At 48.9% G+C, this 122516-nt stretch overlaps 44 protein-coding genes across 44 annotated transcripts; 22 read left to right on the forward strand and 22 right to left on the reverse strand.

Moving 5' to 3' along the window:
- Positions 1-450: 450 nt before the first annotated feature.
- FSUBG_1394 (o-acetylhomoserine (thiol)-lyase) lies at positions 451-2160 on the forward strand (the record flags this gene model as incomplete). The annotated part of the gene is made up of 6 exons (XM_036678883.1): positions 451-500; positions 624-678; positions 750-833; positions 883-1242; positions 1295-1954; positions 2005-2160. The coding sequence occupies 6 exons, from the start codon at positions 451-453 to the stop codon at positions 2158-2160; spliced, it is 1365 nt and encodes a 454-aa protein (XP_036543104.1).
- Positions 2161-2391: 231 nt separating this feature from the next.
- Positions 2392-3237, reverse strand: FSUBG_1395 (uncharacterized protein; the record flags this gene model as incomplete). The annotated part of the gene is made up of 2 exons (XM_036678894.1): positions 2392-3162; positions 3217-3237. The coding sequence occupies 2 exons, from the start codon at positions 3235-3237 to the stop codon at positions 2392-2394; spliced, it is 792 nt and encodes a 263-aa protein (XP_036543105.1).
- A 2415-nt stretch (positions 3238-5652) lies between these two features.
- Positions 5653-7037, forward strand: FSUBG_1396 (low temperature requirement A; the record flags this gene model as incomplete). Its single annotated transcript, XM_036678905.1, has 2 exons — positions 5653-5806; positions 5854-7037. The coding sequence occupies 2 exons, from the start codon at positions 5653-5655 to the stop codon at positions 7035-7037; spliced, it is 1338 nt and encodes a 445-aa protein (XP_036543106.1).
- A 1040-nt stretch (positions 7038-8077) lies between these two features.
- FSUBG_1397 (rna-binding fus tls) lies at positions 8078-9141 on the forward strand (the record flags this gene model as incomplete). Its single annotated transcript, XM_036678916.1, has 3 exons — positions 8078-8175; positions 8233-9047; positions 9104-9141. 3 exons carry the CDS (start codon positions 8078-8080, stop codon positions 9139-9141), a joined length of 951 nt encoding a protein of 316 aa, XP_036543107.1.
- A 346-nt stretch (positions 9142-9487) lies between these two features.
- Positions 9488-10318, reverse strand: FSUBG_1398 (er membrane complex subunit; the record flags this gene model as incomplete). Its single annotated transcript, XM_036678927.1, has 3 exons — positions 9488-9690; positions 9740-9832; positions 9886-10318. The coding sequence occupies 3 exons, from the start codon at positions 10316-10318 to the stop codon at positions 9488-9490; spliced, it is 729 nt and encodes a 242-aa protein (XP_036543108.1).
- A 596-nt stretch (positions 10319-10914) lies between these two features.
- FSUBG_1399 (USO1-intracellular transport) lies at positions 10915-13284 on the reverse strand (the record flags this gene model as incomplete). The annotated part of the gene is made up of 2 exons (XM_036678938.1): positions 10915-11667; positions 11719-13284. 2 exons carry the CDS (start codon positions 13282-13284, stop codon positions 10915-10917), a joined length of 2319 nt encoding a protein of 772 aa, XP_036543109.1.
- A 1894-nt stretch (positions 13285-15178) lies between these two features.
- Positions 15179-17198, reverse strand: FSUBG_1400 (uncharacterized protein; the record flags this gene model as incomplete). The annotated part of the gene is made up of 3 exons (XM_036678950.1): positions 15179-15773; positions 15824-16473; positions 16554-17198. The coding sequence occupies 3 exons, from the start codon at positions 17196-17198 to the stop codon at positions 15179-15181; spliced, it is 1890 nt and encodes a 629-aa protein (XP_036543110.1).
- A 5766-nt stretch (positions 17199-22964) lies between these two features.
- FSUBG_1401 (capsular associated protein) lies at positions 22965-25606 on the reverse strand (the record flags this gene model as incomplete). Its single annotated transcript, XM_036678960.1, has 2 exons — positions 22965-25479; positions 25554-25606. The coding sequence occupies 2 exons, from the start codon at positions 25604-25606 to the stop codon at positions 22965-22967; spliced, it is 2568 nt and encodes an 855-aa protein (XP_036543111.1).
- Positions 25607-26487: 881 nt separating this feature from the next.
- On the forward strand, positions 26488-27777 carry FSUBG_1402 (palmitoyltransferase PFA4; the record flags this gene model as incomplete). The annotated part of the gene is made up of 1 exon (XM_036678971.1): positions 26488-27777. The coding sequence occupies one exon, from the start codon at positions 26488-26490 to the stop codon at positions 27775-27777; it is 1290 nt and encodes a 429-aa protein (XP_036543112.1).
- Positions 27778-28191: 414 nt separating this feature from the next.
- FSUBG_1403 (myosin-1) lies at positions 28192-31991 on the reverse strand (the record flags this gene model as incomplete). Its single annotated transcript, XM_036678981.1, has 3 exons — positions 28192-28523; positions 28578-31926; positions 31989-31991. The coding sequence occupies 3 exons, from the start codon at positions 31989-31991 to the stop codon at positions 28192-28194; spliced, it is 3684 nt and encodes a 1227-aa protein (XP_036543113.1).
- Positions 31992-33609: 1618 nt separating this feature from the next.
- FSUBG_1404 (RPEL repeat) lies at positions 33610-34075 on the forward strand (the record flags this gene model as incomplete). The annotated part of the gene is made up of 3 exons (XM_036678992.1): positions 33610-33730; positions 33788-33843; positions 33893-34075. The coding sequence occupies 3 exons, from the start codon at positions 33610-33612 to the stop codon at positions 34073-34075; spliced, it is 360 nt and encodes a 119-aa protein (XP_036543114.1).
- Positions 34076-35171: 1096 nt separating this feature from the next.
- FSUBG_1405 (uncharacterized protein) lies at positions 35172-35510 on the reverse strand (the record flags this gene model as incomplete). The annotated part of the gene is made up of 2 exons (XM_036679003.1): positions 35172-35290; positions 35360-35510. The coding sequence occupies 2 exons, from the start codon at positions 35508-35510 to the stop codon at positions 35172-35174; spliced, it is 270 nt and encodes an 89-aa protein (XP_036543115.1).
- A 2597-nt stretch (positions 35511-38107) lies between these two features.
- Positions 38108-38928, forward strand: FSUBG_1406 (fkbp-type peptidyl-prolyl cis-trans isomerase; the record flags this gene model as incomplete). Its single annotated transcript, XM_036679014.1, has 5 exons — positions 38108-38285; positions 38351-38408; positions 38460-38501; positions 38557-38630; positions 38693-38928. 5 exons carry the CDS (start codon positions 38108-38110, stop codon positions 38926-38928), a joined length of 588 nt encoding a protein of 195 aa, XP_036543116.1.
- Positions 38929-41492: 2564 nt separating this feature from the next.
- FSUBG_1407 (TRK1-potassium transporter I) lies at positions 41493-43834 on the forward strand (the record flags this gene model as incomplete). The annotated part of the gene is made up of 2 exons (XM_036679025.1): positions 41493-43011; positions 43062-43834. 2 exons carry the CDS (start codon positions 41493-41495, stop codon positions 43832-43834), a joined length of 2292 nt encoding a protein of 763 aa, XP_036543117.1.
- A 161-nt stretch (positions 43835-43995) lies between these two features.
- FSUBG_1408 (DNA polymerase kappa subunit) lies at positions 43996-45971 on the reverse strand (the record flags this gene model as incomplete). Its single annotated transcript, XM_036679036.1, has 2 exons — positions 43996-45720; positions 45774-45971. 2 exons carry the CDS (start codon positions 45969-45971, stop codon positions 43996-43998), a joined length of 1923 nt encoding a protein of 640 aa, XP_036543118.1.
- A 561-nt stretch (positions 45972-46532) lies between these two features.
- Positions 46533-47928, forward strand: FSUBG_1409 (uncharacterized protein; the record flags this gene model as incomplete). Its single annotated transcript, XM_036679046.1, has 3 exons — positions 46533-46570; positions 46635-46801; positions 46865-47928. The coding sequence occupies 3 exons, from the start codon at positions 46533-46535 to the stop codon at positions 47926-47928; spliced, it is 1269 nt and encodes a 422-aa protein (XP_036543119.1).
- Positions 47929-50057: 2129 nt separating this feature from the next.
- FSUBG_1410 (uncharacterized protein) lies at positions 50058-51489 on the forward strand (the record flags this gene model as incomplete). The annotated part of the gene is made up of 2 exons (XM_036679058.1): positions 50058-50174; positions 50245-51489. The coding sequence occupies 2 exons, from the start codon at positions 50058-50060 to the stop codon at positions 51487-51489; spliced, it is 1362 nt and encodes a 453-aa protein (XP_036543120.1).
- Positions 51490-53121: 1632 nt separating this feature from the next.
- Positions 53122-53963, forward strand: FSUBG_1411 (minor allergen alt a 7; the record flags this gene model as incomplete). Its single annotated transcript, XM_036679068.1, has 2 exons — positions 53122-53148; positions 53376-53963. The coding sequence occupies 2 exons, from the start codon at positions 53122-53124 to the stop codon at positions 53961-53963; spliced, it is 615 nt and encodes a 204-aa protein (XP_036543121.1).
- Positions 53964-54742: 779 nt separating this feature from the next.
- FSUBG_1412 (uncharacterized protein) lies at positions 54743-55735 on the reverse strand (the record flags this gene model as incomplete). The annotated part of the gene is made up of 2 exons (XM_036679078.1): positions 54743-55597; positions 55655-55735. 2 exons carry the CDS (start codon positions 55733-55735, stop codon positions 54743-54745), a joined length of 936 nt encoding a protein of 311 aa, XP_036543122.1.
- Positions 55736-58440: 2705 nt separating this feature from the next.
- On the forward strand, positions 58441-59172 carry FSUBG_1413 (f-box domain protein; the record flags this gene model as incomplete). The annotated part of the gene is made up of 3 exons (XM_036679079.1): positions 58441-58507; positions 58573-59012; positions 59065-59172. The coding sequence occupies 3 exons, from the start codon at positions 58441-58443 to the stop codon at positions 59170-59172; spliced, it is 615 nt and encodes a 204-aa protein (XP_036543123.1).
- Positions 59173-60227: 1055 nt separating this feature from the next.
- Positions 60228-61438, forward strand: FSUBG_1414 (set 5; the record flags this gene model as incomplete). Its single annotated transcript, XM_036679080.1, has 4 exons — positions 60228-60386; positions 60438-60655; positions 60710-61108; positions 61159-61438. 4 exons carry the CDS (start codon positions 60228-60230, stop codon positions 61436-61438), a joined length of 1056 nt encoding a protein of 351 aa, XP_036543124.1.
- Positions 61439-62183: 745 nt separating this feature from the next.
- FSUBG_1415 (uncharacterized protein) lies at positions 62184-63668 on the forward strand (the record flags this gene model as incomplete). The annotated part of the gene is made up of 1 exon (XM_036679081.1): positions 62184-63668. One exon carries the CDS (start codon positions 62184-62186, stop codon positions 63666-63668), a length of 1485 nt encoding a protein of 494 aa, XP_036543125.1.
- Positions 63669-63901: 233 nt separating this feature from the next.
- On the reverse strand, positions 63902-65491 carry FSUBG_1416 (CDC40-cell division control; the record flags this gene model as incomplete). The annotated part of the gene is made up of 1 exon (XM_036679082.1): positions 63902-65491. The coding sequence occupies one exon, from the start codon at positions 65489-65491 to the stop codon at positions 63902-63904; it is 1590 nt and encodes a 529-aa protein (XP_036543126.1).
- Positions 65492-66569: 1078 nt separating this feature from the next.
- FSUBG_1417 (ER-derived vesicles ERV14) lies at positions 66570-67207 on the reverse strand (the record flags this gene model as incomplete). The annotated part of the gene is made up of 4 exons (XM_036679083.1): positions 66570-66662; positions 66715-66781; positions 66832-66987; positions 67104-67207. 4 exons carry the CDS (start codon positions 67205-67207, stop codon positions 66570-66572), a joined length of 420 nt encoding a protein of 139 aa, XP_036543127.1.
- A 967-nt stretch (positions 67208-68174) lies between these two features.
- Positions 68175-69552, reverse strand: FSUBG_1418 (methionyl aminopeptidase; the record flags this gene model as incomplete). Its single annotated transcript, XM_036679084.1, has 4 exons — positions 68175-68290; positions 68342-68888; positions 68959-69357; positions 69409-69552. The coding sequence occupies 4 exons, from the start codon at positions 69550-69552 to the stop codon at positions 68175-68177; spliced, it is 1206 nt and encodes a 401-aa protein (XP_036543128.1).
- Positions 69553-70722: 1170 nt separating this feature from the next.
- Positions 70723-72516, forward strand: FSUBG_1419 (Kynurenine 3-monooxygenase; the record flags this gene model as incomplete). Its single annotated transcript, XM_036679085.1, has 4 exons — positions 70723-70834; positions 71001-71218; positions 71275-71697; positions 71758-72516. 4 exons carry the CDS (start codon positions 70723-70725, stop codon positions 72514-72516), a joined length of 1512 nt encoding a protein of 503 aa, XP_036543129.1.
- An 829-nt stretch (positions 72517-73345) lies between these two features.
- Positions 73346-73846, forward strand: FSUBG_1420 (30S ribosomal S8 protein; the record flags this gene model as incomplete). Its single annotated transcript, XM_036679087.1, has 1 exon — positions 73346-73846. One exon carries the CDS (start codon positions 73346-73348, stop codon positions 73844-73846), a length of 501 nt encoding a protein of 166 aa, XP_036543130.1.
- A 343-nt stretch (positions 73847-74189) lies between these two features.
- On the reverse strand, positions 74190-76618 carry FSUBG_1421 (uncharacterized protein; the record flags this gene model as incomplete). The annotated part of the gene is made up of 2 exons (XM_036679088.1): positions 74190-76255; positions 76519-76618. The coding sequence occupies 2 exons, from the start codon at positions 76616-76618 to the stop codon at positions 74190-74192; spliced, it is 2166 nt and encodes a 721-aa protein (XP_036543131.1).
- Positions 76619-78617: 1999 nt separating this feature from the next.
- FSUBG_1422 (homoisocitrate dehydrogenase) lies at positions 78618-79744 on the forward strand (the record flags this gene model as incomplete). Its single annotated transcript, XM_036679089.1, has 2 exons — positions 78618-78642; positions 78699-79744. 2 exons carry the CDS (start codon positions 78618-78620, stop codon positions 79742-79744), a joined length of 1071 nt encoding a protein of 356 aa, XP_036543132.1.
- A 397-nt stretch (positions 79745-80141) lies between these two features.
- On the reverse strand, positions 80142-82781 carry FSUBG_1423 (elongation factor G mitochondrial; the record flags this gene model as incomplete). The annotated part of the gene is made up of 4 exons (XM_036679090.1): positions 80142-80196; positions 80247-82273; positions 82328-82439; positions 82498-82781. The coding sequence occupies 4 exons, from the start codon at positions 82779-82781 to the stop codon at positions 80142-80144; spliced, it is 2478 nt and encodes an 825-aa protein (XP_036543133.1).
- A 561-nt stretch (positions 82782-83342) lies between these two features.
- FSUBG_1424 (uncharacterized protein) lies at positions 83343-84879 on the reverse strand (the record flags this gene model as incomplete). Its single annotated transcript, XM_036679091.1, has 2 exons — positions 83343-84514; positions 84567-84879. 2 exons carry the CDS (start codon positions 84877-84879, stop codon positions 83343-83345), a joined length of 1485 nt encoding a protein of 494 aa, XP_036543134.1.
- Positions 84880-86455: 1576 nt separating this feature from the next.
- On the reverse strand, positions 86456-87711 carry FSUBG_1425 (aspartate aminotransferase; the record flags this gene model as incomplete). The annotated part of the gene is made up of 2 exons (XM_036679092.1): positions 86456-87181; positions 87232-87711. 2 exons carry the CDS (start codon positions 87709-87711, stop codon positions 86456-86458), a joined length of 1206 nt encoding a protein of 401 aa, XP_036543135.1.
- Positions 87712-89322: 1611 nt separating this feature from the next.
- Positions 89323-92721, forward strand: FSUBG_1426 (ATP-binding protein cassette subfamily G (WHITE) member 2; the record flags this gene model as incomplete). Its single annotated transcript, XM_036679093.1, has 4 exons — positions 89323-89477; positions 89539-89651; positions 89706-89996; positions 90056-92721. The coding sequence occupies 4 exons, from the start codon at positions 89323-89325 to the stop codon at positions 92719-92721; spliced, it is 3225 nt and encodes a 1074-aa protein (XP_036543136.1).
- Positions 92722-93038: 317 nt separating this feature from the next.
- On the reverse strand, positions 93039-93947 carry FSUBG_1427 (uncharacterized protein; the record flags this gene model as incomplete). Its single annotated transcript, XM_036679094.1, has 1 exon — positions 93039-93947. One exon carries the CDS (start codon positions 93945-93947, stop codon positions 93039-93041), a length of 909 nt encoding a protein of 302 aa, XP_036543137.1.
- A 336-nt stretch (positions 93948-94283) lies between these two features.
- On the forward strand, positions 94284-96485 carry FSUBG_1428 (nucleolar GTP-binding 2; the record flags this gene model as incomplete). Its single annotated transcript, XM_036679095.1, has 2 exons — positions 94284-95123; positions 95469-96485. The coding sequence occupies 2 exons, from the start codon at positions 94284-94286 to the stop codon at positions 96483-96485; spliced, it is 1857 nt and encodes a 618-aa protein (XP_036543138.1).
- A 1205-nt stretch (positions 96486-97690) lies between these two features.
- Positions 97691-98725, reverse strand: FSUBG_1429 (DUF218 domain protein; the record flags this gene model as incomplete). Its single annotated transcript, XM_036679096.1, has 2 exons — positions 97691-98403; positions 98473-98725. The coding sequence occupies 2 exons, from the start codon at positions 98723-98725 to the stop codon at positions 97691-97693; spliced, it is 966 nt and encodes a 321-aa protein (XP_036543139.1).
- A 3423-nt stretch (positions 98726-102148) lies between these two features.
- Positions 102149-102772, forward strand: FSUBG_1431 (uncharacterized protein; the record flags this gene model as incomplete). The annotated part of the gene is made up of 2 exons (XM_036679098.1): positions 102149-102305; positions 102360-102772. The coding sequence occupies 2 exons, from the start codon at positions 102149-102151 to the stop codon at positions 102770-102772; spliced, it is 570 nt and encodes a 189-aa protein (XP_036543140.1).
- A 193-nt stretch (positions 102773-102965) lies between these two features.
- On the reverse strand, positions 102966-104021 carry FSUBG_1432 (D-arabinitol 2-dehydrogenase; the record flags this gene model as incomplete). The annotated part of the gene is made up of 3 exons (XM_036679099.1): positions 102966-103263; positions 103315-103705; positions 103763-104021. The coding sequence occupies 3 exons, from the start codon at positions 104019-104021 to the stop codon at positions 102966-102968; spliced, it is 948 nt and encodes a 315-aa protein (XP_036543141.1).
- Positions 104022-106249: 2228 nt separating this feature from the next.
- Positions 106250-108043, reverse strand: FSUBG_1433 (amino acid transporter; the record flags this gene model as incomplete). Its single annotated transcript, XM_036679100.1, has 1 exon — positions 106250-108043. One exon carries the CDS (start codon positions 108041-108043, stop codon positions 106250-106252), a length of 1794 nt encoding a protein of 597 aa, XP_036543142.1.
- A 1103-nt stretch (positions 108044-109146) lies between these two features.
- On the forward strand, positions 109147-109476 carry FSUBG_1434 (small nuclear ribonucleoprotein; the record flags this gene model as incomplete). The annotated part of the gene is made up of 2 exons (XM_036679101.1): positions 109147-109346; positions 109407-109476. The coding sequence occupies 2 exons, from the start codon at positions 109147-109149 to the stop codon at positions 109474-109476; spliced, it is 270 nt and encodes an 89-aa protein (XP_036543143.1).
- A 724-nt stretch (positions 109477-110200) lies between these two features.
- On the reverse strand, positions 110201-111286 carry FSUBG_1435 (uncharacterized protein; the record flags this gene model as incomplete). The annotated part of the gene is made up of 1 exon (XM_036679102.1): positions 110201-111286. One exon carries the CDS (start codon positions 111284-111286, stop codon positions 110201-110203), a length of 1086 nt encoding a protein of 361 aa, XP_036543144.1.
- A 4939-nt stretch (positions 111287-116225) lies between these two features.
- FSUBG_1436 (4-coumarate:coenzyme A ligase) lies at positions 116226-116561 on the forward strand (the record flags this gene model as incomplete). The annotated part of the gene is made up of 1 exon (XM_036679103.1): positions 116226-116561. One exon carries the CDS (start codon positions 116226-116228, stop codon positions 116559-116561), a length of 336 nt encoding a protein of 111 aa, XP_036543145.1.
- Positions 116562-117574: 1013 nt separating this feature from the next.
- Positions 117575-118626, forward strand: FSUBG_1437 (dehydrogenase; the record flags this gene model as incomplete). The annotated part of the gene is made up of 3 exons (XM_036679104.1): positions 117575-117623; positions 117763-118290; positions 118349-118626. 3 exons carry the CDS (start codon positions 117575-117577, stop codon positions 118624-118626), a joined length of 855 nt encoding a protein of 284 aa, XP_036543146.1.
- A 521-nt stretch (positions 118627-119147) lies between these two features.
- On the reverse strand, positions 119148-121876 carry FSUBG_1438 (transcription factor nirA; the record flags this gene model as incomplete). Its single annotated transcript, XM_036679105.1, has 2 exons — positions 119148-120988; positions 121045-121876. 2 exons carry the CDS (start codon positions 121874-121876, stop codon positions 119148-119150), a joined length of 2673 nt encoding a protein of 890 aa, XP_036543147.1.
- Positions 121877-122516: the final 640 nt, after the last annotated feature.

Raw genomic sequence — 122516 nt, forward strand, 5'->3', positions numbered from 1 at the left:
CGAGTTCCTGTCCTCGTATTATATTGTAACATTCATCAACCCCGCATATCATCATCATGACAAGCCCAACTAATTATACAAAATACGTAATTACTTCATCTCCAGCCGAGAAACCAAATCATAAACGGTTCTCGGCGGTTCTCGGTTATTGCACAATTCATACATTTGTAGCTGTCAAACGACGATCAAGCCATTAGCTTTCTCAAACAGTAAAGACAGCTCAAGCAAAAGCGTGGGGAGCTCGATGGCGTGCTACGCGGGGTCCTAGTGAACCATGCCCAAAGAGGCTTGGATACACAAGAATAAGAGCACTTGAAAGTGCATGCTGGATGAGTTGTGAGCGAGTATAAAGGGGAATGGGTTGATCTGTGAATTACTGCTTTTGTTTACTCTTTATTCTCCTGTTGTTCATATAGATTAGATCCTTTGATACGGGAAACGTGATTCATCATGGCTGAGGAACTGAGCAAGAACTTTGAGACACTGCAGCTTCACGCGGGGTACGTACGTTTTATTCATTATTAGCCTCGGTTCCGATGGTGGGCTTTTCGAATGCTACTTGTACAGCTGTAGTTGAGGTCACAAAACTGTTTGGAAGAACTCAACTGACTCGTTTCCTTCAGTGCTGTGGTTGATCCTACCACCAAATCGCGAGCTGTTCCCATCTACGCTACAACCGTATGTTCTCACAAGCCTCTTGACGCTCTCATAGCCTCGCATCATGAATTACTCACTAATGCCGTATTCAGAGTTATGTCTTCGATGACTCTGCTCATGGAGCTAGGCTCTTTGGCCTCAAGGAATTTGGCAACATTTATAGCCGTATCATGAACGTGAGTTCTCAACTCCCAACCCGGCTTGACTCACCACTTACATTACAAGCCAACTGTAGATGTCTTCGAGAAGAGAATAGCGGCTCTTGAAGGCGGTGTCGCAGCCCTTGCTGCCTCGTCAGGCCAGGCTGCCCAGTTCCTCGCCATCAGCACTCTCGCTCAGGCTGGCGACAACATCGTCTCTACTTCTAACCTCTACGGCGGCACTTACAACCAATTCAAGGTCTTCTTCCCTCGTCTGGGCATCAAGACCAAGTTTGTCGATGGTGACAAGCCTGAGGACATCGCGACTGCTATTGACGATAAGACAAAGGCTGTCTACGTTGAGAGTATTGGAAACCCCAAGTACAACATTCCTGATCTGGAGGCTATTTCTAAGGCTGCTCATGAGAAGGGTGTTCCTGTTATTGTGAGTCAACAATAATGTGCTAGACAGTCCACTAGGCTAATGGTTATTGTAGGTCGACAACACCTTTGGTGCTGGTGGTTACTTTATCCGCCCTATCGATCACGGTGCTGATATTGTTGTTCACTCTGCCACAAAGTGGATTGGAGGACATGGAACCACGATCGGCGGTGTCGTCGTTGACTCTGGAAAGTTTGATTGGGGCAAAAACGCTGCTCGATTCCCTCAATTCCACGAGCCTTCTGAGGGATACCACGGTCTCAAGTTCTACGAGACCTTTGGCAACATCACCTTCATCATCCGCGCCCGAGTCGAAATCCTCCGTGATCTCGGTTCCACTCTCAACCCCTTTGCCGCTCAACAGCTTCTCCTCGGCCTGGAGACTCTTAGTCTCCGTGCTGAGCGTCACGCCCAGAACGCCCTCGCCCTTGCTCAATATCTTGAGAAGAGCCCCTATGTCAGCTGGGTTTCATACCCTGGTCTCAAGAGTCACCCGTACCACGAGACGGCTAAGAAGTACCTCAAGAGAGGCTTCGGTGGTGTTCTGAGCTTTGGTGTCAAGGGCGGCGGTGCTGGAAGTGAGGTTGTTGATGGCTTCAAGCTTATTTCCAACTTGGCCAATGTTGGTGATGCTAAGACACTTGCCATTCACCCCTGGAGCACCACTCATGAGCAGCTCTCTGATGACGAGAAGCGCAGCTCCGGTGTCACCGAGGTATGTATTTCTTAGTACTTGATTTGAGTTGGTCTTGCTAACAAAAATAGGACTTGATCCGAATTTCGGTTGGCATCGAGCACATTGACGATATCATTGCCGACTTTGAACAGTCTTTCAAGGCTGCTGCTGATGCTACCACCAATGGCCAGAAGAAGGATATCCCTCAAGGTGACAAGGAGGCTGAAGCTCCTCTTGCCCCTTAGAGAGACGCGGGACTGAGTGTTTGGAAGGGACTGTGATTAGGAATGGCTTGTTGAAATACCCACTAGGAGATTGAAGAGACGAAAAAGCGACAGTGTTCATCATGAAATTGTGTAATACCATTGGCTTGTGAACTTGGCTTAAATAATGACAAGAGAATACCTATAATGCTGGAAATGCCTCCTTGTTGATAGTAGCTTATGGCGATACTATGTCCCTTGTCGTGACTATACTTAGCGCTGCATTCTTCGAGGTCGTAACCTCGCCGCTTCAGTCCAACCTTGCACCCCATCTTCACTAGCCATGGCACGTGCTTGGTCGAGGGTAACGGTTTCGTAAACAGAACTACCCTCTGCATCGTGCGTTTTCTTGTCTATCCCCTCGGCCGCGGTATCAGGCTGACGAGTTCCCTCACTCTTGGATTCATCGTCAGGAGAGATGCTCCGGCCATCGATGCAAGTAGGCTCACTCCACAATCTCAAAGCAAGAACCATGTGAATACCAAGAATGTCTTTCACCTTTCCATCCATCTTAAACACATTGTCAGGCCGAATTGAAAACCCATCCTTGTCGTTGCCGATGATTCCAACCTGCGCGCACAAGATAGCTTTATCAAGGTCATCTCTAGTCCTGATAACCCACTTGGGCATGGGTCTGAATGTATGGATATATCTCTTTGGGACCATGGCGTCCGGCCCATTCTTCTCTATAACCTTCTTTTTCTTCCCGACTACTCGGACGGCTTCCCAACTCTGATAGTGGACGCTCCCGATAGTGCCTTTTATCTCTCTGATCACTGCTGCGGTCCGAAGCGACTCCTCTTGTTGGACGAGAGCGACCGACTTGTCGAGTTCTTCGAGTTCAATGGCGGTTTCTACGAGAGATGGAAAGTCATCTCCAATTTCTGAACGGGCATTCCGAAAGTCCTGAATGAGTTTGCGAGCGTTTTCGAGGAGCTCATTGTGGCTCTTGACTCTTGCGATGAAATGACCACTCTGCCATGACTGGAGGATGAGTCAGTTTAACTCCAGAATGAGCTGAAGAACACTTCGGGTTACCTTTTTGCAGTAATATTCCATTCTTGTTTCCTGCAAACTGAATGAAGAATACAGGATCTAGGTAGATAAGAATTGCCACAGCCTGGTATTTTGGAGGCTGATGTTGTGACTCATGTTCACAACTATGAGATCTACAGTCCCGTGACCACTCCTTCGAGATCCTGTCATTTCAGTCGTCATCCTGAGGCACGGAAACGTATCGAGCTGCGTGCGGTCGCTGTTGATAAATGGGAGTCATTCCTTCGAACAAGGACATGGTAACCAAGCTACCCTGCATGTGTCAAGGTGCAGGAGCCTGTTGGTGTCGAGATGACGCAGCAAACTAGAACTATCAACCACATGATGTTTTTCCTAAAGTTTATCAGACTATTCGAAGAAATAATGTTATATCTTTCTCCACTAAAGCATAAAAGTAAACAGACCTATCTGAGTGATGAGTATGGCAAGGCAAATGTGGAATCCAAGTAGGATGTTTTTCAAAGACGGATCAGGATGAAAAGAAAACAAGATCATCATTTTGAACTCCTGTAAACCGATAAAAAATGAATTTGAGACAACCAATTAGATGTGTTCAAAGATCTCATGCTCCCAGCATCCATCATTCCAAAATACCCAACTGCACCAAGTAAAGGGACAACGCACCGAGAGTAAACAAATGGAATGGAGTAAGTGGCAAGACCTTAGCCTCGCTGCGATAAGGTTGTCGGTAGTTAAAAGAGGATTTTGTGCTCTGGCCAGCTATAAAACTTGACCAAGTTGCTTGTGAGCGGCCGAGCCGTGATAGGCGCGACCATATCAACGTCAGCGTACTATATTGACCAGTGCTAGTATAGACATATGACTTACTTACTATTTGATCTCTCTCGACAGTGCAACAAGTCTGAGAATTATGAGAAATTTCACATTCATCATGAGTTTGCAGATTTTAGAAACACGTATTTTGGCTCCATGAATCTGATATTGATCGCAGGACAAGGATACAAGATGACCCTTTACAGGCAGCAAGGGACAACGTACGGAGAAGGAGTATTCAGCAACAGCCATCAAGAGGATATCACTCGTAAATCAACGAGACGCCTTAATATATGGCACAGCGCCATTGATCTTTCTCTATGAATGGAGGCCCAAAGAGGAGAGATCATGATCGAATACAAGCCGTCAAAGTATGGGCAACTTTCATACTATCAACACCCACAACCTGTATTTTGTGAGGGAACTTTAACTTGATCCCTATCGCCGAGACAGGAGTTGGCCTACTCGTTTGTAAAGTCGTCAATAACGATTAGAGACACATCCACGTCGTGCCACTAGAGATATACTGATCCATTAACTCGAAACGTGGCTTGGGTTAGAAGTTCTTGCTTTCTGCCATTACTACGAACCAATTTTACAGCCTGACAGCTCTAACCCGCATCGTCTTTCTCCCTAGATGTGCAACAACGTCTTGACGAGTTTCTGGATATGTTCATGACTGCGTTCCGAGAAGGTAGTATGTGTGAGATAAGCTGTCATGGATCGTGTTAGTGAGATGCCAAAGAGTGTTGTTACCTATTAGCTTCGACCAACATGCTTGGATGATATCGATGAATGATATGCGGATGTACTATCGAAATTTGAGATTACCGTGTTTTGCAAGATGCAGATTCAACTCGTATATCAAATGCAGGGTCTTGACGGAGAATATGATCCGAAATGTCATCGCAGGATAGGTAGGTCAAGACTCAGTGGTTGGTGGAACATCAGAGAGCGGGGGATCAACACCAGGCGGCCGACCCTTGGGTGTTAGTGGCATATCCCTTTGAATCCGAGGGAGCACCAGCAAAGTATTTTTATAGGGTATATCTAATCAGGAGGCTAATATTAGAGGTACCTATTTTAATAGTATATCTATACCTAGATCTAGGTATCTTTAATAATACAAGCTACAGATCGTGACTTTAGTTTCTGCTGCTGTGCCTCCTTGGGGCTGGTATCTGTGGCGGAAAGATCGGCAGCCAATTAATACTGGGAAATGCCCCACAAAAATACTTTGCTGGTGCTCCCTTGGATTCAAAGGGATGGAGTAAGACAGTCCAGAATAGCTTCAGCCACTTGAATTGAGGAACAAATTGGAGAAATGAACAATGATTACAAAGCCTCAAGAAAAAGAGAGAAAATCAAGCATATTTCTAAGTCTATTTCCTAGCCGGAGTACGGCTCTTTTCAGTGGGAATCATGATCAGTTTGGGTGGTGTATCACTCAAGCTTTCAGCTTCAACCAACCACCATAAAATAGCTGCATGCGGTTGGCTTGGTAATGGCCCAGTCAGCTCTCCCTCATCAACTAGGGGCAGCTGAAACAAAGGTTAAATTCTCTATCCATCTTAGCAACCACACATATAGAGCCTCCTCCTCATTCTTGTCTCCCACACATCTTTCAATCTCAGTTGAAGTAAGATGAACTGCAACGAGCTCCAAGAACACACCAAAGCAGATTGCTTCCTGGTCAAAAAGCCAAGGGCGCTGCAATGGTTCTACAAGGGACAGCTCATCAAGGAGAAAGAGGAGGAACGCCAGGCTGGCCGCTTCGAGCTGTTCCTGGATCTTCTATGTAGGAATCTACGTGCTATCATTCGGGCCCTGACTTACATTCTATAGATGTTGCGATTGTCGCCAACTTCAGCGATGAGCTTGCAGAGCATCCTGATGGTGCTCATCTAGCAAAGTATATACTCATCTTTGCGCCGGCATGGCATATCTGGGCTGATCTCCGCGAGATCATGAACTCGTATTACACCGATGATTTACTGCAACGACTTATTATTCTTTGGGTCATGGCGCTTCTGGTGCTCTATGCGAACAATGCCAACGATGCAGATGAGGATATTACTGCAATGCGGACTACCGTTGGCGCGTACCTCGTAGCCCGCTTCACCACCCTCAACGTATTCCTTGTTACCTCGTTTGCAGCGTATCAGCACCGCACACAGGCCCGGATCATGGCTGGCTTCATGTTTGTCGGTCTTCTTATCACCATTCCGCTCTTCTTTGAGGGCATAAGCATTCGCGCAAAAGCCGCCATCGTCGCCGTGGGCATCTTCTACCAAGAGGCGACATGGGCGCTGACTCTGAGTCCTTGGATCAAGGCCAAGCTACATCTGACTTATAGTACTGCTGTTGACATTGCGCACGAGATTGACCGAATGGGCGCTTTCTTCATCATCATTCTCGGCGAGTTTGTATACAGCATCATTGTTGGCAACAAGACGGGCATTGGTTTGACTTCAGGATACGCCAAGGCTGTCTGCACGCTGATTATTGCGTTCGTGCTGAATTGGGTCTATTCCAGCGGCGATGGCAGTATTCAAGCAACACATCCAATTCGACGATCTGCTTGGACAGCCTTTGGCTTCTTTCTCTTGCATCTACCTCTATCAGCATCGTTTCTCATCGGAGGCCACATCGCAGCTGCGAGCACAGCGGTTGAGGAGTTTGAAGACGGGCAGCGCTGGCTTCTCGGTGGAGGGCTTGGAGTTGGTATGTTTTGTCTTTGGGTTTACGGGATGTTATACCGGGTCGAAGGTGAGTGCACTCTATTCATGGGACAGACGACACGAATCAGCATGAGGTTAATAATTGCGATCATTCTCGTCGTCATCCCCGAGTCGCATAACCATCTCAATGCCGAGAGTTTCATGTTCGTTATCATGGCTCTGTTTGCTTTCCTCTTGATATGGGAGACCGTTGGGGGCTTATCCAGGACTTCCAAATTCTTTGAGCCTTGGACAAACAGAAATCCACCGCCGGAGGAGGATGATAGAGAAGGCTTGGCGGGCGAGTAATGGGATTGTAAGGCACCTTTCGGAAAGAGAATTGGCAGATTGGATCGTGTTCGGATCATGGAGAATGATAGTGGAACCCTTCCGTGCAGGACATTGATCGACTTGAAGCTATAGTGCACCGCCACAGCAAGCGATCGCCACTGTCTGCGTCATTCGTGGCGTATGCTAGCTGCACAGTAATGAAGCTTTCTGGAAGCCGCGGGCTTAATACGATTAATATTGGAATCTGGAGGGAAACGCCGTGAGGGAGCCTATGAAAAGGTTGTCACCTTGCGCAGCACTTGCTCGAGTGACATAACATTAATAACCGTTTAAATTCCGAGGGAGCTAAGCTATTCGAGGATCATCAATGCATACGCAAGCAATTCCAAGATGTGACCTGTAGAACGCACTGTAATTGTAAGTGCAGCTGTAATTTTAGGCCACCTTGGCACATGTCACTTATCTACCCATCTATATCTTTCACTGCTATAGGTTTGGATGCTTCTGAGTCAGTCGCTGGCTACCTACCTTAATGAATAGAAGGCTTGGTCGGAGACCGGACGAGGAAGCCGCGGACATGGTGGCTGTGCTTTCTCTACATGGCAGCTCTTGCACCAATGGCGTCACCTGTGCTTTGTATGTTGGGGGAGGGGCAACCGGGGTTTCGGTGATTGCCCCTCCAGCTCCAGATCCAAACTCATGTTGCTTCTCCAAGTGGCGTTGACGCGAAACATTCAAGGTCACAAGTAGCAGGTGCCAGATTGCCAAGGGAAGTAGGTAATGTGCTTAAATAGTCCCTCGTAGTCTTAGCCTTTAGCCTTAAATTACTTTATCCTTGGCTCTCACTTGATCTCGATATTCGACTTCCCCTCTTTGCCTCGACCTTACTTATTCCTTGTACTACACAACCTACTAGGTGGTACTTATATCCACCTGCTACATCATCGACTCCTGTTAATTCCTCAGACGTCGACCTACCACAAATTTCTCGCACAACATCATCGTTGCACTCTATAACAACATCTTCATCGATCGTGTACTTTTCTAATCCTACTTCGATGGCCGACTTTGCTCCCCCGTCTGGTCCGCCTCCTCCTAAGGCCCCCGAGGTTCCTGCCGGATGGGCCGTGCGATGGAACGATCAATACAAGGAATGGTAAGAACTTCAATTTGTCTACAAGCGCGCGCAGCTTCGCTCACATGCGCACTACAGGTTCTACGTCAACATTTACACAAAACAATCGCAATGGGAAAAGCCCACTGCTCCCGTCTTTCCAGCTGATGATGCCGCACCCGCCGGCCCTCCGCCCGGATACGACCAAGGCAATGCGCCCATCCCTACAGATACCAAGAAGAACCCCTACGAGGACCATCGCGATCAGTCAGCTGGTGGTCCTTCCGAAGATGAAGACGCTAAGCTAGCTGCGAAGCTACAGGCCGAGGAAGACGCCCGCGCTCGAAGTGGTCCTGGTGGTCCAGACGTTCCTGCGGGATACGGAGCATCAAATAGCCCATACCCCCAGAGCAATAGCCCCTACCCTCAACAACAGGGTGGCAGTCCTTATCCCGCAGAACTTCCCCCTAGAGAACGTGGTGCTAAGAGCGGCGGTGGATTCTTGGGCAAGCTGCTCGGCAAGGGAAAGCAGATGGCTGGAGGCCACCAACAAGGCGGTGCCGGTGGTTACGGCGGCTCGCAGGGTGGCTACGGAGGTGGTTATCCTCAACAACAGTACTACGGCCAACAGCCCCAAGGCTATCCTGGCCAAGGTCCTCCAATGGGTTACGGTGCCCAACCTCACTACGGCGGCGGTTATGGCGCGCCGGGAGGTTACGGGGGCTATGGTGGCGCTCCTGGTTACGGAGCTCCTCAAGGCGGTGGCTTTGGTGGTGGTGGCCGTAAACCTGGTGGTGGTGGTATGGGCATGATGGGAGGTGCTGCTCTCGGTGCTGGTGCTGGTCTGCTCGGTGGTGCCATGATCGCAAACTCTTTTGATAACGACGAACAAGACGCCTACCAGGATGGCTTCGGTAAGTTTTGATTTCAATTCTCCTTAAATATAACAGCTCGCTAACGATCTTTGTAGAGGATGGTGCTGATTACGGCGATGATGGTGGTGATTAAAGAGGTCATACGTTCTGCGTGCATTTGCCGGAAAAGGAGTCTCAGTGTGATATTTCCGACTCGAAATTGGGTTTGCTTTGCGATTTTTTGGGCAGGATAGGAATTGGGTATGGAACGAGAACATGATGACAATAGGCTGCGCGTAGTTACGCCGTGACTAGTAGTTAACCAAGGTTCATACCTCCATAACGAACTGATGAGGGAAGGTTCAACGGAATAATGATCATTGCTAAATGCATACAATGCCATATCTCATGATCTGATTCTCTATCGTCCGCTTATGCCTACAGGGTTGTGTATCCATCCAACTTTTGTAGTCATTATATACCCAATAACTGCGCAAAATTTACCGTCTAACGCCCTGGTTCTTAGTGTTGCCGTTACCACCGCTGTTGGCTGGGGCGCTCTCCTTGGGCTTGGAACCAGCGAGATACGCAGCCATGTCGAAGTTGGTAAGAGGATTGTCACCAGATGACTGGCCGGTCATGGCAGCGCTCAGGGGGCTGCTCTTTCGCTGGGCCTCGAACTCGGCGCGCATTTCAGGGTCCACTGAATATTGTTAATATAAGTCTGTTTGTGAGTGTGGATGATTACATACTGCTGTCCATAATCTTCGGCATGCCCACCATGAGAACAAGACTGACGAGAGCCATAAGGATCATGGGGTTCTTGAGGATAGCAAAGACAGAGACTGCTATATGTTAGCGCTGGCCGGTTCACGGAGAATTGCAAAGCGAGACTCACACTGCGGCCTCTCCATAAAGTAGTTCTTTCCCCCAATGGCTCGCAGCTGAAAGCCTCGTCCCTTACTCCCCTCCTTCACCTGCACGACCTCCCCCTTATTCCCCCAGTCATTGCCCCGATACGTCTCCCAAGCCCTCACAATTCCCTCCTCCCCATCCTCAGCAAGCTGAACATCAATCCTCAGCGGATGAAACGCGTCAGTCGGACAGTGAACATCAGCAAGGTACGAGCCAGGCGTGACGTTATGGAAGACAAAAGTGTTGGCTGAGGACAGTGGCGCGGAGAAGTGGACGCCTGCGGAGGAGAGCGTGGCGTGCGTGTTGGCGGGGATGCTGAAGGGGTTGGGGTTGGAGGGGAGATAGAGGGTCAAAGAGTCGGCGAGAGCGAGGGGGAGTAGCGCGAGAAGAGCGCTGGTTTCGAAGGTGAAGCGCATTTTGGGCGGTGGAGGTTGTGAGAGGTGAGGTTAGATAGAGGTTGACGTTGTGACGTTTTTGGTGTTGGAGGAGAGAACAAGTGGGCCAATCAGATGGTGGAGATGTGCGGGTGTGGCTTGGGATGATGCAGCCACAGTTGAGAGCTTCAGAGCTTGAAATCAAGGCATGCTGAGATTGAATGAGTACATAGTAGTCAATTGGTGATATTCAAGTTAAACAATCAAGACAACTTTGAAGCTTCCTTGTCGTACTTGACTGCCTTGTAAATGCAATGTCTTCACTTTGAAATCCGCAATACATCTGGTTCCACCAACACAAGAACAAAGCCCTTCATTCAATGTTTCACATGCAAGTAAGGGGGAGAAACCGAGTTGGCATGAAAAAGAGTGGCATAGACGCTCATCTAAATTACGCTCTTCTAAAAACTATTTATTTGGGTATCGAGTTCATCAAAGACGCATAAGTCCACTCCTTCGTATCCCGTGATATGAATCAGACATTTCAGTTCATCCGGCGTCACAGATCGTATAACAAACACTTTTCGGTCTCATCAGCAGCATTATCCCTTCCCATTTGACAAAGAAATTCTTTTCCCTCAAGCCTCGGATGCGCCGTTGGTTGTGGCACTCTTCTCCTTGAGCTCCTTGACCTCGGCCTCGAGGGCCTGGACCTTCTCGAGAGCCTCCTTCTTCTCGCCCTGGATGGTCTTGACCTTCTCAAGGGCGTTGCTGAAGGCTGACTGTGCTGTCTTAGTCTTCTCCTCGGCGTCTGTCTTCTCCTTCTCCAGAGCAGCGGCCTTCTCCTCGGCGGCCTTCTTCTCAGCCTCCAGGGTCTTGGTCTTTTCATCTGCCTCCTTCTGTAGGGACTCAGCCTTGGCGACGGCATCGGCCTTCTCCTTCTCAAGAGCTTCAACCTTCTTAGCGGCCTCCTCAGAATTGGCGAACTTCTCCTTAAGCTCCTTGAGTTCGTCCTCAAGAGACTTGGTCTTATCGGCGGAAGACTTCTTCTCGGATTCGGTAGCAGCCTGAGCTTCCTCGAGCTGCTTCTTGAGAGCAGACTCGGAATCTTGAGCCTTCTTTGCGTCAGCCTCGAGAGCAGCAACCTTAGCCTCGGCCTCATCAGCCTTAGACTTCAGTGAGGCTTCGATTTCCTTGGCCTTAGCCTCGGACTCTTCGGCCTTGGACTTCAATGAAGCTTCAGACTCCTTGGCCTTGGCGGCATCGGACTCGAGGCTCTTGACCTTGTCCTCAGCCTCCTTGAGCTTGGCGTTCAAACCAGACTCAGACTCCTGGGAGTTCTTGGCGCTGGACTCAAGGTCGGCGATCTTGGCCTCAAGCTCCTTCTTTTCCTATGCAAATGTCAGTGCCTTGATAAGTATGTAATCATGGTGAGTACTTACAGCTTGGGAAGCCTTCAAGTCTTCCTCGGCCTTGGCAGCCTGGGCCTTGGCCTCCTCAATTTCCTTCTCGAGCTCGGCAAGCTTTGATGTCTTCTCGTTGAGCTGTTTCTCAACAGACTCGCGCTCCTCAGTGGCAGACTTGAGCTTAGCCTCAGTCTCCTCCTGCTTCTTCTGGATTGTCTCGTGGTCGCTGGTGACGGCCTTGAGCTTCTCAGCTTGCTCGTCACGTTCCTTCTTGAGGGCGTCATGCTCGTCGGTAGTAGACTTGAGCTTGGCCTCAAGGTCGGCAGTCTCCGTCTTGACCTTTTCCAATTCAGCAGATGAGTCACCCTGAGCCTTGGTCAAGGCAGCGGTGTGGTCCTCGGTGAGCTTCTTCTGAGCCTCCTCGGCAGCAGCAAGATCCTTCTTAGCAGTCTCAAGGTCCTTGGACAAACCATCATGGGTAGACTGAAGAGAACCATGCTTCTCTTTCCACTCAGCAGCATCCTTTTGAGCCGCGACAAGCTCAGAAGAAGAGTTGCTCTTAAGAGACTCGTTGGTCTTCTCGAGGTCAGCAACCTTCTCCTTGAGCTCAGCAAGCTCCTTCTCAAGAGACTTGTTGGTCTCCTCGAGAGTAGCGTACTTTGTCTGGAGGTCACCAAGTTCAGAGAGCTGCTTCTTGAGTTCGGACAACTCGTTTTCAGAGTCGGCCTTGTGCTTGTTGTGTGTTTCTTGGAGAGCATTTGTCTTCTCTTGAGCCTCGGCGAGGTCCTTCTTGGCAGTAGCGATCTGGGAGTCGGACTGCTCCTGGAGCTTGTCGAGTGTCTCTTGGAGAGCGGCGTACTTCTCCTCGGAACCAGCCAAGGCCTTCTTCTGCTCATCGAGGGCAGTGACGGCGGCAGCCAGGTCGGTCTCGAGCTTGGCGTGGCTGGATTGTAGGGTGGTGAACTTGTCTTCGGAGCCGGTCAGAGCCTGCTTGCCTTGCTCAGCGGCACTAGAAGCAGCAGCAAGCTCTTCCTCAAGTGTGCTGTGGGCCTTGGTCAGAGTCTGGTGCCTCTCCTCTGCCTCGGAGATCTGGGTCTTGAGAGTAGCAATCTCCTTGGAGAGAGCAGCCTCGAGGGCCTCGCGGGCCTCCTTGGCCTCAGCAAGCTCTGCCTTGAGGCTGGCGAGCTCATCGGCAATGGATTGCCTCTCCTGCTCCAGACCCTTGAGCTTCTCTTCGGTAGCAGCCAGGCTGGTCTTAGCATCCTCGAGCTCCTTTGCGCTCTTCTCAGCAGACTCCTTGGTAGAGCGGAGCTGCTCGGAGGAAGAGTCACCGCCCTTCTTCAACTCTTCCTGCAAGATGGCGATACGGGCGTGTGTCTCATCAAGGGCAAGAGAAGATTGAGCCTCAAGCTCCTTGATCTTTTCCCTCAAATCCTCAGCATCTTTGGATACTGTTGTGCATTCCTTCTCCTTCTTTTGGAGGTCTTCCTCGAGGACGGCGATGGTATCTTCCCTGTCGGCAAGTTGCTTCTCGAGAGCTTGTCGCGCTGCGACGGAGTCTTCACCGCTACTACTGGAGAATGCAGAAACAACGCCGCCCATATCGAATCAGTAATGGGGAATGTGGGGTGTTTGGAAAAAAGTTTGAGGAGAGGAGGGGTCAGGAAGATGATCGTTCAAGGCCAGAGAGGAGGAGAAGAGGGGAAGAAAGGAAACAGAATAGGGTCACTAGAAGATCGGGAATCTCTTAGAGTTTTTAGGTAAATAAAAAAAAAGAGACAAAGAGGTTGGCTCGGTTGGAGGTTGGAGATGCCGTTGTTGAAGTATGAGTTTGAGGTGGTGTTGCAGTAGCGGCAGCGGATTATGGAGACGTAAGTTATCGGGGGGACAAAAAAAAAATCGTATCAGACCAGGCCAGTCCAGTCCACCCCGGGCTCCAGTCCAGCTCCAGATTAGGTAGGCCACCAAACCATGCGCTAAACAGCTAACCACCAACACTTATCACCAGGCTGTGATAATTTTCTCAGGCGGTCACCTCGGTGATAAAATGAAATGGCTGGGCCGTGCCGTGATTTGCACTTCGATTTACTGTTTCCTGTACCTTCTCTGTATGCTTTGGGTAAGTAAAAGGTGCCAAAGGGTCAATTGACGGTCTTACCGCACTTTAACATGGGATCTTTCGGGTCTGAATTTGCTGCCCATCATCCAATATCCACGCAGCTTTTTTGTCTTCTAGTGGGGTTGTCAATGAACGACATGTCACCCTTGCAAGCTCCATCGTTCAGATTTTCAATCAACGTACATCCATATCCATATCCGTTCCCGTTTGTACCTAAGGTAGGTAAGTAAGGCAAGGCAAGGTCCTAGCAGGTAGGGTGGTCATCCATGATGTGGCATGCTTTACCGCCTATCATTTGATTCAAGAAATGTCGCACTGTTACGTTGGCATTTGAACAACGAGGCCGAGAATTGAATTGTCAATCAGACTACCTCTACTCGACCCAGACTCAGTCAGAGCCCAATATTCCACTCCCAATTCCTGCCTCCCCTTCCACTCCCCCTCCCAAGACAAGACAAGACAAGACCAGGCCAGACCAGGACCCCCATCAACAACAAACTTTTTTGTTTGGTCCCGCCAAAAGACTCCGTGCTTTATCACCCAACGACTCATGGGCCTGCCTCCTGGGTCCCGGCCTAGCCATCATGTACCGATTTCTACTGTATCCGTGCATTGTTTCCTTTATTAACTACCTACCTTATGCTGGACATTTCGTCATCATCACTTGCATTGCTAGACCCTGGTGCTGCTCTTTCATATGCCTGTTGCAGTCAAAGCTTTTATGTCGACATCCGTTATCATATGCCTGACCCGAACGATTTACTGAGTGAAACAAAAATTGAGACAAAGCTTCAACAGGTCTTGATGAAACATAACCTGCAGAATGCTACCTTTGCATATGCAGGTGCCTATATATAAACAAACATGTCTCATGCTCGCTCTTTCTGGTCCTCTGAGTCACCTTTCGCTCGCGTTTTTGCCAAATTGCTTTCCATATCGATCAATATCCTTCCAAACAGATACTCAGCCGTAATTCCTCGGCTTGACCGTCAAGTAACCCCGGTTTATGCGAGCCAAACTGGAGCCCCATTTGCTTTTTGTTCCGCCCAAGACTCCATGCGCTATCCTTCACGGACTCGTCATTATATATTCCATTTCAAACCAAATTAGAGTGTAATCAATGCATTTCCGGCATGAGAGGGGAGTGATTCATGTGAGCGCGCTATGGTGGGACTAATTCTGAAAAGCCATCGTGTCCGATCTTGGCGATCATGCCCAGCATCAAAGTTGAGGTCGTTTCCGTTTTCAGGGGAACCTCAACAGACATACTCTATTTCAAGAGTTGTCTACCTCAATTGATAGAGGTGCTGGTGGGATCGGCTTCCCGGTTGTGTCATTAAACAAAAGTCGAAGATAAGAGTCGATGGTCGAAGTTACTCATCTAAACGTAGCTCGAAACGGCCCTTCAACCTTGACATCCCTGATACCTTCCGGCATCAGTCGCAGCCATTCATTCCAGCTCTCGAGGTCGACGTTGTCATCGTCCAGTCGAATAGACAAGTGTAATTGGGGACTGTTCTCATACGAAGAGAAACTTCCTCGCGTGGGGCTGTTCTGGTACATTGGAGAAAGAAATATAGACGGAAGCCTCGAGTTGCCCGACATCATCATGTGCAGCGGTGAGGGGAAACTGGTCAATACTTCTTTCTCTGGATACTTGTCTTGGACCATTTTGGCGTACTGAGAGAACAAATTCGCGTGCAGCTCGGCAGCCGAAAGAGGACTCAAGCGTGCTGCCCGGACTCGTAGTTGCTCAGCAAGGGCCCGAGTGAATGCACAGCGATCAAGGTCGTAATAATGCTCTTCTGATACCGAAGCTGCAAGCAGTTCCAGGACGCCCTGTTGTCGAACCATTCTGGAAGATGGGTAGTATGCAGCATCCATAATAATCAACGTATCAGCACAAGCTTCTTCGAGGGTTTGTTGTATACCACCCCACCGGATTGTTGAGGCTTGTTCTGGATTTCGCGAGCTGCCAAGTCTTAGTCGGTATCAATGCAGAAGGGGTTGCAAATGGCATACCTTGCCAGGACCATCTCACGGTTGCCATCGAGGTATGTATGTCCTGCGTAATATACTATTTTCAACACATCACGCTCATCACGGTCCTCAACAAACTCGTTGAGTGCCCTTGATAGCCACCTCCATGAGCTTTTGCAGCCGTCAGAGGACGACGGGATAGCTTGAACTTGGAAGTTGTAGCGATAATACTTATCAAAAACTTCAGCGAGCTCCCGGACTGCGGTCTGGATTATCGGGACCTCTTCATCGTCTTGCCAGAATAGGAACAGAACCTGCACAGAACTGTATCGATCCCGACTGGGAGTGGAAAGCATACGCCCCACATTGGATTGGAGATCGTTCTTGAAGCTCTCGATGCCAGGCAAAGACAGGGACTTCTCGAGGCGAGGGCCTGAAGGCAAAGGGGTACGAATTCGAGCGTCACTTAGCGGAGGGCGGCCGGGCAGGTTGGAGCCAGGAGTACTGGAATCGATATCCATTTCCTGGGTATCGTGGAACAAGGCCTGGACATTGGTAATCGCGGGGGCGGGGCTCAACGGTCGTCCGGCAGCGGCGAGGGAAGGTGCAATGTCCTGAATAGTCGGGCTATGCGAGCGATGAAACTTGGTTACGACGTCTTCCCATGTCATATTATGATGACTGGGGTGGCACTACAACAATGGAGGCAAGGGTTGGCATATAAGTCCATATAAGAAGAGTTTGTGTGGCATATAGAATGGGTATGACTTACAGCGACTCGTCGCCTCCTACAGTCGATGCATGCACCCAGCTTTCGAATGAGTGCAGCGCGTTCTCTGGACTGCTGAGAAAGGGGCCCGGTCCGTCTCCTGCTCGTGCGGCGGTTGTTAGAGACGTCGGAGCCATCCTTTATAGAGAAAATGGACTGGTGCAAGTTAGGAGAGGTGTCGGCACTGTACGATGTGTTATTGGTCTCTGTGGAGGCCAAGGTAGCGCTAGTGGCCTGTGTTGAGATGGAGGAGCATGTGTCCTTTCTCAGTGGCGGCGTAACTGGGTGGAGGTTGTGGTGAGGATGATGGTGCTGCTGCTGCTGTTGGTGTTGTTCGAACGTATAATGCGCCGGCGAAGTCGGCGACGGTTGGCGGAGCGGGGGAAGCTCATCTGGATTTTGTGCAAGTGAGTGGACGGAGACTGATGCGATCGCTGTTGCGGCGGCGAGAACAGCAGGCAGCGAAGCAGACTGAGCAGAGGGCGACGAAATTGAAGGTAAGGATGGCGTCGGAGCGGTTTCGGATACAGAGGTCGGCTGCGATGGAGATGGAGACGGTGGAGGTTGCGGCTGTTGATGTTGATGTTGCATGGACGGAGCAGCAGGAGCTGGAGAACCCTCGGCCATGTTGTGGGCGACAGAATTCATGCTGATAGGTAAAGAGGTTGAATGAGCGTCAGGACTATTCAAACGCCCATTATCTCAAACTTGAGGGAGGAGAGGGTTGAAGTAGGAAAGAACAGCTCGCAGATCAGGAAGCCTGCCAATAAGCCAATTGCTTAGGTAGATATATATCTGTATTGGCAGTGGGTGTGTCAATTGTGTAGGTGCAGGCGCAAGCATACGGCACAGGCTGCACAAGCAATGGGCGCGTTGATATTTGTGTGTAGATAGTGCCGTGAATAAAGAAGTGTTCACCCTACTACCAAATATTTCCAGCTTCGGCAAATAGAAGCGTCAGCAGGGTACAGATAACCGCAGCTTTGCAGGCGCACTGAACGAGTTGTTGATGCTGTGAGAGGAAGATTCGCAAAAGCAACTTGGTGTCGAGATGGTGAAGAGCGAACTTAGATTGGCTTCTGTGTGGGGAAATTTGAGTTGGTAAGGCAGATTATTAAACACCCTGGGGCGAATTGAGAGACGCAGAGACAGATGGATAGAAGATCCTGAAATACTGGGCAATTCAATTGATCGCAGCGGAGTGCAGTGAGGCCCGGCGCAAGTAATGTATAGAGATATGGAGTGGTAATAGCAGACCAACGATGATTAAGCCGACGATGAGCTTCACAATTGGACCTTGAACAAGACGAAGGTGTATCAACGTCTAGCTAGTAGGTGCGCAATGCAAGATAGCCAGTGGACGATATCTCAATTCGTTGCAAGACGCGAAGTTTCGGCTGCTAGCTTGTGAGATCGAAGGAAATGTTTGGTCGGATCAAGGCGATCTGAAGGCGAGATGGGAGTCGTATATACGAAAAGCCGGCCTATGATGCACTAAGACGGATTTCAAGATGTAGTTCAGGTGAGCGTGAAGCGTAACGGTGAAGCAATGAAGCGGACCAAGGTCACTTGAATAAGAAGATGGGATCCGAGGGGATGCTAAAGAGAAATAGCTAACAAGAGCAAGAAAAAGACAGTGCAAGTTCATGCCATGGAAAGAGACCGAGAGTGTTCCGTCGTCGCAAAGACTGACCTGAGATGAATGGAGTGGGGTGTCGAAAGGTGAAGAAAGCGGAGGAGAGGGCGTGGGAGAGAAAGCTACAGCCATGAAACGACCAATCAGACAGTGGTTTGAATGGTCTTACAAGCGAAAGTGGGACAGGTAGGGGCGTGCGCGGGAGCATTTAGGTACTAACTCACCATGCACGGCGGAGAGGAGCGCTGCTGGTGACAATGCCCGCCAGAGGGGAAGTGGATTTCCCCGGGAAGCAGGAGATCAAAATGAGGTAGCTTTTCACGGCAAATGCATGGACTAGGTACCTGAGATGAGAGAGTAAGGGACCGGCCCGGGAATACATTGGCTTGCATCTTGGGGTGCCTGAGATTGGGTAAAATGGAACGATATAATACGGAGTAGTCTTGAGTCTGGTCACTGGATTTCTGGAGTAAGGTGGGTTCAGGTCAGTCGAGGTCAGAAGCCGAATATGGACAATCAATACCGAATCGAAGCAACTACCCATCGAAACATTGGCTGAAAGACATACATTTGTTGGGGATTTCTCACTAGCAAGACCTGAGATAAGATGCATGTCTTAATCATCACACGGGAATAAATCCAACATTTCTGAAAAGGCCAATGACAGACAAGTCGACCGCGGGATGAGGTTCATGAAGCAAGACAAGGTGAGACGATTTAGGCTAGACCCGGCTGTAAATCCCGGCCGAGGTGAGCGGTAAATCTCGGTATGAAATAGGTAGAAAATGGCAGCACCTTCCGTCTGACATCACAATGGTTTAAGTAATTTGTCTCGAGTCTCGAACATCCTAGGACTCTAGGAGTAAGGATCTTGACAACAGAAACCAATTGATCAAATCTGCATCCCACTAGACTGGTTAAGCTATAGTAGGGTTATGTGATGATACGCGGCTCTGGCGGTAAATGCTACCCTTGTTTTCTTGGTTGCTTGCTCTGCCCTGTCTGTATCCGTACCTTGCCATATTAACATACGCTTGTAACGTGACGACGTGGGTTTCTGGCGTCCCTACCAATACAAACATCACATTAGCAAAGGACTTTCCTCGGAATTGCTTTCTTTTTCGGAGGCAGTACATCGCATACATCTATCTCCCCACTGAATCCCCCTCAAATGTGATCCATCTTTTCTTTAACTCTACCCGTCAATTTCAACCGCACATCGGCTATTAGCGCCTGGCATGTTATGATCGAGTATAACATGTCTGTCAGACGAGGCGATATCGGCTCAACAAAGCTCTAGTCAATCACTCCGAACATTGGGCCTTTGATTGAACGAGGGAGGTTACGATGTGCAATAGGTACTCTAGTCCGTATACATCCGCCCGCATCAAGCTTCTTCTGACCAGACTGAACGATTACGATGCACTGATCCGTAGGCACATATGTAACATAACCACCCCGGACATCTCAAAGAAGCAATCACCCACATCTTCCTCGAGGAAGAACTTGATCAAAATGTGCTACGCTTGGATCAAGTTCAGAGATCCATCTGCTTCACGGAACCATCTCCCATTTCAAGTCTATGGTCAGACAGTCAACGTGTAACCCGTACCACGGACTGATGGATGGCTAAACCCTGTTCGTCGCATGGCATGCCTATGGCACCCTGTGAAGAGATCCGTGCAAGGACCCGTTGTCCCAAGCATCTGCTTGACCGGAGGTGCAACACCGAGCACAGACGATACAGCTCCCCTGGCTCCCAGCGTCACAAGCTGGGACGCATCACGCCGTTGCCTTCTTCATTAACGGAAGCGAAGAGCTATCCAACATTCTCTTTTTTCCCTCTCCTTCACAGTTTCAAGATTATGCTCCAGTGGGATCTTTGGAGCTTGAAATCGCGACTGCAAGCACAGATAATATGTCTCATGTTTGTATTCTGCGTTTCCACCTCCGTTAGGTGACCGGGTTCCGTCACCGGCGGGTGGGTTGTCTGCGGCCAGCCTCGTCGGCAGCTGCAACCTATATGCTAAGACATGCTATGCTTGCATGAGTACTACGTAGTTGAGAGGTGCATCAATTAATTGGCCTTTTGTACTGCCATTGTCTTTTCCCCCCCAAGGCAAAAGCAATTAATCGATGCCTGCTTGGTCGTAGCCTATTTACGTTAGGTTCTTATGTGTTTACTGATGACTCAAGTCTCTTTGTAGGTACGTTGGAAACATTGTTGCCAGCTCTCTCACTCGCAATATCAAAGCTTTTCAATACATCAAGCTTGACAGAGATGGTAAAAGGCGCTAGGCTTGTGACCTTGCTTCTGTGCTGATACAAGGCCCAGCCTTGATATGACGTGTGGTATTGAATCAACTTCCCCCTTAACCAGATTTCTTATGTCGAAACAAGCCAAGTGCTCGATGCCGTTGAGGCTCGATACTTACCCGCGGTTAATCACTTACACCTAGACCAACTCCACGCACCTACCACTCGCACTACTGCGAGTTAGAGCTTGGCTCCCACAAATCGTCCCCATACACTTTACTCCGTAGGTCTGCTGGTTCCATAGGCGCGCCTCCGTATTGCAGAAGCAACTCCCAAGCCATCCAAGGAGAAAGAAACCACTCACACTAGCACCTCACGGAGCGTTGTCATTCGCCGCCCGTCGACCCCCGTTCCGGTTCGGTGAGAAGGACGTGTGGCCCGTACCCACGACTACATCAAAGTGATTCGGCTGTCAACTCGGGAAGAGGCACCACAAACTCAATTTGTCAACCAGGCACGTTATTTGATGGCGGTTGTTAGTGAACGCTCAGTTTCTCGCTGCAGAGCCCCCCAGGCCCATGGCCGGCCGTCCATCATCCGTCATCCCGTTCCTCCAATTATTGTTAGTTACCTAGTTATCACCTCAAGTATTAACCACGCACCCTGTTCTATGTACGGCATACTGTTCCTTGAGACATGCACGACAGAGCTGCCTTGCACTAAATACGGAAAGCATGAAATATGTGCAGAATTCTATTACGGCATTACAATTATCAAATCGACTCGATTAGATTGGACCAGCGGTGGCTGAATTCCGCCCAACTTCGACATGAAAGAAATTTTGTCGTTCAGGTGCTTCATAATAAGTTGATGGGCTCACCTCACCCCAGAATTCGTGAAGAGAAATCATCGGCAGCTAATAAGGGACCTAGACGCCAAGGGCCCAATATCACTATCAGGGGTCCCTACTGGTCGAGTCCTGGCTCAACTCTCCGCCCCCATGCTCACAAACCACAGCAAGGGCCCAGCCTTTTCTTCTTTTCTTCTTGATGAAGCCTGTGGGCCCAGCATCTGGGGCAGGTTAACAGATTCACCGAGGTTAAGTCGAATGCTACGAAACAAAGCCGCTCACCTCGTAAGTGTTTGCAATATCCCTGTAGATGCTGAGAGCAGTTGTGAGTGCCCAGTCTTGATACAAGACGGTAATTGACCTTCATCCGCATGGCTACGCACATTGTCAGTTGTATGTCGGTCATTCTCTCGCGATGCTTATGACCACAGCAAGCCCACATATGATCCCACATTCATGGCTTGAATCATTTTGTGTCTCAGTATTCCTACAATGCGGGTATGCCACCTCTTAGAACAAAGAGGGTGTTGTGATACGCATCAAACTCTCTTTCACCCCAGTCGAACTTGGCTCCGGGTCTTCACCGAGATCTTTTCAACGAGACATCATCAGATCTGATCCACTTTTCAGTTCTCGTTGTTGGTCCAAGCTTGAGCAAGGACTCGTTGATCCTTCGGCACCATGTTCCTTTTTGACGGATGGGCAACCGACCCCGGCGTGACTGTGAGTCCTTCACAATAGGCCAATCGGTGTTGCGATCTCCACCAAGCACATTAGATTCACCGATACAAGGCGTCTTCAACCGATGGGAAAACAATGTGAATGCTCTTTACTTCACCAGTTCGGTTGTCATTAATTGGGTCGAGCATGTTAGATTTACATACGAAGCTGACACATTTGAAAGCCTTGGCATCTGATGGAGCTCTCGCCTTCAGTTCACTTTACATTAGCACGACGCTTAGCATATTTCCAGACCATCACATGTTGGGCTGTTACATACATACCGCACAGCTGTTGAATGCCAGACAGTGACTCCGGACTTGTCTCCGGTGCTGGTTCCCGAATATCGAAAGACACTTGCCGGACTGGGCCCCGTACTCATACAGGATTGGACAGAGCTTTCGTCTTATCGGTTCATCGTAGGCCGAGAAGACCGTCCCGGTACCGTTCTTAGGCATCCGTAGTGGCGGAATGACCGCGGCGTAACTGCCGCTTACTTCACGCCTCACTATATGCCCCAGCTGTCGCCTGTATGTGAGTACCTTACACACCGAGTCTGTAGACTTTTCGATGTGCATCATGGCTGCCTCCCACGAATCGGGACCTCCAATGACAAAAACCCTGGCCTTTTTCGAACTTATGGAGACTGCATAGTGACAATGTAAGTTGATCGGCATCCTTTTGGGATACCGCTCATGTGATCTTCGGTATTCTTGAATCAAGATGTTGAGTGCGTTGTACGCTTTGTAAGCCCGAGCAACGTGATCCAATTTCGTACGATATTCCAATGATCGAAAAGGTATACTACTCGTATTGGCATCCCGCTGCATGACATGCGACTAGCTACTCCAGTAGTGAGGCTTCATGACCATGGGGGAAAATATACAAGAAGACAGACAGGTTGTTAGCTTAAATGAGATAGAGATTCCTGCCACCAGTCAACCCATTATAATCACCATTTCTGATTCTGTGTCCATGGAGAGCTCACAAGCTCGCCCTTATTATTCTTACTTGTCCCAATCTCATCACGTTTGTCGTCAACTAATCTCCCCCATTCAAGCAGTAGTCTGAAGAGGTAGACTTCTTTATCCTTCTCTCCTAACGCTTGGTTTGCCCACTTGGCACCCTGCTGTGCAATCCAGGCCCCATCCTTGGCCAGCCCCTTCATGTCAGTATCGCGCCCGTTGAGGTATGCTTTCTTCTGTGTACCAGTAAAGTATGTCAGGGTGGTGTGCAAACCCTGATAACGCGTATCGATGGGCACGAAATGTAGCCAAGGAATCAGGCGCTCGCTATACCACGTGCGGAAGATGGTGGAGATAAAAGGTACGCTCTTTGAGCGGAGCACGCGGAGAAGGTCGGGTGACGGCCCGTGGTCCTTGTCCAAGAGGAGGATATAGCGGTATTCGAGGGGTTCCTGGTCCTGAGCTTCGTTGACAATGGGATAAGTCTGATAAAGAAGCTCACAATTAGGGCCCATGCAGCCTGTGTAATTGTTCATGCCGACACTCGACGGAAGGACAAGATTTGCTTCCGTAATTGGCACCTTTTCATGTCGGTATAATGATGGGTCTTTTGCTGTTGGAAGAACCATTGAGACCTTGTCCTCGGGATTTTGGTTTCCCAGCATATGAAGGAGCCGAAATTTATGATTACCGCGCAAGGCCTGATCTGAAATAACGCCATTATCAGTTTGACCACGCCAAAACATGGCGTCGTAGCGGCGGTCAAAGTTCCAGCCTATATCAAGTCTGTCGTCATCTTCCTGTGGAAGAGGTATTAGGATGTCATTGAACGGCTCCGACTTGGAGAACCCAAACAATGGCAAAAGGTCCCTGATTGGTTCCACACGAGGACTTGAGAGAGACATACCATGGAGGTACTTGAGATCAGGCTGGAAGCAGTACTGAAGTGATCGTTCCCAGTTGACCATGAGCTGCGCCTTTGAGTGCCTTCGTACACAATCGGCGCAAAACTCTCCAATATTCCAGTGCGGGTTGGTTCGAGTTCGTGAGCCAGGGGGGCATGCTTCAACCTGCATCTGGCGATAGTTGGCTGGGCTTATCAAAGAAGGCTCCTTGGTTTGGGGATAGTCTGGCAGCGCTGGTAGAGGGGCGGCCATAGGAGTCTCTGCAGATCTGGCTTCCTTAACCTGGTCTTCGTCATCTTCTTTGGTTGCCCTCTTCGATATCAGGTTGACGATTGGGGTCAGATCAGCTCTGTTGTGCCCATTCGCCGTCTCCCATAATGGAAGAATCCGTGGCGTAATTCCCAGATTAACCGGAAAGAGCATGTCAGGGAGAAATTTAGCAAACTTATTGATGGTTACGACAAGGCCGTCCAGCACCTCGGCATCATGACCAGTGACTTCAGGTAGCCTCGATGCATTGCCGTCCTTGATACCGATTGTATGAATGCCAGGCATCTGAGACAATATGGAAGCTCGCTGTCGAAGCTTGTTGGGTGGGATGGCTCGGAAGGGGGCCAAATCTTGGTCGATTTGATCGAATTTATCAATGACCACAGTATCTTTGGCCAGGTCATACCAATCTGCAAATGCCGGGGGAGGATCCCGTCCTTCATGTCGCTCCTTATAGATCTTGTGAGCAACGGGAAGACTCCCACTTGTGCTCGCTTCCTGCATCCAACGGTCTTGCCTGATATTGGCTCTGTAAATGAAGTCATTGACAGGATGACGCTTGAAAGTCTGCGGATCCGACTTGGCAATGAACACGGTAGTGCCCACAACAAGGCCAACGAGAAGAGCCATGAGAACGAATCTTCTGATGAAGATGACAGATTGAATACCATGAGTGTATGTGAAGATGATCATGCCAAAAGCAATGAAGTAAAGTGGGGTGATCTCGTCAAGGCGTGTAGGGTGAAGGTAGTCACCGTAGTTGAAGATGTTATGACAGGCCTTTACTGTTCCCACCAGAAAAGTTATGATAGCAGATGGTGTAAGCGGTGATGTCTCGCAGACCCAGAACGTAGCTGAGATCATAAGTGCTGCAAAGGCAACACTGTCGACGATGATATCAAATCCGTAGAGAAAGCCAAACCCAGCGTGAAGGACAGACGACCCTCTGAAAAGCCTGCTCCCCACCCACACAAGGCTCATCGATATCGAAGACAGGGTCAAGACCGTACCCAAAGTCCGTAAACGTAGCTTAGCAGTGCGCGACCAGGCGAGCAAGCGCCAAAGAAGAATCACGATGATGGCATCAAGCACAAGTCCCATACACTGCAAAGCAAGGGTTGACCGTTTGCTCTCGAGTAGTTCAAAGCAATAGTACGTGGAGCGTGTTATGCGGCTTGTGGCGTAGTATGTGCCTGTAGAAAACACCACGAGACTAGACACCGCCATACTGAGCATAACTCTTGGGCCACTGAACCAGTCGACCAAGTCATCGAAACATGAACGCCAGGGGTCTTCAGGGTCTTCTGGTGGTGGAAAGCCCCATTTCCTTCGAGAAGTGAAGATTTCATAAGCGAAGAAGAGTAGTGGTAGAAAAGACTGGACGATTGTAAGCTTCCCTACTGTCCATCTGTGGTAAAGGGCTCAGTCTCACCTCGAGGCCGGGAGTTGCACATTGTTGCTGATAGTTGACACGATGGAATATTTCCAGCCTCAACACAATGCATAATAAAAGCATTGGAAGGGAAAGTTTTCTTGGCCTTCCAGGAAGATGTGTGTTCTGACCCCTTCGAGCATCATGTGTACCGTCAAGTAAAGATCCCTGACGACGATGTGCTGTGAAGCGTCCGTCTGCGCCAGGAAACCACTTGGTTATACAACTGACTCCATAGCATACTATTCCAGAGAGAAGAAATACAAGAAATGATGATAGTCTCGGACTCTCTAAGCAATATCTCATGTTAGTTCTGGTTGCATATCTGGAATGACAGGGCCATGACTAACCTGTTAGAGAATGGCGTTCAAGGGTCTGAGATATGTAAAAGAATGAAGAGGCAGCACTATAAACAGCATTAGCTATTATACACATTGAGACTCGATGATGAGGGGTGAGATGTACCATAAGGCAAACAATTGCACCACTGTGTTTCCAGCCATGATGGCTTTATCAGCGCCTTCAAGGCCAAGATAGACTGAAACAACAAATATTTAAGCTTGAGAACACCTTCAACCTACTCATGTCGTCGCAGTCTGGCGTTTGACTCTCAACCAAAGCATAGATATTAACTCCAAGTCAGTAATTTCATTAATCGCAGTTTCATATCGTCGTCATGATGGAGAAAACACAAGACAGCACCCCTGCTCAGTCTGGCTGATTATCAGGGGACTGCTGACGAACACCCCTGAAAATTACCTAAGCGGGCTTTTACTCGCTGAGCGCTCTGGATATAGTGGCTTGAAACACCAACGGTCCACTAAAGTTTAGGTGCATCATGGTTACATCTAATAACGACTTTAAACCTGCATGTGATGTAACAGCTCAAGCTAAAGCTTCATCATGGCCGGCCTTAACGACGTGCCCTTCATCAAGGGTCTTGCCGTGCCCTCTGTATGCGCTCTGATCATATTCCTTGGCTATTTCTCGCAATTTCTCTTCCACTACTCAACGTCTCTCGAACCAGGTCCTCCCTCGCGCCGCGAAACCATCATCTTCAACACCCTCCTCTCCACACTATGGTTAACGTACTACCGAGCCGTAACCGTCGACCCGGGCCGATATATATTCAAGGATCGTGTTATTGACGCTGATGGACAGCGATGGTGTAACAAGTGTGCGGCGCCGAAACCAGCTCGGGCGCATCATTGTCGGCATTGTGCGAGATGTGTTCCCAAGATGGATCACCATTGTCCTTGGACCAGAAACTGTGTATCAATGACTACCTTTCCACACTTTCTACGCTTCTTGGTATATACAAACATATCACTCTGGATGCTTGGCTACTTTCTTTGGCAACGCTTCTCTAAGATCTGGGAACATCGAAACCTTCCTGCATACCTAGGACCTAGCTTATCTGGACTAATCGGACTATCGCTGATTGCAATTGTCAACTTCTTTACCACTGTTGCTTTGGGTATCATGCTCATCAACACTGTTAGGTCATGGATATTCAACCAGACTATGATAGAAGGATGGGAGCAGGAGCGCCATGAAGCTCTCATGGATAAGGGACCTAAGGATTGGTGGGACATCACAGGCCCCGATGGCGAGAAAGTGCGCTTCGAAAGACTTGAGTTCCCCTACGATATCGGTTTCTTTGGCAATATGGCTCAAGCAATGGGCACCCGCAACATGCTAATGTGGTTCTTCCCCCTCGGAGGAAACCCCACCATCGCTAAGGATGGCACTGGCTCAGGCTGGGAATGGGAAGAGAATGGCTTCAACCGCGTCGAAGGACTCTGGCCTCCTCCCGATCCTGACAAGATCCGTCGAGCTGCAAGGGGTTGGCCTGCCGCGAATCGTGACTACGCCGAGGAGCTCCGCCAAGCAAGTATGAGCTCCACCGAATTCAAGGCTGAGTTTCTCAAGCGGAAGGCTGACGATGAGAAACGCAAGAGACATCTCATGGCGGAACTTGAAGAGGTTGATGACTATGATATGTATGACGACGAAGAGTATGACCGTGAATTCGATCAAGGTCTTGGATGGGTGAACTCGGACGGCGATAGACTGCGAGATTACGGTGTTGATGAGGAAGAGTCAGAAGCTGAGGCGGCAGATGAAGATGTGCCCCTAGCCGAGCTCCTGAGAAGACGAAAAGTGCTCCAGCGAGATGTTTCAGACGACTAGATGACATGGCATGTATAATAGAGTATAAAAGTTCAAAGTCAAAGTTTTTAACCCCTTCTAAAAATCTGTAATCTTCTTGCAATGAATATGAATATCTTCGTCCATCAGTCCGTCCCAGAACGACCCTTCCTACAAACGCTTGCCCAAAGCATCAAGAAAAGAAAACCAAAACCAAACTCGGCCGTGATTTCTTTGCGACATTCTACACACCTCGGTTGCCCAGCACAGTCTTGTTCGTTTGTATACAACAGAAGAAAGCACACACTGTCATATATCATCCCCCCTCTTCTCATGCGTGCTGCGATTTGTGTCATGTAATGCAGGTGCAAAAGCCTAACCCATCGAGATTTGTCTCGATCAAAGTTCTTTTTCGACTCCTTAGCAACTTCGTGAAGCATACACTCGTTATGTCAACTACCAGTCATCCTCATCCTCTTTTTCCTTTTGCATAGCATTCTTCCTAGCCAGCAGAGCATCTGCCAAGCTGCCACCCAAGCTGGGTGTCGGTGTGCTGCTGCGGCTGTCTCCTCCGTTGGGCGTGTTGAGGCTCATGCCAGAGTCACGCTGCTGAAGCTCGGCAGGCTTACGGCTAGCAGCAGGACGCTTGGCTGGGGGCGCAGGGGGTGTTGGCTTGGATCGCGGAGGAGCCGGAGGAGCTCGAGGCGCAGGTGGAGCTTGTTCCTCGACATATGCTGCAGGGACCCAAGCCTGTTGTGCAGTTTGAGGGTTCTTGGCTAACCACCAACCTAGATAAACATATTAGTAAGGTTCAGTTTCCGCGGTCAAAGGGTCAAGCTTACCATTGGATTCCTTCTGCACAATCTCAACGATCTCATTAGCGGTGATGGTGAGCTCGTTTTCTCGTTGTCCAGCAAAGTCATATAAGACCTTGGCCATCACCTTGGGCGGGCTTGGTGGACGTGCTGCGGCAGCAGGAGGGGGTGGTGGGGGTGCACGTCCAGCGCCACTAGCATTGCGAGTATGGCTTGGGAGAGCGTTGTGGGCAGCAGGAATTGGAGTAGCAGCGTTCGCACCAGGACGGGGAGCGATACGAAGAGTGTTTTGGGTGGCGGCAGCGGGAACAGCGGCAATATTGGAGACAGCAGCTGGTGGTTGAGGCACGGCTCGACCTGCCCCTGGTCTAGGCTTGGCAGTTCGGTTGCCCTGGATGCGAGAAGGTCGACCGTTGGGGCCACCAGGCTTGATCAGCTTACCTCGAGTGATGGGGCGAGGAGGTACAGGCTTGCCCTTGGGTGTAGGTCTAGAGATGGAGTTCGGTGGCTCGCCGGGCTGTGTGTGAACAGCACCACTCTTGTAGTAATCAGCTGGAAGTTGTGAATCCTTCAAGACCTTGACTTGCTGCATCTTGCCAGGCTTCTTGGCATACTCGATTGTCTCCGCGATCTTAAGGTTGAATCCACCGGGCATCACTCGCTGCATCTGAGTAAACATTTCTGTCTTGAGCATACAATTCATCAGGGGGTCAGGTTCCTGAGGGGAGCCAATGCCAAGCGAGAACCAATCATCGCGCGCTGATGAGACACCGATGAACTTGATGGCTCCTAGGGGCACCGCTTTCTCAACTGAGATTTGGGGGTGGCCATTCACAAGCATTTGAGCAATGATATAGAACTTGTTGGTGGTGACAACGATGATTCGAGGGCTTGCTTTACTGGATCGACCAAACTTGGCCTCCAGAATCTCAGCACGGCATGAAAATACCGCCTTTTCGTTTGTGCCAATACTGGCTGCGTTGCGAATCTGGGCTCCAGGGCCGGTGCTTGCATTGACACCCAGGTAGTCGCCAAGGAATCGTCGGGAACCCAACAGACTCATACGGCGTCTTTCCTTGCGACCTCCAAGAACCTGGTGGCCATGGTCACGAAGCTGAAGGTATTCTGCTCCGGTTCGCTTCTTCCGCCAGAATCGCTGAATTCGGGTTGCCGACTCGGCTCGGTAGGCGAGGTAAGCCCTCCACATGCGCTGAATTCGCGTAGCCATGTTGTGCCAGTATCTGTCTCTCATATGCTCAAGGGCAAAGAGCGTCTCAGGAGCTTTGATGAAGGCCTTGGTGACACCCATTTGCCACTCTTCCTTAGGAATACTGGTGTCCTTGAGAATCTGTTTTACAGCAGCCTCAGTTGTTCCCTCCCAAGTGAATTCACCAGCGTATGAGGTAGCAGGAGACAAAAGGAAGAATCGATCAACGAACTTGTCAAAATCTTGACGGTAAGCAAAACCGGCACGACGAATTCGAACGTTTTCTTGAAGACCAAGATACTTGATCTGATGCAATACATTGGGGCCATTATATTCTGTTGGCGACTTGTTCTCGTTGGGCTTGATGGTACGGATATATGAGGGCTGGCACTTCATCAACGTCTCGACCAGGGCGTTGGCCGAAGCTCGGATGCGATCGCCTGAAGAAGGAGGTTGCTTTCGGTTATCTTGGTCAACGGGCCGAGGGAACAGGGTATGAACAAATTGGTTTCCACTGTGCTGAAAAAGGTTCAAAAGTCCCTTTAGAAGCTGATCCTTGTTCTTATCCGTCATACCTTCGACAGTATAGGTGACATCGCCAGCGTAATGCTTGATGATGAAGTTTCCTTGCCGAGGGGTAAGATGAGCGTGAGACATGCCGTTGATACTCTGCATGAATGTGCGATCGCAAGCAGCGGGGTCAGCGTGTGCAGTCTTGGTGGCATCCTTCATAGCAGAGAAGATACCAACTGGCCGGATCTGTTCGATAAGGTCACACACAATCTTGTTATCGAAGTACTTAATAGGCGTCCATTGAATCTGTTCCCTGGCATACTCCTCTTGCTCGGCTTTGAGAGTCAGTTGAATGAAGATCTGTTGCAGCTTTTCGTTGACGTAGTTGATGCACAACTGCTCGAAAGTGTTCTTCTCGAAAATCTCGAATCCATAGATATCCAGAATACCGATTGTGTTGGTTGTCGGTTGCTTCGCCTTGAGAGACTTGTTGATGCGCTCGACAATCCAGTCGAAGAGGTTGCTATAGATGGCCATTGCCAGAGCATCTCGAGTAGCCTGTGCTTGGGCAGGGTTGGCTGGTGATTCGATAACTTCGCCATTTCGAGGTGTCAGGATTCGAATTGTGATGCCGCTGATGAGCTGGTCAGGGGTAACTTCTAACAGGTAGGCGGCAAAGTCAACCACTGATCGATCGATAACCTCTGCGTAGCCGCCCTGATCCTCCTGAAACTGGATATTTCCAACCCATAGAATAGCCGCCAGCATTCGAAAAATTTCATCTTGCTCAGCCTGGGTAAGGCCAATAACCTTCATGGCATTAAGCGTGTCCTGAAACTCGGCGAGATCGTCGATACCGTCAACATCAAAGCATTTCGACCGACTAGTATAGACGTAGGTCTCGGGTTTTTGAACACCGAATGTTTCTCGATATTGTTGTGAGGCGCCCTTCGCGAATTGGTAAAAGATATGGAAGTTTCGCTCGTTCGTGATCTGGCCCACCACTCGTGACTTTTCCAGGAGGTAGTTTGTGATGTCGGCACCCACGGGTTCGCCCTGGGCGTTGAAGTAGATCTGTAGATACTTGCCGAAACGCGAGGAATTGTTGTTTCGAAGGGTTTTTGCGTTTCCGAAAGATTCTAGTAGGGGGTTGGTTGCCAGCACCATATCCTTGATCTGCTTGATATCTCCGGATTCTCCACCAGACACACTAGCAATGTACTGCATGATGCGCTTGGCCGCCTCGGTTTTTCCGGCTCCTGACTCTCCTGAAATAATGACACACTGGTTGTCGCTGTATGCTTTCATGTTGTAGTATGAAGCCTCGGCGATAGCGAAGACATGCGGTGGCATCTCAAGTCGGTTCTTGCCCATGTAGCTCTCGAGGACCTGGTCGGTATAAATGCCCAGGTCCCTGAAAGGGTTGACTGAGACCAACACATGGCCAATGTAGGTATAAATTTCGCGGCCCTCAAATCGCTTCTTCAAGTTCTCGTTGATGGCTTCGTTGGAGACTTTGCTCAGCAGAGTCAGATCGGAAACACCAATCTCCTTCTTCTTGGTTGTCTCGAAGGTGGCCTTCTTAGGCTTCGCGCCTCCGCTTGCGCCGTCCGCGGCTGCGCCGGCGCCCTTGTTCTTAGGGCGTCTTGATATTCCCTAAGAGTTGAGTAAAAGTTGTCAGCCAAAAAAGACGTCGATCTTGAGGGTTGACACCGTACCATGATGTGCGACTAATGGGGTAGAGAGTGGGGAGGGGATAGGCGAAAGAGATGGTTAGTATTGAATGTTTATCTATACGGGCATCAGACGATAAATCCCGTGTTGAATAATTGAAGGTCTCTGGTGCGAAAAAGCCAGACAAGAAAATGCGAAGTTTAATTCCAAAGCAGAGAGTCTGGAAGCTCAGGTAGATTTGGTGTGGCTGGAGACGACTGGACTTGGGGAGGTTGTGTTCAGTGATGATCTGGTGCCTGACAAGTGACGAAACGCCGACAATTTTCCGCCCGGCACAGCCCCCTGGATTACTGTGCAGCCTTACGCAATAAGTGGCGGTAGCAAGTGTTAACGTCTGGCTATTATATGAAAACGCGCGGCAAATAAAAGTCTGCTCTAGGCAGTATAAAGCACAAGAATTTAGGGTGAAATTGTTTATTCAGTTCTTTTTGCGGTGTTCCACTCCGTAGGGATGATTCTAATAATATCCCGACTCGGTCATCCCTGCGATTATGAATATTGCCTTGCTTTTTACTCGCTCATGCCCGATGTGTCGTCATTGTGCAGTGGAATAATAAGTATTATCAGGAAATAAGATTCATCTTGGGTTGCTGTCCAAGTCTTCAAAATCTAATAGTGAGCAGTCGACTCATATCCTGACTATTTGAGCCGGAGACGAAAGAATTTGTTATCAATTGTTGGAGTGTATTTTGCAGGGATACTGAGGAACATGGCTGGGTGGGTTTGACAAAGATGACTTGACCAAACGGTTTCGTCAGCAGCAATTCCAGCCCAGCTAGGTAGGTACAGATAAGCAGTCAAATCGAGTACCAGACCCCGTGTGAGTACAGACGTGCTTCAATATACTAGGATTTATTCGGATTGAGCCGCAGCGAGTTGGTCCAACTTTGACCGCGTCTCATTCCTTGAGATCGAACAAGACCCGCAGGGGAGCTTAGACAGAATATACCAAAGTAGAAGTTAGATAGGAGTTTATCAGAAACAGCAAGTTCATATAAACAGCATTCATCTATGCAATTAAACACCAATAGTAAATTCAAGTGGTCCTTATCCACCAGATGCTCCGTTCATCTCCAGCTTCAAGCGTCTTGGCCTGCATTTAGTCCCCGCCAAACAAGCTCCAGACCGATCTTTTATCCATCATGATGGTATCACCAACGGAAGAACAAAACATCCGCCCAGGAACATTTAACAATCTGATTGAATTCAGTTTAGCCAACAACTGATCGTCCAATCCCTTGTCCTCTGACGCGCAGCTTACAGTATGTAGTGAGCTTCCCGGTTGCGGGGTAGCAACCCCCAAAGGTGGCATGCTCACTAAACAGGTGAGCGGCCCAAGCCAACCACGCCCGACGAAACATCCAATGCGCATAAACATGGCAGTGCGCTGCCGCATCAACGGCCCATTCTGAGACCTTAGCTTGAGATTGTTGGAGTAGATAAACTTAAGACCGCCGCATCTGTTTCTTCTGAGACCTGTTTACCTCCTTCTTCTCCAAACTCTATCGCTACCACTTACACCAGTACTGACTTACTACACTTATACACGCATTACTCTGAACTTGACTACCCTGTTTACCAAGCTTACACTAGTACAACACCATCATGGCCGACACTGAACAGCAGCCCAAACTCGTTGACGAGTCTCCTATCTCTCCTGTAGAGCGAAGAAACTCCCTGGAAGCTCACCTCAAGCACCGCCCCGAACGCTCCGAGCTCGTAGATAGTGAGGAGTCCCCCTCATTGCACTCTTGTGTTTACAATGCTTACATGCCCTAAACAGAGAACATCCTTCCAGCCTCTACGGCAGCGCCAGGCCTCCAGGCGCATCAGAAGGAGGTGAGTCCGCCCTCAAACCATGGAACCACAGTCGCTGACGCCCCCACAGCTCGAGAAGCACATGCTCGAGGATAAGCTTAACGACAAGATCTCACACCGCCCAGACCCAGAGGATCTCATTAAGGAGGGCGTCTTACACGACGACCCGCGTACTGTTGCCCAGGACGAAGCGGCCAAAAAGTACGAAGAGGCTATCGAGGATGAGTATGCCAAGCGTGAGGGTGGCGCTTGAGCATGATGTCATGCGACGGGGTCATGAGCCTCGGTACCCATGATGCCAGAAATGGAAGTGGTAACGAACCTGAATGACCTGACTGTGAATGGATGGTTGTGTGTATACGAACGATATGAAATGAATGGGCACTATTAGGCCTTCGCTTGGGCCGTGGTAATTGCTATAGGTAGTATATTGAACACTGTAAAACCCTGAAATGCCCAAAGCCTCACACGACTGTGTACTAACACGAAGCATGGGGTGTGAGGATACAACTCTGACTGCTTCTCACACACCAATTGGGCAGAGGCAAAGTCGTTGATCCGCAGAAAGTGGGAATTCCGTCTCATCTTTTTACAGTCTAAGCCATTTTAATAGGAAATTCCAAACGTGGAGAACTTCTTCAAAACACTTCCAAAGTGGAGGAGACACTGCATATCAAAAGCTCTAAAATCCCTGCTACGGGTTGGGCTGCAGGTACCGAGCGGGAGGGAACCCAAGGGCCCCATCCACTCGCAGAGACCGCAACCCAACCCGTCACACCATCAGTAAATTTTTGGTGTCTTGGACCCTTTTTTGAAATTTCCAAAAATCAAGGAAAAAGCACAGATGAAATTAGAAAGGAGCTGAAACAGCTGAAAGGTGTGTTGGAAATTTTCTTCCATGGTCTCAAATTGGGTCGCTAGAATCGGACCAGTCCGACGGGCCGTCTCATATCTCATCCAGCCATCTCGACTTGTAAGAGGTCAAGACGGGAGATTTGGCCCTTCTAAAAAGTTCAGCGCGGACCGCAAAGTGTCCGACGCTCGAATAGTAAAAGTACAAAGGATGATACAGTCAGTATAGAAAAAGGGAAAAGAAAAACAGTCTCGGCTCAATCCAACCCGTCCCAGAGTCTATCAATCTTGGTTATCGTTGTGCAACCCTTGCCCTCTAATCCATAATACATCGCCATGCTGCGCTCAATCTTGCCTCATATCTCCAAAAGTCAAAACGCCTGTCTATGTTGTGTATATCCCATATCCGTTACATGTCGCTATTCGAAATCGATGAAACATAGGAAATCGAAAAGAAAAGAAAAAAGAAGAAAAAAAAGGCTGTGACCAAGTGTTGTTTAGATCCTCGTATATGCGCCAGAATATTTTGGTGCCGGCGAGTCTTTCTCATACGAGACTTTGTTGTGGTTGATGACCAAGTTTCGACCAGAGCTGGCGACTTGTGTAGTGTGCTTGTCTGAATCAAATGTTAGAGTGGGGCCATGGGGAGTGAAAGAGCCCGGAGACTCGGTGGTAGGTAACTTACCAGCACCGTACTCGCGGTAATCGCCAGGAGAAAGAGATCGAGGCGTTGTGCTGGTTGAAGAGCTGTACGAACCAGAAGAGTAGCTGTAAGAGCTGGAGATGGAAGGCTCCTTGGTGCTCTGGTGGATTTGGACAGTGTAAGGGGAGCTCATGGTTGCGGTTGTGTTGGTTGTTAGGGGTAGTTGTCGTTGGTGAGAGTTGTGTTGTAGATGTTAATCGAAATGGTTGGTGGTTGAAAAGGCAATCTTGTATGTTCTTTCGAGGCTTTGTATTGTGAGTGTTTGGTGGGAATGAAAAAGGGAATGGCATAGGAAGAAGGGGGTCTATATGTATTTGAAGCTTTATGATGAGAAATGATAGTACGTACTCGGTCATTTGTAAGTGGATTTAACCCAAGACCTCACTGCCTGGAGGACAAGGGTTACCTGGCAAAGCGCAAGGCATCTCGCACGCTAGGTAGCCTTCGATATGGGGGGACCCAAGGAATTCCATCGAGTTCAGGGGAGTGAGTCAAAAGGAGTCAGAGACAAGACCAAGACCCGAGCAAGCACGTACTCCCGGGCCCGGCACGGCAAGCGGGCCATGCCTCTAAAGCACAACGGACGGGAGGGCTAGTAATTGATGGTGTGTAAATGGGAATGGACAACACGGGGTGCAGCATAATGGGGCTTGGTCAAATCATTGGGCATCGACTGGCTGTTCAGGGCAAGGGACCAGAGTCTAAAAGAAAACATCCCAGCAAGACTCATTGCGATTGCAGAACATCCGTCCCCCTTAACAGAAACCTTGTGACAGCACTGCTCAGGCCCTCGGTGGCGAAATTCAGGTTTACAAGTGAAGGTTGGTGACGCTGGATAGGGCGGAGCCGTAGCGACGTAGGGCGAATGAGCAGCATTTGGTGCAAGGCAGGGCAAAGGACCAAGCCCCACGGTGTGCGCGAGAGGGACCGACCGGGTCTGAGGGGATGCAATTCGGAGACCATGATTCAAATTGGTTGAAAAGAGACAAGACGATAATAATACTATGTCTATTTGTTGCCTATAATTGGGGGCCACGAGTCGCTTCTTCTAGTCTGTTGGGCATGTACTGTGTACTCGGTCTTTGGTAAATACTAACCCCCAGCATGACTTATTAGACTTTGATTAGACCGGGGGCATTTTCACGATGCAACGGCCTTTGAGTGAATGCATGAAACACTCGCAGCGGCCGTCATGCTAGAGGTTGGAGTCTAGGGAGTCCAGTCCGGTCCAGGCACCACAGGCACCAGCGCCAGTAACACGTACCACAACCTTGGGATCGTGGAGCTATAATACGTTAGTGACCATGAACAGATAAAAATATCCATGGTGGTCGTCATGACTGGGTAAGAAAGGGAGTGAGGCTTCGCTTCGTGAATCTCACAATTCCACTCTTTGTCTGAGACAACTCCCCATCTCACGCTCTGTGTCTTCGTCTTTGTTGAACCCCCCCTTTTTTCTTATTTCTTTGATGCAGGCCTTGACTCTCATGACTGGCATCGCCCTTGTACAACAGACACATCCAAATCCAGCTCATACCTATCGCTGCCCAAAACTTAAACATAAGTGTCACCGTGTCTCTGAATTGTGCACCCGAGCCTATCGAAGCTCTATGCCCCCCACCGTAAAGGAAAGGGGTTGAAAGGGGACTATCATGTCTCCCTGTCTCGATCAACAGCATCATGACAAGAGGCGAAATTCATTGTGAAGCGCTTGGCCCAGGGCTTCTCGGCGCTGGTGGATCTGACACCTGCAGGCTGGGATGTGCCCACATCTGGGTTGCATCTCTGCTGCAGGAACTGATGCACCTGCTCGACTAGTAAACTTGTCGATTGCTGAAGCTCTACACCATCTCGCCTTGGTGCAGTCACGCGTAAGTACATCGGCGCCCTAGCCGCCGCAGTAGACGATTCTTACTAGTCCTGATATCCTGAACGGATGGATGGACGGATGGGCCCGACACTGATTACTGGTCACATCAGAAACATGACCATCCAGTGACGTCGCGATACTCTGTTTCGATAACAGCCTTGGTGTGATGAATCAGGGACTGCCAAGGGATGTTTCTTTTTGCGCCTTGCTTGGCTGTACAAGGCCCCGACTGATTTAGTGAAGCGTCGTGTTATCGTCATGAGTCACATGGATGGTTTCGCCCTGCGAGACCGAAACAGAAACAGAATATGCAAATGCATATTTGTAATGCGTCAGATTTACTGTAGATACATGTGTATGTACGTAGTTGAAGGGTCAACGTGATGCAAATCCTCATGGATGGACCCTGTTATTTCGATTCTGCTCATCCATATCTGGCATTGCAGCCTCCCCGGTTTCCAAATGGAGATGCGAGACGTGACAACCCAGAAACAGATCAAGGATGGGGTCGTTCAGGCGGGCCGGCCCCATTGACCAATAACAGGCTCCTTAGCTTGACCCTCCAAGCTATGACGCTGTTTTATCAGAAGCACACGCTGCAGTACAGAGCCTTTGGCCGCTAAACGGACACGTCGCAGCTTAACGTTAGAGAGGCCAACAACCCCAGAGCAGACGGCGGGAGCTTCATCCATCCAACGACAACCTCGCTCGCATCCATTCACACTGCCTCACACGACGTGCCAACCACACCCATCGACGTCACATCTCCAACCAATTCAGGCTTCTCATTGACCTCAACGCCGTTGTGACCTCCATTAACCTCATCAATTCCCCGCCCCGCATCTGTCCCGGCCGCCACCATGAAGGCCGCCCTCCTCCTCTCCGCCCTCGCCTCTGCCGCCGTTGGCGTTGTCGCCGAGGACCTCAAGATTGACGTTACTCTTCCTGTCGTCTGCGACCGCAAGACACAGAAGGGTGACAAGGTCCAGATGCACTACCGTGGCACCCTTAAGGACTCGGGGAAACAATTCGACGCCAGTAAGTTCCTCCGCTTTGCATCTACATCAATGATCATCACAAGCACATGCTAATTCGGACACAAGGCTACGACCGTGGCACTCCTCTTGAATTCCGCGTTGGCTCTGGTCAGGTCATCAGGGGGTAAGCTTCATTACTGCGATGTACACAAACTCGAGGCTGACAATTGTGTAGATGGGACGAGGGTCTACTCGACATGTGTATTGGCGAGAAGCGGTACGTTAAGCATACAGCTACAGCCAGGACACCTCTTTACTAACCCTTGACTTAGACTTTTGACTATTCCGCCTGAGTACGGCTACGGCCAGCGAGCCATTGGCCCTATTCCTGCCGGTTCTACCCTAGGTTCGTTATTCCCACCAGCCCCTCCCGCTTCACATTCACCGCCTAACTCTACAAACCTGCAGTTTTCGAGACAGAGCTCGTTGGAATTGAAGGTGTCCCCAAGCCCGAGAAGATCGAGACAAAGGTTGTTGAGGGTGCCGAGACTGCCGCCGAGGCTATCAGTGAGGCTGTTGAGTCTGCCGCATCTGCCACCAAGAATGTTGCTGGCAAGGTTGCTCAGGCTGTCGTTGATGCTGCTGGTGCCGCCAAGACCATCATTGCAGACACTGATGACGCTCCTGAGCACGAGGAGCTGTAAGGATTCGATGTCTTCAATGATCTACTTTGTACATAACGTACCAACTCATACCACACCATGTTCTGTCTTAGACGCAGCCATAAGAAGCTGGATAACAAAACCCGGACCCTGTCAACGTCGTGTGCCATCCGCTCGGGGCTAGGCCCCACGCTGGCCCTCTGTGACATGTCCGTTGCATGTGCATAATCGCGCTGTAAGGAGGGTCTACTGTCTGTCCCGGGCAATAGGATTTGTCTCGTAGATCTCGACGTCATTATACGATACCCTCATTCTGTTGTGATGGCTTCGCCTCTGGCGGCCGCATGTATTGATGTTCACTGATCTTCTGTTACATTAAAGGATGTTGATGATGAACGGATATATGCAGGTATGGGTCACCCGAGTCATGTGGATGCACTTGGTGATGTCTTCAGCATGTCTGATCTCTCACTACTGAGTTGGATATCTCGATGAACTACAGGCTTTAATGGTGGTTTATTTCTTGTGGAGAGGGAGCGGGTCTTGTCTCTGGTCTTATTGAAATGGTTTCCTGCTCTTGAGTCACTTGTAAAATCCTTGACCGTTCTGGATGTATACTTTGATCACTTGCAGGTGGGGTGTTGATTAATCTATCTCATATCTAGCGGTGTAGGTCAATGACTGCCCATACTGCGTCATTTCTTCTGTTCTATCATGATGATGCTTAATCATGAGTAAATTATTGAATACCGCATATCATCTTTGATGTCAGGCGTGCGAGGATATCATAAACGGCTGTGGGTGCTAGAACGACGATGTCGTCGGGGCGAGCAACGAACCAGAAATGAATGCCACTATTTTCAAATTCCACAGCCTTAACTTGGTATACCTGCTGGTCAACCAGCCTTGTGTGATCAGTAATGAGCCCACCCTTGTTGACTTGCAGTGTCGGAGGCTCGTGAGGTTGGGTTCGATAGTGTAGGGTAGGTGCGGCTCAAAGAGGTTTCATGACGAAGCGCATCATGAAACACTAGGAGCAAGGATCTGGCACGAGTCCCCTCGAGAAATCGATTGTAACTAACTTCAGTCTTTAACTAGATGTTATGTTCTCACTCGTTCCACGTGACGTGTCTGAGCCCTCACCCTCGTGAATAGACTTTCCATTTCGAAACAATGGTGATGCGCTATAAGGTAGGTACCTAGTACGGAGTACGTAGTTTTGGTAATAACGCATTATTAGCCTTTTGGCAAATCGTAATGATGAACAACACCATAATGGTCAATGACAACAAGTACAACTGGCTAGTGAATGCTCCAATATCTTAACAACACGCGTCACCTGACAATACAAGACATTGACCGTATGTTACTAATCGTAACTCAATTTGGGGCTTTGGTTTCCTCCTGAGAAGGCGTTACATACGGATGAAGGCTCAGCCACGAGCTGCAAGGGTCAATCCATGAAAGGGGAACAGCTGGGTAAGGAGTGGAGGTTAAATTAAACATCATGATTACGTGAAGACTACCTAATCTCAAGAAGGAATGATAGAAAAAGTGCTACATGACAAGTATATACCCTTGCAGGCAAAAAGAGGCTAACAATACGAGTAGACACTGACTTGGGATCAGCGAAGCAAGACTCAAGTTGGCTGGGATTGAATCACTTATAAGTGAAGCCAAAAGCTACAGCGTTCCATTACGATAAAACCAATGATATCCGCTGGCGGAACGGACCCGTTAGCCCGTTTTAATGTGCCGGGAACTAGGGTACCTTAATTAGAGAGGGAGTCGGGAGGGACGGGATGAATATGGAGATGACGGGCGGGAATGGCCAGAGACAAGCCCGAATCTAAACCTTAATGGAGCATCAACTGTATGTATTTCATCAGGTACGTGAGGCTTAGACGCAACTGTTTCTAGGTACTAGCTAGACTTGAGGGTAATTGATGAATATCCAAACATTGGCTCCCTCTTTGTCTGTAGCTTTGACCTTTCCATGATCCTCAACCGTGCAACTACCATCTTTTTGTACTGGGTCACCTTGTGCTCACCGTTTCAATTGGGACGCGGTAAGCTTTTAGCGCCCGCTCAACCTTTGAATTTGGTGCGCTTTCAGTTGCACAGCATCCATAGGTAGGTTGGGATGGATCCCAGGGGCGTAACTCCATGTCTCCCTGTTAGTTTTCGATCAATGCACTGCCAGTTGGCACCTTTCATTATCACCATCTCCCGAATTAAACAGTGTCCTTGTCTGTTTTTGTAGCATTGTCTCTCTTCCTCGCGCCCGCGCCGTATAATTAATCCTGTTTACTCTCCTTTCTTGCATCTGCCGTCTTCCGTCTTCACCTTATCTGCTAGCGAAACCTACCTATTTCTTTCCTTTCAACTCTCTCGTTCACTCAACACTCACTCACTTGTGTATTTGGCATCACCGCGATTTCGTCACACAATCGCCTCCTCTAGTGATTGAAATGTCATATCTCTTCAAATAACGACACCGGACTAGATAAACAAGCTTTTCTGAGGCTCCGCGCCTATTGCTTGGGAGCTGACCTTTTCAGCTGGGGTACACATCTTGGCATCTCAAACCCGGCGCAGCCACCACGATGCTCGACTCTATCACATCTCGCTGGAAAGATCTTCGCGAGGAGCATCCGCGCTTTGATGCGGTCGTTACACAGGCTGGGAGGCTGGTACCACCCATCAACTTCATAACCATTCACTACGCCTACTTCATATTCGGATCCCTCTTCTTCTCACTTATCTTCTGGCTATCCAGCGAGCCAAGCCAGAGTATCCCCTACGTCGACTGTCTGTTCCTGGTGGTGTCTTCTTTTTGCGATACAGGCCTCAATACCGTCAATCTTTCCGAAATCACGACATGGCAGCAGGTTCTGCTGTATCTTCTTTTCATCATTGGAAGTGCTCTATGGGTTTCATTCTGGACGGTCATGGCACGAAAACAGGCGTTTGAGAAGCGTTTTGAGGATATCGTCAGGACAGAACGAGAAGCGAGAAAACGGCGGGCCGCATTGAGACGCGCCAAACCACTTGGGAGATTCCTCCCTTTCGTCAAAGCGAGGACAACACCTGTTTCAACCGAGACTTCCAATACCCTGACTGGTCTTGGAACAGTTCAGAGGACAGCAACTGAGAAACCTGACCCTAACGACTTGTTCAAGACAACTGCTCCTATGCGCCGCGCCGTTACTGCCCCTCCAGATGCTATTTCCGACTCAGACGACAATGATAGCAGTACGACGCAGGTGGCAGTTCCTGCACGGAACGCTCCTATGACCCCAAACTCCGGCGATCATATCCAATTCGCCGACAACTTGTCGCCCCGAAGCGCCGGCAGAGACAGCGTGTCCATTTATCGACGGAACGAGAACGAGGAACCCAACCGACGACCTTCAACCTCAGACTCAGCCAACAGCGACGAATCAGAAGACTTTCTTCTGCACTGGAAGAAGATACTCGGGAGCCACAATACAAGCAAGAGAGGCCAATTCTACGACCTATCTTCCGATGAACGTGAGGCTTTGGGTGGCTGTGAATACCGCGCGCTGAAGATCTTGGCCGTCACTGTTCCTCTTTACGCCTTCATGTGGCAAGCTGTATGTGGAATTGCACTGGGTGCCTGGATCAGCATCAACCGGCCATCCGCGGCGACCGTCAATGCTGTCAACCCCTGGTGGTGCGGAATCTTCTTATCGTCTTCGGCATTTAACAATGCCGGCATGTCACTCAATGACGCCGGCATGGGTGCATTTCAGGATGCGTATTTCGTTCTCATCGTCGTTGGTATCCTTGTCCTTGCCGGGAATACGGGCTATCCACTGCTATTGAGATTCTTTCTCTGGTGTAGTCTCAGGGTATTGCAACTGACCACCGAGCCTAAAACTCTAGGGCCATGGAAAGAGACGATCGAGTTCATTCTCAAGTATCCCCGTCGAGTATACACGACACTCTTCCCGTCAGGTGCTACATGGTGGCTCTTCACCGTCATTGTTGCCATCAACACGATTGACTGGGTTGCTTTTGAAGTCTTGAATATCGGAAATGATGTTGTAGAAGCTATGCCAGTGTCAGACCGTATCATTGCTGGATGGTTCCAAGCAATTGGTAAGTAAAAATCTCCCCATTATGTGATTGCCTCACTGACACATCTTAAGCTGTTCGTGCTGCTGGTTTTGCGGTCGTTTCTATCTCAGGTCTCTATCCTGCTGTCCAACTGCTCTACATGATTATGATGTACATTTCCGTATACCCTGTCTCGATTACAATGCGCCACTCCAATGTCTATGAGGAACGATCCCTTGGCATTTATGAGGATGACCCTCAAGTTTTGGACGCAGAGAATGGAAACGGAAACGAAAATGGAAACCACCTTCTGCCCACGATCTCAGAGGAACCAGAAAAACCTGCACTGCGACGAAGAGTCACCGCTGCAGCTCAAAAGACGGTCAAGAAGTCTATGACTTTCCATGGAGTTGGCGTGCGACCTCCCCCTAAAGGTCCAGACGATAACTCTCGTATCTCTTTCATTGGACAGCAGATTCGTGGACAGCTTGCTCATGACATGTGGTGGCTTATCCTCCCGGTCATCGTTATCATGATCATCGAGACCGACCATTTCCTCGAACAACCTCTTGCCTACAGCGTCTTTAATGTGTTGTTTGAGGTCGTTTCGGCTTATGGGTGCGTTGGTCTGTCCATGGGCTTACCAGGAAAAAGCTACAGCATGGCTGGAGGCATGCACCGAGGTAGCAAGTTTGTATTGTGCTTGGTGATACTCAGAGGCCGACATCGAGGTCTCCCTGTTGCGCTTGACAAAGCTGTTAGGTTGCCAGGAGAGAAGTTGGTACGCGAAGAGGAAGAAGACTCCAAGATCAGAAGGACAAAGACGATGAATAGGATAGCTAGTCGAGAGTCTAGAGTCATGTAGAGTTGCACATCGCATGTATATCAGCAAGGCGTTCACGGATCTGGAAACAGGATAGATTTGAATTTACCAACGGAAAGATAAAACAACGTTGAACGAACGTTTAGACAATATTATATTATAGACCTGTTTGCATCATTCACATCAAAGGCATATCACTTACATTATCCAAAGAACAACTGTTTCTGCTTCGGATCAGGCACCTTCGGCCTCCCTCTCTTCTTCTCTGTCATCCGTGGCTTCTTGATTTCAGGCGTCGGGTCACGTTTTATTGACGGGCCATCTGCCTGCACAGCCTCACGGATTGTCTGCCTCGACAGGCAAAGGTCTATATGTTCATTGAACTGCCGCTCATCGGCCGCTTGCGGTCTGCTGCAGATGGGACAGTCCCACCACTTCTCCTCTGCAGCGTTCTCTTTTGTAGGATTAGGGGCGATCTCCTTGCCGTGTCTTCGGCCCGGTGATTGATCTGGAGTATCCTGGTTACTAGAAGAGCCCTCAAGCAGGCCGTCTGGGTCGTCAAGTTGAAGATCGGCTCCTGGCCATTGTTCCCATTCTCCGTGACCATCACTCGCTTTTCTTTTCAGGGTTCCGTCTTGCGGACGGTCCTCTGAGTCTGTCCTTCGGGGCCGAAAGCCGAAGAAGGCCATGGCATCAGGCTTTTTGGTACTGACGAGATGTGTGCATCTCAGACCCATCAACCGAAGTTTCATGCCGGGCATTTCTTGCTCCAACTTGGTGAGAATAGGCAGAGCATAGTTGTACAGGTCATCTGCAAGGCATATGGCTCTTGGTAGGACGACCTGCCGAGTGAAGACCTCGAATGTGTGAAGCTTAACTTTAAGACAGAGTGTACGGCCTTTACACTCAGCGCGCTTCATGTCCTGCTCCAACTCCTCCGCTGTTGCTCGTAATTTTTCTCGCAGCTGTGTAGGATCCGACATATCGCGAAATGTACTCTCAGTGCCAACGCTTTTGCGCTCATACTCTTCTGCTGGCTGAATTTTGGTTCGACCAAGGCCTAAGTAGCATGTGAACAAGAACTCTGAGGTTTTGTCACCAAAAAGTGGGTTGAGATATTGTCGATGCTCGTAGAGATCACCACAAGTCTTGATACCAATCTCTAGCAGCTCTCTCTCGAGGACTCTCCCTATACCATTGACTTTACGGGTAGGTAGGTCGCGCATGAAGGCCATGATTGTTGGCCTATCACTAGATAAAACGTATTGCCCATTCGGTTTGTTCATATTTGAACAGATCTTTGCGAGTTTTGCGTTAGCAGCAATGCCAGCAGAGACAGTGATATTTGTCTTCTCATGAACTTCTCGCCGCATCTGTTCAACAGCTTCCGCTGGGTCCATCTCGTGTTCCTGGCAGTATTCGGTGATATTTAAGTATGCCTCATCGATACTAGCGCTCTCGAACCGGGGATCGTAGTTGACCAGTACCTCTCTCACCTCGTGCGCTTTTGCATTGTATTTCTGAAAGTTTGGTTTTAGCAAGATCAAACTTGGACATAATTTCTTCGCCACAAAGCCAGCCATGCCTGACCGGCAGCCGAACTTGCGCGCAACATAATTGCAAGTGGTCAAAACGCCGCCACCAACTGCGAAAGGGAGGTCCTTTATTTCCGGGCGATCAAGTTGTTCCACAGCTGCGTAGAATGCATCACAGTCCACATGGACAATGTGCTGAGTGAGGTCGCGAGTGAGTTCAAGTTCGGCAATCAGACGGTCTGCATTGCGCAAGTCCCGAGTCAGATCCCTCTTCTCGAGTTGAGCCTTTCGGGCGATAATTTGTTCGATCTTTTGGGTGAGGACCTTGTCTCGTTCTTCTTCGCGGTTGAAGAATTTGGATCCTTTGGAAGCGTTGTAGATGATATCAGAAACCTTGGAAGTTGTGTCAGTGATGATTGGTTCGTGTGGGTAGCAAGCGTGTGTACCTTTGTTTGATCAACCGTATCTTGTCCTGCTTTTAGTAGCGATGGTCCCAGAAGGGAATATTTGAGGGTTTTGAGAGCATCGTCCTCTGCAGTCTCAGGGGTGTCTCTGCTGACATGATTTGTTTCCTTTTCAGCTCCTGAAGGTTCCTCTGTTGGCGGCAATGGAGGTTGCTCCTCCGCTTGATCAGTTGGGCTCATCTCAAGGGGACAATGGCGGTGTCTTCATAGCATATACTGCGACTTTTGAAGGCATCGTGAAGCCAGCCTGATGTCGTCGCGTCTCAAGGATGAGAGGAGAAGGATGACGTGACGGAGAACCCCCCAACATCCTGGACGCGTTTGAAAAACACACGAGGTCATGTGACTTCACAGGGACCTCCGACTCTGTTTTAGGTGCTCTTAGTGCTGTCTTGGTTAGTGGGGGCCGCTATTTTGGTAGTGGGACGGCTCTAACGATACCAAGGGTCCTCTGAACTCAATTGGCTAGAGAATGTGCTTCCCCTCCCCAACAACAGGCGTCTAAGCGCCGACATGGACAACTTACATGCATTATGTCGTCTGTTGGAAACACAGAAGTTGATCAGTCGACGAGTCAAATGGCGCCCAGCTCTGAAATGAGGGTTGGACTCGGAAGGGGAGGGTACAAAAGCTGAACGAGGCCGCACAATTTCTTTCTGTCACGAATCGCTTGATTATTTTCCCTACAGGTCTTTGATCTTCTTCTGTCAGGTGAGCTCCCAGAGGAAAGGAACCCTTAATATGGCCGCACGACCAGGAGAGGAGAATGTTGCGACACTGTAAGTTGCGACGGCTAAATGCGCTGAGGAGATGTCCCAATTTGCTGACAGACCGTCAATGAAGCTTCGCAGATATTCATTACTTCTATGGCCCCGATACTGTGAAACCCAGACATCACAGGTTTGATAAGGGCTCATATGTCTACCTTTTTGAGAACGCCAACGAGCGCCGGTGTCGCATCGAAATTGCCAACCAGCCAGGCACTGAGGATCAGGATGCTTTCGAAGGATGTAAGACTCGACATGAGGTCGCGCATAGCTGAGAATGGACCATACTGATAAGCCAACCTTTAGACCTCGATCAGACACACGTCCGATACTCCTACAAGCAACAATGTAACGTCACTCTGACTGGACCTGAAGCTGTCGCGGACCAAAACGAATGGCACCTACCAACTTTTGATCCTCAGAACCAAAACAAGTACCACTATAAGCTTCACTCACTTGACATCTACTTCTGGACTCAGGCAGATGCGCTCCAATTTGTCAATGGCGTAAGAAGAGTTGCTCCGCCTTCACATGTCGAAGTCCTGGATGAGCCTGGCCCGCCCCCTCAACCTGCGCCTATGAGCTCTGTGGTTCAACAGTTGGAAAACGTTGCCATCTCAGATCCTCAATATGGTTCAGCCAACGTTCCGAGCTTTGCGCCTCCTCCCAACGTTCCCGCCCCGCCCCCGGCCCCGCCCTCCGAGGCACCGGCTAACTTTGCTCCGATGGCTTATAACCCGGCCGCGCCAGCAGCTCCGGAGACGATCCAGCACCGAGAAAAGACACCGCCTCCGGATGAGGATCCCCTCAACCCGCTGGCTGTTGCTGTTGCGTATGACTACCACAAGCAGCCTTTCACACCGGGTATGCCTCCGCCATCGCAATTCCCTCCGGGAGGTGTGACAAGCCCCGGGCTGCCTCCACCTCAATTCGGTCAGCATCCCGGATTGCAAAGAGCTGCTACGATGCCTGCTCAAGCATTGGGAAGTCCATATGGTGCAACATTCCCAGGTTCACCTGGATTTGTATCTCCCCCGCCTCCTCCACAAACTCAACCTCCGGCCCAGACTCAACCCCACTCGCAACCAACACCGCCAGCTTCCAACCCGGGACTTCCTCCGCCACCTCCCGGAGGCTTCACGCAGTACAGCTATACCCACCAAGAGCCGCAGGCGCCAACTCAGCCAGGTTCAGAGTATTCAGTTCATCAGCAAGTTTACCGTCCAACGCAGACAGAATTAGCCAATTCCGAGATCTACTCATTTGCGCCTAAGACAAAGGAGCCACGAGGCAAACTTGAAGAGAATGCGGGACGATTGGAGCGTGGCGTAACGGGCATGCTGAAGAAGTTTGAGAAGAAGTTTGGATAGATAGCATGGGACTTATCCAAACTTGGTTGGAGCGGGAGTTCAAGGCTGTTTTATTCTCACATGTTAATTTTATATAGCATCACCATTGATTTTAATCTGCTCATCAAGAGGATTAAGCCTTAACCTTTAAGTAGCGGCAGTCTTGTACTGCCTTAATGACCGTCAACAGACCTGCTATAGAGGTCCTACTGTTCAAAATAATGCCAAGTAGTTGAAAGCTCGATAGCCTCTTCGAAGGTGAAACCGAGATTTTGCAAAATGATACTACTGGGTCTCGACTTCTTATCCAGAGGGCCCAGCGGATGATGTATAACTCCCTCAATCAACTGTGTAACACCAACAGCCTGGAGAAGATATCAAAGGCTTGTGTTTCGAGATCCCGCAGGTTGGACAAGGGGGAAATGTGAAAAAGGTCTCACTGTACGGCTGAATGTAAGACGACCAAAGAAGAAGTAGTGGCATCAAGAAAGGCTGGTGGTTCTCACGGAAACCCCGACAATGTGCATTGCTTAAGAGAAGACTTATGACAACCCTTGCAAAGCCACTGGAGCAAACACTCCATAATACCTAGGTAGTTGACTACCTTAGGTAGGTAGGTAATATCAGAAAAGCACGTTATGACCAAAGCTTTAGAAAAAGACGAATGACAGTAACAAGACTGCCGACAGCTCACCAATGGAACAAGTAAGGTAGGTAGTTTCGTTAATCTGACCTTATGGACGAAGATTAGACAAAGGCAATAATTATTGCATCAGAAGAAAGATGCGGGGAGGCTGAGCTTTAGCAGGGGCCACCTCAGCCACGCCACATCCCTGGAAGGTCAGATTTAAGGGACAGGGCCTTTCAGTAGCGTAGTTTTCATGATCTTTAGCGGCTGGAGAAGCCCGTCTTCGTCGAGGTGGATCTTGAGAGCGAGCCTCGATGGCATGGAACGTAACAAGAGAGCTCTGAGCTATGTACTATTATGTGAAAACGTGTTTGGAAACCGATTAAACTCTTACAAAGAGGAGTCATCGATGAAAATGAGCGACAAAACAAGGGAATTCTTCCGCAGATCTGTGGTGATTGCGTAATGAACTGGGGCCCGTTGGTGCTTATTCCTTGGGGATGAAGCTGTCGTTCAAGGACCGGGTGCAACACTGCGGTCGATGAGTACAAGTTTGAGATATATGTCGGCAAGATAAGAGTTTGGACCTGTTGTACACCAGCCACAACGCCTTGCCATTCCGTCTGATCATCTTTGACAGGCGATTCAAGACAACAGTCGATATGATCTTCAACATCCAATACTCTGAGCCTTAAAGACACACTTATAAACCCTTAAGGGCAAGGTAAGCAGAGGCCACAGCTTGGCCCTGTACCAAGTTACGTAGCCGCTTATGTACTGATGTCACCACCCTTAACGGCCACTGACAAGTCATGATCGTCAAGGAGCAGATAATAGGTGATGGAAGTTACGTTAGCCAATTCCTGATCTGACAGCAGAACAGAACAGGGCAAACCAAGACGACACGGCTCATCCGCTTATTCTGGTCAATGCTAATCTCAATTTCTCGTTTTTAATCTTCTCGTTACACTCGTGATCATATTACTTCCTCCCATTTTTTGTGCTTCCATCAGTGAAACACAGAGCGAGTATAAAGGGTAAAAGGTCCCGAAACACCCCTGCTAGAAGTCCAGGCCCAGGTCCATTTTCATATCCAGTCCAGCTCAGCCAAGCCAAGCCGACTGGACGGGAGAGCCAACCAACCAACCAACCTCGCGCCTCGCGAGCGCCCGATAACTGCGGCTGTGCTGTGCTGTACGGAGTACCTGTGCTGTGCATTGCTTTGCCTGGAAGTTGGAGGCAATAGTCTTCATCTTCTTCTGCTGTGGTTCTGTTCCTCTTAATCAATCTCCTGTCAATCAACCCTTCTTCCCCAGGAACAACGCCTTTTGCCGCAATCGTTGGATCTTATACGAAACTCTGTACTCCCACTTGGTATCGGCAAGCATCGATCATCCAATCGGGCACGCCTCTGTGTGGTCCTCTTCTATCCGCCCTCTCCGACGAATTGTCGCTGGCAATTCACTCTCATTACCAGTACAATTAACTCCTTCTTCTTCTGGATGGTGCAATTTTGTTTGAAATGCATCTGAACGTTCCAATACCGCGTGGCTGGGATGCCACCGCGAGCGCACTTCAACCTCGAGAAACGCCATCTAGCAACGGTGGTGGGGGAACCAATAATACAATTGTCTTTATTGTGAGTTCAACTGGAGTGGAAGAATCGCCGACATCTACCATGGCGCTAACATTTATGTCTCAACGTGCAGGTCATCGGTAGCATTGCCGGTGTAGTGGTAGCCATTACTTTGGCTGTTTGCATAACGAAGGCGCGACAGAAGAAGAAGAAGAAGCCGACAGAAAGTAAAAAGAAGGGAGGCTTTCTTGAACGAATAAGAGGTCGATCGGGGCAGGGCAATTACGAACAGACAGCAGGTGAAGATGGCGGGGAGAGTGGAAGACAATCACATCAGCTCGATCCCACTTCTACTTCAACCAATAACCGACAGAGTCGCAACGGTACCAACGCTGGTGCAACCGTCGACCGAAATACTTCCGTCCGCTCTGTGCTTACATTGCCGGCGTATCGACAGAGCGCAAGCCATAACGAAAGGGTCCTGGGACGAGAAGGCGAGCGAGATGGCGTGGACGTGATCATCGACCTGCCAACTGCAGAGGCAGAGGAAGAAGCGCGAAATGAAGAAATGGAGACTCTCTACCAGATCAGACTGGCTCGACGACAAGCCCTCGCCGAGCGTGAGGAGCGTAGAGAGCGACGCCGCGAGGCACGGCTCAGAAGCGACTATCGCGAGCTTGAGGCGATCAGAGCTGAGACTCGTGCTGCAAACGAGGACAACACTATTACCGAACTACGAACGACTGTGGACCAGATCAAGGACAACAGGCAGAGATCTGTGTCAAGTGTATCATATGCAGACGTAGGTGTTGCACGGCATGACGGAACGAGAATCAGAGCAAACAGTAGCGAGAGTGAGCGTGTTGGCCTGCTCTCCGATGCTGCAAGCATGCAGTCAGGACATCAACGGGGGCGCAGCTATAGCTCTGCTGCTAGTCATGACGACGACTTCGCAAGTCTGGCCCCTACACGTTCCCAAGGAGCTTCTATCCGATCAGGCAGTGCAGATGGCAGAGCTGGCTCGAGTCCTGAGTTGGTCGAAGCAGATCTTGGTGAAGAGGCGATGCCGCCTCCCGAGTACGAGGACATACCACTCACTGATGACCGATCCTCGAATCACGGTCCCCCGCCTGAGTATCCCGGCCCCGAACGTTCCTCATCGCAGAGAACGCAGCGAACTACGGAGCGGGATCTCGGGTCAGATTGGCATGAGATGGACCCAGCTTCAGATGGACAAATCAACAGCCCACCAAGCGGTCAAAGTAATGGTAGCGCGCCTCAACTCCCCAGCTTAAGAATACCGCAACTCCCCGAGATCGTGATCGAACCATCAAGCGCACATCCACGAGACGACGAGCAACGATCACCACACCGATGATATATGAGTCTTTCTTTTAGTTTTTTTTTTTTTTTAAATTGGTTTGTTAACTTCTCATATGGTATTGGTTTATAGTTTTGAACTCCCGATGTATTAGATCATCTTAAACGAAAGCATGGAGTTTGGATTGGGTTGAATCTCTTGAAAGACACTTTGGATTTTTACTTAGGACGGGGTTGGGCCTCAGAGGCGGCATTCGTATTGATCCTTGTGAGTATCGCTTACAGTGTGGCGTTGGTCTTGGCAGATATTGAGTTTCGATGTGTGAGATAGGTAGCTGATGTACAGAAAATGTCAGACTTTAGAGCCAAGCGCACTTACACAGCATGCGAGTCTGGTGAGGCTATCATGTGATGATGCAATTTGATAGCACGTTGGCACGAGCCTTTGTAAGTTGGTCGTAAGCCTCAAGTCAAGCTTGAGACTTTTACCGACTAAGGGAGGGTCCTGGCATGAGACTTATATGCAAAGTCGTCCCATTGATAAGGCGAGAGTGGATGCTCGAGGGCGGTTGGTGACAGGCAAGTGGTTCAGCGGAGCTTCAGCTGCAAGGGGCCAAAAATAATCAAGACGACGGTTGCTGAGATCCACTGAAGGCATGCCTAATCGTGCATCAGCATGAGATTGAGGATGTCGGTGAGAAAGAAGACAGAGGAAGAAGAATATGATGATGATGATGATGTAGAATCAAGAAGAAAGATGAGGTGAGAAGGCATGTGGGTAATGGATATGCAATCATCGAAACAGGAAACCGGATACAGCAAGTGCCGGAGTGAGAAGCCTGAAGTCCTGGACAAAAATTGCAGAATGAAACATACTGGCTTATCAAATGGTTGGATAAGATAGAGAGGCAAGGTAGAAACCATGAGATTTGCAATAACCGCGCGCAGTCGGACAGAGACGTCCCCGCATTGAGTGCATATGTTTTGTCAGGCTCGTGTAATAGAAGCTAAGCGTCTTCTGCTAATCACACATCAGCCTTGACTCAGCAAAGATGCTTTTTAAGAGGGGGGCTAATTATGGGGCTTTCTCGATCGAGGTGGGGTACCGTACCTAGGTACTAACTAATTGTTGAAGAAGAGGTTGATTTTGTTTTGAAGAGTATTACGAGACTTGATATGGGTTTGGAGGAATTGAATATCAGAGGTATCGTGGTAGGAATTAACAGTGAGGAGTGCTTGACTCTGGTTGATTAAGGTAGCTTCCAAATTCAACAAGAAAGATTGAGTTACGGAAGCAATTGTCTTGCATGTCACAGAAGTCATTATTCAGGGACATCCCGAGCTTCACCTCCACTTTTTCTTCAGAGCTGTTCTCAAGGTGTTACCGGTTCAATCCCCAATCCCACATCCACGCGTTCGTAGATTCCGGAACTGGCAGAGTTGCACCAATGATCTCATGAGCGCCCGGCTCATTTCTCCTTAGGTGCATGATACGTACCTTTTTGTGGATAAGATCCCAGTTCCCAGATGTAGAAGCTTCCAACAAGTTCTCCCTCGAGCTATAAGACGAACCCTCCCCTCTCCTGCTGTTGCGTTTCTCTCTGTCTTATCATCACTCAGTACTCATCGCATCTCTATACCTTGTATTTTCTTAATTCTTTACTTGATACCCCCCCACAAGTCATTCACAATGGCTCCCAAGATCGCCATCGTCTACGTATGTTTCACCCCTCCATATCTTGTCATTCCCAGCCCCGCTATCATCATCTCTTCATGATGAACAAACTACCCATTGTTACTCATGTGAGATGCTTGAGGCTGCCATACGTACCAATGAGTGCAACTCAAGATTACACTGTTCAATGGCTTGTGTGTAGCTACGCTCATACAACATTCCACTCGTCACTCCATGACCACAAAACACTAACATAACATATCTCGTAGTACTCCATGTACGGCCACATCAAGCAGCTGGCCGAGGCTGAGAAGGCCGGAATTGAGAAGGCTGGCGGCTCTGCCGACCTCTTCCAGGTCCCCGAGACCCTCCCCGAGGACGTCCTCGCCAAGATGCACGCTCCTCCCAAGCCCACCGATGTCCCTACCCTCGACGACCCCTCCGTCCTTGAGGGCTACGATGCCTTCCTCCTTGGTATCCCCACCCGTTACGGAAACTTCCCCGCCCAGTGGAAGGCTTTTTGGGACAAGACTGGCAAGCAGTGGGCTTCTGGTGGTTTCTGGGGCAAGATGGCCGGTATCTTCGTATCTACCGCCTCCCAGGGTGGTGGTCAGGAGACCACTGCTCAGAACGCTATCTCCACCCTCACTCACCACGGCATCATCTATGTTCCCTTCGGTTACGCCAAGGCTTTCGGTGTCCTGACTGATCTCTCTGAGGTTCGCGGTGGCAGTGCCTGGGGCGCCGGTACCTTCGCTGGTGGTGACGGTTCTCGCCAGCCCTCTGCCAAGGAGCTCGAGCTTGCTCAGATCCAGGGAGAGAACTTCTACCAGACCGTTGCCAAGTTCACCGGTTGACTGCATGGCAGCAGCCAAGCCAAGGCTGCGCCTGAGGTGGCATCGAGCACCAACAAGCCTGCCGAGGCTGAAAAGGATACCACTGCTCCCAAAAAGGAGAACAAGGGACCTCAAGAGCTTAAGGAGGTCAAGGAGGGGCCTTGTGGACTGCCAGCCAAGTGCGTAGTCCAATAGACGAGTTGAACGATAATGGAACGCAAATGCTTAGAATCAGCAACAAATACAAATAAATATTCTTATGATCATGTTAGATGAAGAACTCGCTGTGAAAATCATCACATATACCTCTTGAGAGTCACCTAAAGGGCACGTGAGACGGCGATGCGAATGAGAAATGACGATTAACATCGTTTCCGTGTCAGAGGCTTTCCTCTGTGACTGTTATTTCAATGCCTGGACCATAACTACTTCATGAATATTACCGCTACATACAAGGTGCTACCTGGTAGGTGGATGTCCATTCCAATGCAAGTAATCGAAGAGCGTCGAGATAGTACAGGCAAGCAATAGGTCAATTTTAATCTCTATAGTTGGCTTGGTAGATACCCAAGTGAGTCGACAGGAAGCTGCGCCCAGCACAAACTAGCCCTTGCAATCCGAGAGGATGATTCAAATCTCTAAACACTCGCTAGGGATAGAAAGAAAAGAGGGTATCTTTCGTGCAGTAAAGCCTATTCTTCGTCACAGTCCCCTGCCTTTGCCCCCATTCATAAGACCAAATTCGTAGTCTCCCTCCCAATCCAAGACATGCTTCCTGGCTTCATATTTTTATCTTCATTTTATTTTTGGAAGAGATTTGTCCGCGACCCTTGTGGATTATCCTGGAGTTCACCGTCGTATACCTTGGTTCGCTCGTCTCGAATTGGGCTTGGGACTTGGATCTCTCCTCGGTAGATCTCAATGACGTTTACCAATGGAAGGATAAGAAGCAGCATGGAGAGAAGCTGACCGAAGCTCCACACAGTCTCGCCATTGTCTTTGAGCTCGATTGATGGGTGGCCAAATGCTTGGGAAAGAAGGATAATACGAATAGCTGCTCCAACTGCAATAGCTGTCATCAACACCAACCCGACAACCTGGATGATCTTATAGAACCGTTGCTGCTTGCTGTGAAGATACCAGGTCGCCAGGCCAAAGATGATGCAGTTACCGGCAATAACGACGGTTGTGCCGACGTAAGAAAGACCAGCGTTTGAGGCAGCGCCCTTGCCCTCAACTTCCCACACGCAGGATATGGGGAGAGTTTTGTCGTCAAGACCCTTTGAAACACCCTCGAGAACAAAGACGCCAGACACGCATGATAACGCCAAATTGACGAACATGAGAAACTGTCGCAACCATCGAATCACCCAATCGCGGCGGTAATCTTGTTTAAGAGCCAAAAGTGTCGTGTTATGGGTCGCCATGGAAAGGAGTGACAGCATCCATATGAGGAAGAAGTGATACGGCACTAGACTGTTCATCTTGGCCAGTCCAACACTCTGGATACCAATTCCCTGCATAATTTGAGAGTCGCTATAACCGTTGAGCAGCTTCCGCCGGATGACTGAGTCTCTCCCTCGCATTTCGGCAAAAATGACGCTACTCGATAATATGATGGCGAGCAGCGCCGTGATCATGAAAGATAGTAGGATCTGTCGTGTGTCAGCACCTGTTTATGTTTTCTTCCGATGTACTGGACTGAAGCTTACACCAGCGCCTGCGACGCCGGCATCGCTGGCTGTTGGAGCGGTCGCATTTCGATCGCAGTTGGCGGGTTCCAATAGAGCCATAATGGAGTCAAAATGGGTTAACGAACGTCGTGAGTAGACAAAGAAAATATAGAAGGCATCACCAAAAGACAGAAACTCAGGGTGCAGAGATGACTGGGGCTCGAATGATTATTATGACGTTTAAGCGCGGACCCCTGGTCGCACTGGTATCTGAAACAGGCCCTCTGGTCAGGATCTACACCAACATTGCGGAGTCACTGGATCGCATTTCAAGTTGGCATTGGGGCTGTGTTGACGGTGTTTGGGCCAAATCCTGCCAGCACGCAGCCAGAGGATTTCTTTGTACCTTGGGGGATGCTTGGTTGCCACAAAGAGGTGCCATCAGCCATCAGCCAATCCATGAATGGCCTGGCCTCTATGCAGTCATATTTGCCTGCCGCAAACCCTCGCCATGCAGCCATCAACTCCATTGTATAGGTATGTACTTGGTACTATTTGTGTCTCTGACACAGTAGCAACCAGTTCATCATGGCGGAGATTGAGACAATTCACACAATGGCTCAGACCTGTTTTCGTGGTGGAATGTCACACCCAATTTCTGCCCCGCAGATCGTATCTTGGACTATTCCAAGGACACTACAGTGAATGAAACATTTGATGATTGGCGTCAATTTCTCAATCAACAGTCCAGGAAACACTTCGTTACGAATGCCACCACGCTGTCAGAAAAGATATTTACCCGGCCCTGCTTGACAAGGATAACAGACAGCAGCTCATTGTGCTTTTTGGTTTCCTCGCTTTCAGCTCTTGCTTTCTCGCTAAAAAGTACCTCAAAGCACCAAGATGTGCTGTCGCAGCCTCTCATACTCTCACATGGCGAACAAGCCTCTACTACGTGGAAATATTCATTATCATGGGGTCTCATCGTGGGAGCTTTGCCGACTATTGATCGAGATAATAATGGACATGCTATGCTTTTACCACATCGAGCGAGTTTCGGGGCTTTGGAGGCATGGCTGATCCGTCGCATCACCCCAGTTCTTTGGTACAGGCAGCCAGCAGATGCCCCGATGCTTGCATTTCAAGCCATTTGGCCGGCCTACGATACCTTCAGTCTTTTATATCGTTTGTTTGCTTTCAAGTGAAGGACTCTGGGTGAGGCGTAGGGTAGGCTCCTTCTTGGCCGGGAATGCCTCTGGAAAGGCTTCTGCTCGACTCAAACCCCTCAGATCCTTGCCAACCAGGGGGTCGATAATTTGTCGACGTCTTGAAATAGAAACCAAAGAGCGAGGCACAGGACGAAGCGAGAAGAGGTGGCAAAATTCTCAGCCGCCTGTGCCATGCGGGAAAACATGAAGAAATGCCAGCCAACGTCCCTATCTCGTCGCTAAAACCACAGGAGGAAACGAGACGCCTTGTTGGGCTGGTGCGATATTACCAGCAAGGGTACGACTCGTCGCATGCCAAGACCATATTTTCCAGCAGTGTTGATCAAGTCTCGAAGTGCAGCTCAGACCAAATTCTGACATTGCTGGCATAAAGTGATCTGTCAAGCAAACAGGCTCGATGCCTGATCCCAGTATGCAATAAAGAGCATTCCTTCAGGTAGAAGATGTGCGGATCGCCTGGCTCAATCATAACGAGTGAAAATGACTCGAAGCGAGTGGAAGGATGCGAGCGAGTTTCCCAAAATTGCGACTTGCAGGAGGAGAGGTGGTTTTCTTGGTGTGTTGGACTCACCCGCAGATGAACCAGGCCTAGCTTGACCCGACAGTTTGGATATCACAGTGATAGTGCGACATACCCACATGAGCCTTCCATTCACATGATAAGAGGCGTCGGTCGGGGGACTGGTTCCGCTGCAACTATGTGGATAATAGTCGATGCTGGAAGCAGAAATGAGGACGCGGCCGTCCGCCCAACTGTTTGCCGTTCGTTGCCTCTTGTCGTGTCGTGTTGGCCCGGGCCGCTGGCCGTCATTCGTCTAACAGCTTCGCTTCGCCAGCCGTCTCTTCTCTTCTCCATACGCAAATTGGACCAGGGTCAACCTGATCTCTAGGGCGCAGATATAGGATTTTACCTTTCCATGAGAGTTTTTGGAAAGGACGCACACTACACCATCTGTTGAGTGAAAGGCCGGCTTGGAAACCGGCTTGTATATGTTGGGTTGCGTGCATGATGCAGTCGGTTGCTGGCCATTGAAACGAAACACTGAGCAGCAAATGGCTTCGTTAGGATCCAAATAACAAACCAAACACAAAGGCAGAATGGCACCACAAGCCAGAACATAGCTGGACCATATCAGATGTACCAAAAATCAGCGTCCATTTGATGACCAGCTGATGGCCAGTGGCCTACCGTGAGTGTCAATCACAAATGAAGGAGTGTTGGGTAAATATTAGGCGTAGAGAAGATACCTTCCAACTACCTTAACGAGCTGCCTGTCTCAGCCCCAATGCACAACCAACAGCTAGTTACAATGTTGAAGGATGTCGGGTAGAGAACGAACCACAAACACCCTTGCACCTCGACCCATATCCGACGTGAAGTCTTGGGTGCCGCAACTATTGTTTGCTTGCCATCAGAGGCGTGCATAAGGTAGGTTGGTATGGAGATTGTTGGATGTCATACACTTCCCTGTCTGTCCCCTCCTTGGCTAAGGTAGTCATCTATAGAAGCGCATCTCTCCCACAGAACGTTATCGAGATCACACACACTTCTACCGACTTTTTCTTAATTAACGATGCTTTTGATCCCACGACAACATGCTGGCCCCGTTGGCCGAGCATTTGAACCTGAGCTCAATCGCCCTTCATATTCCCACCAGAAGAAGTATGCATCGAGTTGTCCAACCTGGCTACCAAAAGTTCTTCAAACAAAAAAGCTATCGCTATTAGAACGGCTCCCCAACGATGTGCAGAGGCTCATTTTCTCGAACCTGGACTATCAGTCTCTCATCTTCCTATCCATGGTGAACCGACACTTTCATCGGACAGTAGACCCCCAACGCATGGCAACACTACCAGACAAGTTTGAATTGGTCATGAGAGCAGCAAAGGACTTCCCACAACATTGGGCCAGCGAGAAAAAGAAAGATCAGAGACCCGGAAACCTAGAGTGCTACTGGTGCTTCCGTGTACGGAGTCCGCAACACTTTGATGTGTTACAAGCCAACACGGCCTACTTTGACCCACAAGGCCGATTGGTACCGGAGCAGGAGGCGGGACCTCAAGACCGGTTTGTGCCCCTCCGCCGCTTCTGTATCGGATGTGGAGTAAAGGCTGGACTTCACGCACCATCTGACTGCATCGTGACAAGAACAGGCCTGGACCTCTGGGTTTGCCGATGCCGGCGTGTGTGGCAGAAACCTAACTGCCTGCAGTGTCCAGACTGCTCTTCAACTTGTCCACTGCGGCCCAAAAGGAGGTGGTGTGGCTGTGACTATTCGTCTGCGCGACCCCAGCATTGTGTCCTATTGCATCAGGGAATCTAGGTGATAAGCATTAGCAAAGGAAAGGCATGCATGTATTATGGAGACTACCAAACAGAGATCCCCAGATAGAACAAGGCTACCGTTTCAAGGTATAAACGGAGCTGAGGTTAGTCAGATCGAGTCATGCATGGGCCGAATCCAAGGGACACTTTACGAGAAACTGGGGCAAGAGTACATCCGGGGTATGGAAAACTGTCAATATCCATGTTACTAGCGAATAATCAGAATGATTTTTATGCCTTGAATCCGATTACTGCTTCAGACGTGAAAACATAGCCAACATAATCTTTGGACTGAAATTCCAGAGATGAAAAGCTAGAAATATTTACATCCTTCTAGAAGCAACGTGGTATGCCGCAATTGTTCATCAGATCAGCCAGTGCAATGCATACTCACAACTTGGGCAACTCAGAATCTATCAAAGCAGTTTCCAGAATCTGTATCTTTTAGTCTCGCCTCACGTCTGGAATATGATGCCCAAAGCCGGCCACGTCGGAGATGCGAGCCGTGTGTCATCACCTGACCTCACGCGTTTCGGTGTGGTAATCGTGCAATAGAAGCCCAGGTTCTCCCCCTTTGCTCTGTATGCTTAGGAAAGATTGTTTTTCGTAGTCACATGGTTCCCGTGACATGAAAAATGTTTCATCGGTGAGGATGGTTGGGGTTGAAGGTTTGCTGGACTTTATTGGGTGTTTTGTTGTCCCTTGCTGAGCGGTAGAAATATATCGGGAAAGGCTTTCGAGGTCTTATACAGGTAGTATTTCTGATCTGTAATTCTTTTAAGCTAAGCGGCATCCATTATTGTCTGTCACACATATGCAATTAGCTTTGTTTCTACAACTCAATCACTATTTGCATCATTGTTGCCCACATCAATGCTCAAGGAGTCCGCCGTGATTCACAATCACTCCCCCAACAATACCTATATAAGCAATCAGGCCTTTACATTAGCTATTCTAATTCTCTTCCTCTAACATTCTGTTTGCTTCCATCCAGGAGCCTTCCCTCAAATACCAGCTATCACCTTTTCTTTGTCTTCATTCGCTGTGCCTATCCATCATGGGTGACAATATCTCTCAGCCGCCGGATGAGCCTGTCCTCGGTCCAGCCCTAACACCACCAAGCATTGAAGATATTCCGACTCTTGATCTCCTTGTCAAGCTAGAGCTGGACCGGGGCAGCGAGGGAAGTAAACCATGCGATGACAAAGAGACAGAGGTGCAAGCACTTTCAAACTATACTACCCCCAGGATTAACACACTCTGCTAGATCACTGAAGCTCATCCAGAGAAAGACGTTCTCTCGGAATCTATTGCAGATGATGTCCATCCATCACGCGGCGACGAAACAACTCAGAACCATGAGCAGGGACTTTTTGATGATATCGCCACTGAGTATGGGGATACTTCGGGTTCCGAACCAGATTTTTCATCGAGCTCAGAATTTGACTGCGGGTCGGATGATGAGAATGAAGAAACAACAGACGAGTAAGACACTGAGGAATTGTTGAGGAAGTCGTTTCTGTTGACGTTACCTTTTAGTTTGATCCGCCATGTCACAGCTCATCGAGGCGAGCCGTTTGAGTACGTCTATCGCTTTCCTCCTGTGAAGCCCCTAGATCCGATCAAAAGTCCCCAAATTACTGCCATGGAGCCTGCTGGCTTACCCTTGACACCATCTGCCACTACGGATGTTCTCTTTCAAAATGACTTTTTCATCGTCAAGCGATCCGTCATCGCGGGATGGGGCGCCTTCGCAGTCAAAGACCTCGAGATTGGAGACAAAATTCTCGTCGAAAGACCACTATTCACTGCCGATAACAACACGCTGTACAAGGAATTCGACAAACTGGATCGGGAATCGCAGGACATTGCGCTGGGCCTTCATGCTAACAGCTATTGTAAATTCCAGAGCATCAAGGCCGTCTGGACTACAAACTGGTAAGTTGAGAGTTGAGGAACGAAGAAAACAGGTCTGAACGTGCTTTTAGCTTTTCAACAGGCGTTTGGGATGAAGCAGGCCTTTTCCCTATTGCGTCCCGCTTCAATCACACATGCCATCCGAGACAGACCGTTAAATACCACTACAATAAAGTTGACGAGGTACTTGAGATGGAAGTCAAGGCAAATCTTATCAAACAAGGCGAAGAGTTGACCATCTCTTATGGTTACGGGCTGACTCCCGCCGATTTGTTCTATCGCTATGGGTTCAGATGCCGCTGTGGAGGATGCTCGGGATGGACAGAAGAGGATGAGAGGAGAATGTGGTGATCAAAAAGAGAATATCACATTGCGAGTGGCCTGTTGCTTTTCTTGGTCTTGATACGGCTGAGATGGCTTTGGTTCCGGCATTTTAGACAGGATTGACACTTCTGGCCTATGTTTGATTGGGTTTGTATTGACCTAATATACCTAGGTAGGGTCATTCTTTGGTCCTTGGGAGATGGGAACAGCTTTGGGCGAAGAGCAACCACTCTGGGTATAGGCGTTGAAATGATACAAACGATAGAAATTATCGCCATGAACTTTCGGTCCGTTGTTAGTTGTGATGTTTCTTTGTTAATTGTCGATGTGAAGTCCCTGTGCTCAAAGACAGGTAGTTTTGATTATTTCTCCTTGTTGTTTTATGTCTTTCGAGATAAACTTGAAAAGTACATAGAAAGGATTTCAAAAGTTGAGAGAATATCGCAAGCTCCATTGCCGCGCTGTTTATTCATTGTAGGAGTCACCGGTGTCTGCCTACACTAAGTCAATCTGAGCCTCAACAAAGACACCGTATGAGTCAATCACCAACGAAGCACAGTGACCATTCGTGAAATACAGCATTTATATCATGCCATCAAACAAAGAACGTTTTCCTCTAACTTAACTACATATTATTTTCGCAACACAAAGCACCTTCTCTCTCTATCTCAATGCCTTCATCTTCCCAAAACTATCAATCCTCAAACATCACCAACTATCTACACGCACATTGACAAATAATTTCGACAGAAGACAACAACATTCACAAATAATGGGCCTATACACGGTCATTGAGGGAAACACTCCTGATAGTGTGACGGGCTGGTCGAATTACCAGAATAATTCTGGCAATGATGTCTTTTACTTCAGTTTCGCCGAACTAGCCATGCAGATTGTCCTCTCAGCGGACCATCAGACCATGATTTCATGCCAAATCATTGATACATATAGGCTATTTTCGAGAAAGTTAATAGATCCTCTTCGCCAAGAAGTCCGCTCTATCATGAGAACAGCCCTTGGAGACGACTCTTGCCATGTCAGGGGGTTTGATCTGCAAATCGCCATTCTTCAGATGTTGGAAGTAATTCAAGAATTTGAACTGGCACAACAGTCTTCCAAACCAGAAAAGTACGAGAAAGGTTATGCAGCAGACGAGGTTTCAGACTGGAACGAAGTTATCAACAACCCCTTCGGTCTCGATGTGTCAACCATCCAAGACACAGCCTATTCAATCCTCCATAAAACACCCGAGGAACTGACAGTTGGTATCCCCAAAGAATGGAGAGTCATTCACATGGAATCTGTTCTTCGCCACGATCTCGTCAGACGCTTCTGGAGCTACCAGGAGTCGCTGGAAACAGACCTGAAATCCTACGGGACGAGTTTACGAGACAGAATTCCGCCCCATTCGAAGCTGGCAGGCCAAGTCCGAGCCCAAATTAGTCACGAGACTATTATCCAGGACATGACTACTCCTCGTGTGACTTTCCACGGCACTCCTCTTCAGTCAGTAGGATCGATTGTCCGCCATGGCTTCAAGATGCCTGGCAAAATAGTCGAAGGGCAAGTCGTCGCCTCTCCTAGATCGGGCATAGTATTCGATCGAGGAATCTACTCATCTCAAGAGGCATTTTATGCTATATCTTATGCTCGTGGGCAGAGAGAGATGACCCCAGTCGGTATGCTACCTAGTATGCGGTTATTTGTCTGCGCTACCATCATGGGTAGAACATATACCGGGAGTGACGGACGCCATGGTCCCTTGATTGAAGGTTATGACTCACACTTCGATGGGGGGTTTGAATACATCGTCCACAATGAACGAGCCATGATTCCCTGTTACGTCATTCACCTCGATCTCGGCTCAGAGGCAGCCAAGCAGGCCCTCAACGACGTACAGACAAACCCTGAGGATTTCTACAACCTGACCAAGACCAAGAAGCGCCCCGAAGCGAAAAGCACGGCGCCTGGAGATATCCAACGTGAGAAGGAAGCTAGAAAAGCGGCAGCTCTGAAGTGGTTCCCTTATGGCTTTGGCCCTGCTACGGGTACAAGATTTGTGATTGAGGAGGTGGGCGAGATTTCGGATGATGAAGAGGAATACGGAGACTGGCAAGCTGACAAGCATGGCTATGTTTCGGACGACGAGGGGTGGGAGTACTATGATGAGAATGGAAATCTGGTGAAGGAAAAGAGGCGTTTGATGGATCAATATCAGCATGCCACGCGGGCACATAAGTATAAAAGGGGGCCCTGATCCCCAGGGAAGCAAACTCTGGACCGCGCCAAGATTAAGTAGTCTAAATGCATACTAAGATATCCCAAACCCACCTAAGTCCTTTCGTCACTTAGGATAGAGGCCCTAAGTTTTCTCTCCCAAGCCTGTCAAAGAAGAATTATCCAGTGTCCATTGCAGTAAATTGTGTGTGTTTTCTTCTAATCCCGAACGCCATGCCATGCAGTCCATCCATCCATCATATGATACATCCTCTAATCCCAGTACCTAATCTCACCGTCCAGACCCGCCGTAACCACCTTGCTGGTCTCCTGAGGATGCCATTTGACAGTGGTGACAGCCTGGTTACCAGCCTTGAACTTGTGATACATCTTACACGTCTTCCAGTCCCAGAAACATACATAACCACCAGAGTCACCTGAGGCAAGGAATTGTCCATCAGGACTGCAGTCGAGATCGATACCAAGACCGGCGTTGTTGTGGCCGCGGTAGCTCTTCTTTCGATTCTGTCGGAACTTGTCGTTCGCGCCATAGACAAGGATCTGGTTATCAGAACTCTGATATGCGACGTACTTGCCGCTGGGGTGAGGCGCCGCGCGGGTCATAGGGTACATATCTGGTTCAGCGATGTATTTGATGGGGACGGGAATGTTGTAGTCCCACGCTCGGAGAGACTTGTCGTCAGAAGTTGTCATGAAGCGTCGGTTCTCGTCAACGAACGTGATGGTGTTGATGGCAGCTAAGTGATGATCATACTCCTGGACAACCTCGTTCGGTGTTCGAATATCGAATTGGACAATCTTCTTATCCGACATACCGGCCAAAAACTCATTCGCATGCTCAGGATCAGGATTGAATTTGATGACATGGGGAGTTTTGCCCGTCGTGAACTTGCTCACGCAAACACCCTTCTCAGTATCCCAGAGCTTGATCATGCGGTCGTAGGAAGACGAGAGAAACTGAGTGCCCGATGTGTTGAAGCAAATATCTGAAATAGCTTTTGAGTGTCCAGAGTATGTTCGTAGGAGCTCCCGTTCATGGTACACATCGAAGATCTTGACGGTAGTGTCGGCACTGGCTGATAGGAGCAAATGTCCAGAAGAAGGGAAGAAACGTAGCGCAGTAATCGCCTTGGAATGGTTCTTCCAAGAGTGAATCTGCTGCTTGGGAATGAAGTTGGTGACGCTTCCCACTTCTTTTCGAAGGTCGATGTCCAAGTCTTGAGGAACGTGCATATAAGTCCTTCCCTGATAATCGTACTCGGCGGATCCGTGGAACGTCGTGGTCTCGTCACCCATCTCCTCGGCCTCCTTCCGTCGTTCCAAAGCCTTGGTTGGTGCCTTGACAATTGTTCCACTCTCGACAACCTCTTCCTCCTCTTCGACAATCTCATATTCCTCATCGCTCGCCAATTCTTCGCCGTCCGCAACAACCTCGTATTCTGCCTTTTTGTATCGTGCCCAAGGTCCGACATAAGACCCAGGCCCCTCTGCAATGGTCGCGCTGCCCTTGCTCTCTCGCCCAGCTCGTATCCTGGCAGCCTCTGCTTTTTGCTCTGCATTCGTTTGGTACTCTCGTTCAGGGCCACCTCGTCGCTCGATAGCACGATGCTTACTCCGGAATGTGTGTTCGCTTAGAAAAGTCTCCTCTGCGTGTCCAGTTGGTACGCTCTTGCGCTTCAAAATGTTGTTCTCGTCCTTGAACGGGTTTAATGGCCCAGCCTTGGGACGCGATAGGTCTTCAGCCGAATAAGGCACAACAGCATGATCAGGTTCGGCTTGTTCTCGAACTATGAGCGCATCTTGCGGCGCCATATTTGGCGGATATTCGCCAAAGTCCGCCATGATGATTCAAATATGCCCTTGGGTGGGTTGAAGGAAAGAGGTTGTCCCAGCTACTGATGATTAAGAAAACAAAAGAGTTAACTGTATTTGTACTGCTTGGTTAAAGCAGCAATCGAGTCATTGAGACAGATAAACCTTATCTGATTCTGACTTCTGCGATGACCGACTCGCTATTTTACTTGTTGGTGGAAACACTAAAAGTCTCGATGGACTTGTGCAGGACGGAATGAAGGAAAAGGCTTGATGAAGGGAATGCAGATGATTGATAGAGTTTGAACGTCGCAAAGCACAGGTAGGTATCCGTAGGTTAGTAGTCATGCTTCAACAAGCGCGACAGAGCAGATCGCGAAAACATGAATAGTCACGTGACTCTGGTCGCAATCGCATGTTCCCTAAGAAATGGGAGAAATTTTATAAGATCCCTAAATCAAACGCATAGTCTTACCTAAGGCCTATCATATCTATGCTGAATTTATCTAAATTTTCTTTTGTCGTTTAGGATAAAGGCTCTGAGTTATCTTCCCAAAGGCAGTGTTTGGCTGTTTAAGCCCGAGCACCTCAAGGAATATGAGTAATGTTTGTCATGAGTTGTAAGTCATATACTGTACATAAAGAAACTATGCATCTCATCCAAAGTATCAAAACTGGCCATTTTATTCGGTCATTAATCAATTATCACACCGGGCTCAAACGCTGAAGGACGACGGGACGAGACCACCACCAAGTGCGGTCAATGCCTCAGTCTCCAACAGAACATGCCACCCACCGCCTTCATGAAGTAATCAACCAGAGCGCCAGCTGGCATGATACCAGGATATATACGCCAAGCCCACCTCTTAAAAATAAAAATAAAAAAGCTATCATCATCATCTATACTGTCTTCCACTCGTTGTGTACTGCCGTAGCAGATTCATGTCGTGTTCTCTTGTTGTCGTCGCGTGACTAGTCGACTCGGCCCTGGGTGTCAGCTGAACTCGACCAGCTTGTTAAGATATTGCAATCTGTCCTATCTGACGTAGCCGAACATTGCCTAACATCGGTGATATCGGACCGCGGCTCATTTGAGAGGGGTAGCATTTTAGGAGGACTCGTCTCGGATAAGAGCAACAATCATGCTGTAAAGGTAGAAGAAGAACATGAGCAGGTGAAAGCCAAGCTTGAAGAAAGATTCCTGTTGTTGGGTTAATACTGCGCTTTGCTACGAGTCAAGCTAGACCACATACCTTTTTGTGAACATTGAGCTTGCGGAAGATCTCAGTCGCATCGAGGAGATGAGTGTTGTCAACAATCCTAGCCACGGTCAGTCTATTGTCGCAAAACTCGGGATGTAGTCGACATACTTCTTGACGTTCCAGCCAAGGAGAGGCAAGTTGAGAATGAGAGGGATCCAATAACCGTTGATGAGGAAGAGGAAGGTCAAGAAACCGTGCACAGCAGCCTCGGGGATAATATAGGTATTGAGTCGGTTGCAGAGGTCAATGGGGTTAATATAATCACTGTTACCATATGCGATTAGTTTTCATCTCATTAAATGCTTTGAATACGCGCATCTGTGAGGCGCAAAGTTTGACACTCTAGATAGCAGCGTTTGCAAGAACCATGGGATCCATACCATTCCAAATCACTGTACATAATAGTGAAGAAAACCTGTAAAAAGAGGTTGACGGCGTTGATAAGCACCGACAACAAAAACAGCCAAGCTTCTCCAGACATCATGTTGGGCTAAGTGTAAATGTGACGTTGAGGATTGGTGATCGAGTTGGGATGACGATGTCGGTCGAGGACAGCTGTTTGACAAGCTCTGTCACAAGCTGCAGATCGCGGTGCAAGGCGAGAGATGATAAGCTTCGGAGTGGTACAGTTCGCGAAAAGCTCTGGGTAGGTAGTTGAATATGCCAAAGTTGCCTTGCAGAGAAGATTTCTTAGTCACGGAGCGTGAGGGGAATAACAGAGTGCAAGAGGAGAAATCTTGGTGGCGGGCAATGGATGGTGTGGAAGGGTAGCGTTGGTGAGTTCTGGTGGAGATATGGTGGAGGTGGACCTGGAGAGGTTAGGTTAAGTTAGGTTCTTGGGCTGGTCAGATAAAAACTAGCCGCGATGATGGAAGCGGCGACAGCTCAGGGCACACCCTCGAAGCTGACAGTAGGGACATTGTGCTGAAAACCCCCTGTAATCCCAGTGGCCTCTGTCTTGATCCCCTGTCCGCAAAACGCCTTCTACGGCGGATGGCGTGGCCGAGTGACGCCTGCATGTGGCTGGGAGGGTTCACTGAGCCTTTGAGAGGCAGGGTTTATTACTCTCCAACTTTGGCAGCGAGAGCCATTTGCGTCACTCCACAGATACCTAGATAAGCCTGCATCCGGGGATATGCACCACGGACATCGACAATGATGTAACGACGTGTGGCCTGACTTGACCAAGCTAGCCAAGCAAGGCTGATCAACGTCAATAGCCACATGAACATCATGGTTCACATGCTTCTACAGTAACCTTAATAGAAGACTCTTATCAACCACTCAAAACTCAAGCAAAAATGTGTCAATATATCAATTTTGGGTTCATGCCTCGCTGCCCGCCGTTATAATGCACCGTCAATCAGCCAACAACCCCTCATCCCCACCAACTCCAGAACATGATATCGCCAAAACATATGATTTCTTCATATAACAACACTCATAATGCTCTATGCCTGGGTTTCTCCGTTCTCGGTGCCAGGCATCGGTAGGGCGCCACCAGGAGAATCTGGCTGTCTCGCGGTCAAAATCTCAACACCATCTTCTGTAACTAGAAGAGTGTGCTCTGCGATTCATATTAGCATATATCACCACCACACTTCCAAAGGATACTTACCAAACTGAGCTGTCAGCTTACCATCAATGGTGGTGCTGGTCCAGTTGTCAGGCCAAGTGATATCTCTGTACTTGCCCAGGGCAATCATGGGCTCAATAGTAAAGGTCATTCCAGGCTTGCACTCTCCAACAGTCTTGTTCTTGGCGTAGTGAGGGACGTTGGGGGGGCAATGGAAAAGCTTGCCGACTCCGTGGCCACAGTAAGTTCGGATAACGCTGCAGTTGTGCTTCTTGGCATGCTTCTCAATAATGTTACCAAATTCTCGGATCAGAGTACCGGGCTTGACGGCCTTGATAGACTCATCTAAGCATTGTCGTGCCGTTTCAACCACACGAACAGTATCGGGGTCGGCCTTGGCCTTGTCTCCAATGTAATATGTCTCGTTCAAATCTGCGTGGTACCCTTCGTGGTACAGGGAAACGTCGATGTTGAGAATATCACCGTCAAGCAGAACACGCTGGTCAGGAATACCGTGGCAGATGACTTCGTTAACGGACGTGCAGCAAGACTTGGGGAAGTTGTTGTAGTTCAGAGGAGAAGGGTAGGACTAGGTCGAGTTAGCCATCAGGAGTAGACTTCTGTGCTTCGAAAATTCGTGAGTAAATCCCAATACGTACGTTTCGCTCGATACAAGCCTTGTGAACAATCTCATCGATGTAGTCGGTCGTCACTCCAGGCTTAGCGGCAGCGGCCGCGATGTCGAGGACCTCTCGCGCGAGCTTGCAACTCTTTCGCATAGCATCCTGGCCCTTCTTGTCTAGAATTTCGATCTTGTTACGGTTGGTGAGGGATCGGCTATATCTGGGGTTGCCGTCTTGCCACCACACGGGGTGAGGAATTGACTGAGGAAGAGTTCGGTGCGGCGACAGAGGATAGACGGGTCGCAAGGTTCCAGAGTACGGAAAGTTAGGGAATGGGTTATAGTAGCCGGTAGCTGGATCTGGTGAGATTGCTTTCGGAGCTTTCAGGTGGTGGAGGATATTACTTTGCGACTTGTGCATTGTCTTGTGGATGCCCTGTGACGGAGTAAGTTTATGTCGCTGTCGCAAAGTGGTGAATTCACGTACCCAGTTTCTCTTAAAGCACTCCTGAGAGCAGAAGTAGCTGTCCTTGACTCCCAGCTTCAAACAAGTTGGGCATTGAAGGGATCCAGCTTCATTCTGGCAGTCGGCGCCCATACACTCCTTCTTGGCGGGGGGATCAGCAGTCATTGTGTCGGTATCAATGTATATACTCGAGCAAACAGGTTGTGTCGTGCGAAAAGGAATGTACAAATCAAGAAAGAAATCACACCCAGGAGTGCGAGTTTTTCAAGCAATTAAAATGCGATCACAAAGCGCCAAACAGTGTAGTCGTAGAGTCGTGTCTAGGTCGTGGTGCAACTTTCACACGAGAGCAAAAGATCGACTCGGCCCCATTCGCTATAGGTTGATAAGCATCGATAAGGGTAGTCGCTAACAATGGCCAGTTACGCTTGGCGACGGTCTGGAGCTCTTCTAACAGAGCCTGAGACGGTGGGGCAGTTGAACATGTTTTGTGCAATTTTATGCATATGCTTCACTAACAGAACCTGCTGGCGCTCTCTTGTAAACGGTGCTGTTTTGGGTAAGTGGGGGGTTTACGGCACAACGGAGACGTGATCAGTAACGGTGGTCCATGCGAACTTGTTAGTGCTTCAGCGAAGACTGAGCATGTGAATGACAAGGAACTCAAATTGGTCTCTATAGGGGATTTCTTACAAACTCACGTCTCACCAAGCATCTGCGTTTCTGCTCGTTTCAGTCGAGAATAGTTCCATGATATCCGTGTCTAGTTTGAGTCAAGCATGTCATTTCTGAGCAGACAGTTGTGAGATCTGGAGAATTAGGAGCCTGATAAATACATATTCAACCTGCACAAGAGCAGAAAGAGAACTAAAGAAAGCGCTTTGAAGTGAGCGATGGGCCACCGAGGACAACAAGTTGGCAATACTAGTACGTGCACCGGCTTCGCTCTATCTTAATGACAACGACCCATCGGAGCAGTCAAAACACACTCACTTGGTCACAGCTAGCGGCCTCTTCATTGGATCATAGTCCAAACCTAGTCGCTTTAGAACTGTACCGTTTTTTTAACCTACAGCGGCATTACTTACTACAACACCGAATGCTACCTAGTAGTTAGTGGTCTTGTGGGTGACTGAGGTTGTTCTCGCTCTTCTGTAGGTAGTGGATGAAGTGGGTCCCCGCTTCCGGCCGGCCGCTATCGCTTTGATGCAACAGTAACAGCCGGCCTATCGGGGCTTGAATCGGTCCTCGATCTATTAGCATGGCGACCTTAATATCTCGCCATCTCTTGACATTTTTTGTCTCCTTTCGCCCTTGGCAAACTTCCTGGGCAAGATGGTAAAACCTCAGAAGATCGTCGTTGTAGGTGCTGGCCCTGTTGGTTCTCTGGCAGCTTTGTATGCTGCTCAGAGAGGCCATGAAGTTGAAGTTTATGAGTTGCGACCGGGTAAGTGAACATTTTCTAACATGTTTCCCATTGGCGCATAGCGAAAGACTCGAATACGTCCCGCAGCCCCGAGGAAACTCCTTTGAAGCACTCGCGACTCGTGAAGAGAGTCTTTTACGAAAATTCTCTTCAACTGCTCGAGAGGCGCATTCGCTGACTGGTCTAGACCTCCGGGATCCCAGCACTATCCCACTCAACTTTACAAAATCTATCAATCTTGCAATATCAGAGCGTGGAATTAATGCTATGCGTCATGCTGGTCAACCGGGCCTCCTTGACCATGTCATGTCGACAACAATTCCAATGAGAGGCCGCATGATTCATGGTAGAGGCCCAACTGGAGCACTCTTTGAGCAGTCTCAAGACTACGATGTCAGGGGACGAGTATGCATAATTACCTCAACTCCCGTGTGGCATGTGAAACTGACGATTCCAAACAGGCAATTCATGCCATTGATCGGGCAGGCTTAAACAAGCGGTTGCTCGATATCCTGGATAATATGCCTAATGTCAAGTTATTCTTCAACCACAAGCTCACAGGCGCCGACTATCGCGAATGCAAAGCTTGGTTTGAAGTGGCCGACGCAAAGTCGTCCCAAGAGTCTCGCCCCAAGGAAATCGGCATTTCCTTTGATCTTATGATTGGAGCTGACGGCGCCCATTCTGCTGTTCGCTACCATCTTATGAAGTTTACCCGGATGAACTACCAGCAGGAGTACATTGATACTCTATGGTGCGAGTTCCAGCTCAAGCCTGTCAAGACTGATGAAACAGCCGATCCAATGGCCAAGTTCCGAATATCGCCTAATCACTTGCATATTTGGCCCGGCAAGGATTTCATGTTCATTGCTATTCCCAGCGATGTATGTTCTTTCCTATCTGTTCCCGTTGGTTCTCCACAATTTATTGACTCTTTTGCTTAGGACGGCTCATTCACATGCACACTCTTTATGCCTAGCAAGGATTTCGCAGATCTGGAGAATAACCCTGCCAGCGTTCCGGCATTCTTCGACAGCCATTTCCCAGGCGTTACGGACTTGATACCAGGCGATGAGTTGATTGAATCTTTCAACACAAATCCTCACCTCCCACTTATCAGTCTCAAGTGCAGGCCGTATCATTACGACTCTTCTTGTGTTATTGTTGGCGATGCCGCACATGCCATGGTGCCTTTCTATGGCCAAGGCATGAACGCGGGCATGGAGGATGTCCGAATTCTCTTTTCAATACTTGACAAACACGCGCAGATCGACGAGTCCAATGACCCGGCCAGCGAATCATCTAAATCTGAGCCAGCTTTCCATCGATCACTTGCATTAGCGGAGTACTCAGCGGTCCGACCAGCCGACGCCCATGCAATCAACGATCTTGCCCTGCAAAATTATGTCGAGATGCGATCCTCAGTCTTGTCAAAACGTTACAGGTTGAGAAAGTATCTCGAAGAGATGATGAGCGTGTACTTCCCTCGCCTTGGCTGGCAGACGAAATACTCCCGAGTCAGCTTCAGCAACGAGGGTTATCTGGACGTCATCAACAAGAGTGATGCCCAAGGTAGGATATTGGTGCGAAGTTTCTTGACTCTGGTTGCCAGTCCTTTCTTGGTTTCTGCCGCGGTGTTTGCATACAGGTACCGACGGTCGTTTTCTGCTATGATGAAGGCTGTTCGACAGCTTCCCTCGTGAGGTAACTGAACCGCCAATTTGGTACGATGTATCAGTGGAAATGCTGGCTTAGTTATTAGGAATCATGTATCTCTGCTCAATTGCTGGAAAAGTTGGCTATAGTTAAAGGTCAAATTGTAATATAGAACTAAAACCAGCATAAGCAGGACCAAACCCGGAAGAAACGCAAGAATTTCAACCTTCAATTCTCAGAAACGACCTTCTCTACTATCTGTGATTCCACTGAATTTGTTCCAAGAGCGTCAAGTGTATGGCTGGTCTACAAAGTTCAAGTCAGTCAGTCTAGGAGTTGATAGAGCGTTGGCGATTGGCAGCGCCACCACTCTTATTCAACAGCGAATTCGAATTATTTGTGATACATCAACATCGAATTCACACTTCACCGCATTACTATCTTTATTTATGTCACCCTAAAAGGACAAAGCACGCCTTTATCACCAGTGCATTTATGCACTAATACAATACTATGCGCTTAACCAGTATTTGGCTTAGTCATTCTTTGAACTTCTGAAATTTTGGCCCGGATCTACAACACTCTGCGGAGAGTCTCGTTGAGATCGATATATTGGTCGGCATTTCCTCGCTCTAGGTCTTCGACAATTGAAGGTGGGAGGTTTTATCTCGGTCAATAGGTCTTCCGAATTCGAAGACCCGGTATCGTTTTCTTCTAGAGGTGAGTGCGACAATTCCACATCCAAATGCCGTACAGGAGCTGCAAGGGAAACAAATGCTAACAAAGCCTCAACGTAGAACCAAAAGACGATTCCAACGAGACGACAAAACTCACTCTCACCCAAATCGATACCGCCCACTCTCTAAACCGCCCATCATGCCCTCAATCACCAACATCGCGAACATGTGTTCGCATCTCCAAAACGCCTCTAAAGCCCGCCTGGGCATAACATCCGTCAAGAATTGCAAATACAACCTTCAACTCGCCCTCGCTCTTCACCGATCAGGTTTCTTCTCGACAATCTATCGCTCCGGTCCTCATCCCCCAACGCTCGAGCAGATGGTTTCTGAGCCTCCAGTGCAAGTGACAAACGCCAACGTAGCCACGATGCGCCTGTGGCTCGGTCTTAAGTACTGGGACGGTAAACCCGTCCTCGCAAAGGCCAACGCCATTAGCACACCAAAGCGTCTTATGACGGCCAACATTGCGGAGCTGGCTAGATTGGCGAGAGGGTTTCCTACGAAGGTGGATGGTGGTGTCGTGCCAGGGTTAAATCTTGGCGAGTGCATGTTTGTGTCGACGTCGAAGGGTATGCTAGAAGTGAGGGAGGCACTCGCGAAAAAACAGGGTGGTCTGCTAGTATGCCGGGTTTCATAAGCATGGATATCTAGAGGGGGTTTGCTCGGGTGGTAGGAGGAGCCGGTGTGCTTTCATGTTACGATAAATAGGGAAGCTTGTATTGTACAACTAGATTAAATTCCATAAGGACGGTTTGTTTATCAAAAATCAATCGCAGAATAAGAAACTGCCTTGCGCATTACAAATGTTTTTTGTTATCTTGCAATCTCGTTTTCGGTTGCGCTTTTTACAATAAGTATGCGATAAAATCACCATTCGCCTTCGCTTAAAACAGGTATCTATACAGCGGCTCAAAAAGTACATCCCTTCCTCCATGGCTAATAAATCAGCAATCTTATATCTCTCACAGTCTATCCCAAGTTCATTCAGCCTTGGTAACGCTCTCCTGTTCTTCCTTCTTCTCCTCGTCAATCTTCTCTCCAGTGGCATCCTCCTCTTCAACGGCCTCAACGCCCTTCTCGTCTTCCTTGGTATCATTCTTCTCTATGATGTCAACCCCGTTGTCCTTATTCTCTGCTGTCTCTGTCTCGGCAGACTCGGCATCCTTCTCCAACAAGGGAATCACTTCTTCGGTGGTCTCTGGTTTTGAATCAGTGGTTGATGTCCTGTTTGTCTCCTCGACGACAACAGGGGGTTGAGTAGAGCCCTCGTCCACTAGGGGAACGATAACGTCATCCTCAAGTGTCTTCTTGAATTCGGTCGCGGGCTCCTGCTCCCTGGGCTCCTCGGACTCATCAGTAGGATCCTCACTGGGAGGGGCAATGTGCTCCTCGGTAGCGGAGGTTTCGAGTACATCAGCAGGTTTCACCTCCTTCGGCGTCTCAGGGGTAACAGGGCGGACGTCTTCCTTCTTCTCCTGCTGCTTCTTGCTCAATTCCTCGGGGGCAAACTCGGCCTGGGATTCCTCTGCAACGGGCTCCTCAACTTCAACAGGAGCATCATCCACGACGGGCCCTGGTTCAGGCTTTTTCAAATACTTAGGAGCATTGTGGATCTGGGGTTCCTCGGTCTTAATCTCGGGCACCTCCGGACTTTCTGTCTTAGTTGACTCGGGTGCCTTCTCTTCAACCACGGGCTCAACCTTTGAGGTCTCGTCTGAGGCGACTGAACCTGTCACTGACTTGGATTCAGCTGCCTTCCTGGCAGGTTTCTTGGCGCTTCCCGGAGTTTTCATACTGCTCTCGCGGCGGGTGGCATCGGCTCCTGAAGATGTTGGTCGCTTTGCTGTCTTCTTGGGCGGTGTTGTAGGCACTTTCTCGGAAGTCTTTTGAGCGGAAGCTTGTGTTGGCCGCATCATGCGGGCCAAAAAGCTCTCATCCACTGGTGCCTCTTTCTTGGGGTGAGCAGGATCGGAGGTTTTCTTGGGAGGAGGGCCAAGGCTTGGCCGTGAGCGGCCAACGTTCGAAGGTTGACGCTTGACGGTTTTGCCAGTACTGACGCCAGCTCCTGTCGCGCTCGCCCGGCTGGCGGGACGAGCAGGTACGCTGAGATTCTGTGAGCTGGCCGAAGGTTGAACCTGGCGACCAGTCTTAGCACCAGAGGATGCAGTTGGGGCCATGAGAGAAGCCGGTAGATGCACAGGCCTCGTGGGAGACTTGGGCTTTGGTTTCACAAAGGGAGCATCGCCAGGGGTAGGCTTCAATGGCTGAGGCTTCTTGGTTGCGTTAGTCACTGAAGGTCGTGTAGCCGTTGGCGTGGTCCTTGGTGCCGGCTTTGTGTCCTTCTTTGGTGCTGGAGCAGCCTTAGGAGCTGGTTTGGGCTCGGGCTTGTGTGTGGCGCTTGCTGTTGGCCTCGTTGCAGAAGGAGACTTTGCTGGAGGCTTGGTGTTCGGAGCTTTCGTGGAGATGGTGCTGGGTCGAGTGGCGGTTACTTTCTTGGGAACGCTAGCCTTGACAGTTGCTGCGGGAGCCGTCTCCTTTGGCAATTTTGCTTCCTTGGTGTTCTCGGCCTTGGTCTTGCCATTGGCACCCGCAGGAGCTGCTGGTGGCTTATTTTCCTTCTTTGGCGGCGAAGTTGCAACAGGCTCTGCCGTGGCAGGCTCTGCTGGTAGCAATGAAGGTGATGGTTCCTCTGCGTCTACCTTCTTGTCGGGGTTAACACTTGGCTCGTCGGTGACAGCTCCCATTTGCTCTGTGGGTGTCTTTGGGGGATCAATTTGGTGACGGGGCGACTCTGGGATTGCTTCTTGGAAGAAGGGCTTGCCTGCGCGTGGCGCATCTTCAAGCGACGCGGATGGCTTGTCCGGGATAGTGGAAACGGATTCTGCATCGGTGTCCATGCTTAATCGACGGCGTGATACACTGGATTCGTGGCTGGGATCTCTCCTAAGACCTATCCTTCCGTCTTTCTCAATGGCAACAAAGCTTGTTCTGACTTTTGACAGTGGCCGGACAGGTGATTCGGTTCCGCTATTGCCTGTGCCTGAGCCTGTGGAGAAGAAAACAGGTTTTGATCAGCAAGGGGTTGAAGGGAGAGGATGGACGGGAAGGACACGGTAGGTAGGTAGGTATGAAAGAATGACGCTGAGAGCTAGTGTGGACACGAATCCAGGGCAGGTACAATTGGAGCAAGCTTTTCAACGGCTTTCCTAACTTAAAAGTTGCATATCGCAACAGCTCTAAAAGTGCATCCCACCAGCCAGGAAATGCGCGCTCATTCTTGAGATCATGTCGCGAGAGTATCGTTCGTACCTTGGACAGGAGTAGAAGCGCCTGATGATCGGCCTCTGTCAGGCGGGCTCGTGTCGCCCTTGTTCTCGAACATGGCGCGGAGGTTCTTGACCTGACTCATTGTTGCTGAGGACTCTCAGAGACGAGACGAGCTGGATAATATGCAGGTTCGGTCTGGCGACCTCGAGGTCTTTTCGGGGTGTTCGTTATGTACAGTTTCAGCAGGTTCTAGAGTTGAGCGCGTGTTGTGAATGGATAGGGATTAGGATGAGGACAAGATGGGACGAGGTGATGTCTGGCTGGTTATGAGCGGCGTCCAGTCGCACAGGAGGCAGGGTACCTTGCTCCTTGAGGTACATCAGACAGATACGACGGGGCTCCTCAGGTCAGGCACAGGCCGTTAGTGGATTGAGGGGCGAGCCGTCAAACAAGGGGTGCCTGCTGTAGCTGGTCTAGTGAGGTATTCCAGGAGGCGTTTCAGCGCTTGATGAATACTTTGCTGTGGATGTATCCCATGGGGCTAAATTGCTTCGGTAGGTGGAGGCGGATGGTGGAGGGACTGGCAACCCACAGAGAATGGCTTCTGGTACGTTGGGCATGCAGAATAATAGGGGCTAAGATCACTGGACAGTACAAGAGCTAGACGGAGCACAAAGTAACTCTTCAACATCAGTCATGTACTACAGTATCGAGGTGGTGTAGAGACAACTCCTGAAGCTCGGTAACTAGCCAAATCATTCCATATGAAACGCCAACCATCACTCGCACAGCAACTAGACGTAATCTTGACTCATCAAAGAAGCGCTGCCTCACGAATTTCATGTCTAGAATCCCAAACTCAAGTTACTCTGGCAGCAAGTCAGTTGCTCGGTGACATTGACTAACAAGGCAATAGACTGGATTGGATGGAGCCAGGTATGGGCGGTGCTCAGACAAGGATCCAGTCGAAATGAGGCACTGAATGGATCTCGTTCACATCAGGCTTAGCCAGGGACAAAGTAAATTACAGTCATGATGAGTTCACCGTGATTGCCGGCACAGCGACTGTACTGTGTATAATCTCATCAATTATCAAGTCAAAAGGTGTACTCGGCCCCTCGAAAGCACCTGAGAACATGAAACGACAATGAGCTATTATGATTAGTAGCCAGCTATTCCTGGACTGCCACGTTTGGCAAAGGATTGTTATGTGCCATTGACAGTCAAACACCAGCGAATGCTCCATCGAAGACATGTAGAACTGAAATCGAATACAATGTCCAATGGCTCAAATCGGTCGAAATGAACACAAGATCAACCTCAACATGGGACGGACCAGCCGCAGGCGACCTAATGTTAGCAGTCTGGCTACCAATACGTACCACATCATTCGTTCATTAATTCATATAATTACCCCTTAACTATTCTTATTTTATTTTATTTTATTCTAATTCATTTCATCCATCCCGTGCCTCCGCTTCTCCCATGTTGTCTCGGCTCTGAAGTTATTCCTTCGGCTCCCCTGCGGCTGTCCTACAAGCTCATCCCACAAACATAACATGTTTCCGTACAACTTAATCTTCTCAATGGACGCTTTGAACCTTGGAAGGTGATAGGTATTGGAACGTATGTATGGGCTTGTGTGGGGTCGGCTATGTCTCATTATTCCCTCCCCACATCCTCCGATCGAAGCTCTCGTTCCAGGTAAATCATATCCAGTGGACCATTGACATCCAAGGACTCTTTCGTTGGATCATTGGTTGTGCGCTCACGTCGTATGGGAGCTGGAATTGGATCCATCTCGTTGTTGGCGTGACTATTGATTGATACGGTTGTGAGCCGAGTATCGGCCAACAGTAAATGCTCCCAGGCAAGATTAATATACACAGAGGTTTTTCTCAGACAAATCAATACACTTAATAGAGATGTTATCCAGAAATAGAATACGAGAAAACGCCTGAAATGAGCAGGATACTTGTAAATTCCAATTCAAAAGTGCAGTCAACATAAACTTTGTATGCCTGCCGCCATCGGCCTGGCCACTTTTTAACCGATACCAAAAATTCATACAACATTTCTTACCTGTTCCGATTCTCGGACAAAAGAACTTGAACTTCTTCTCAACTCCAATTGTGCCCATCATGTCTTTCCGCACGCTCAGAATCGGTACAGCTCGCCACCGCCAACTCGGTCCAATATCTAGCTAATATGTTGAATTCCAGGCCTCATCCCCGGTGATGGCATTGGCAAGGAGGTCATCCCCGCCGGCCGCCGCATTCTCGAAGCTCTTCCCGCATCTCTTGGCCTCAAGTTCGACTTCGTCGACCTCAAGGCTGGCTTCGAGACCTTTGAGCAGACCGGTGCTGCGCTCCCCGACAAGACTGTCGAGGTTCTAAGAAACGAGTGCGATGGCGCACTCTTTGGAGCTGTGAGCTCGCCTACACAGGCTGTGAAGGGTTACTCATCGCCCATTGTCGCCTTGCGAAAGAAGCTCGACCTCTACGCCAACGTCCGTCCCGTCAAGACTGTCATGACCGCTGCTAAGCCTATCGACATGGTCATTGTCCGCGAGAACACCGAGGATCTGTACGTCAAGCAGGAGCAGACCCACGAGACTCCCGAGGGTAAGGTTGCCGAGGCTATTAAGCGCATTTCCGAGAAGGCTTCGTTCCGCATTGCTACCATGGCTGGTGACATTGCTCTGCGTCGTCAGAAGATCCGTGATGCTGGTGCCTCTAGCATTCACAAGTCTCCCCTTGTCACTATCACCCACAAGTCCAACGTCCTGTCCCAGACCGACGGTCTCTTCCGCGCTACCTGCAAAAAGGCCCTTGCCGATCCCAAGTTCTCATCTGTTGCCGTTGAGGAGCAGATTGTCGACTCTATGGTTTACAAGCTCTTCCGCCAGCCCGAGGACTACGATGTCATTGTCGCTCCTAACCTGTACGGTGACATTCTCTCCGATGGCGCTGCTGCTCTTGTCGGCAGCTTGGGTCTCGTCCCCAGTGCCAACGTTGGTGCGAACTTCGCCATTGGTGAGCCTTGCCACGGCAGTGCCCCCGATATTCAGGGCCAAAACATCGCCAACCCCATTGCTACCCTCCGATCCACTGCTCTGATGCTCGAGTTCCTCAACGAGGAAGAGGCTGCTGCTAAGATCTACGCCGCTGTTGATGGTAACCTTGAGGAGGGCAAGCTTCTGAGCCCCGACCTGGGTGGTAAGGCTACTACCGAGGAGGTTGTCGCTGACATTCTCCGACGCATGTAAGATATATAAAACATCAAAATTCGGTAGCTAGATCAGATATCCCATGATGTGTGAACAAGTAACGATACAGGTAGTCTTTAGATACAGCTTAGAAATCCATGTGAAGACTCGTTTGTTTTAAATACATAGAGACGATTGTATATGGTATACCATTTTCCATCCATCTTTTCTAAATTCCTCCGTCAAAGGAGGTGGCCCTATCTAGCTTCTACAATTCATTTGTGTATCGTTGACTTCCAAGCCTCTACCAAGGAGTCGTTTTCGTATGACGTTATATTACAAGATCGTGCACCTATTCGTGTGTGTTATACAATAGCATAGACAACATTGTCCACGCTGAGGCCATTACATCACTGATGTACTGGGCTATGATACATCTTCAGCTCCAGTGACTAACTTATTTGGTTCGCTTAGCCTCAAGCTCAGCCTGATACTTGGCGACCAGTTCCTTTCTATAAAGTTGTTAGTGCTTACTCTTTCGCAATGATGCAGGGATACATACTGAAGATGAGGAGGAGCAGGGGCGTAGTGGCTGAACTCCATGCTGAACTCGCCCTTGCCTTGAGTGGCAGCACGAAGTTGAGAGCTGAAGCCAAACATGGCGTTCAGACTGCAGTCGCAGATGAGTGTGAAATCCTCGCTACCAATATCGGTATCGTGAATAGTGGCATTACGCTTGTTCATAAGCATAAGAATGTTACCCTGGAACTCGTTGGGGGCAGTGATAGTAGTCTTCATGAGGGGCTCGAGAACCTGGCCACCAGCATCGGAGAAGGCCTTCTTGAAAGCCATCTGGGTGGCCAAGTTGAAAGCATAATCGGAAGAATCGGTAACGTGAGTAGCACCATCGTTGACAACCATCTTGGCGCCGATAACCTTGTGGCCCAGGAGAGGACCCTTCTCACAGACAACGTCGAAGCCCTTGGCACAGGCAGAGAGGAACTTGTCGGGAATGTGACCGCCAACGACCTGGCTCTCATAATGGTTCTCATCAGGCTTGTCGTTGGGCTCAATCCATCCAGCAACACGGGCGAAGTCACCAGGGCCACCACTCTGTCGCTTCAGAAGGTAGTCGTAGTCGGCTCGTCGTGCGATTGTCTCTCGGTAGGCGACACGGGGTTGGCCAGTGACACACTCAGTCTTATACTCGCGTCGGAGACGTTCCACATAGACCTCAAGGTGCAGTTCACCCATACCAGAAATGATAGTCTCCTCACTCTCAGCGTCAACGTGGACACGGAAAGTGGGGTCCTCGCGCTGGAATCGGTTCATGGCCTTACTGAAGTTGTCGGCATCACCGGTTCGCTTGGGCTTGATGGAAAGAGACATGACAGCATCGGGAACGAACATGGAAGACATGGTGTATGGAAGACCTCCGTCAGTGAAGGTGTCACCGGAGGCACAGTCGACGCCAAAAACGGCGCAGATTTCACCGGCACCAACCTCGGAGACATCTTCCATTTCGTTGGAGTGCATGCGGACGATACGGGGAATTCGGACCTTCTTGTCAGTTCGAGAGTTGAACAGGTAGGTACCCTTGCTCAGCTTGCCCTGGTAGACGCGGATGTAGGTGAGTTGACCATAATTGTTTTCCTCCAGCTTGAAGGCAAGACCGACAAAGGGAAGAGAGTTATAGGGAACCAGCTTAACAGTCTTCTCGCCCTGGGACTTGTCCAGGCCAGTGTTCTCAATTTCAGAAGGGTTGGGCAGATAGTCGCAAACAGCGTCGAGCATAGGCTGAACGCCCTTGTCGGCAAGAGCAGAACCCATCATGACAGGAGTGAAAGTTCGAGCGATAGTAGCACGCCGGATAGCGGCCTTGATCTGGAGGTTGGTAGGTTCCTGCTCCTCGAGATACAGTTCGGCAATTTCGTCGTCGACATCAGCAAGCTTTTCAATCAGAGCCTGGCGCTTCTCCTTGGCGAATTCCTGGAGAGGGCCGGGAATCTGATCGGTAACGCGAACCTTGGTACCACGGGGACCCTCAAAGTACATAGCCTGCATGTTGATGAGATCGACAACGCCCAAGAACTCGTCTTCGGCACCAATAGGAATCTGGATGGCGGCGGCGGGAATCTTGAGCTTCGTGTTGATCTGTTCTACTGCTTTCCAGGGGTTGGCACCCATGCGATCCATCTTGTTGACGAAGGAGATTCGGGGGACATTGTAACGTTTCATTTGACGGTCGACGGTGATGGTCTGAGACTGGACGCCAGAAACAGCGCACAGAATCATGACAGCACCGTCAAGGACTCTCAGGGCTCGCTCGACTTCGATGGTGAAATCAATATGACCGGGTGTATCAATCAGGTTGAAGTGGTAGGTTTCCTCTTTGCCGTTTTCCATTTTCTTCCAGTCGGCGAAAGTAGCCGCAGACTGGATAGTGATGCCTTTTTCCCTTTCGAGTTCCATGGAGTCCATCTTGGCGCCGACGGAATCCTTTCCTCGAACCTCGTGGATCGAATTGATTCGGCCGGTGTAGAACAGGACCCGTTCACTGACTGTTGTCTTTCCACTGTCGATATGGGCCTGTTTAGTTCTTGTTAGCCGAAGGGGAGAAATGGTGACGATCATTGATCATACAGCGATACCGATGTTGCGCACACGAGACAGGCGCTTGGCCTCCTCAGTGGACATGTTGGCGGCGACATACTCGGGTGTCAAACTGGCAGCGTCTTCCTGAGCTTTCTTGAGACTATCTATGATGTTAGCATTGTGTTCAGGAAGCAAAAGGGGGGCAATCGAGAACTCACGCTTCTTGCGCCGCACTGCAGCTACGCTTGGTCTGACTGAAGGCTCGTCGACTCTCCCACGTGGGAGCGGCAGCTGATATAGTAAAAGAATGGCTACCACAGCTTGGCTGCTGGGTGCCGAGTAGCAGACGGCAATTGAGCCATCTGGCAGCCCATGTTGCCCTCATCTTGCAATCTTGGACTTCAGCAAAGAAGTTGAGGAGAGGGTTGCCAATGATCGACGCTCCATTGGAAACTTTTTTCTTTGGTGTCGGGATTAGCAGGATGGAGGTGTAGCGCCACATGTGTACTCAGTTCTGATTCGCTCAGCGCGTAATTCCCGCCATTAATGGCACTGTAACTTGAGTGTGGGCGCCTCAACCGGACGCCTCCATGCCTCGACGGGAATGTAACAAGACAACGTCCGAACGTTCTCTGAGAGAAAAAGTTACTTGAACGCAACACATTCTTTAGAAGCTATTTAAGATATGTTTTGAGTAGTCAAGACTTGATATGCGCCCCATCTAAGAGCTGCTAACGTACAAAACTGCCGCCAGTCTGCTGAGGTTGAGGCCTCGGGATTTTTCTCGACTTGAGATTTGGAACATATATATGCATAGTTAACGTTTGCATTTGTAAGAATTCTTTTAGGCTCTTTATGCAATTCTGTTACTGGTATCATTTGTGTAGTCTCATCACCCATTGCGCCCTTTTTGTATCCTCATTACCGACGGCTCCGTCCGGCCGTTAAACGCCAAAATCAGCCCATGTCAATGCAATCCTTGTTCAACGCCAGTGTCAAGAACCTGTTAGCCTCTAAGCAGATGACTTATGCAATGCAGCCAAAACTCCTGAAGACGGCGTCATCAAAAAATGCTTGAGAAAATCCCTCCGCATGCAACCATGAAGCTCATAGTGGTAACGACCAGCGCCAAAGATGTTGTCCCAGGGACAAGCAATGATCCCGCGTTGTCCTCGTCATCATTTCCATTTGAGTCCGACTCTTGAAATCCTTCAGCAGCAGTGAAGTTATGACCTGGGACTGTTGGTTTTTCGGTTGCTCTGTGCTGATTACTTGCTGCAGTTGCGGACGGGATGGTTGCCCCATAGCTCTTAAATGGGACTCGTTTGCTTTTCGTCGAATTGAAATCAGTAGCAGCAATTCCAACTTCGTTGTTGACCAGGTCATAAACGACATAGGCGGATCGAAGAAAGGTGTTACCAAGTAGGTACAGATCGTTGGTGTCGTTTTGTATACCAAAGGTACATATGTTCTCGCCCTTATACGCGCCGGATTCAAAGGCTGGCATATTGGCCGCATCGCTGGTCATGGTAAGAACGAGTTCATCCATTCCTACACTGATGCTAGGACCTTCAGGGCCTGCGAATCCAAATGTGAAATTCCCCTGGTTCCTGCCGTAAGCACATGGTAGAACAGCTACTCCATAGTATGGCGACCAGACAGCACCAACTTCTTCCCAGATCTCATGAGCCAGATCTTGGGGAAGGTAGCTCAATGTGGTTCCAGAATCGAGAACGGCCTGAATAGGGAAACTATCGGAGGTAAGGACATCGCTGCCGCTGGAGCTAGTGGCGACCAGCGAGGTCAAGGCCACAACGAAGTGGTAGTAATGGCCATCTAACTTTTGAATGTCGATCCGATGCATATCGCCCACATACTTTGCTGTGTCAACCCCTCCGAATAGAATACTGCCGGCTTTGGCGTCTAGGTCGTTGAGCCACACACTGTAGGCGATGGTGTTGATATAGCCTGCTTGGTACATCGCAACAGGAAGATTGGGATAAATGACATCCGTGGTGCTGCCCGATGCCTCGTTCTTGGCGTAACCAACGCCAATCAGGCCATATGAAATGTTAGTCTTGATAGCCAGTCCCATTGTCAGATTGTTGATGACAGCGCCGTCCAACTCAAATTGATCTTCAAAATAATCGCCCTTGACATAACTGTCGTCTACAAAGGTGATGCCGAACATTCCAGGCGCGACATGTTTGAATGTCTTGGACTTATCGGGGTCAACTTTTAAATTGTCAGTAACGAAGCATCACACTTGTCGGGGGTGCCATCTTACAGCTTCCAAGAGGGCAACCACTTTTCCCATTCTTGTCGTCCTCGCAGATATCTGCACATTTCCAGGGAACCCATACATCGCTACTCCCGGTATCGAGCTGAAGGGTAATGTTCTGAGGTGGACTGCCGATCGTGACCTCCGTAAAGTAGCCTCCTTCAGATCTGTCATTACTTATGGCCTCTTCATATGTAGTTTTGGCGCGACGGGCCAAATGTGGTTGAGGATGGCGACCCTCGATGTTCCACTGGATGGTTTGGGCTTGCACAAGACCCAATGTCGAAACCAGCCAAGCACCCACAAGGGACGACTTCATTGCAGCCACGAGGGAGAGGCAGGCAAGAGCCAGGAAGAGATGAGTTCAGGAATGGCGTTGAACGGAGTAACGCCACCCTCCTCCATAAGGCGAAAAGGCGCGGGGCCAACCAACTGAGATGTAAGAATACTGTAAAATGGCAAGTGCCTTTTGTGTATGAATAAGTAGGTGAAAGGGTAAGGATTTGAGACAGGAGTTGAGTTGGGTTAAGTCGATAGGTATCGGTTTGTTTGAAGGGCGAGGTAGTGCAAAGAAGCGCTTAACATCTAATAAGCTACCTTAGGTTGGTTGCGCTAGGACATAGGACACAACAGGATGTCGCAAGAAACGCCAGCTGGGTAAAAGACCCAAAGATAGGACAGATGTGGTGGAGCCTGGGACAGCTGCAACTGCCTGTATGTATGTTAATGCAACTGATGAAAGAGGGGAATTCTTGGAGAATATAAAAAGAACAAGGGTGGAAAGGAAAACGACGTAACGAATCAGGGTTAACAATGAGCGAAAGATTGTCGATTGACAGGAGATGATGGGTGAAGTGGAAGAAACGGCACGGGGGGGCCACGCAAGCTTGGTAACAAACGACGAGCACACCAGACCAGACTCGGGACTTTCCCACTTGGATCACTAGCAAAACTGTTACCAACTCGGAAACTTGCCTCTTGACTTCCATTGAGTGCGTGCACGCTGTAGCGCCAAGATGTCTCGTTGACCCTTGCGCTAAAAAGGGTGAGTCGTCAGCGTCTCTCTGGACTGGGATGATGGGCAGAAACAAAACACAAGACGCAATGAGCTTGTGGTAGTGGCCGTTTCTGTCTCGCGCTTTTTGTCATCCCTCAGCTGCAAATCCAAGGATCCGTGGGATGATGCGCTAAGTGGGCGGGTACCAACTACCTAGTAGTTTAGAAGTTGTTCGAGGCTTACGAAGCCCAGTGCTAATTAAATATTCTGTCAGTTAAAGTTCCATAAGGTAAGGTAAGGTGCCTAGGTTTGATCGGAAGCTAAGAACACTCGTCAGCGTCGAAATTTCTACTGCCCTAACTAAGTATCTCACTTATTCAAGGTACCATGGATCATTTTGGCTTTACACCTTGCTTCTTGTAGAAAGGTACGGCTATCACGGCGTGTTGTAATTACCGACTTGAAAATTACTAAATATCAAAACTCTTAGAGCTCTTGGTACATATAATACAAGATCTGTACATGCTCGCAGGCTAAGAAGAGCTGCCAAGAAGTGATCATCGTCACTATCGAATTAGAGTGCAGGTTTGGAGACTGTACCTGGCAGATCAATTAACATTCTGAAAACAAAATGGTCGATCTGTCCGTCCAAATGGTTGGATTTGACCCTTGTCTCCTGTCGTGTAGCAATCAACACTTGCCTTCTCCCACTTTCCGTGTTGCCGTGCGAGTATTTGCACAACCCGTTGAACTGACCTACCAGCTGACGACGCCTTCTTGGCCAAGTTGAGTTGTAAATGCCGCTGATCCGTGCAACTCGGGGTCACTTTATCTAATGCTGTTCGATATGAACCAAATGCGAGATTCAGTGGAAGCAATTGTGTTACCTCTGGGCTACTTAGGTAGGCAACTGTAGTAAGTTGGCGTCAATGTAAGCACCCAATCGCTTCAACCCCTCGACTAGAACATGTGTCTCACAGACATACCCCATTCTTATATATCCCTTAAAGTCCTCGTCGTTCCCAAAGCATTTCGAACCTGCCACAAACAGGACATTGTTCTTGCTTAGCAGGTCCAAGCAGAAGTCAACATCGTTTATGGGTTGACCATTCTTGATGAAACGAACAAATGCTGTCGTCCCGGCCGTGGGCTCTACCCAGGAACATACGGCCTTATAGCGTCCGATAAACTCTTTGACCAGTTTCGCATTGTTCCTCGCCAGGCTCAAGTTGCGATCAACTAAAGAAGGGAGAACTGCTGGCGATAAGGCGTATCTCGCGACCTGGTCGTCAATCTGGGAAACACTGATTGTGGTGTAGTCTCGCGCGGCCATGATGGTTGAGATGATGGACTTGTCCTTGCTTGCAATCCAGCCGACCCGAATCCCAGCCAAAGCATATCCTTTGGACATGGATCCCGTCGTGATCGTTCTTTCATAACCTAAGGTCGTAGCAGACTTCGGTATGTCAATTTGACCAGAGGCCCCGCCATGAAAGAGTGGGCGATAGACTTCGTCAGATAACAGGATGATGCCTTTCTCCTTTGCTATTTGAGCAATGCGCCCCAGTTCGCTGTTATGGATAGGTGCACCGGTGGGATTGTTAGGATTGTTTATAATGATCATCTAGCACAACAGTAAGTAACCATTTCTTTGTACCGCTTGAAAATGTTCACCTTTGTGTTCTTTCGAATGAGTTTGATCAGCTCATCCACGTTGGGAACGAAGCTCTCTTCTTCCTTCAGCTTCCATAATGAGACTTCAGCTCCAATGCTTCGCGGGACCTCATATAGCTGCTGGTATGTCGGATAAACGCAAACTACGTGATCATTTGGCCCAACGAGGCTATACAGGGCCAGAAAGTTGGCACCGATCGCCCCTTGTGTAACAACAATATCTTCTGCAATAAGTTTTGTGTCTTCAGTGCTGCACTGGGCAGCTATTCTTTCTCTTAATGCGTTGGAGCCGGGGATAGGTCCGTATGTAAGTTTGAGGCTCGTATCAATGGGACCTTGTGCTCTGGGGTCTTTGCACATGCCGACCAAGTCGTCAATCGATACAGACGCAGCACACGTCTCAGCAACGTTCAGGACCCCAGGAGTTGTCTCATACTCGTCCATCCATTGTTCAACAGCGAAAGGTGCAATTCGAACCATTCTGATGAAGCCTTAGATGTGGTTAGATTCGTATGCCTGGCCGATTATGATTCTTGTCACAGTTATCGATGGCGGTATCGGCCTTTTAAATAGTACCTACTCCTTTTGAACTGATTCAATGCTGACTTCAAGGTTGGTGGACCTGATAAGCCCCACATTCATACGCCCTTCTGTCTCGAAGTGCCATTCAACGTCATAAACGCCTTTTACTTTGTCAAGTTGGGCAACCAACTATGGATTCCCTTATCTGGTAGGAAAATTGGCTATGAGCCACTGTCATAGGGGTCTATGAGTACCTCGGTGAGTCTATTGTGTGCAATAATGAGGTGGTGGCAGTGGTTGCTGGTCATGATGATAAGCTGCCTGAGAGCTTCCCCGCAAAGCTTGATCGAGAAGGACAGGGGTAAAATCTGGGGATGGCACCGCTAATAAAACCTCAAAGTACCTTAGCTTCCATCACATTTGGATACCAGGTTAAGTGTCATTGTAGGTCACCTTATGATCTTAGTGCAGTATCTTCTGGTATCTTAATTTGAGTTACTTAGAAGGTTTGTATGGCGAAAGTATCCGTGGATAGCGTTTCCCGGCAGTCATTATCATAGGTCATGGTGTGTAAGGTGTCATGAGACAGTTCGACAATCGCTATAACATTTCATGTTTCAACTCAACTATTGGCTGATATATATTTATAGTTGGGGCAATCGAGCACTGCATGTTACGTGGCCGTATCGATGTAACAGTATCAGCATGATTGTTGATGACATGTCATCTACGTTCTGTCTGCTGACATCAATCCCGTCTAAGGTGGAAGAGTAGTTTTGTGGCCTGGCGTAGTATTGCAACACTATTAGCATATTAATTGTGATCCGTGATACGGAATACGAATATTAATGTTTTTGCTGCTGTATGGTATCTAGTCTATAACAGAATGACTGAGAAAAGAAGAAGAAAAAAAGAAGCATAGGGTAGCGAGGTTTGTTGAGGGAGTACTCCGTAACCACAAGACGTGCTAAGCATTCATAATCTGGGAAATTTTAAGAGGGCGAGACCTTGGACTAACAGTAAGCAGTATATGTCGACATTTTCTGCCCAGTGCTGGTAGGTGGTGAATCATGGATGTCTACTGATGTATAGTCATGATTACAGTTGGAGATCAAGACAGTTAGACTTATCATCAGCTCCAGTTAGTGACGTCAGATCTATACCTGAATCGCAAATGCGTGTCAGCGCATGGAATACCCCCATGACACTGTATCTTCGGTCCATACGCGCATAGAAGGCTTGTCATCAGGGATATTCGATACGTGGGAAGACGAATATTTTCCATTGGCTGAATCCGGCTCAAGAAGTCAAGTTACCTAGTTGTCATGCCTTCCCGATAGCTTTATCGAGTCAAGGGACCCATATTTAGCGGCTATACCAGCCACTCATAATTTACCCTACGCCCAGCTGCACATCTCCAGTACCTGCCTAAATGGAACGCGGGGCGCCACTCTTCGGTGAAACAGCTTATCCCGGTCGCGCTCATAAGCGTCGGTTGTTCAACAAACCAGCCTCCAACATCAACATTGTTCTATCACCAGACTGCATCGTGTTCCCATCGCTGCAGTTATGGCTCCTTCTTCTCTGAGGAGCCTCCTACTGGGGGCCTTGGCTCTTTGGCCTGGTCCGGTCATGGCTTCCCCGAACTCAACTTACTCTCAGGCCGATCAACTACGAGCACAGCTAGCTCTCATGGGTGATCGCCCAGATGGCTGTCCTCCTTGGTGCGTCCATGCGATTCCTGATCCCCACGAAGTTACATTGCCCATACTGATATATTCATAGTTTCAATTGTCTTCTTCCTGCACACACGTGTGCTCAATACGCTGGCTGTAATGAGTTCAATGGAAAATGCGCCTGTCCTGAGGGATTTGGCGGTGATGATTGCCTCGAGCCACGTGCGACCTCCCCCTGTTATCATCAGATAAACCTCAACTGACTTTCTCCATTAGTGTGCGGCTCACTTCCCAAGGGAAAGGACCGCCCAATGCGATCTGGCACATCATGCGATTGCGACGAGGGCTGGGCTGGCATTAATTGCAACGTCTGTACTGACAATAAAGCTTGCAATGCACTTATGGAAACCGGCGAAGGCGGTGTCTGTTACCAGAATGGTGAGGTTGTGAACCACAACTATCAGATCTGTGATGTCACCAACGAGAAGATCACGTCTTTACTCGGCAAGCAGCGACCAGAAGTCACGTTCACATGTAAACAAGAGGACCAGACTTGCGATTTCCAATGTGTGTTCGGACCTTCCTCATTTGCGCACGCTGCTAACTTTGATGCGAAGTTTGGGTAGATGCTATCGAATCTTTCTACTGCCATCTCTCCGAATGCGATTCGAGCGCCGATTGGGAGCAAGAGAAGAACACAACTTCCTACAAATGCAATAAGATCAGCTGCAGTTGTATTCCTGATCGGATGCTTTGCGGAAAGGATGGATCCATCGATCTCACAGACTTCCTTGACCAATCTATTCAAGGTCCAGGACGATTCGAATGTACTCAGAAGCATGGCGGTACTCACGACTGTGCTTTCAGAGAACCCGAGATGGATGCCTTGATTCTAGCCCTGATTGGCGACTCCAGCATTCTTCTTAGTTGCCACGCTGGTGAATGTCTCTACGAGACAGAGGTTCCAGGATATAAGCGTCCCGTCAAGAAGATAAACACACCGCTTATTGCCGGCGTGATTGCGGGCTGCTCTCTCTTCTTGGTTGCTGTTATTATCTTGACATGGTATCTGTCGAGGCGTAAGTTAAGCTACGGAGCCATCCGCTTGGAGGACTCAGATGACGAGAGTACGAAACTGATGACCGACCACAAACCCGCTTCCCTCTACTTTGACGATGTTGCGTACACTTTAAATGGTAAACAGATTCTTACTGGAATCCGTGGTATTTGCAAGCCTGGAGAGGTCACCGCCATTATGGGTGCGTCTGGAGCAGGAAAGACAACATTCCTCGATATTCTCGCACGAAAGAACAAGCGTGGACAAGTTAATGGCAACTTTTACGTCAACGGCGAGAAGGTCAACGATAATGATTACAAGAATGTTGTTGGGTTTGTTGATCAGGAGGACACCATGCTCCCCACCCTTACCGTTCATGAGACCATTCTCAATAGTGCTCTACTTCGACTTCCTCGCGATATGGGCCGTGCTGCCAAAGAACAACGTGTGGTTGAGGTCGAAAAGGAACTAGGCATTCATCACATTCGTGATTCCCTGATCGGATCTGAGGAGGGTAAGGGGCGTGGTATCTCGGGCGGTGAGAAGCGACGTGTAGGAATTGCTTGCGAACTGGTCACCAGCCCTTCGATCCTGTTCCTCGATGAACCGACCAGTGGTCTTGATGCGTACAATGCGTACAATGTGGTTGAGTGTCTCGTCACTCTGGCGAAGACATACAAACGAACCGTCATTTTCACAATTCATCAACCTCGATCTAATATTGTGGCACTTTTTGACAGACTCGTGCTGCTAGCACAGGGGCGCACCGTTTACTCTGGTCCTTTCAACCAATGTCAAAGTTATTTCGACGAAATCGGCTACGAATGTCCTCCTGGTTTCAATATTGCTGATTATCTTGTTGACCTTACCATGCATGCTGGTAGCACTCAATCCATTGATAACGGTACTGTCGGCCTTGACAATAACAGTGTTGGGCCAAGCAGCACCCGTGCTATCAAATCTGTGGCAAGCATATCAGGCACTACTTCGGGAGACGACGACGCCAGCTCGAGTCGACCTCAGAACCGACGTAGAGACTCGGTCAAGGTTCGCCAGGATCGCGAGCTCTTCACACGCAGAAAGACGGTTGACACTGCAGCCTCCTCAGATGCTGGAGGTGAGGACAATGGTGCCTACCGCCTTCATCAAAACCCCGTCGACTCTACTCCCGCAACCCTCCTTGACGACCCTCATGACTTACCTCCAGCAGCAGCCACTGGCACGGACCTCGACATTATGACACGTGCATTCGTCCACTCGGAAATTGCTTCATCAACACATGATGAGATTCAGCATGCCATTCAAAACGCGCAAGATGCCAATGGCCCCAATGCAAATGGCTACACTGTTGACGGACCCAATGTTCATGTCAGTGCTGTTGGAAAGGGCTATGCTCGAGTTGGCTACTTCCGTCAGTTCATCATTCTGTCTCAGAGGACTTGGAAGAACTTGTATCGAAACCCGATGTTGATGCTTACCCATTTCGCCATCGCCATCGTGCTAGCTGTTTTTTCTGGATACCTTTTCTATGGTCTCACAGACGACATCCCCGGCTTCCAGAACCGACTTGGTCTCTTCTTCTTCCTGCTTGCTTTGTTCGGTTTCAGCACACTCACAAGTCTTAACGTATTCGCCACTGAACGACTTCTTTTTGTTCGCGAGCGTGCCAACGGCTACTATGCGCCAGCCACTTATTTTGCGGCCAAGGTACTGTTCGACATAATTCCTCTTCGAATCGTTCCCCCCATCCTCATGGGTTCCATAATATATCCTATGACTGGCTTGGTGGCAGACTCAACGCACTTTTTCAACTTTATATTGGTGCTGGTGCTCTTCAACATGGCTGCTGCGGCTGTTTGTCTCTTTATTGGAATTGTCTGCAAGGATGGTGGAGTCGCAAACTTGATTGGCAGCTTGGTCATGCTTTTCAGTCTTCTTTTCGCTGGCTTCCTCCTGAACCACGATGCCACTCCTAAGGGTGCCCTTTGGCTCCAGACGCTGTCGATCTTCCACTACGGCTTCGAGTCCCTTATTGTCAATGAGGTTCTTCAACTTACACTCGTGGACAGCAAGTATGGACTGGATATCACGGTGCCTGGTGCGGCCATCCTCAGCTCCTTTGGATTCAACAACAATGCCATGTGGCCTGACATCAGGAATTTGGGTATTTTTGCTGCTGTCTTTATCATCTTGTCTTACGCTGCTATGCATTTCTTGCTCGTCGAAAGACGATAAATCAGCATAGAGGGATTGGCCATTTTATAAGGCCTCAGAGTTGAAGGAACGATGCAAGTGTCATTGCTTGCGGTGATAATATACATAGGATGTGTCAGGCATTCGAGTCATACTGGGCGTTTGGTTGGATGGCGGCACGTTCTCGTTCTTTCATGGATTATTGTATCAAGTCTCACAATATATGTAGAATCGCATTTTAAAGAAAAATTTGAACGCACACATAAGTCCGTGGTAGGCCGCTTCAAGAAGACATGATATTTGTCATAGTTACAGTAATACATAAGTACAAGTTATTTTTACAACCCAAAAGGCATGATCTATTCCATCTTTCCACCAGTGAACTCTTCGGCAATTCTCTTCTGTCGCTTGACGGAGCGGTCGTACTCGGTTTCGTAAAAGTCCATAATCTTGGTGGATACTCCTGTTGTGGTTTCCAACATGTTGCCAATCGATGTTGGCTTGCCCCAGACGTCCCATGTGTTCTGGGCTGAACCATATCGGCCGATGTCGAAGCCTTGCTTGTGGAAGAAGTCTTGGGCAAATATGGTCTCGATCTCTTCCTTGAGCTCATTCTCATTGACAATGAAGTTGGATGCATTGATGTAGAGCTCCATCAACGCATCGCGGCGAGCCTCTCGCTTAGCTTCCTCAATGGCCTTGACTTTGACGCGGCTTTTTTTGGCACGATCGAAGCGTCCAGCGTCAGGGTATGTCTTAGTGTCCAAAACTGCCTTCAACACTGTGCTACGGGTGAGGCGATCGTCCTCTCGCTCTGGGGCTTTAACAGCCCGGTGGTTCTCGAGAAACTTGTGGCTCACACGCTCGTTCTGAACAGCATCACGACGGTTCCTTCGTACCCAAAGTTCCTTCAAACCAGTTTCCAGGTTCTGCCGACGGGAGTTGGCCATTGTTTGCTTCCATTCTTGCGTCTCGTTCTTGGGTTTTTGCTTGTGGGCCGGCTTAGGAACGGTTTGCTTGATGTAATCGGCTCGAATCTTGCGGTCACCCTCCATACGAGGGAAGATCTCTCGAGGTACGGGGAGGTGACCTCTGACCCGGGGAAGCTTCTTCTCTTCGGACTGGGGTGGTGCAGGCAAGCGGATATAGGAGGGAGACTCGGGAGGGACTTGTTCAAGAGCTTGAGCCGAAGTGGAAAAGGCTCTTGAGGCCGAAAGGAACTGACGAGCAGTCGCCCTCGGGCATGAAGTCGTGAGGCTAAAAGACATTTTTAGAAGAGCGTCGGCCAGGTCGAGCACTGAGGAGCTCGAGTTAGATCGCAATTGACGCCGTAACGCCGTCGTCGAATCGGCTTCTGCAGAATCAATCGCCAGACTGAGAAAATCGACGTCGGATCAAATTTGCGGATTATTTGGTTCCGCGCGTGAGACCCCTGGCATTTTACGCCCCGCCACCAACCACCGCAGGAAGTTAGTGGGGCCCTTTTCCTACTAAGAAAAAAAAAGTTCTGGAGGAATAAATTTCTGGATTGTTCATCCTCATCCTCTCTCTTTGTCTTTCTTTGTCGCCAGTATCCTCGACTAACTCCCGCCAATTTTTTCGCCATGGGTACTGGAAAGAAGGAGGCCACCCGGCGTGAGCGCCAGGGTAAAGGTGGTGATGGCCTCAACAATGTCAGAACTAAGGGAGAGAACTTCTATCGCGATGCGAAGAAGGTCAAGCACCTTAACATGTACAAGGAGGGCAAGGCGCAGAGAAATGCCGAGGGAAAGATTGTCAAAGCTGCCTCCTTTCAGTCGCGCGACGTTCCTAACGCCCGCATCGAGCCGAACCGCAAGTGGTTTACCAACACCCGAGTCGTCTCTCAAGATACCCTGAACGCCTTTCGTGAGGCTATGGATGAGAAGGCCCGCGACCCCTACCAAGTTCTTCTCAAGTCAAATAAGCTGCCCATGAGCCTTATCAGAGATGGAAAGGACACCGAGAACGGCATCAAGCAGCACAAGGCCAAGATGACCGTCGAGACCTCTCCCTTCGCCGAGGTCTTCGGTCCTAAGGCGCAACGCAAGCGAGTTAAGCTTGGTGTTAGCAGCCTGGATGACCTTGCTGGTGACACCGAGAAGAGCATGGATACCTATCGTGAGAGGCTGGAACAACAGAAGCTTCTCAGCGGCACATCAGGTGATCCAGAGACTCTTGGAGACACTGAAAAGCCTCTTACTATGTCGATTGAGCCTGTTTTCGATAAGGGTCAGAGCAAACGAATCTGGAACGAGCTTTACAAGGTTATCGATTCTTCAGATGTGGTTATCCACGTTCTCGATGCCCGAGACCCCGTTGGAACAAGATGTCTAAGCGTTGAGAAGTATCTCAAGGAAGAAGCCCCTCACAAGCACTTGATCTTTGTCCTGAACAAGTGTGACCTGGTCCCTACCAGTGTAGCAGTAAGTCTTTTCTTTCTCTATATATCTTCATGCCCCCCCCGCTATACCCCAATGTTCTTTGTCAGGATTTGTCCCTTTATGTACCATGGGACCTGTCTGTTATAACATTGGGAGAATAACCGCCAGTCTCGACTGTCGTCAACGTCTTGTTGTTCGGCTGATGTGTGCCGTTTTGGTTACCATCATGAGTCAGGCCAAGTGTCCGATTGAGTTGAAGTCTGCCTATGCCATTAACCAATTGCGGGGCATCGATTGCATACTTCTTAGTGATGACACAAACATCTTGCTGCTTGCAATTCATGTTCCTTTTCTTTATAACTTTGTTCGAATACTAATTCGATGTAGGCTGGATGGGTTCGAAGTCTCTCTAAAGAGTACCCTACTCTTGCTTTCCACGCTAGCATTACGAACTCCTTCGGAAAGGGTTCCCTCATTCAACTACTTCGACAATTCTCCTCCCTCCATTCTGATCGAAAACAGATCTCTGTTGGACTGATTGGTGGACCCAACACTGGAAAGTCCTCCATCATCAACACTCTCCTTAAGAAGAAGGTCTGCACTGTCGCTCCTATCCCAGGAGAGACTAAGGTCTGGCAATATGTCAGCCTGATGAAGCGGATTTACCTAATAGACTGTCCTGGAATTGTTCCTCCGTCAAGCACTGATTCACCCACCGACTTGGTCCTTCGAGGTGTCGTGCGCGTGGAGAAGGTTGAGCATCCGGAACAGTATATCCAGCCTCTGTTGAACCGGGTCAAGCAGCACCACATGGAGAAGACATACGAGCTCAAGGGATGGACAAACTCTACAGAATTTCTTGAGCTCCTGGCCCGCAAAGCTGGAAGACTTCTCCGTGGAGGTGAGCCTGATTTGGATGGTGTAGCAAAAATGATTCTCAATGATTTCATGCGAGGCAAGATTCCATGGTTTACACCAGCGCCAAAAACCGAGGGTGAAGCGAACGGCAAGGTTGGAAACCGTGAAGGTAGACTTGGAGAGATGCCTCGAAAGCGAAAGCAGGAAGAGACTGTTGAAGATGAAGATGCTTCTGCCGAAGCCCAGCTTCAACGAGAGGCTGAAGCCGCGGAGAAGGCCGAGCAAGAGAGCCCTGACGGTTCCGATGAAGAATCAGAGTTCGAAGGCTTCGGCAGTGACACTGAGGAGGCACGATCAAGAAAGCCTTCGTTTGGTGCTACTGTGGATGGTGAAGATAGTGATGGTGATAGCGCCGACGATGATGTGATATCTATCGGTGGTTCTGAAGCAGAGGATGACAAACAAGAGGAAGAGGCACCTGCAGCTAAGCAGAGTAAGGGAAAGAAGACAAAAGGCGGTCCTCCAAACAAGAAAAGGAGGACATGAGCGGCCTGGAGTCGATCAAGTTATCATAGTCTTTATCTTCATTCGAGGTACTTGCTTGCGCGTCCTCAACTAAACCCTTAATGATACCCACGTTAGTACTCGCACACCTTGAACTTCGGTCTTGCAGTGATAGGCATCTGTCTCAACTGAGATAAGCAGAATGGCTGTTACCTTTATCTCCAATGCCACTGAGCTATGTCTTGGCAGCTCTTACTATAAGTCCTTTGAGACGAACTACGGAGCACTTGTTCAAAGACTGAGCTAGGGCATATTATTTGGCAAAATAACATTCATACGTGATAATACATAAATCAAGATACGAGGCATAGAAAAGACTAAGAAGGCAAAAAGGTTGCCTCCACACAGGATTGAACTATGGACCTTTGCATTACAAGTGCAACGCTCTACCACTGAGCTATAAAGGCGTCTTGATAAATGGAAGTCAAGAATTAGAACACAAGAAGCCACAAACAGGCGGAGTTTCTAATTCTCGCAAAAGGATCAAAAGGATTCCCTCTACAAGTGCAATCTCCACCACTGAGCTACAAGGGCAATTACTACGAGGTAATCACTGTCCTCGAAAGTGTAGATGTCGAGCCAGCGTGCCTTGGAATACCCTCCCACCTCACTGACTTTTGGCTTACCTCTCTTACATACGTCTACGGTGATCTCATTGACGAGGATATTGTATCACTACACTTCGTAGACTAGGAGATGCATTGCAAATACTCTCTCGAAGAAACCTGATGCATTAGTCGCTCTTAACAATGAATGTCTGCGTAGATCTTGTTGCTCTTGTGCTGTACTGTAAACAGAGTAACAAATACATTAAGCCGATTTATGATATTGAAAACCTCTCGTTTATACCATATTATTGGTCCTGTGGCTCTGAATTGTGTTAGTGATGCTGTATATATGTACCCGTCGCCTAATCTATCCTCGAGACTCCAAATATGTACTGTTAAGTGGTGTAAAGACAATCTCGTCCCATCGAGGAACAGAAGCAAGGCAATGATGAACATTGAAATAGCATTCTTTTTCGTTTGAACCCGACGTTGAGAGTTGTTTCAGTTGAAATAGACATCTTAAGGCACAACATAGCACAACATAACGGTGTTGGTTCAAGCCTGGGTATGCGAAACTAGCCGAGACAATTTCTGGTATATGTGTTTGATCAACCTCACTCGACCTATACGTGCTCTTCGCTATCGCGTCTCCTGGCCAAGTGTGTCTCCAAGTATAATCCATGCATCCTCGACGTCTTGTGGTATATCAATATGGACGATCGAGCCTTTGCCTCGTGGCCCGTATCCATTCTCATTGTCTCTCATTCGTGGAATTTCGCCAACAAGTAGAGACATCAGTCGTTCCATACTCCAAAGACCCTCGTTTTGGTTCTTATCAAACTCAGCAATGTCATACCGCAAGTAAGAAGTGAGGCCGCCCGCTTGGTTCTGAGCTCTAGAGGCTCGAACCGACACCTTGGGCACGAAGGTTGGCCAGCCGGCAAACACAGGAGTACCACCCATCTTATCAGAGTAAACTTGCTCAAAGGCAGCAACCGTACGCCGACACATGGTGGGGTCTTGAGCGACGACAATAGAACATGGTGATGTGTATCCATGCTGGTCTAATACCTTTCTCGTGTACACTGCATTTAGTGCACAATTCGTTGAGGCATCCTCGATCAAAATAGTGAGCTTTTGTGCTGGGTGCTTTCCCGTGGTTATGGGGTTGTCATTTTCAACTTCGAAGTGGAAGAATTGCTCGACAATGGCCTGGAAGACCCGAGCCTCTGGTTGTCCCTGAACTTGGCTAGAAATGCCATTGTACTTGGGATGTCGAGCTACAGCATCATACAGCAATTGGGTCGAATGCCCGATGCCACCGGTGATGACCAGAACAACCGATTCATCTACTACAGAGGAATTAGTCGTTTGTAAGATCAGTAACGTTCATCTTCTCTGTCCCCGCCATGAAAACCTACCCAATGCCTCTACCAATTTCGTCACCGATGATACGACAGTATCTACAATTGATAAAATTGCAGAGCCGCACAAAACAACCACCGCCACAGAACTTGGGCTTGTCTTGACATTCAGCTGCTTCTTGGTCGCTGAAAAGCCGAAGAGGGTGCGTTGCAGATCTGCCAGAGTGCAGACTTGCTCGTGAGCAACAAATTCTGAGATGATGTTCGCAGCGCCAGCCACTTTTGAGGCTTTATCACGGGAGATATCCATTGATTTTGATCAAATATTTGCTGCTCAGAGTCGCGCGAGACAGTTGTAGACCTCAGTGACCAATATAGAGAGGTGTAAAGGTAACAGCGTGAGCAAATGTTGACGAAGCGGAGTATCCGGAAACGGAAAATCCGACTGGCGATGGTCACAATTGGCGGCGTGAAGTCTCCCCTTATTCTGATATCGAGGAAAACTTTAGCTGGGTGCCCAATCTAATAATGTTCACATAAATGAGTTTTGTGTCGTCTATACTCTAGTTGTTGCGCATATCATGTATCGCATCTTAAGTTGAAGTTCTCCCAAGCACACCGGTATATGATGCGCTGAGCCATAGGAACTCTTAGAATTCGGAAGGCTTGGACAGCGTGTATGGCTTCATTTGCGCCTCGGGTGTTCATCTACGTCTCAGAACAGTGTTCATAGAATACGATTGAGAGATACCGCCTCCTTTCTCTGTGTTCAGGTTGCTAAAAACACTCGCTTGTACCATCACACGTGGACGTTGCTAGTGAGTTTTGGTAATGTAATAAGTGAGGAACTATCTCGCTGATTTTGCCTGATGAAAATATAGTGGCGAGAGACTCGATGTGGACTTGTTTCATTGCGAAGGGACTTGAGACCTGGCCATCTCTTTTCGACTTTGGACCAAGTACCTTAGGTATTGATGAGTTCTTTGATCCATGAAGCCGCACAATTTCTCAGAATCTCTCTCCTCGCGGAACACGATAGATATAATTAGTACTCTTTAGTTGGTTGCGATTACGAGACATGGAGCAAAGCCTGACCAACGACCCAGAACCACCAAGAGCATCAAATGATTCTAAGAGCTTTGCAAGTTCATGAATCAAAAGGAGCCAGACTGCTATTTTCACTGTTGAAATAAGCGCTACCTAAATCTAACGGTAGCAGTGTCTTCGACTTCTTAACGAACATTATTGAACCTAGGAAAGAACCACTTACAGGAGTAGACTTCTTGTTATAGTCATGGCTCATGTGAATCTTATCCACAGCCCTCTTCTCGATCAACCTGAACTTCAATGTTGCATTACCCGGAAGAACAAGGCGTGCCAGAAAAGAAAATATCACCGTTGGGGTAAGGTTAGGCTGCGAGTTTGCTGGGCCTTACTGTGTGCCTTGCATCCATGCCTCGAATCCGGCTGCCACTGCGAGCTCAGGATCTCTGCCAGTGGCATCTATCACTCCACGCATCGTATGACGACGGAATAGCAGAACAAGGCTGGTAAACAATGTTACCCCACTGCGGACACATTGATCTTGTCGCCTCTCCCCGGACTCCTCTTCGTTTGTTCACCTTTCATCCTCTTGTTCTGGTTATGGGAATCGTGTCAAGAACATCAACAGCAACTCTAATTTCCTTCACATATCACCTATTAGCCACTGTATCCCTAAAGAAGCCTCACACGAGGTAGGCGAACTTTAAAATGAATTCCGTCTCCGCACCTGGAGAGCCTCAAGTGGTGCGCAACGGCCTACAATCGCCTCCTGTCAACACCTCGAAAGACATGGCAAGCCGCCTCGCATCCATACCACACGATGCCCATTTCAACTATGATGTTATGTCAACTGGATCGAATATGGTATGTATTCTGCAGCGGCAATGGCTTTTGCGAAAAGAGACACTGACCATACCTCTAGAAGTCGAGCGGAAACCTGATCGATGTAACTGAGGATTTGGCCAACATCGGAGACAATAATGCTTCTTAGGGTTCGTTCACCTACACGGCTATGGCGCTGCCTTGCACCGGAGTTGAACGCTAACACGTACCGATAGTAGGAGCATACAGCCCGTCCTCACAAGGTACTATCCAAGATTGCATCACCGTGGCTCCCCGTCCTCCTAAGACGCATATGGCGCGAGGGAGCTCATCCGCTGTTCTTCGGCGAGGTGAGGACGGCCCAAGGTACGATCTCACAACACTTGCGAATCCTATCCGACCAACTAGCCGACCTCATGTCCCTATGTTGAATCTGGAACAGGTTTATGACATCTTCAATGACACGCCTTGGGGAAATCAACAAAGCGACGCAGTAGGAAAGCAGGATCCCACCAAGAGTCGTCAAAACGACAAAACTACTCAGTCTAGAGCCTCGAAACAAGCAAAGAGAAAACCCCTTGGACCTCGAGCTGGTTCGGGAGTCTCCAAGACACCCCGCCTGCTCAAGCAACCTGCCACGCAACTCAAGCGATCTAAGAATCTTCAGGGGAGGAACCCAATCGATCTCGTTGCTAGAGGAGCCACCCCAACCCCAAGTAGCCCAAGCGACCCGGCCCCTTACTATGAAGTTGCTCGTGCTCCCAATCTCAGCAGACCTATTCCCGACTTTGACCCAGCTTTGATTTCTACTTGTCCAAAGCCGCTATCGCCTTCAGAGATGTTGGATGGAGAGAAATACTTCCTCCATCAGATGGCCACGGCTCGCCATCTGGCCTTCAACGGAGTTTCGGGCCCATACCAGATTGGACACTGCTTGTGTGATGTCCATAAGGCAACCGGGAATCTAGTCAAATTTGCACGTGCCTGCACCGCTCCAAATGGCGAAAGATTTTGGCGTCATCTCATGACAAATGCGTCTATAAAGGCTCACGATGGGTCCAGAATGGCAGGCAAGCCTGTTGCGCTCTCAAACGGAGCCCTGATTTGGATGGCAGATGAGAAGGGTAAGGCTATAGCTCCCGAATGGACATTCAGCGAGCCCCAGTTCTTGCCTGGATCCTCGGACGATCAAGAAATGGGAGGATATCCGAAGCAAGCTCAGCAGGAGACCAACCCAATCCACCCTGGACTCAAGACTACTAGCAAAGATCCCTTTTGGTGGTGAACGACACCACATCGTTACCAAGTTGTATGGACGGAGTGAAGAGCCCCGAAAGAACATTTGTGCACACCCCCGGGAATGGCCACATTCAAGCTTGGGATCTACTCGAGTCCCCTTCAGTCTCTGTATTCATAAAGCGAAGTTCATACGGAGTAGGAGTATAGCACTGTGTTTGGATTGTTTTGACCCGGGGGGTCTTGGTTTATACGCTGATGCATGGCCGGAGCTTGTTGTTAGTTGATCTCTGGAGTTGGACTTACTCGATTTTGAGTTTTGATGAAACTCTGCCTGGCCATGATATTAAGTGGCGATTCATAGAATTGGAAGCAGGAATGCGTTTCTACCATTACTAGGTAATAATAATGCTAATTGCCAATGACTGAGTGGTAGTTGTCGAATCAAGTGGTTATGATTGATGATTACGGAAGAATTGCGCACCGACCTCGATAACATCATCGAAAAAGGATGCCCACCCTAAGTTGGTTTGGACGCCACTTCTGCTCTTCCCACGCCAACACGCCGTGTTTGTGTATCATCAACTCTTCTCGTCCTCATTTTTGCGTCTATGTATCACTGTTAGACAAAATGGGTTCTTCGTCTTCGAAAGTCGCCAAAGGTGCTGCACGAAAGTATCCTGCTCGTGCTCCTGGAGCTGCTCTCCCGCAAGCAGTAGCACGCCAACCAAGGGCAGAGGCACCAAGACCAAAGTCAAAAACCTTGGGCAACAGCGCCAAAGACGATGGTAAAACAATTGGAACTTATTACATCTACTGCAGCAACTAACACGTATCTGTAGCTGTTCGTGCTGACGCCATGGACCCCGATTTCCCAACTGGCGACTTCTCACGTCGTCTACACCAGATGGGAATCGCTGACTCGAACCCTACATATTCTCCTTCGTCTACAGCCGCGACCCCTCTCGGATCTTCATCCCCTCCAGGACCTAGTTTTGCACCGAGTCGAAGCAATCCAACCCTCGTAGCACTCTCAGCTCGAGATCGACTACAAGACGAAGCGGAAGAAGATTTCGCAAATATGGGACGCGAGGGCCGACGATTCCTAGATACGAGGACTTTAGTGGATGCTATGAAGTTTCGCGATCGAGGCATACATGAGAAGGATATTGAGTCAAGATTAAGGATCCAACCGGGGCTGTTGAGCAAACTCGGACAGGAGAAGACCTTTTCGCATGTGACAAGTCCGAACTGAGGGCAAGGTACGAGGGAATAGATGGAAATTTATTACGATATCCGCAAGGAAGGATGTGACAAGTGTATTATGGTTGTACAATATGATATTTCTCGTCGCTCAGGAGTGGCAACAAACGATACCCAAAACATACCCGCAAAGGCCCAGGTTGCTGTTACTGTTTTGCTTTGACCCAGAGCCTAACTTATATTCTCTACCACGCAGCATGTCCACCATCCATGCGAAGATCAGCACCCGTCATGAAGCTGCTCGCATCGCTCAAAAGAAAGACAGCAGCACCGCGATACTCTTCTGGAGTGCTTAGACGGCCGAGCATGTTCTCTTTGGGCCACCTCTCGCGACGATCAGGATAATCGTTGAAGAGATTTTGAAGCATCTGGGTCAGAATGTAGCCAGGGGAGAGGGTGTTGACACGGATACCATGTTCTCCCCATTCCATTGCAAGATTACGGGCGAGCTGTACAACTGCAGCTTTGGAAGGGTTATACACGCTGATAAAAAAGGGTTAGTAGCTGGAAATCAGAATCGGAAATCGTGCTTACGGCGCGAGCATGCCCTTGTTGGCAATGGTTGCGCTCATACTGGCAATCATGACAATACTGCCAGGCTGTTTCAGGCGAATCATCTGACGAGCAGCTGCTTGGGCAGTCATGAAAGCCCCAGTGAAGTTGATGCCCATCATTTGTTCGGTTTCTTCCATCGAGTAGTCGATGGCTGGTGTTTCGTGGTTGATACCCGCAGCAGCGATGAGGCCATCCAGACGACCTGCGCCGTTGGCGATATCCTCGAATATGCGATTGAGAGTTGGGACATCCCTTACATCGACTTGATGATAATGAAGTGAGGTACCAAGTTCACGCCCTTGCTCTGAGACTTGTGAGAAGTTTGACTTTGGATCCTCAATTGGCGAGGGCAGTCTATCAACGGCGTGGACTATCATAGTTAGAATTTAGCAATTGATATACTATTGCTCTTAAAGGTCTCTCTCACCAGTAGCTCCGGCTTCAAGAAGAGCTTCAATCTGAACAAGACCTAAACCTCTTGCGCCTCCCGACACGACAATGACTTTGTCTTCGAGGCTGAACTCTGGTAGTAAGTGAGTCTGACTCTGCGTCGTATTGCGTCGAGAAGGAGTTTGGTGAAAGGCACGAATAACTACTTGGACATATCTCGTTGTTTGGCGAGGAAAAGCTTGTCTCTGGAGAGGCTGGCGAGCCAGTGTTCGAAGAATTGAAGAGAACTTGTTCATTGTGGAGGCTTATGAGGCTGGCGATGCCACAGATGCCTACAGATATTCTAGGATAGACTTCGTTCAGTGGCAGCTCGGGATGCTTTTGTACGAAAGTCAATGGTAGCTCCATATTACATGCGATAGCCATGGGGGTGCTCAGTACGGATATTTCTAGGGATGTCGGTATGTTCTTCGTCACCTCTACTGCACTACAAAGAATTAGTCACGAGGGATATTCATGCCCCAGAACGGACACCATCATCAATTCAGACATTGTGAGGGTGTGTACGAAGCGAATGTGCCTCCGTTTTCAGAATGAAGTCGAGGACAGGCCAAGCTTTCATATCCCCGGAGCCACTAGGACGTTATTGATCATCCCGGTGAGGCCCGGGTTTCCTTGCATGGTTGAATCAGGTCCTGGCTGAGCAAGGTTCGCCGTCAGCCATTTGACCCCTGACCGTGGCTTACACTTGATCTCCAGTTGCGTGTGAAGTTTTAGGTGCAAGTGTGATGAGCATATACTCTGACATGAACGTCTCCCTCAGAGAATCGGTTGTCCTATGACTCCAGATAGAAGAAGTCAAAAGAGAGACCGTTGCTGAGGATGCAGGTCAGAGCATTTCGGGTGATGGTTGCCCGCCCCTAGCTTTTGAGCTCCCGTATAAACAACTGTTGAGCTGCATCTCAGCCCTTGAATCCAATTCGTTCTCCCGCAGTAGCTCTGAATCTGGCATGGTGTAGAATGTTGACTGCGGTGAAGGTGGTTCGTTCATTTACTACAACTGCGAAGATCTTTTGTTGGCATTACCTTGAGAATCATGACATAGACAGTTGATGCATGATGCATCGGCCCTGGTTATTGAATGAACGAGAGTCAGTCTCAGGCCCTGTACCCTCCAAAACGCCTGGATATGTGCCGTTCACGGCCGACCTCTATATGGATACCAGTGCGACACCGCGTCACGAGGTATCGTTGAAAAGAGGCACCCCGTAGAAAGAGGCCCTCTTGGTCTCATTTCCTCGGTGTAGATGGCGCCGAGGCAGATATCACTACTACGCCTTGCCTTGCTCTAAATAGATCTACACAGGGTTCCTTGCTTTGTAACGAATATTTTGGTTGTTCCATCATCGATACTCTATAATGTGGATACTTCTAGAAACATAACGGATAACAAATCATTATTATCTCAACACGCTCAATTGGTATTTAGGTAGTCGAGGTATAAATGGTTCTTGCGTGGAACAAAATTTACATGTCACAAATGTGGAATTTGGAGGAGCATATCAGCAAGTGGGATAGAATGACCCCGCGTGCCGATTCTATCAATCAAGACTTGTTCTTGTAATTACCGAAAGAGGTGTCTTGCATTGGGGATAAGACCTCGTGGACAATGCTTGGGACGCCAGCCGGCATAGCTACCTTAGTTGCCTAACATGGTAACCGCGGAATCCTTTTAGTGCAACTATAAGCATTGCACGTCAACTATGATCACATAGACAGAGCTTATAAGTTAGACAGAAAGTCTACAAGATTCTGGCACGTTAAACTTGAAGTTGCGGTCATGCATAAAAGTTACTTGGCCAAGATTTGTCGTACGCATGAGCCACAGAATCCTGCAAGAGCCAATCATGACTCCCCAGCGCAGTATTCTAGAGCTCTAAAGCCTGTTGATCAGCCCCAGGATGTATTCCTGAAAAAGTCCAATGTCATACTGAGACTTGCTTTTCCTAAACCTTGCATCAGGTTCTCATTCATAGCCAATATGCTATTTACCAAAGCACACCCTGATAGCTGACTGGGCAATAAAGACTATCTGCGAGTTAATGCGATTCATATTACCAGCAACAGATGAAATTCGAGGCCTAGGTATGGCAAGCCTTTAAAGCAGTACATAGATCATCAACGAAGTAATGACTGGCATCTGAATTATCATGAGAACTGCCAACAATCTGAGTTAAATTGCAAAATCAAGGGGGCACATTAACGCCTTTTTCCAAACCTCCAAGCATGACAGTATGCTCTTTTTTTTTTTTTTTTTTTTTTTTTTTTTTTTTTTTTTTTTGGAGTTGCCTCAATTCGCATGTCCTCTGTGACGACCTCTAATGAGGCCTTCGTCAGCCGTTAACAAAATGATCAAAAACATAAACATATGAACGAGATAGACCCTAACCGATAGCCTTTTGAAGTTGCCTTGCACCAGTCTTATGCTTTGTTTCATTTCCACCGCAGATGAGGTTGCTGCCTTCTAAGCACTGTCGATCCACTGGTAAACAGTGACTAACGTGGTGTAGACCATAGCGATGAAGCCAACGACCATGACAACAACGTCAATGACCTTGGCCCTGGTTGTCTGAGCAGCTCCCTTGTAGTGCAAGTAAGCTGGGTAGATGTAGACCAAGGGAACACAGGCAAAGCTGCCAATCAATGCCACAAACTTATCTAAGTCACTGGCACCAACTATACTGACACCGACGCATACGCCTACAAGAAGGGTTCTGAGAGCATTTTTCTTCCATTTGATTGCAGCACTCTTCTTACCAGTTGCACGCTCACCAAATACTGAGGTTTCGATAATACGGGCAGCGGGGAAAAGCTGGACAGGATCTCCGGCGAGAACGGCAATTGAATACAGGAACTGGACTGCGTTGACAAGAGGAGAATCCTGAGGGAAGTTGGAAATGACTTGAATCTTGGTATCCTCGCCAAAAGTCGCATAGCAGAGTGCTCCCACAGAGGTGAAGATGATCGTGATGATAAACATGACCAAGTAAAGGAGGTTAGGGAAGTGCTCGGGTCTCTTCATGCTTGACTGGATGGGCAGGATAAGTCCAATTCCTTCAAAAGTGAAGATACCCGAGCCAATGGTCAAGGTGAAATCTCTTGGGTTGAACAGCTTCACAGTCGAGTCCATGCCACGCTGAGAAAGTGCCGCAATGTCGTAGTACCAGATGTACACGATTCCAATCAAAATAAAGACATCGGCGAGAAGGGCAGCGGGTCCAAGTTTTGAGATGTTTCGGATCAGCGCAAGAGGGACAAGGGCGACCAACTGCAAGGCAATCAGACTGGGTACACTGAACATGAACTCGCGGTGGTTGGCGGTCACAGCGTCAAGAAAAGCATAGAGATTCTCAGCTGTGAAGATGAGGCCAGCGCATACAAATCCAAGCTGGGAGACGGCAATCGAAGCGAGAACCAGACTTCTGAATCGAGGCCCAACAATGGCTTCACCCAATTCTCCATAACCGCCTCCATAAATCTGTCGGCAGTCAAGAAGAAGACGGAAACATCCGCAGTTGACAAGGGACAATACAATGAGAGTGATTGATGAGAATAGGATGCCACCATTGCGGAACGCCTTGGGCAAGAACATGATTCCAGTTCCGATGAAAGCCTTAATGAGGGTGAAAAACGTCTTTGTGGTTGTAGCGTCGCCCGTCTTGCGCATTCGTTTAGAGCTTCGTCTTCTGCCAAGGAGGGGTCGAAGTTCAGGTGGCTGTTCCACGTCGCCGTCTTCTCGATCATCAATGGCAGACTCATCTTCGCTGTCGGCATCTTCGAGATCTTCGCCGGCAAAGCTTCCGTATAGGTCGAGGAAATCGACAAAGTTCTTGGCGACAATTGTGTAGCCACTCATGCGTCTCTGCCGGGCACGTCTTTGAAGGTGGTATCGTCGAAAGCCGCCGGGTTCCCGCTGCTCGGAGTGGCTCAATTCGTCTTCGGCAGCGAGGGGAGGAGGTGTATGATGGGAAAAGGTGGCAGCGCGGCGGAGGGAGTTGGCCCGAGCCTTGATCTTGAACATGTCGCGATGCATGTCGCCTCCTTGTAAAAGGAGCGAAGATTCGACGGGATCTCCTGAAATGTCGTTGTTGTCATTGCTGGCAGACCCCGAAACGGAAGGGTTGGCAGGACCAAAGGCAACATCGGGCTCGGCGGAGTAGCCATCTGGGAGATGCCTGTCGAGGATGGCAGCTTTCCGCTTGCTTGTCTCGCTGCCCAAGCTGCTGGGTGTTCCGTCAAAATTGGCGAACTCAGCCATGATTGCGGGTTTTCAAGAGGAGTTTTACAGTCGTGACGTACTTCCTGCAGAGCTTTATGGCGGTTGCTGCAACAGGGTGAACAGTAAATGACAGAAGATGGAGTCTTAGAATGGTCAATCACGAGTAGTCTTCAGCTGTGTTAGCCTTCACTGCAAGTGTCAACAGACATCCGCTGGCGATGAGAAAGAAAATTGTATAGTTGCAAAGAAAACATTGAAAACGGCGAACAATCAAGGGCCTCAAGGTTAGGTCGTTCGGTTATTGTATGACAATCGGTGTCGGTGAATGTCTCCCCCGGTACGCCTAGCTTCTTAAGGTTTGGGCCAGTGGGGTTAACGATCCACGTGCATCAAGAGCGCAGAAGTACTCGATACTTTTTCAGCCCCATCTCCCAACGACGAATCGCCAATATCTACAATAGCCAAAAGTAAAAGTTACTTGGCTCGATCGCTTCTATCGAAAGCTTAATGCAATCACTTGAACAATTGTATTAGGTAGCTAGTATACTGCCTGAACTGATTTAATAAGAGCGTTATTTTGAGTTAATAATGCTCATATCACTCGCCTTACACGAAGTCTTCAGGTACCTTGTCCCCAGAACAAGGCAATATGCAGCATTAATATTAAGAATCTTAGCAATATTGTAAGCATTCTAAGATTACACTAAGCATACAAATATGTGTTTGCTAATACTATATTTTCTGTACTGTTGCCCAGTTTGACTACATCAAGTGATGCTTTTGTCCTTCATCAGGTGAAGGAAATGGACAAATACTGCCAACCTCAGAGGCTTGAGCTCGGTGATAATCGATGTTCTGAATGGCTTGTGGCAGCACAAGCTTTGTAGAATTCGACAGTTCATTATAGACCCTGTACAAAATGGGGTGAATTGGATTGTACCTAGGTACCCACTTACTAAGCAGTCACCCTGTTTCCAACACCTCCGAGTTAACCGAAGAAAAGCCGGCACAGTCTGGCAAATTTCTCCTCAGGCACGTAGTCCTAAACCCATTACGCTCGACGCGCCTGTCCTTTCGCAGCCACCAGAAAGCTCACTCATCAACCTCAAATTCAACCATCAAACTCATCGCAACCATTCAATATGAGTTTTGTCCACCTAAACCCCCGCCCCATGCTCGAGAAGCTTGTTGGGAACCCAGTTCTTGTCCGTCTTAAATGGGGTGAGGTAGAGTACAAGGGAACGCTGGTGTCCATCGACAGCTACATGAACATTCAGCTCTCCGGCACCGAAGAGTACATCGAGGACAAGCCTACTGGATCACTAGGCCAAGTATTAATCAGGTAAGATTTTTCTTACCCATCTTACATTCTCAGAAACGCGATGCTAACCACGAAATCCAGGTGCAATAACGTGCTGTGGGTGCGCGGTGCGGATTCAGGAAGCGACGCTGATGCCGCTATGACCGGTTAATCTACGTCTGCGGTAAAGGAACTGTGAGAGGGAGGGAAATGAGACACGATGCTCGTGAGGTTTGGAGAGCTTTGGTCTGATACGAGCCTAATTCCCGTGGTCCACGCGACACCGCCTTTTCAACCATCATCAAGCCTGTATCACAAGCCGAAACCATGTATTCATAGACGCCTCGTTGCGAGGAAGCAATTGCCGACCTGTTTCCAAATTTTCGAACTCATCTTGGGGCGGACGCCCTATGACGGTCCACAGTTTGGCAATATTTGTTATAGCCACAATCTAATTATAAACTGCGAAGATCACCTTTGTGTGTAACGAAACATGTCTTTGAATTTGCTGGCCAGCCTTGAGCTTGGCCCTCTTCTGCAAGCAACTCGATGCCCTCCTCGTACAAACAATGTCCCCACCATTGCCAGCAAACATTCAAAAATTGTTAGGCCAAGCCAAAAGCTCGGGGAACCCCTTGCTCAGCAAGGTCTTCCTATGGTATATGACTGACTAACAGAACTCTGCTTATTTAGGACCAAGAGTTATGACGGCACTTTTCTTACGGTAAGTACCTCTCGTTGTTGCCGACATGGGTGCGTTGATATGCAGAATTGTCGTGCTGCGTAAGGATGAAAGCCAATTCAACCAGTTGCGCTGGGCTCTTTTTCTCAAGACTAGTAAGTCAAACCACCATCGAGCGTAGGGGTGTTGACAGTTTTCAGGCAATCTGAGAAAGCTAGATGAATTGGTCAGCAAGGCCACAGAACCAGCTGAACTGAATGATGGTCATTTCAACGTACTTGATGAAGCGAGCGACATCGTCTGTTCCTTGTGGAAAATCCACCTTATTACCCGTCCAGAAATCACCTCCATCGGGAAGGTATGAATCAATGTAGCTCCTTAGCAGCCACATTGCGTCGTTCTTCTCTGGTTTTTGAAAAGTTTCAAGACGCTTCTGGGGAGGTTTCGCCCCCTTCTCCCCGTTAGGCGAGACACACAACTCTAGAGGATAGTCTACATCTTCATCAGAAGACTTCAAGAGACTCGATAACCCGCGTTCAGGCTGAGCTTCACCGCGAACTGCTTTCCAAAGGCGAATGAATTCGGTGCCGTTTTTATGGCTTTTCATGGCTGACAAGGGTAAAGTACATGTCGAATTGTTTATGGGAACTTTGATTGTCCATCCTGTTGTAGTTCTGATATCAATTCCCAAATCCGTGAAATGTATTGTACGCTTATCGTCTTTCTCAAGCGGAGCAATGAGCGGCCCCAGCTTGATGTCCGTCGTAATGATCAAGTTATTTTTCAAATTGAATCTGAGTTGAACTTTTCCGCGCTGTGACACGTTAATTTGGTGACCTTCGGCTTCATTCAGATTGAGATACGAGGAGTCGGCCACTTTCCCCCTCGTAATGTTGCCGAGCCACTGCATTTGTTGTATCATGAATTGTTGCGATGCCCTCTGGAGTTTTGCCCCTCTAGCTTCATCGTTGTCAGACTCATCAGCACCTTTTCTGCCACCGAAAGTCTCAATGAATCTGTCGTGCTCCGGCCGTGCCACCCCATCGTCTCTTGCAGTCTCCAGTGAGGCTGCAATCCAAACACCTTCGTCAAGTCCCTGTAAGAACTCCACCCAAGCAACCTTATCCGATAACCAGCCACATAGTTTCGGCACTTTGTGTTCAAATAGTTGTTCGGCCTGCTGGCGTCTGGTTATCGATGAAGGTTGGCCTTCGGTCTTCCCGCATCGTTCAAGGGCCAGTTTGAAACGATATGGGGGATGCACAGCAAGTGATTTGGTCTCGAATAAGGATGTAGGCATGTGGGAGGATTGCTGGTTCCGGGCGGTTGTAGAACTGCTTTCATGTACGGTAAGTTTAGGCAGTATTGAGGAAGAGTTGGAACCTGTCCAGGTCCGCTCGAGGAGAAACTTCGGCAATTTTTTAATGTAGCTGTGGATGACAGCATTCTGGAACGAATGGACACATTTAAGAAACTCATCGTTGAAACTTCTCAGATCATCCTTCCATTCAGGGGGGTGTACAGCTTGCCGGGGATTTAGCCCAGCAACCAAACCGCCAGGGCATCGATGGATGCTGGCTGCAACGGAAAAAAGCGCCAAATATTGAGTGACCTTGTTTCTTAGTCTCGGAGCATCCTGGAGCGACTCAACATGCCTGATGAAGTCGTAAACCTTCCTCCATCTTTCCAGCGTCTTGTCAGAAGGACCCCAGTTATATGACGTTAAGTTTGTCCTTGGGTCGACAAACCGCTCGTTTTCTTCGAACATATCTCGTGGTCTTTTCCTTGAGCCATGTTCTACTGATTCAAGAATCGGTTGAGATATGTCCTGGTCGGAGAAGGCACTGCATGAGAGGTGCTGGTCGAGCACAGCTTTTCTATCTACTGAGATAGTGAATAAAGGGAGTGAATGCCCTTCTGTTGTGGATGACCGGGTTCCCGATGCCATATTCTTGCAATACATAGTCTCCGAGGTAGTTGTCTTTGTTGTGACAGTAAATCTTTCTTTCGCAACCTGTAGACTCTCGAAGTATCCTGCTTGTTTCAAAGTTGCATCTGCTTGGGTGTGGAGTTCGACACACAAAGCCTGACGTGAAGTATGTGAAGTGTCATGGCTCGAAAGTAGACGAATTGCAGTGTCCATATAAACCCATGTGGCAACCCAGGGGTACCAGAAGACCCGGTCTTGACTCGATATGCTTGGATTTCTCGCAAAACTACCAGGATGAAGATGTGGAATTATGATGGCGTCGTAGATACTGTTTGGAATTTGTGCCAAACGAGGAACACCTACTTCGTTCAAAAGGCTATAAATATTAGTAAGTTGATTTCTAGGAGTTCCATAAACATACGATTTAGGTGGAGTTTGCCGCCGAGATGGTTGACAGACCCAAGCGTAGACATGCTGCCCAAGAGTAGCCACAATCAAAGGTTGAATTGCTTTTAGCCAACTGTCGAACGGCTCCTAGAGTTACGTCAGTAAATACAGTGACACCAGTTTCAGAACACACACCCTCGATCGTTGCTTATGCTTGGGAGCCAGCTGTGGCCAGTTGAAGAGTTGATTAAAGCTGAAGAGATTCGCTATAGACGTGATAGAAGCATCGCACACACCCGCCTCTAATTCAACCATTGAAGTTAGCATGCTTCTAACCAAGCTGCTAGTAGCCCGGATGCCACTCAGTATGTTGTTGCCATCATTGATGCTGCTAATAGGTGGTTCTTGTCCGCACAGAGCAAATAGTGAATAGCCATTAAGCCAGGATTTTGCGACAGCCTGGGCCGTGACCCCAGATAAATAGGTCTCGCGGCTCGCTTCCTTCAGCTTGTCTTCCTCGCTCCAAACTTTTGTTCGGGCGTAATCCTACCACCTGGCGAAAAGAAGATTGATATGGGAATTGACGTTGTGTGGTGGCTTGGTATAGCAGCCGTTAGCTTTGGTCGAGAGGTTAGTTTTACATCGCAAGAAGACACGCCCTTCCTCGTCATCGACCGTTATGACTCCATGTTTCCCCCCACGTTGGCGGTTGAGGAGGGTACGAAACCCAAAGAAAGCAATGAGGCAGCGTTCGGTTCGATCAGTGACGGAATTGTGAAACCGCTGAGATAACATATTCTGTCGGCCGCTCAGCTTGCTGAAATCCGACACAAAACTTCTATGGATTGTGAAAATCTGGTGGAGAGTAGCAATCTCGGGATATCGCTTTTGGAGTATATAGAGAAACATTCCAAAGAGTGACTGTGGTCGCTCTGTATTTTTCTGCACCCGTTTGAAAGGATTTCTTGGCCCGGAAGTTAACCCAACGTAGCGGACAGTTATCCGAGTGGTAGGCTCAATCCATCTGAGGAAAAATATCCATTCTTGTATGCTGTTCTCGTACCCGTGTAGTCGAAGCTCCTCGATTATTTGGTGAAAGTGTCTGGCTTCCATCGGCCAAGATCTGAAGTACGCAACTGAGCCGGCTTCAAGCCTCGGAGACAATTTTGTACATTGCTCCATCTTGATGATCTTCGCTAGCTGATCGTCACTTGTTAGCATTGGATGATTGAGCCAGTCGCGCATGGCGGTTCCGACCCGGTCATTCTCTCCATATGAGAGGATTCTATCGGCGATTAGTTCATCAATATCTGTTGCCAAGCACAGTTGGGTTCGTAGAAGCTGCCGAGGGACAGGCCCATCTCCCAAAGAAGACATGGAAAAGTTTCTACATCGGACAAGTATCTTCTTGCGCTCTTGTAAAGCGCCTCCAGAAAAGCTGGCGGACCTTCTCCTTGAAGAGCAACTGGCCATGATGTTCGATGATGTAGGCGCCGACTTGATGTTTTACGCCATTCGCAAACAAATTTGGGAATACCCTGGTGACTTGAAATTATGGAGAATGTGTGCAGTCTCAGTATGGACACAGGTAAGAATGAACTAAAAATAGTTGAATTTGTAGTTTCAGCATACCTGTATATAGTTTAAATACTACCTGTCGTTTAACAAAAGTCAAGATGGCCGAGTGGTCTAAGGCGCTGCATTCAAGACGCTGTCTTACCTGGTTAACTGGGAAAATCTGCAGTATCGAAAGATTCTTGGGTTCGAATCCCAATCTTGACAAATTAAATTTTTTTCTTACTGCGGAATGCTTGTAAGCATCAGTCATAAACATAGGTTGCTACGCCATCAGCATATAATTAGTCAAGATGGCCGAGTGGTCTAAGGCGCTGCATTCAAGACGCTGTCTTACCTGGTTAACTGGGAAAATCTGCAGTATCGAAAGATTCTTGGGTTCGAATCCCAATCTTGACAAAATTACTTTTTGAACACTCCCTTTTATTCCTCTTTTTAGTCATGCACAGGTTTTCCCTTATCTCTAGAGCTCCCTCCTTGTGAAGAACTTGCATTTAAGCCCATAGGGTAATATAAATCAGCAGCTGGCAAATGGTTGGTTGCGTCTTGACTTCCGAGAAGCCCAGCAGTGGGTCTCTGGAAGCGGGATAGGAACTGGGCGCTGAGTGCCGCGAATCTGGGGAAGCGGGGCTTTAGCGGACTTAGTGGAGACGCTTCAGGGTGCTTGTATGCTAGCGCCAGTGATTAATGGACAGCACGCGACTTGTAAGAGTGCAATGAATCGCTGCAAGTTGTAGGGGGGACAGAGAGTTTGAAATCCATGACAGAAGTACTTGCGAGGAATGTCGCCGACATGTCATCCTGCATAGACGAGCAAAAGGAGCGGGCGGCCAGACACGCCGTTTCCCTGTCTGCGTCCTGCATCTGTTCTCTGTTTTCAGTAACTGTGCCGCACGTTGTTGTTTTTGGTGCATGGTACCCCAGGTGCTGTTACGACGATTGAAATTAAGATAACAAAGCTGCGTATTACTGGAGACTTCACGGCTGTGATGCACTGAACATGAGATTCTTGTCCCTCTTGATCAACCCTTTTTGAAAACTGGGCTGACACTTGCATTTTACGCAACACACGAAACGAAGCAGGGTCACATTTGTTGATTTGACTGCGTGGAAAACATGGCCACTTACTGCTTGTTAGGTACCGGAGGGGTTATTGGGTTTCAGTCGCCCAGTGTCGGCTCCAGCTCCTTTGATTTAATTTCATTTGATTTGCCTCCCTGCAGAACCACGTAGTCACAATTCCCTATATTCCACTAGTACATGATCATTACGCTGGGTCAAGAAGCGCAATCTTCACAGCGAGGAACTATATATGATCATGTTTGAAGTCTCATCGAAAACAGAAACTTCCAGATCAATTTCGAGGATTGATTCGCTGCCATTTCTCTCAATCCGGGACGATACTGCACATCTTTGCTACCCAAGACAACCAAACCAACAAGCCCCCATCCCGCTTGGAACGGCTGAATCTCGACTCGAAGCGGCCCTCCGGCACCACGACCTCAATCTCCTGGATCTCCCCCTGCTCTTCCCCGCGTCTAACGACAATGACCTCTGAGGCGTTCGATGGCGTGGCAACCTTCACATGGGAGTTTCCCCCTTGTCGCACGTATCTCTCCGCCTAAGCTGCCCTGCCCTGCGCCTCGCGACAGGTACTTGACTGTTTTCAGAACCGCCTTGACCAACCGTGAGCAGCGAGCTATCAAGTCATGAGGGTCGAGGCTCGACGTAATGGAGGGCATGGACCTAAGGAGTGGCGAATCATCGTCTGTCTCGGCCTGCAGGAGAGTTTGAGGTTGGGGGGAGATGGCAAGCCATCCGCATTCAAGTGTAACCTTGTCGGTCAGCACAGTATTTGTCTTACTATGTACCGTCGCTTACAGCGATTTATGCTTACACCAACAAGTATCTCCCCGTCCGTTCTCAGATCTTCACCATGATCGGTTGCTTGTCTACTCGCCTGGATGTCGCAGTCTCCCTACCGTGCAGGTTGATCATCCAAGCGCTGTTACCCCGCTCGATCTTGTACAAGCAGTCATTCAGTCATGGTTGCACGTATATAATAGAGTCAGTAGCCGTTTCCTGCTTGTTCCTGATTTCTGTCTCTTTCATCCCAATCGAATCAATTCTATAAATACCCATTCTCTTCAACTTCATTCACACCGCCTCCACATCCTCCCGACAACTTCAACACCTCTTTTTCACACTTGTCTTACGAAACCATCAAATCCGGTCCAACACGTCGATTGAATCAACCAGCAGTTAGTAAAACCCCACAAAGTACCACCAAGCTCTACCTGACACCCAGTGCTAGATATCTAAACTCCCTCCACCACAAATACACAAGATGCCCGTCCGCGTTCCCAAGCTCCCCGCTGCCAAGCCTTCAGAGATCTTCTGCATGGGTGCGGCCGGTGTTGGCGTCTTGACACCTCTCTATCTTGTCATGCCTGGGGCTGAGGAGCGTTTATCCAACCAGACCAACAAGTGGGCTCCACGATGGGAGAGGAACGTCAGCTACTTCATTCCTCCCATGGAGAAGGGTGTCCAGCGCATCGAACCTCCTGTGTCTAGAATGGTCCAACGTGTTGAGGACCGTCTTCCCCTTGAAAAGATGGCCAAGTCAGTCGACAAGGGTATCCGAAGTGGTATCGATCGATTCAATGGAGAGACCAAGCCTTGAGAACATATTTTATCTATCTGCGACCAGCCAGGTTTTACCGCGCGGGCCTTTCCTTTGTACATTATCATTAGCATACCCCGGGTAGATGACACGTCGTTCACAAAAGCCCATTCATGAATTCCATGATCTTATCTTCACATGTACACCTTTTTAAACTTATGGTGACTTCTGCCTCGATGAAACTTCGCGTGGCTCATGATGCGTGAAGTTCACCTGGGTCTTGATCACCTTGTACGTGTTTTTAATCTTGTTGTATTGTTCGCATTGGTTTCGATCTCAACCTGCAGATTGTCCCAAATAGTATTTCATCTTTCACCATTCCAGGTATTAATGCCGCAGCTATAGCATGTCCTCGCGCCTGGATTAGTCTCGTCGTCCTTTTCAAAATTAATTGATCGCTGCCTTCATCCGCCTAGTATGCCGTATGTAGGTAAACTCAGCTCACACTCTGCAGACTTTGTGTGACGACCACCATCACGCCGTTTCCTCGTCCCATTCAATACTACTTGAAATCAGAACGAGGCTCGAGAGAGATCATTACAATACACATAAAATCAAGTCAACACCATACGACGGTGCATGTCCATATCGTGTCATTTGTACTGATAGTGATAAGATGTGGCTTCACGAGTCGACATTCTCGGTACCCTTACGCCACATTCATTATGTATCCGTCTCCCGACTTTGTATGTCCTGTAAAAAACATGTCTGCGAGATACTACACGCTCCCTATGTAATGGTCATGAGGCTTAAAGCATGTCGTGATGAGTGGAACCTTGGTGCGACACATCCTGGCTCGATAGCTTCAATCTAACAATCGACCCCAGCTGAGTCTGTGTGGATACCCTGACGAACAGTGTTATTAGAAGTGCCATGGGCCGACACCTTTTCCGGGATATCGTGGTCGGTCAAGTGGTGAGATAAGGCTATTCTGCTTTCACCTTCTCTCTATGGTCGCACCGCCTTCTGCGAGCTAGGACACTTGTAATCGACACCACATCAACTCCTTCAGAATGACCGCCTTGCTTCGTGGGTCCGCCTTCATCACAGGCGCAGCCTCCGGTACGTCCCGCTATTTGCTCATTACATCCTATCGCCCCGCAGTTCACTATGCGCCGTGGCGCGGCGTGGCCAAGACGGACTCGAAGCTACTCGTTTAGTGCCTCGTTAGAGTCTCCATCGCTTATATGATCGTCATTAGGTATTGGGCAACAGACGGCCATCGCCTTTGCCCAGCATGGAGTCACAAAGCTAGCATTGGCCGACATCAACCAAGACGCGCTAGATATATCCGCCGGATCTTTGAAGAAACAGTTTCCCCATGTCCATATTCTACCGGTGCATCTCAATGTTCGTGACTCCGCGCAGGTCAAGGAAGGGATTGCCAAGACAATCGGAGAGTTTGGTCGTCTGGACATTGCTGTGAATAATGCCGGTATCAGTGGCAGTGGACGAAAGACGCATGAGTTGGAAGACGATGAATGGCTCGGAATTCTCGATGTGAATTTGCAGGGTGTGTATCGATGTCAGAAAGAAGAGCTGGATGTCATGGTAAATCAAGAGTACGTCTACCAAGAGATGATGAATCGAAACGAGTCAAGAGCTAAATCCTCTCCTAGAGATTTGGGGCCTCGGGTAGGCCGCGGAAGGATCATTAACGTCGGAAGTATGTTTTCTGTTGTGGCACCAAACAACCAAGACCATACTGCATATGCAACTGCCAAGCATGGTATGTTGTGCAATACCTCTGCTGGTCACAGTCCGTTCAAGCACTGATAGACCATTAGGCATCATCGGCTTGACCAAGGCTGACGCAAACTCGTACGGGCCTCTAGGCATCCGTATCAATGCCATCTGCCCAGGTTATGTTGAGACACCTCTGCTAATGAGTATTATGAGTCGTGATCCAGACTCACCACTCGCAGTGGACTTGTCAAGAACTCCTTTGAAGCGCATGGCCACTATGGAGGAGGTAGCAGATGCCATAGTCCTGTTGGCTTCTCCCATGAGTAGTTACATGCAAGGTGCCAGTATGATCTGTGACGGGGGGTTTACCAGTAACTAGTCTAGACGCTCCTAGTCTGGTAGTCGCTAGACCAAGATCTAGGCATAATATATACCCGCCAACAGGAATTGGATTATCTAGATCATGCATGCATATCAATGTAGACTCTGAAAAGTCACGATTAGCTATGTTTACTTCACTGATGATGATTATATTTGACCTTTTTGATTCTAAAGCAGCACGTACTGTGGCTTTACCCATGAAGCCTTATTGGATTATCTGCTTCATATCTCGATATCGTGCTTTGGCTGCCAGAGTAATGGAAGTAAGTGAAGGAATTGTGGAAATGCTTCGCTGATTTGGCAAAAGCCCTGACCAAGCGTTTTCATTTGGACGTATGCAAAAGTGTTCTCATGACACCTAGCTTTAATGTACAATTTCATATAGACAGACTTGTTCATATCCCCCAAAGATAAAAATAGCAAAATCAACTTTACAAATCCAAAATAACACAACAGAATAAACCAGGCATGAACGTCCTTGAACACCTTGCAAAAGACACGGCAACGCAGCAATAGCACCTAACCAAAATTAAAAAAGTCAAGAGAGTAGTTTCTCTGCTCATCATTGTTCCCGTTATTCAGACGTGTTGTCTTTCCCAGACTTGGACCGTATTCCTGCATCCTCCCTGAACCTACAGGCCCAACGTTGGTACTCGTCCAGTTTGTACCGATATGAGGGAGCTTACTGGATGGAGACTCATGCATACCACCCTCACCACCCCCGAACTTCGGGGGCTCCTTTGCTGAGCTGAAAGCAGCCATTCCTGACATGATACCACTCGACATCGCGGCACTCTGATTCAATACCGAACTGGCACTGAGACCAGCAGTTCCGGTAGACCAGTCTATGGCACCATGAAATTGACCTTGCGGAAAAGAAGGCTGCATGTTGGGCAGGCCCCAGTTGTCATGTAATGGGTTGCCGAGGTTCGTAGCACTGAGTGTGCTGACCATGTGGCCTGTAGCAAGTTCGGGATGTTGCATATTGACCGCGTTCGTCCCCACCATCGTCAAGCCAAGATCCGGCTGGCTGTGCAAATTTATGGGGAAAATGGTTGTATCAAGCGGTGATTGGCTTTGTTGACCATACGTCAGAGATAGAGGTGGTCCCGGTTGCGATGTTATACCAGGATATGAAGGTTTCGATGAAGCATAGTCAGAGGTTTGTCGGTGAACAGAAGGACGCCTTTTCTTAAGAGGTTGGCTGAAGTCAGTATCGGCTTCTCGCCTGACAGGAACAACAGGAACAACAGGAACTGAGATATTGCCGTCATAAGAGACGCCGCTCCTCGCACTACTGGCACCAATACTAATGGCCTGCTGCCCTGCGCTGCCGCTGCGCGACCGTGAAACGTCAGTCATGCTGCTACGAATCTGCTCAAGTACAGCCTTGAGCAAGTCATCCATCCTGCTGGCCGGATGGTATGTAGCGCTCATGTCGCCAACAGCATCAGATAGAATTTCAAGATAGCCGATATATGTCTGGCGATTTGGCTCATTGCGCTGGTAGGCAAGTGCAGCAATCAACGCTATTGATGCAGTACCAGCATGCTGCATTCCCGTAATGAAAATCTTTCGCCCGTCGAATCTTTGACGATGCTGCCAGAATATTCGAGCCACGCGAATCGCTTGTTGAGTACATATACTGCGGGCCAACGATGTGCGGCTCCCATGAACCACGCGTTGACGGTCATCGGTAGACATGGACGATCCCTCAGCAGTGAAGTGATGCCCGGGGCTTTCTGAATTTGCCTTTCTGTCGCTTTCAGGACTTGGATGCGATCCCGTGCTCGAACCGTCGCCAGAAATCGAGCCATATTTAGCCCATGGTCGATGCAGTAAAATCATAGTTACATGATATTGTTGATGTAATAGGAAGAAACTGTAAGGAGCTGTCTTGACATTGCTCGGCTTCCATGCCATGCGGTCAGGCAATCGCCTATACCAATTTTGAAGTTGTCTGTCGAGATTAATGACCTGTAGATATCTGTTTTCCTCGGCTTCATTAGTCGCAAAGCCGCCGGTCTGTTCCGTCACTTTACTGGAGTTGCTCAGATCACGTATTTCGACGATTCGTCCGGCCAATTCCATCAACTCAATGAGCTGCTCGTAAATTTCAGTTGTCAAATCCATTCTAGGAGCATCGAGCCCGAAAGAAATAAGCTGGGAAAATCGGTTTGATAAAAGGTCGACGTCTTGGCTTTTGATAGCCAATGGCCTACCCAGAAACAACCCCCAATATCTGTCATAGATCACACATGCCTGCATGACCATATTTCGAATCTTTGTGTCTTGCTCGGACATGCTGCTGGTGCAATCTAGGTGAAGGCCAATATCAAAAGCAAGGCGATTTGCCATTCCTAGATACAGTTAGCCGAAAGAAAATTCAAAAACATGGACATTGATCGAGGCTCACCAGAGTACATCCAGCCGGTATTATCTCTACCAACACCGCATTCAAGATCCCCAAGCAACAATAACGCCTGAACACTAGGGATACCACCAGGACGCTCGAGCTCGATGTCAAGCATGTGTTTGGCTTCTCGATGAAGAGAACTTTCTCGTGGACTAAGTGTAATCTTGCGCATATCATCTCGGTCCATATCGGCCACACGATACCCCATGGCCAAGACTGCGATGTGAAGAAAATGAGAGTAAAATTTTGAAGACTTGGACATTCGGTCAGCTTCGAAAGCATCTCGATCAATGATTTGAATGACAGAATTATAGTAGTGGAAGAAACCATCCACGAGATAGTCATGTGTTTCCAAGCTCAGAGATTGAATCATCTTCTCTGCTCTTCGGATTTGTTCCGAGGGTTCATGCGCATATGATAGACTTGTTGATTCAGCATAAACATGGCTGTTAGCGGTGGGACCAAAAAAACGCAGCCTTCCGGAGATTTGGTCGAATGAGAGGTTGCCCTTGGTCGATAAAAGTCGATGGATTATATCCTCTTGCTTGGGATCCAGAATGCGAAATGGCGAATCTTCTTTTGAACGAGAGTACGCTTGCTGATTATCACGCGAATTTGTCGTCGCAACTTCACTCTCACGTGTCGTGAAATCTTCGTTCTGATAGTCCGGTGGAGAGTGGTCCTCGCTCCCAAGGGACTTTGAGTCAGATTGCGGAGATGGGTCAGTATTGCCCGCCGTAGTGGCTACGGCATCTTGATCGTGCCTTGTTTTGGGAGGATGAGTCGCCGGAGGCGGCACCACACCCTTTTCCAGAAGCAAGCCTTCAAGCATTGAGATTCTGTCTGATAAGGAGGACATGTATGCTTTAGATATAGGACTTGGAAAATTCATTAGCCTTGACCCATGATGGGGCTGAAAGATATGAGCTCATACCGTCTACGTTCATCATCATTTTTAATGATGCACTCTGAGCCAGACTTGGCGCAAGCGGTACATTCGGTCTGATTTTTGGGAACCACGCATCGTATTCTCCTGTCGCGACATGACGCACAGGCGACAGATGCACGGTGTCTTACTTGCTGCTTGCTTGTGTTACGCCCGGGGTTGCTTTTGGCAGATGATGTATTCTTGCTGCTTGGATCCAAATTAAGGGCATCTTTTGCATTGGCAGAAAGAGCCATGACGGCCAGCGCGCAGCTGAACGCAAATAGTACCGGAGCAGGCTGCCTGTTTGGGAGCCAAACGGGTCTCGTTCACCGAAACTGGACTGCGAATTGTCTGCGAGAGGTTTGATAAGGAGAAGAGTTTGGTTAGGAAGCGGAGTCGCAAAATGGGAGCTGGAACCTGGGCATTAGCCTGAGGCTAAAGCTTAGACCCTTCCCCACGTTATAATATTAAGCTAGCTATAGATTAAAGTAAAAGAAAAAGACTTTTATTTAAGATATATATATATAATTAAGTTTATATTATA

The sequence above is a fragment of the Fusarium subglutinans genome (genome assembly GCF_013396075.1).
Source record: "Fusarium subglutinans strain NRRL 66333 chromosome Unknown NRRL66333_c0000007, whole genome shotgun sequence".
Lineage (NCBI taxonomy): Eukaryota > Fungi > Ascomycota > Sordariomycetes > Hypocreales > Nectriaceae > Fusarium > Fusarium subglutinans.